The sequence below is a fragment of the Oncorhynchus mykiss genome, chromosome 18, assembly GCF_013265735.2.
Source record: "Oncorhynchus mykiss isolate Arlee chromosome 18, USDA_OmykA_1.1, whole genome shotgun sequence".
NCBI lineage: Eukaryota > Metazoa > Chordata > Actinopteri > Salmoniformes > Salmonidae > Oncorhynchus > Oncorhynchus mykiss.
The window spans coordinates 45149691-45293869 of NC_048582.1; the positions used below are offsets into that span (position 1 = coordinate 45149691).

General features: G+C 42.3%; 1 protein-coding gene across 5 annotated transcripts; it reads left to right on the forward strand.

Moving 5' to 3' along the window:
• Positions 1-14885: 14885 nt before the first annotated feature.
• On the forward strand, positions 14886-119720 carry LOC110496359 (ras/Rap GTPase-activating protein SynGAP). Of its 5 annotated transcripts, none has more exons than XM_036952924.1 (22): positions 14886-15177; positions 39291-39424; positions 45966-46083; positions 97553-97647; positions 98585-98706; positions 99108-99261; positions 99447-99545; positions 99658-99897; positions 100007-100342; positions 100505-100649; positions 100907-101051; positions 101215-101451; positions 102235-102436; positions 104453-104643; positions 104970-105174; positions 105933-106550; positions 107166-107690; positions 108381-108548; positions 110929-111140; positions 111370-111442; positions 117475-117792; positions 118483-119720. In XM_036952924.1, exons 1-21 carry the CDS (start codon positions 15156-15158, stop codon positions 117781-117783), a joined length of 4350 nt encoding a protein of 1449 aa, XP_036808819.1. In that variant the 5' UTR covers positions 14886-15155; the 3' UTR covers positions 117784-117792; positions 118483-119720. The 5 variants fall into 5 exon arrangements, with proteins under 5 accessions (XP_036808819.1, XP_036808820.1, XP_036808821.1 ...); XM_036952925.1 differs by having other exon boundaries at positions 111370-111397; XM_036952926.1 differs by lacking the exon at positions 117475-117792 and having other exon boundaries at positions 14887-15177.
• The last annotated feature ends 24459 nt before the right edge of the window (positions 119721-144179 follow it).

Sequence of the window (144179 nt, forward strand, 5' to 3'; positions counted from 1 at the left end):
CCACTCCAGGACCTTGAAATGCTTCTTACGAAGCCACTCCTTCGTTGCCCGGTTGGTGTGTTTGGGATCATTGTCATGCTGAAAGAGCCAGCCATGTTTCATCTTCAAAGCCCTTGCTGTTGAAAGGAGGTTTTCACTCAAAATCTCACGATACATGGCCCCATTCATTCTTTCCTTTACATGGATCAGTCGTCCTGGTCCCTTTGCAGAAAAACAGCCCCAAAGCATGATGTTTCCACCCCCATGCTTCACAGTAGGTATGGTGTTCTTTGGATGCAACTCAGCATTCTTTGTCCTCCAAACACGACGAGTTGAGTTTTTACCAAAAAGTTCTATTTTGGTTTCATCTGACCATATGACATTCTCCCAATCTTCTTCTGGATCATCCAAATGCTCTCTAGAAAACTTCAGACGGGCCTGGACATGTACTGGCTTAAGCAGGGGGACACGTCTGGCACTGCAGGATTTGAATTCATGGCGGCGTAGTGTGTTATTGATGGTAGCCTTTGTTACTTTGGTCCCAGCTCTCTGCAGATCATTCACTAGGTTCCCCCGTGTTGTTTGGGATTTTTGCTCACCGTTCTTGTGATAATTTTGACCCCACGGGGTGAGATCTTGCGTGGAGCCCGGGATCGAGGGAGATTATCAGTGGTCTTGCATGTCTTCCATTTCCTAACAATTGCTCCCACAGTTGATTTCTTCAAACCAATTTGCTTACCTATTGCAGATTCAGTCTCCCCAGCCTGGTGCAGGTCTACAATTTTGTTTCTGGTGTCCTTTGACAGCTCTTTGGTCTTGGCCATAGTGGAGTTTGGAGTGTGACTGTTTGAGGTTGTGGACAGGTGTCTTTTATACTGATAACAAGTTCTGATAACTGATATCTAAAATGGAAGAACTTTGGACCCACCAAGACTCATCCTAGAGCTGGCTGCCCAGCCAAACTGAGCAATCGGGGGAGAAGGGCCTTGGTCAGGGAGATGGCCAAGAACCCAATGGTCACTCTGACAGAGCTCCAGATTTCCTCTGCAGAGATGGGAGAACATTCAAATAAGAAAACCATGTCTTCAGCACTCCACCAATCAGGTCTTTATGGTAGAGTGGCCAGACAGAAGCCACTCCTCAGTAAAAGGCACATGACAGCCCACTTGGAGTTTGCCAAAAGGCACATAAAGGACTCTCAGACCATGAGAAACAAGATTCTCTGGTCTGATGAAGCCAAGTTTGAACTCTTTGACCTTTAATGCCAAGCGTCACGTCTGGAGGAAACCTGGTACCATTCCTAAGGTGAAGCATGGTGGTGGAAGCATCATGCTGTGGGGATGTTTTTCAGCGGCAGGGACTGGGAGACTAGTCGGGATTGAGGGAAAGATGATTGGAGCAAAGTAGAGAGAGATCCTTGATGAAAACCTGCTCCAGAGCGCTCAGGACCTCAGACTGGGGCAAAGGTTCACCTTCAAACAGGATAACTACCCTAAGCATACAGCTAACACAGCACAGGAGTGGCTTCGGGACAAGTCTCTGAATGTACTTGAGTGGCTCAGCCAGAGCCCGGACTTGAACCCGATCAAACGTCTCTGGAGAGACTTGAACATAGCTGTGCAGCGAAGCTCCTCATCCAACCTAACAGAGCTAGAGAGGATCTGCAGAGAAGAATGGGAGAAACTCCGTAAATACAGGTGTGCCAAGGTTGTAGCGTCATACCCAAGAAGACTCGAGACTGCAACGCTGCCAAAGATGCTTCAACAAAGTACTGAGTAAAGGGTCTGAATACTTATGTAAATGTGATAATTCAGTTTGTTATTTCTTATAAATTATCAAACATTTCTAAAACCAGTTTTTGCTTTGTCATTATGGGTTAGTGTGTGTAGATTGATGAGGGAATTTTTAAAAAAAAAATAAATTTTAGAAAAAGGATGTAACATAACAAAAAGGTGGAAAAGGTCAAGGGGTCTGAATGCTTTCCGAATGCACTGCATAAGCCTAATGCTGAGACAATAAGAAGACACAGAGGCAGAATAAATTCAACCACACTTTAATTTCATCACAAAACCGGAGTGCAACCTCTTTCAGTCCACAAACCATATTGCATGTAACAAACAGTTACATGACCTACAGTTACAAGAACACAGCATGGTCAAGCAAGGTAATGTTTCCGAAAAGTGGCTGAATCTCACGGGACAAATCATCCGAGCGAGAGAAACAGCGCCCCCCTGTTTCAGTATGTGTAACTCATGTATCCGATGCTGTCTGGAACAAAAGAGTATGACATGTTGCTGCCGTAGCAATCGATTGATTGATACTAGCAAGCATTTGGCGTCCCTTGATATTTTTTTAAATAAAATAATTTGCCCATCACCATTGAGCTGAGCTCAACTGTGGGTTATAATTAACTGTTTCTGGTCTTCTTATGTTGATGTCCTGCAGTAGCTAATTTGCTAAATCGACCCTTTCCTAAGCCATGGATGGAGATGGGGATTTGGACTTGTGGTTTTGACAATTCTCTGTCCAGGCCAATGATAATGACGGCATTTCTGACCATTAATGCTTATATTGTGCCAGTTCCACTGGCCTGAGACAATATGTAGCCTAAGTTCAATATGTAGCCTAGATGTAGCCTAGTAGACTCACGTTAACTACATTCAACAAAAATATAAACACAACATGTAAAGTGTTGGTCCCATGTTCACGGCCAGGCACAACTGCAACACCATCATTAAGTTTGCCCATGATACAACAGTGGTAGGCCTGATCACCAACAACAACGAGACAGCATATAGGGAGGAGGTCAGAGACCTGGCCGTATGGTGCCAAGACAACAACCTATCCCGCAATGTGATCAAGACTCAGGAGATGATTGTGGACTACAGGAAAAGGAGGACCGAGCACGCCCCCATTCTCATCGATGGGGCTGTAGTGGAGCAGGTTGAGAGCTTCAGGTTCCTTGGTGTCCACATCACCAACAAACTAACATGGTCCAAGCACACCAAGACAGTCATGAAGAGGGCACAACAAAACCTATTCCCCCTCAGGAGACTGAAAAGATTTGGCATGGGTCCTCAGATCCTCAAAAGTTTCTACAGCTGCACCATCGAGAGCATCCTGACTGTTTGCATCACTGCCCAGTATTTGAATTTGTATTTATTTTGGATCCCCATTAGCTGCTGCCAAAGCAACAGCTACTCTTCCTAGGGTCCAGCAAAATGAAGGCATTTTATACAATTTTAAAAACATTACAATACATTCACAGATTTCACAACGCACTGTGTTCCCACAGGCCCCTACTCCACCACTACCACATATCTGCAGTACTAAATCCATGTGTATGTACAGTGCGTACTGTATGTTATTGTGTGTGTGTGTGTATGCATGTGTCTGTGCCAATGTTTGTGTTGCTTCACAGTCCCCTCTGTTCCATAAGGGTTTTTTAAAATCAAATTTTACTGTTTGCGTCAGTTACTTGATGTGGAATAGAGTTCCATGTAGTCATGGCTCTATGTTGTACTGTGTGCTTTCCATAGTCTGTTGTCTGTTCTGCACTTGGGGACTGTGAAGAGACCTCTTGTGGGATGTCTTGTGGGGTATGCATGGGTGTCCGAGCTGTGTGCCACTAGTTTAGACAGACAGCTCGGTGCATTCAATACCTCTCATATATAAAAGTAGTGATGAAGTCAATCTCTCCTCCACTTTCAGCCAGGAGAGATTGACTTATTAATATTAGCTCTCTGTGTACATCCAAGGGCTAGCCGTGCTGCACTGTTCTGAGCCAATTGCAATTTTCTGGTCCTTTTTTGTGGCACCTGACCGCACGACTGGACAGTAATCAAGGTGTGACAAACTAGGGCCTGTACGACCTGCCATGTTGATAGTGTTGTTAAGAAGGCAGAGCATCACTTTATTATAGACAGACTTCTCCCTATCTTAGCTACTACTGCATCAATATGTTTTGACCATGACAGTTTATAATTTAGGGTTACTCCAAGCAGTTTAGTCATCTCAACTTGCTCAATTTCTACATTATGTATTACAAGATTTAGTTGAGGTTTAGGGTTTAGTGAGTGTTTTGTTCCAAATACAATGCTTTTAGTTTATTTTATATTTAGGGCTAGCTTATTCCTTGCCACCCACTCTGAAACTAACTGCACCTCTTTGTTGCGTGTTGTAGTAATTTCAGTCGCCGTAGTAGCTGATGTGTATAGTGTTGAGTCATCCGCATACATAGACACTCTGGCTTTACTCAAAGTCAGTGGCATGTTGTTAGTAAAATTTGAAAAGGCAAGGGGCCAAAACAGCTACCCTGGGGAATTCCTGATTCTAACTGGATTATATTTGAGAGGCTTCCATTAAAGAACACCCTCTGTGTTATGTTAGACAAGTAACTCTTTATCCACATTATAGCAGGGAGTGTAAAGCCATAACACGTATGTTTTCCAGCAGCAGACTATGATTGATAATGTCAATCCTCAGTCATTTGTGTAAGTGCTGTGCTTGTTGAGTGTCCTTCCCTATAAGCATGCTGAAATTCTGTTGTCAATTTGTTTACTGTGAAAAAGCATTGTATCTGATCAAACACAATATTTTCCAGATGTTTATGAAGGGTTGGTAACAGGCTGATTGGTAGGCTATTTGAGCCATTAAAGGTGGCTTTACTATTCTTGGGTAGCGGAATGACTATATCTTCCCTCCAGGCTGAGGGCACACACTCTCTAGTAGGCTTAAACTGAAGATGTGGCAATATTGTCTGCTATTATCCTCAGTAATTTTCCATCCAGATTGTCAGACCCCGGTGGCTTGTCATTGTTGATAGACAACAATAATTTTTCACATCTTCCACACTGACTTTAAGGAATTCAAAAGTCCAATAATTGTCTTTCATAATTTGGTACAATATATTTGGATGTGTAGTGTCAGCGTTTGTTGCTGGAATGTCATCCCTAAGTTTGCTTATCTTGCTAATGAAAAAGTCATTAAAGAAGTTGGAAATATCAGTGGGCTTTATGATGAATTAGCCATCTGATTCAATGAATGAAGGAGCCAAGTTGGCTTTTCTTCCCAAAATTTCATTTAAGGTGCCCCAAACTTTGTACTATCATTCTTTGTATAATTTATCTTTGTTTCACAGTATAGTTTATTTTTCTTTTGTTTAGTTACACGATTTCTTAATTTGACCAGCCAATAATCTTTACATCATCAACGTATGAATCAATACAAAACGTCTTGTATGACCTGTTATACACTATACTAGGCGCAGCCTTTGGAACTTAGGTTTTCCTAGATAAGATATTATATTGTGATTGCTACATCCTATGGATTTGGATACTGCTTTAAAGCACATTTCTGCAGCATTAGTAAAGATGTGATCAATACATGTTGATGATTTAATTCCTATGCTGTTTGTAACTACCCTGGTAGGTTGACTGACAACCTGATCTAGGTTGCAGACACTGGTAACAGTTTGAAGTTTTTTCTTGGGTGGGCAGCTTGATGATAGCTAATCAATATTTAAATCACCCAGAAAATATACTTCTCTGTTGATATCACATACATTTCAAGCATTTCACACATATTATCCAGATACTGACAGTTAGCAGTTGGTGGTCTACAACAGCTTCCCACAAGAATTAGCTTTAGGTGAGGCAGATGAACCTGTAGCCATATTACTTCAACAGTATTTAACATTAGATCGTCTCTAAGCTTTACAGGAATGTGCAATACCGCCTCTGTTGTCTTTTCGGTAGAGGTTATAACCATGTATTGCTACCACTGTATCATCAAATGTATTATCTGATTGTGTTTTAGAGATAGTCCAAATATGAATGTCATCTGTTACAAGCAAGTTATTGAGTTCATGGACCTTGTTTCTTTGGCTACATACAGTGCCTTGCGAAAGTATTCGGCCCCCTTGAACTTTGCGACCTTTTGCCACATTTCAGGCTTCAAACATAAAGATATAAAACTGTATTTTTTTGTGAAGAATCAACAACAAGTGGGACACAAACATGAAGTGGAACGACATTTATTGGATATTTCAAACTTTTTTAACAAATCAAAAACTGAAAAATTGGGCGTGCAAAATTATTCAGCCCCTTTACTTTCAGTGCAGCAAACTCTCTCCAGAAGTTCAGTGAGGATCTCTGAATGATCCAATGTTGACCTAAATGACTAATGATGATAAATACAATCCACCTGTGTGTAATCAAGTCTCCGTATAAATGCAAATGCACTGTGATAGTCTCAGAGGTCTGTTAAATGCGCAGAGAGCATCATGAAGAACAAGGAACACACCAGGCGAGATACTGTTGTGAAGAAGTTTAAAGCCGGATTTGGATACAAAAATATTTCCCAAGCTTTAAACATCCCAAGGAGCACTGTGCATAATATTGAAATGGAAGGAGTATCAGACCACTGCAAATCTACCAAGACCTGCCGTCCCTCTAAACTTTCAGCTCATACAAGGAGAAGACTGATCAGAGATGCAGCCAACAGGCCCATGATCACTCTGGATGAACTGCAGAGATCTACAGCTGAGGTGGGAGACTCTGTCCACAGGACAACAATCAGTCGTATATTGCACAAATCTGGCCTTTATGGAAGAGTGGCAAGAAGAAAGCCATTTCTTAAAGATATCCATAAAAAGTGTTGTTTAAAGTTTGCCACAAGCCACCTGGGAGACACACCAAACATGTGGAAGAAGGTGCTCTGGTCAGATGAAACCAAAATTGAACTTTTTTGCAACAATGCAAAACGTTATGTTTGGCGTAAAAGCAACACAGCTGAACACACCATCCCCACTGTCAAACATGGTGGTGGCAGCATCATGGTTTGGGCCTGCTTTTCTTCAGCAGGGACAGGGAAGATGGTTAAAATTGATGGGAAGATGGATGGAGCCAAATACAGGACCATTCTGGAAGAAAACCTGATGGAGTCTGCAAAAGACCTGAGACTGGGACGGAGATTTGTCTTCCAACAAGACAATGATCCAAAACATAAAGCAAAATCTACAATGGAATGGTTAAAAAATAAACATATCCAGGTGTTAGAATGGCCAAGTCAAAGTCCAGACCTGAATCCAATCGAGAATCTGTGGAAAGAACTGAAAACTGCTGTTCACAAATGCTCTCCATCCAACCTCACTGAGCTCGAAGTGTTTTGCAAGGAGGAATGGGAAAAAATGTCAGTCTCTCGATGTGCAAAACTGATAGAGACATACCCCAAGCGACTTACAGCTGTAATCGCAGCAAAAGGAGGCGCTACAAAGTATTAACTTAAGGGGGCTGAATAATTTTGCACGCCCAATTTTTCAGTTTTTGATTTGTTAAAAAAGTTTGAAATATCCAATAAATGTCGTTCCACTTCATGATTGTGTCCCACTTGTTGTTGATTCTTCACAAAAATATACAGTTTTATATCTTTATGTTTGAAGCCTGAAATGTGGCAAAAGGTCGCAAAGTTCAAGGGGGCCGAATAATTTCGCAAGGCACTGTATGTCAATACGGGCAATTTTTTTAGCACTATTCTGGGTTGCTTGATTGTTTTGAATGCTTTACTGAGAAGCTTATCCTCTTGATGCACCCATCCCATTAGCGGGATCATTTTCGTCAACATCCGCTGAATTGCAGAGCGCCAAATTCAAATTATATTACTAAAAATATTTAATTTTCATGAAATCACAAGTGCAATATAGCAAAACACAGCTTAGCTTGTTGTTAATCAACCTGGCGTGTCAGATTTCAAAAAAGCTTTTCGGTGAAAGCATACCAAGCGTTTATGTAAGGACATCTCTCTCAGTAGACAAAACATTACAAACATCTAGCAGCCAAGTAGATTAGTCACGAAAATCAGAAAAGCAATTAAATGAAGCGCTTACCTTTGATCTTTGGATGTTTGGACTCACGAGACTCCCAGTTACACAATAAATGTTTATTTTGTTCCATAAAGATTATTTTTATATCCAAAATACCACCATTTGGTTGGCGCGTTATGTTCAGAAATCCACAGGCTTGAGCGGTCACGACATCGCAAATAGTATCCGTAAAGTTTGTAGAAACATGTCAAACGTTTTTTTATAATCAATCCTCAGGTTGTTTTTACAATATATAATCAATAACATTTCAACCGGGATGGTAGCTTCTTCAATAGGAGAGAGAGAGAAATGTCTGCTGCAAGCTGTTGAGCATGCAAAATGCTGCCAGCGTTCAGCCAGCCATCTGGCATCCAGCCAGCCATCTTTCTCGCAAATTTTTCAAAATAAAAGCATAAAACTATGTCTAAAGACTGTTCACACCATGGGGAAGCCATAGGAAAAGGAATCTGGTTGATGTCCTTTTAAATGGAGCAAAGGCAGGCAATGGAACAGAGAGCTTTCAGGAAAAACAGCACTTCCGGGTTGGATTTTCCTCAGGTTTTCGTCTGCAATATCAGTTCTGTTATTCTCACAGACAATATTTTGACAGTTTTGGAAACTTTAGAGTGTTTTCTATCCTAATCTGACAATTATATGCATATTCTAGATTCTGGGCCTGAGAAATAGTCAGTTTCATTTGGGTACGTTTTTCATCCAAACATCAAAATACTGCCCCCTACACTCAAGCGGTTTTAACAGAGGTAGACTTACTCATGTTATTTACATTGGAGCTGATAAGGCAGGGTAGGTTGCATGAAGTGGTCTTCCTGCTAGTGCACACCGCCTCAGTGCTAACAGTGTAACTCTGGTTTATAGTCTCATGATTACTGCTTACAATAGCAGTAGAATAAACAGAGAGATACATAAATAAAATGACTTACATTGTTTTTGCCAATGCCCCTAAGATCATGTACATTTGATGTAGCATTATGACGACTAATTGTCACAATGGTAGGGATTAACTGAGCTGGTCTTGGATCAATTACCAGCATTGTTTCAACGGAGCCTAGAAATGCGTGGACAGAGTCCAGTAGCTGAAATGATTTAGATGGACTCCGTCATTCCTGTAGAGTATCTTCTGTTTCCAGAAGGTGTCAAACTTATCAATAAAAGTGACTCCAGCAGAGCTACAGTAGTATTTTAGGCAGGTGTGTAATGCCAGCAGTCTGCTGAATCTTTCACACCTGTGGCCCAACGATGGTACTGGACCTGAAATTATTGGCCGTTTTCTGGAGTCTTTTAATGCTAAAATCAGTTCTTTTAAAACTTCTTATGGCTTGTGGGCAGTATTTCAACGTCTGGATGAGAAGCGTGCCCAAAGTAAACTGCCTGTTACTCAGGCCCAGAAGCTAGGAATTCCTTTACATGGTTGTAAAATGTTTGTATGCTTTTATAAGCAGGGCGCTGTCCTCAGATGATTGCATGTTATGCTTTCACCGTAAAGCCTTTTTGAAATCTCACAAGCAGCTGGATTAAAGAGAATCTTTAAGCCAATATATAACACTTGAATTTTTTATGAATGTAGATTATTTCTGTATTTTGAATTTGGCGGTCTGCAATTTCACCGGATGTTTTCGAGGTGGGTTGCTAGCGGAACGCCTGCGACAGAAAGGTTAAAATCAATTTTCAAATGTTCCGAGCCACTGTAACCCTCCTGATGTTGTTTGACCCCACATGAACTATGACAGTGTCAGCTCCCGGCATCTGTGGTAGAACAGTCGGAAGCAGCCTTGTTATGTCCTGTACTCATGTTCCTGGGTAGCTCAGGGTTTTTGCCTTGGGGACCGAGACGTTTCTCACCATAGAGCTGCCTATAATGACAGCTGGTGATGATGAATGGGCCGGTCTCTCAGACAGCCTCCTTAGTCTGGTGAGGCTGGGAGCTCCGAGGATCTGAACCAGAGGTAGAAGCCACCGGAGAGGGAGACAGAAACGAGGATGAAGACGCAGGTACTTCTGGATCCGATCTTGATTGGGAAGCCACCAAGGAAGAATCCAGGATCCAGGAAGGCAAAGCTGTTTCTGTGTCAGTTCCGGACTCAACATCTCCATGGAGACCCTCGTTTTTGACTTCCATGGCGAGTGACGTACCTCCATGGCTGGTTGGTTGGGTCTAGAACAGCTCTGTTCTCCAGGGAAGGGGGAGACACCTTCGGGGATGGAACCCTACCGATCACCAGCCAGATAGCTGTGGAGAGTCGAAACGGCGACGTAACTTCCACAAGACCAGAGCAGTGTCCGGCTACTGGTATGGTAACTGCTCGGCCTCCGACCGCAATGCACTACAATGCACGACAAGATAGAACTGCAGAAGAGGGTGGAGTTGCAATCTGCTGCAGTTATAGCCTGCATAGTTTTGTCTTACTATCCAGGTCAGTAGCCAAACAATTCGAGCTTCTACTTTTAATAATGTACCTTTCCAGAAACAAGTCTCTCACCATTTCCGCTTGCTATAGACCATCCTCTGCCCCCAGCTGTGCCCTGGACACCATATGTGAATTGATTGCCCCCCATCTATCTTCAGAGCTCGTCCTGCTAGGTGACATAAACTGGGACATGCTTAACAACCTGGCCGTCCTACAATCTGAGCTTGATACCCTCAATCTCACACAAATGATAAATGAACCTACCAGGTACAACCACAAATCCGTAAACACATGCACCCTCATAGATATCATCATAACCAACTTGCCCTCCAAATACATCTCTGCAGTTTTCAACCGAGATCTCAGCGATCACTGCCTCATTGTCTGCGCCAGTAATGGATCTGCAGCCAAACGACCACCCCTCATCACTGTCAAACGCTCCCTAAAATACTTCAGCAGGCAAGCCTTTCTAATCGACCTGGCCCGGGTATCCTGGAAGGATATTGACCTCATCCCGTCAGTAGAGGATGCCTGATTGATCTTTAAAAGTGCCTTCCTCACCATCTTAAATAAGCATGCCCCATTCAAAATCTTTAGAACCAGGAACAGATATAGCCCTTGGTTCACTCCAGACCTGACTGCCCTTGACCAGCACAAAAACATCCTGTGGCTTACCGCATTGGCGTCGAATAGCCCCCGTGATATGCAACTTTTCAGGGAAGATAGGAACCAATATACACAGGCAGTTAGGAAAGCCAAGGCTAGCTTTTTCAAACAGAAATTTGCATCCTGTAGCACAAACTCCAAAAAGTTCTGGGACACTATACAGTCCATGGAGAATAAGAGCATCTGCTCCCAGCTGTTCACTGCACTGAGGCTAGGAAACACTGTCACCACCGATAAATCCACTATAATTGAGAATTTCAATAAGCATTTTTCTACGGCTTGCCATGCTTTCCAACTGGCTACCCCTATCCCGGTAAACTGCCCTGCACCCCCCACAGCAACTGGCCCGAGCCTTCCCAATTTCTCCTTCACCCAAATCCAGACAGCTGATGGTCTGAAAGAGCTGCAAAATCTGGACCCATCCAAATCTGCTGGGCTAGACAATCTGGACCCTCTCTTTCTAAAATGATCTGCTGAAATTGTTGCAACCCCTATTACAAGCCTGTTCAACCTCTCTTTCATATCGTCTGAGATTCCCAAAGATTGGGAAACTGCCGTGATCATCCCCCTCTTCAAAGGGGGAGACACTCTAGACCCAAAATGCTACAGACCTATATCTATCCTTCCATACCCTTCTAAGGTCTTCGAAAGCCAAGTTAACAAACAGATTACCGACCATTTCAAATCTCACCGTTCCTTCTCCAGTATGCAATCTGGTTTCAGAGCTGGTCATGGGTGCACCTCAGCCACGCTCAAGGTCCTAAATTATATCATAACTGCCATCGATAAGAGACATTACAGTGCAGCCGTCTTCATCAACCTGGCCAAGGCTTTCGATTCTGTCAATCACCACATTCTTATCGGCAGACTCAACAGCCTTGGTTTCTCAAATGACTGCCTCACATGGTTCACCAACTACTTCTCTGATACAGTTCGGTTTGTCAAATCGGAGAGTCTGTTGTCCGGACCTCTGGCAGACTCTATGGGGGTTCCACAGGGTTCAATTCTTGGGCCAACTTTCTTCTCTGTATATATCAATGATGTCACTCTTGCTGCTGGTGATTCTCTGATCCACCTCTATGCAGACGACACCATTCTGTATACTTCTGGCCCTTCTTTGGACAGTGTGTTAACTATCCTCCAGATGAGCTTCAATGCCAGACAACTCTCCTTCTGTGGCCTCCAACTGCTCTTAAATGCAAGTAACACTAAGTGCATGCTCTTCAACTGATCGCTGCCTACACCTGCCCGCCCGTCCAGCATCACTACTCTGGACGGTTCTGACTTAGAATATGTGGACAACTACAAATATCTAGGTGTCTGGCTAGACTGTAAACTCTCCTTCCAGACTCATATTAAGCATCTCCATTCCAAAATATAATCTAGAATCTGCTTCCTATTTCGCAAAACAAAGCATCTTTCACTCATGCTGCCAAACATACCCTCGAAAAACTGACCATCCTACCGATCCTTGACTTCGGCGACGTCATTTACAAAATTGCCTCCAATACTCTACTCAACAAATTGGATGCAGTCTATCACAGTGCCATCCATTTTGTCACCAAAGCCCCATATACTACCAACCACTGCGACCTGTACGCTCTCCTTGGTTGGCCCTCACTTCACACTCGTCGCCAAACCCACTGGCTCCAGGTCATCTCCAAGTCTTTGCTAGGGAAAAACCCTGCCTTATCTGAGCTCACTGGTCACCATAGCAGCACCCACCCGTAGCATGTACTCCAGCAGATATTTCTCACTATTCACCCCCAAAGCCAATTCCTCCTTTGGCCGCCTTTCCTTCCAGTTCTCTGCTGACAATGACTGGAACGAACTGCAAAAATCACTGAAGCTGGAGACACATATCTCCCTCACTAGCTTTAAGCACCAGCTGTCAGAGCAGCTCACAGATCACTGCACCTGTACATAGCCAATCTGTAAATAGCCCATCCAACTACCTCATCCCCATACTGTATTCATGTATTTATCTTGATCCTTTGCACCCCAGTATCTCTATTTGCACTTCTGCACATCTATGTGTTTAATTGGTATATTGTAATTACTTCGTCACCATGGCCTATTTATTGCCTTACCACCCTTATCTTACCTCATTTGCACACACTGTATATAGACCTTTTCTACTGTATTATTGACTGTATGTTTGTTTATTCCATGTGTAACTCTGTGTTGTTGTATGTGTTGAACTGCTTTGCTTTATCTTGACCAGGTCGCAGTTGTAAATGAGAACTTGTTCTCGACTAGCCTAACCGGCTTAAATAAAGGTGAAATTGAAAAATAATAAATACATCTACAGAGGGTAGTGCGTACGGCCCAGTACATCACTGGGGCAAATTTTCCTGCCATCCAGGAACTCTATACCAGGTAGTGTGAGAGGAAGGCCCTAAAAATTGTCAATGACTCCAGCCAACCTAGTCATAGACTGTTCTCTCTGCTACCGCACGGCAAGCGGTACCAGAGTGCCAAGTCTAGGTCTGTTGCCCCCCCCCCCCCTTTACGCTGATGCTACTTTCTGTTATTATCTATGCATAGGTCACTTTAATAACTCTACCCACATGTATATATTACCTCAATTACCTCAACTAACCGGTGTCCCCACACATTGACTCTGTACCTGCACCCCCTGTATATAGCTTTGCTATTGTTATTTTACTCCTGCCCTTTAATTATTTGTTACTTTTATTTATTTATTTGGGGTATTTTTCTTAAAACTGCATTGTTGGTTAAGGGCTTGTAAGTAAACATTTCACTGTAAGGTCTACCTACACCTGTTGTATTCCGTGCATATCACAAAAACAATTTGATTTGATTTGATGTGCTAAAACGAAGCTTCGGACATCATTGATCACATTATAAAGTTTCTTTGAAACGAGCATCAGTACATTGTGTCGGATCTGTTGTGCTTTGAAAACTACATCGGAGCGTCAGAGCTCTGGTATCAATCGTCCCATCACTAGATTTGGATGAAATGTAAGTCTCACTTTGTTAAATGATTAAATAAAACAATGCAATGGTTTATTGTGAAGGTGTTCATGTAGTAATATATTGCAATGTACAAACTATAGCCTGCATGCACTCATAAGCAAGTGCTACACTAAGTTGATAAATCTGTTGACAGACTGTCAGTTCCATTTGTGCTTTTGTGCGATGGAGAAAAAGTGGGTGCGCCCGATTCAACATGAGGATGGTGCCGCAGAGTTAACTCCAAGGGTTCCCAAACTTTTATACTCAGGCCTCCCTTCCAGCATTGGGAGACATCCATGCTACAAATATTGTCCTGAAATGTGATTCTCAAGATAACTTTTTGATGAGTCAAAACAAAACAAGGAAAATTACTTATAAATATAAATGTATAGCACTGACATCTGCTGAATTTGATTGATTGATTGATTGTGAGCTTAGTTCAACTGTCATACCCCATCAGAACACAAAATATGAGCTTGTTTTATAGTGTAGAAAACAAAGATAATATAGCCTCAAAACATGTTTAAAACTATACTTTTGATGTAATGTAAGTTACATACACAGCTCTGTCTGCGAATTTGAGACATTTATCCAGCCCCATCCATAAGCTTTTTACTGAAACAGAGGCAGGGGTTTCGCTTTGTTATTGTTTCAACTAATGATCAAAAACTCAGAGAAAATAGAGTGAAAAATATTATTATAGTCTATATTATAGTATCCTATAAATGGACACTATCCCGCCCACCTCCCGTGCACTATTTGTAAAGTGTGTGTGTGTAAGCAACGTGTATGAACGTGCGCCTACGAGAACGCGGAAAAGAGTTTCATTCAATGGGACTAAATTCAATGGGCATAGACTTTGACCTTATGATAATTTGGCAGACAACGATTAAGGTAGCCTATACGTGCACTTGGTAGCCTAATACATTGCACACGCAAGCGCTCAAACGCTCCACCTCTTCTTGCCTCCCTCTCCCACTCACTTCGGTTCGTGTGATATACCCATATTTCTATGTAGACAACAATTTACATGTATTTATATTTATGTCCTTTACTCTATCGTCGGAAATGGCCTCCAACGGAGATGGACTGAGTCATTTTTATGCATTGCCGTTGTATTTTCTCAGTTAACGGTTCCTAGGCTTTGACCAATCATTATGTAGCCGTTTTATTAATGGCATTTCTACAGACGAGATTGAAAGTGCTGAGAGCTTGCTCTGGGTGACTCTGGATGTCTTTAGACCATGTCCTATGTCTCTTCGCAAGGTAAGATAGCCAGATATTTAACAGCTCTTACCATCTCCCTTCCTCTGGTTGCCTCATCACCCACAAAGAGTGAGAAAGTGGCACAGTGCAGGTTGTGAGATTGTGTCGGGTTGTATAATTTCGTAAGGTATGAGATCGTGTTGCTTTGTCAACTGGACTATTGCATTTGCTGTTAACAGTGGTGGCCAAATGTTGTGCGTTTATGCACTGTATCTGAAGTGTTGCTGTATGTTTTTTTTAAAGGACGTCTTCTTGACTATTTCAGTTGACGGAAACACTGAATGCGTGACTAGTTGGTCCTGAAATACTCTGAGATGATTATACAGTATTAAAGGTACTTGATGTTCTAATAGTGTGAATAGTTCAGTCACTATTCAATTATTGATAGGACATTTATTTTTGTTATCAATGCACAACCTGACCCTCTCTACAGTGCACTTCTCATTTGTAGAGGGGAGGTGTTAGCCTCGGGGTATTTTACTAAAGCCTACGCCAGCCACTGCACTGCACACATAGTGTATTTTTAGATTTCGAAATAGCCCAACGGTGAAGAGTTGTGGAATTGAGGTGAGAATATTTGGAGCAGGGGGTCATGGGAGTTGGAGTATTACACCAATGAGTTGAGGGTCATGAGAATTTGTGTTGTGCATAGCCCCAAAACATGAAATCATTTATTATTTCTTAAATATGGATATACACAGGATCAAGCTGATACAGGTTTGTGTTATAGCTTTAAAACTTTGGAAGTCTCAATGTCGAACTGTTAATCGGAACTGTGTATCTGCCGTGCATTAATTTCATGTTGTAAATATATTACTAGACTAATTGGTTAATCACCCTATTAAGCAAATATATAATTAACAGACCTTGTATATATAGTTTTAAGGCTCATGCTAATACTGTGATGCAGTCAGGGGTTAACTACACTCACACGGACCATGAATATACTGAGGGTACAAAATATTATGAACACCTGCTCTTTCCATGACATAGCCTGACCAGCTGAATCCAGATGGAACCTATATGACCCCTTATTGATGTCACTTGTTAAATCCACTTCAATCAGAGTAGATGAAGGGGAGCAGACAGGTTAAAGAAGTGTTTTCAAGGCTTGAGACAATTGAGACATGGATTGTGCATGTGTGCCATTCAGAGGGTGAATGGGCAAGACAAAATATTTATGTGCCTTTGAACGGGGTATGGTACTGTAGCAGGTGCCAGGCGCACCGGTTTGAGTGTGTCAAGAACTGCAACGCTGCTTGGTTTCCCTTGTGTATCAAGAACGTTCCACCATCCAAAGGACATCCACCCGACTTGACAAAACTGTGGGAAGCATTGAAGTCAACATAGGCCAGCATCCCTGTGGAACGCTTTCGACATCTTGTAGAGACAAATTGAGGCTGTTCTGAGTGCCAAAGGTGAGGGGGGGTGCAACTCAATATTACAATTGTGTTCTTAATGTTTTCTACACTCAGTGTATGTTTGAAGCAACTTAGGCTGCCTTTACACTGGCAGCCCAATTCTGATTTGTTTCACTAATTGGTCTCTTGACCAATCAGATAGGATTTTTTGCTAACGTTTTTGCAAAATATCAGAAATGGGCTGCCGTAAGGCTTATGTTTAAAAAAAAAAACTTTAATTCATAACATAATAAGGAAATCAAAAGGCCTTGCTCAGTCAGAACTCATTTGTTTAGTTCATAACAAATATAACATTAATAATCTCAAAGTCCATCTCAATCTTAGTCTGAGTACGCCCCCCCCCCCCCCCCACAAAATAAAGCACAATAAACATTTACCACCTTAGCTTTTGTAAATTGAAAAATAATAGTTTTGTTTCCTTAATATTTCAAATAGCAAACATGCAACTTCACACACACATGTTTTGACATTCTGAAGACATTCATCTGAATATATATATAATGATCTCAGTTTATCAATTGAATTGTCAAACATGTTCGATTTTTTTTTGACATTTTGACATTATCTGGATTTATAGATGACTGGACACATTAACATTACTGTATGTGCTGTAACTCAATCATTGAGCTTGTTGCTGCAATGCACAGGTACTTCCTTGCGAGTTTGCTAAGCTTTGAGAAGGTCACTTCGACCTTTAAAGTGTCTCATAAAGTGTATCAGAAAATATCATAATTATGGTATGTGTTTTTAGGGTTTTCGTCCTAAACACTCCTAACTCAGAGACGTGTTGAAATATGTTATGAAACTGTTTGACAGTTCATCAGGTGTTACATTTTGATTTGGGGTAACACTTTATTTGAAGGGTACTTAATATAAGGACATCTTAAAGCAATGGTATTCAAACCTTTTCAGCGGGGACGCCATTGCTTAGCAAGAGTTTCTAGGGACCACATTTATTCCCCAATAATGTCTTGTGACCCCACCCCACCCCACCCCAAATCTAATGTGCCAACCTTAACCTTAGATTTGTACCTTTTTACAATAACCTTATCAAAATGAAAATAAACCAATAAATACCCAATCTCAGGCCGGCAATCCGTGCCAATGTATCCTCAAAACACCGCTTCGAGGGCATTTGCAATTTTATACAACGGGTTACCAACATATTCAAACAAAGATTGACATATTTTCATTAAACGTTATTTGATGAATTTATTCATACGATTTCATCCTTCCACAAGATATAGCCCAAAAACAAATCTAGGGTTGCTACCCAAGCCAGCTGGTCGTTCCTTCTATCAGTTCAGTTGCCAGAGACATGACCCAGTCATTCAGTCTTTTTGTTCTGTATCTATGGATGCGCCCCAGTCATTCATGGCTGGCAACATTCTTATCCCTTGCTTGCTAGCTTGCCAACTACAGCTAACTTACAGTCACGTCAAAAAGGGCAGCCAAAATAACAGCAAAGTAGCTGGATTTGAATTTGTTTAAGCTGTTTTCTAGTGACATTTATTTGGATGCATCCATAACAATGAGCCAACGAGGCGCGTTTTCGCCTGGCATGGAAAATGTGCTCACTCGTCAGGACACTGTTGTTCAGAGGAGGTAGCCAACACAATCACTTCAAACTGAAGCTGGAAAGACTGCAAGCAAGTTGCACTTGGTTTCATTTGACCTTTTTCAATTTATATTTCTTTGTCAAATATATATCCATAAAAATAATGCCAGCTGATTCATGATTTCGAATGGCTGTGAAACGCTGCCTGTCTGTCTGTTTCGTCCCGACACTTTCATTACTAAAGGACAGCTGGAGATCGAATTTGAATCTTGAAACAATGTTGCAAATGTTGGAGAGAGACAGCAAAGTTTATACAAATCTCTGCTGTTGAAAACTAAATGTTAGTCTAAAAGAATGTGAGATAATGTCTAGATGCTTTTTATAGTGGAGATCAAGTTTATAAATTGCTTGGCTGGGCTGGTGAGACAGTGGATTGTGCAGTCAGATGGAACAGAGTAAATAGGCATTTTAACGTCATAGATTCAGCCGTTGGTGACTTGTGGATTATAAACTGGTTGCTCGAGCCCTGAATGCTGATTGGCTGACAGCCGTGGTATATCAGACCGTATACCACAGGTATGACCCACATTTTTTTTTTTACTGCTCTAATTACATTGATAACCAGATTTTAATAGCAATAAGGAACTTTGGGGGTTTGTGGTATATGGCCAATATACCATGGCTAAGGGCTGTATCCAGGCACTCTGTGTTGTGTCGTGTGTAAGAGCAGCCCTTAGCTGTGGTATATTGGCCATATACCACACCCCTTTGTGCCTTATTGTCATGTACTGTCATGTTGTGTCTTGTCTCTGTCCTTTCCCTTCACCCTGTCTCCCTCTGCTGGTCGTTGTTAGGTTACCTTTTCTCCCCCGCTTTCCCCCAGCTGTTCCTTGTCTCCTCTGACTACCCATTCACCCCGTTTCCCACCTGTTCCCTTTTTCCCTCTGATTAGGTCCCTATATCTCTCTCTGTTTCTGCTCCTGTCTTTGTCGGATTCTTGTTTGTTGTGTTTCATGCCTGAGCCAGACTATCGTCATGTTTGCTGTAACCTTGTCCTGTCCTGTCGGAATCTGCCGGTCTATCTGAGCCTACCTATGTTTGGTTATTAAAGAAGCTCTGTTTAAGTTAGTTCGCTTTTGGGTCCTCATTCACTCACCATAACAGAAGAATCCGACCAAGAATGGACCCAGCGACTTCGGATCCTCTCCACTCAGCCGTCGGGATCCAGGGAGCGATGCTAGGCAGACACGAGCAGGAAGTGTCTGCTGCTCGACATGCCGTTGAGACCCTGGCCACCCAAGTCTCCAACCTCACAGAACAGGTTCACCATCTCCGCCTCGATCCACCGGCCACTTCCAGGGCTTTCGAATCTCCGGAGCCCAGAATCAATAACCCGCCGTGTTACTCTGGGGAGCCCACTGAATGCCGCTCGTTCCTCACCCAGTGTGATATTGTGTTTTCTCTCCAGCCCAACACTTACTCCAGGAGCGCTGCTCGTATCGCCTACGTCATATCTCTCCTTACTGGACGGGCTCGTGAGTGGGGCACGGCAATCTGGGAGGCAAGGGCTGAGTGTACTAACCAGTATCAGGACTTTAAGGAGGAGATGATACGGGTTTTTGATCGATCTGTTTTTGGGGAGGAGGCTTCCAGGGCCCTGTCTTCCCTATGTCAAGGCAATCGATCCATAACAGACTACTCTATTGAGTTTCGCACTCTTGCTGTCTCCAGTGGCTGGAACGAGCCGGCCTTGCTCGCTCGTCTTCTGGAGGGTTTCCGCGCAGAGGTAAAGGATGAGATTCTCTCCCGGGAGGTTCCTTCCAGCGTGGATTCCTTGATTGAACTCGCTATTCGCATTGAGCGACGGGTTGATCTTCGTCACCGAGCTCGTGGAAAGGAGCTCGCGCTCTCCGTCGCCTCCCTCTCCGCATCACTACCATCTTCCTCTGCCGGCTCGGGTGCTGAGCCCATGCAGCTGGGAGGTATCCGCATCTCGACTAAGGAGAGGGAACGGAGAATCACCAACCGCCTCTGTCTCTATTGCGGTTCCGCTGGTCATTTTGTCACTTCATGTCCAGTAAAAGGCCAGAGCTCGTCAGTAAGCGGAGGGCTACTGGTGAGCGCTACTACTCCTGTCTCTCCTTCAAGATCCTGCACTACCTTGTCGGTCCATCTACGCTGGACCGGTTCGTCAGCTTCCTGCAGTGCCTTAATAGACTCTGGGGCGGAGGGCTGTTTTATGGACGAGACCTGGGCTCGGGAACATGACATTCCTCTCAGACAGTTAAAGGAGCCCACGGCCTTGTTCGCCCTGGATGGTAGTCCTCTCCCCAGGATTCAGCGTGAGACGCTACCTTTAACCCTCACTGTTTCTGGTAATCATAGTGAAACCATTTCTTTTTTAATTTTTCGTTCACCTTTTACACCTGTTGTTTTGGGCCATCCCTGGCTAGTTTGTCATAATCCTTCCATTAATTGGTCTAGTAATTCTATCCTCTCCTGGAACGTCTCTTGTCATGTGAAATGTTTAATGTCTGCTATCCCTCCTGTTTCCTCTGTCTCTTCTTCACAGGAGGAGCCTGGTGATTTGACAGGGGTGCCGGAGGAATATCACGATCTGCGCACGGTGTTCAGTCGGTCCAGGGCCACCTCTCTTCCTCCACACCGGTCGTATGATTGTAGTATTGATCTCCTTCCGGGAACCACCCCCCCCCGGGGTAGACTATACTCTCTGTCGGCTCCCGAACGTAAGGCTCTCGAAGATTATTTGTCTGTAGCTCTTGACGCCGGTACCATAGTCCCCTCCTCCTCTCCCGCCGGAGCGGGGTTTTTTTTTTGTCAAGAAGAAGGACGGGTCTCTGCGCCCCTGCATAGATTATCGAGGGCTGAATGACATAACAGTGAAGAATCGTTATCCGCTTCCTCTTATGTCTTCAGCCTTCGAGATCCTGCAGGGAGCCAGGTTTTTCACTAAGTTGGACCTTCGTAACGCTTACCATCTCGTGCGCATCAGGGAGGGGGACGAGTGGAAGACGGCGTTTAACACTCCGTTAGGGCACTTTGAATACCGGGTTCTTCCTTTCGGCCTCGCTAACGCTCCAGCTGTCTTTCAGGCATTAGTCAATGATGTCCTGAGAGACATGCTGAACATCTTTGTTTTCGTTTACCTTGACGATATCCTGATTTTTTCACCGTCACTCCAGATTCATGTTCAGCACGTTCGACGTGTCCTCCAGCGCCTTTTAGAGAATTGTCTTTTTGTGAAGGCTGAGAAGTGCACTTTTCATGCCTCCTCCGTCACATTTCTCGGTTCTGTTATTTCCGCTGAAGGCATTAAGATGGATCCCGCTAAGGTCCAAGCTGTCATTGATTGGCCCGTCCCTAAGTCACGCGTCGAGCTGCAGCGCTTTCTCGGCTTCGCGAACTTCTATCGTCGTTTCATCCGTAATTTCGGTCAGGTGGCAGCTCCTCTCACAGCCCTTACTTCTGTCAAGACGTGCTTTAAGTGGTCCGTTTCCGCCCAGGGAGCTTTTGATCTCCTCAAGAATCGTTTTACATCCGCTCCTATCCTTGTTACACCTGACGTCTCTAGACAGTTCGTTGTCGAGGTTGACGCGTCAGAGGTGGGCGTGGGAGCCATCCTTTCTCAGCGCTCCCTCTCTGACGACAAGGTCCACCCATGCGCGTATTTTTCTCATCGCCTGTCGCCGTCGGAACGTAACTATGATGTGGGTAACCGCGAACTGCTCGCCATCCGGTTAGCCCTAGGCGAATGGCGACAGTGGTTGGAGGGGGCGACCGTTCCTTTTGTCGTTTGGACTGATCATAGGAACCTTGAGTACATCCGTTCTGCCAAACGACTTAATGCGCGTCAGGCGCGTTGGGCGCTGTTTTTCGCTCGTTTCGAGTTCGTGATTTCTTATCGTCCGGGCTCTAAGAACACCAAGCCTGATGCTTTGTCTCGTCTCTTCAGTTCTTCAGTAGCCTCCACTGACCCCGAGGGGATTCTCCCTGAGGGGCGTGTTGTCGGGTTGACTGTCTGGGGAATTGAGAGGCAGGTAAAACAAGCGCTCACTCACACTCCGTCGCCGCGCGCTTGTCCTAGGAACCTTCTTTTCGTTCCCGTTCCTACTCGTCTGGCCGTTCTTCAGTGGGCTCACTCTGCCAAGTTAGCCGGCCACCCTGGCGTTCGGGGTACGCTTGCTTCCATTCGCCAGCGTTTTTGGTGGCCCACCCGGGAGCATGACACGCGTCGTTTCGTGGCTGCTTGTTCGGTCTGCGCGCAGACTAAGTCCGGTAACTCTCCTCCTGCCGGCCGTCTCAGGCCGCTTCCTATTCCCTCTCGACCGTGGTCTCACATCGCCTTAGATTTTGTCACCGGACTGCCTTCGTCAGCGGGGAAGACTGTTATTCTTACGGTTGTCGATAGGTTCTCTAAGGCGGCTCATTTCATTCCCCTTGCTAAGCTTCCTTCTGCTAAAGAGACGGTGCAAATCATCATCGAGAATGTTTTCAGAATTCATGGCCTTCCGTCAGACGTCGTTTCGGACAGAGGTCCGCAATTCACGTCTCAATTTTGGAGGGAGTTTTGCCGTTTGATTGGGGCTTCCGTCAGTCTCTCTTCCGGCTTTCACCCCCAGTCTAACGGTCAAGCAGAACGGGCCAATCAGACTATTGGTCGCATCTTACGCAGTCTTTCTTTTCGTAACCCTGCGTCTTGGTCAGAACAGCTCCCCTGGGCAGAATACGCCCACAACTCGCTTCCTTCGTCTGCGACCGGGCTATCTCCTTTTCAGAGTAGCCTCGGGTACCAGCCTCCGCTGTTCTCATCTCAGTTCGCCGAGTCCAGCGTCCCCTCCGCTCAGGCTTTTGTCCAACGTTGCGAGCGCACCTGGAAGAGGGTCAGGTCTGCACTTTGCCGTTATAGGACGCAGACTGTGAGGGCTGCTAATAAGCGTAGAACTAAGAGTCCTAGATATTGTCGCGGTCAGAGAGTTTGGCTCTCCACTCAGAACCTTCCCCTTAAGACGGCTTCTCGCAAGTTGACCCCGCGGTTCATTGGTCCGTTCCGTATTTCTCGGGTCATTAATCCTGTCGCAGTTCGACTTCTTCTTCCGCGATACCTTCGTCGCGTCCACCCGGTCTTCCATGTCTCCTGCATCAAGCCCGTCCTTCGCGCCCCCGCTCGTCTTCCCCCCCCCCCCCCCCCCATCCTTGTCGAGGGCGCACCCATCTACAGGGTCCGTAGAATTTTGGACATGCGTCCTCGGGGCCGTGGTCACCAGTACCTCGTAGATTGGGAGGGGTACGGTCCTGAGGAGAGGAGTTGGGTTCCCTCTCGGGACGTGCTGGACCGTGCGCTGATCGAGGATTTCCTCCGTTGCCGCCAGGTTTCCTCCTCGAGTGCGCCAGGAGGCGCTCGGTGAGTGGGGGGGTACTGTCATGTACTGTCATGTTGTGTCTTGTCTCTGTCCTTTCCCTTCACCCTGTCTCCCTCTGCTGGTCGTTGTTAGGTTACCTTTTCTCCCCCGCTTTCCCCCAGCTGTTCCTTGTCTCCTCTGACTACCCATTCACCCCGTTTCCCACCTGTTCCCTTTTTCCCTCTGATTAGGTCCCTATATCTCTCTCTGTTTCTGCTCCTGTCTTTGTCGGATTCTTGTTTGTTGTGTTTCATGCCTGAGCCAGACTATCGTCATGTTTGCTGTAACCTTGTCCTGTCCTGTCGGAATCTGCCGGTCTATCTGAGCCTACCTATGTTTGGTTATTAAAGAAGCTCTGTTTAAGTTAGTTCACTTTTGGGTCCTCATTCACTCACCATAACACTTATTGCTTAAGTAGACATCAGCTGGAATGTGGTTTTAACCAATTAGCATTCAGGATTAGACCTACCCATTGTATAAAAATGAATAGAGGACGTGTACAGGAAGCGGCTTTGGTTGGGCATTTTGGGGAGGGAATTTTGACTGTGGTCTCAGACCCTCGTAGCTATGTCACAATGGGATGCCGGACTATCAACTCTCAGCATCTGTGGACCCTGAATTAATCTAAGACAATTAGTTACTCACCCTGTGAAACAAACCTAGTGTGTTCCATTTCAACTAGAGAGAAATGGAAATGCAGTTTTTGTCCTGTGAGATGCAGAATATAGTAATCTGTCCTTGATTCATAGATAGGCTGAAAGGAATGTAATAGCCCTGAGGAAATGCATCATCACTTCCCTGGCACACACCCCAACACACCCACCCATTTACTGATACAGCAGCATGCACACAAAAAGAAACATGCATACACTCAGAGTAAGTAGAAGGTTGCCAGTGTAAATCCAGGGCTGACTGAAGGAATCTGGCAGGTGTGAGGTGGACAGATACTAGTGTTACTGATTGAGTTCAGACACGGGTCCCCATCTAGGGTGACCACATTTAAAATACCCATCTGGAACAATAGTATGATTTTGTGGGACATTCGCAGGACAGTGTCGCCTACGCATACCAGTCATTTGATCTCAATCAGTTTCATGGGAATATGCATTTAGATCTTCTTGAATTACTGTTTAGTGAACAAATTAGAGCAGGATGTTAACTAACTATACCCTAGCCTTCAGCCTTCCTGTATTTTGTTTAAATGCAAGTACATTTTGCATAGTGGCCGCATGAGAAAAAAAACATCCTGTTGATGTAACAGTAACGTTATACTATGCTATTATATTTGTTTATGTTATATAGAATACCAATTCATCATTATGTCATCTTCCAAGACACTGATTCAGCTTTGATCTAGCTACTAAAAGAGCACCATTGTGACAAGTGGCGGAGCAACACTCAGGTGTTCTCCAGCAGCACTACAATCCCTGCTCCAACTGCACTAAACAAGCTAATTGAAGTGCACCTATCCTATTTCTTTGCCTCGCTCAACATTTTGTGATGAAAATAAGACGAATGTTTTATCAAAATCTGGGAATATTTGGCAAAGGAAACATTTCTGGATGGTAAAACATTTAGGAAGGGTGACTTGTTTTAAAAAGGGGATTGAGAGAAGTAGAATTATGTTGAATGAGCAACTATTGAGAATGGAGAGACCCATAAGTTTGACAGAATTACCTTATTTCTTTGTCTAATACGGCTATTTACTTAGGCCTACTATTGTAGGTCTTCATCCAAAGCATGTTTTTTTGTAAGTAGTTAGTCCTAACTGTCCTGTTGAAGTTTAACTGGAATTTAACCCAAAAGGATTTGGGAAACGTGATTAGTTGACAATAGGCCTATGACATTGGCCAACCTCTCATCTTGCGCTGCACAGAATTTCAAATTTCAACAACCATCTGAGAAAGAAGTGTTTAACATCACAAGTACCACATCCTTAAGATATATACAGTATCTTGTCATAAGCCAACATAACTCCAAGAGACAGGTTGGAATGTCTAACTCAAATATGAGATAAATCAACTTTTTTCTAAATTAGTGGTGTTTGATTTTGTTGATCAAATGTGGACATGATTGTTTGGTTGAGGGAACAAAGGAACAAAATGCGTGGGACTGTCCCGCACAAACTGGGACATGTGGTTACCCTAGCCCCATGTGGTGTCTTTTGTTGTTGATTGAGAGTGATATGTGGTATGCATTGTAAATACATAATTGTGTAAAAAAACAAATAAAAAATAAGTTAGTTAATTATCATTACTGATACAAAAAAATACATGTTGCTTTATGGTCTAGTCAATGCTAGCTCGCTAACTAGCTCCGCTGATGTTGCTATAGTTCTAGCTATAGTTCTAGTAATATATTACTAGCTAGCAAGATGACACAAAAAATAAATACAGCGCATAGCTACATGTTTAACCTTTTTGGTTTAGGGGGCAGCATTTTCACTTTGGATGAATAGCGTGCCCAGAGTGAACTGCCTCCTACTCTGTCCCAGATGCTAATATATGTATATTATTAGTATTATTGGATAGAAAACCTTCTTAAGTTTCTAAAACTGTTTGAATGATGTCTGTGAGTATAACAGAACTCATATGGCAGGCGAAAACCTGAGAAAAATCCAACCAGGAAGTGGGAAATCTTAGGTTTGTAGTTTTTCAAAGCTTGGCCTACCGAATACACAGTGTTTATGGAGTCAAGTTGCACTTCCTACGGCTTCCACTAGATGTCTACCGTCTTTAGAAACTTGTTTCAGGCTTCTGCTATAAAGGAGGGGGGAATGGGAGATGAATGAGTCAGTAGTCTGGCAGAGTGTTTCAGGCTCGTGATGCGCGCTCCCGACAGAGTTAGCTCTCGTTCCATTGCTTTTCTTCAGACATAGGAATTCTCCGGTTGGAACATTATTAATTTTTTATGTTAACATCCTAAAGATTGATTCCATACATCGTTTGACTTTTTTCTACGACCTGTTATGGAACTTTTTGAGTTTTTGTCTGGACGAAGGTCTTGCGCCTCATGAAGATGGATTACTGGGCTGAACACGCTAACAACAAGTGGCTATTTGGATATAAATGATGGACTTTATGGAACTTTATGGAACAAATCAGTCATTTATTGTCGAACTGGGATTTCTGCGAGTGCCTTCTGATGAAGATCATCAGAGGTAAGTGAATATTTATATTATTTATTTGTGTTATTTCTAACTTCTGTTGACTCCAACTTGGTGGATATTTCTTTGGCTGGATTGGGCTCTGAGCGCCGTTCTCAGATTATGCTTTTTCCTAAAGTTTAAAAAAAATCTGACACAGTGGTTGCATTAAGGAGAAGTCTATCTTTAATTCTGAGAATAACACTTGTATCTTTTATCAATGTTTATTATGAGTATTTCTGCAAAATCACCAGATGTTTTGGAATCAAAACATTACTGCACGTAACGCGCAATGTAAACTGAGATTTTTGGATATAAATATGCACATTATCGAACAAAACATACATGTATTGTGTAACATGATGTCCTATGAGTGTCATCTGATGAAGATCATCAAAGGTTAGTGATTCATTTTATCTATATTTCTGCTTTTTGTGACTCCTAACTTTGGCTGGAAAAATGGCTGTGTGTTTTTTTGACTTGGCTATGACCTAACCTGTGCTTTTGCTGTAAAGCATTTTTGAAATCGGACACGATGGGTAGATTAACTAGCTGGCTAACATTAGTGTAGCCCATGCCCTCTACTACTACCAATTAATGCCAGGGAAGATGGCACAAACGGGGCAGTTAAATTGGGCAGAGCATGAGTTCATTCCGTTTCCACCAATAGCAAGCCTGAAGGCCTGAGGGGACTGGTCTGGTTTTGAAGTTAGAGCAGGCAACTGTATGTTTCTGAGAAGACTTTCATCCCCAGTGAATGGCGGACAGCTGTGACCGTTTGCTGGACTGTAAATAATGTGTGTGTAGAGTATAAACTGTGTGAGTGGGTAAGAAGAGTTGATCATCAAGTGACGAGACCAGATAACGACATCTATACCAGCAATTCTAGAGTTACTGTGTGTTCAGAGTAGCTATTGAGACAGTTGTATTGTGTGTCAGAGTAGTTTTTGTCTTGTGACAAAACGTCATCTGGCTTGCCCTCTGTTTCCTATCACTGCACTGAATACGGACCACTCTTGATGCATTTTTTACTCCTGCTCCCAGAACTCACACACACCCACACACAGACACAGAGAAGCACAAGGACTGCACTTGCTCTTGTTCATTGAGGGACGAAGCACTGCAACGTAGTAAGATAATTGTTACATTTCAGAGCTCTGAATAATAATGAGGGGTACTCCAGGTTTTTAAAGGTTGCAACCAGGTTACACTTTATTGAATGTTTATATTTTTTCTGATGTTGGATTACTGAGTTAACTATGAGTTAATGAATTCTAGTTCTCGTGCATGATAAAATACTGATTGGTTTTGTTTCTGATTGAAGCCTTTTCTCTTGCATGATGCCATACTGATTGGTTTTGTTTCTGAATTGTATTGCACCATACTATTTGGGTTTATTCTGAGTTATATGCCTTACATTTGATTGCAGTCTAAAGAGTTATATTTCTGTACATTACTGAATTAAGCCCAAAGGTAATTTATACTGTAAAAATATACATTTTCCAAATACAAAATATGACAATTACCTTCCTTTGGTTATTTTTTAGTATGTGGTCACCCCTGTTTTACATCCTACAAAGCTCAGTTACAGTAGGGGGATTACATTAGCTAAATGATTAGCATGATTCGCTAGCTAGCTGTTGTGCTAGCTAAGTAAAGTAAAGACGTTGCATTTGCTCTCGGCAGCCAGCTACAAGCTGCTGCTTCATGGGCAGCCATTGTGATTTAATTATAATGTTACTAGCTACAGTGGCCAGATAGCTGGCTTGGTAAAGCATTTAGTGGTGTGCATTGTGCTGCACTTACTACACCATCCGTTTCATATGAAGTCTGTGTGACTGCCTCGCTCAGTTAGCAAGCTAACATTAGCCAGCTAGCTAGCTAACTTAATACGCCAAGAAAACTTGCTCAAGAAAAAAAGACGTAGGCCCTATTATGCAGCTCTATTGTTTTAGTTGGAACAATTCTGATGAAAAGAAGGTGGATTCGACTGGAAAAAGACATGTTACTTTATGGTCCTGTCGGTCCTCCACATGTAGGTTTGTGCCTTCTGATTGGCTCAAAGTCAAGTTGTCAGCCACTGCTGACTATTGTGATTGTACAAGTAGAATCAACACGTTTGTCGTTACCATGTCAGTGCACAGGGGGTACTTATTTTGTTCTAGTAAGAGAAGGAATGGCCTCCTACTGTGATAAGTACCTTTTGGCATCTAGGCGTTTAACCCCTAACTACTACAAGGGTAGTGCTCTGAGACTGATCCCAGCCCGTTGTGTGTCAGGAGGTTGGATAGATTGACAGTTTTCATTGTAGAAAATATTCTACAAGACTTATATTTTGAGAACTGCCTTTCACTGATAAATGTGTTAGGAATGTTGTTATGAAAGATACCTTCATGAGTATTGCAGTATCATGCCTGGTCATGAAGGTGTTATGAATTCCTTATGTACAGTGCCTTCAGAAAGTATTCATACCCTTGACTTATTTCACATTTTGTTGTGTTACAACCTGAATTTAAAATTGATATTTTTTTACATTTTTTTTTTACAAATGTATTGAAAATGAAATAAATATCTCATTTATGTAAGTATTCACATCCCTTAGTCAATACATGTTAGAATCACCTTTAGCAGTGATTACAGGCTTGAGTCTTTCTGGGTAAGTCTCTAAGATCTTTGCACACCTGGATTGTACAATATTTGAACATTATTATTTAGAAAATTCTTCAAGCTCTGTCAAGTATGTTGTTGATTGTAGCTATACATTTTGATGTATTGCCATAGATTTTCAAGCCGATTTATGTAACAACTGTAACTAAGCCACTCAAGAACATTCAATATCATCTTGGTAAGCAACTCCAGCAAATATTTGGCCCTGTGTTTTTGGTTATTGTCCTGCTGAAAGGTTAACGTGTCTCCCAGTGTCTGTTGGAAAGCAGACTGAACCCGATTTCCCTCTGGGATGCTTAGCTCTATTCCATGAATGTTTATCCTTGAAAACTCTCTAGTCCTTGAATATGACAAGCATACCCATAATATGATGCAGCCACCGCCATGCTTGAAAATATGAAGAGTGGTACTCAGTGATGTATTGTGTTGGATTTGCCCCAACCATGCCTGGGCATGCTCCTGATGAGGTGGCGGATGGTCTCCTGAGGGATCTCCTCCCAGACCTGGACTAAAGCATCCGCCAACTCCTGGACAGTCTGTGGTGCAATGTGGCGTTGGTGGATGGAGCGAGACATGATGTCCCAGATGTGCTCAATTAGATTCAGGTCTGGGGAACGGGCAGGCCAGTCCATAGCATCAATGCCTTCCTCTTGCAGGAACTGCTGACACACTCCAGCCACATGAGGTCTAGCATTGTCTTGCAGGGCCAACCGCACCAGCATATGGTCTCACAAGGGGTTTGAGGATCTCATCTCGGTACCTAATGGCAGTCAGGCTACCTCTGGCGAGCACATAGAGGGCTGTGCGGCCCCCAAAGAAATGCAACCCCACACCATGACTGACCCACCGCCAAACCGGTCATGCTGGAGGATGTTGCAGGCAGCAGAACGTTCTCCACGGCGTCTCCAGACTCTGTCACGTCTGTCACATGTGCTCAGCGTGAACCTGCTTTCATCTGTGAAGAGCACAGGGCGCCAGTGGCGAATTTGCCAATCTTGGTGTTCTCTGGCAAATGCCAAACGTCCTGCACGGTGTTGGGCTGTAAGCACAACCCCCACCTGTGGACGTCGGGCCCTCATACCACCCCCATGGAGTCTGTTTATGACCGTTTGAGCAGACACATGCACATTTGTGGCCTGCTGGAGGTCATTTTGCAGGGCTCTGGCAGTGCTCCTCCTGCTCCTCCTTGCACAAAGGCGGAGGTAACGGTCCTGCTGCTGGGTTGTTGCCCTCCTACGGCCTCCTCCACGTCTCCTGATGTACTGGCCTGTCTCCTGGTAGCGCCTCCATGCTCTGGACACTACGCTGACAGACACAGCAAACCTTCTTGCCACAGCTCGCATTGATGTGCCATCCTGGATGTGCTGCACTACCTGAGCCACTTGTGTGGGTTGTAGACTCCGTCTCATGCTACCACTAGAGTGAAAGCACCCCCAGCATTCAAAGTGACCAAAACATCAGCCAGGAAGCATAGGAACTGAGAAGTGGTCTGTGGTTATCACCTGCAGAACCACTCCTTTATTGGGGGTGTCTTGCTAATTGCCTATAATTTCCACCTGTTGTCTATTCCATTTGCACAACAGCATGTGAAATGTATTGTCAATCAGTGTTGCTTCCTATGTGGACAGTTTGATTTCACAGAAGTGTGATTGACTTGGAGTTACATTGTGTTGTTTAAGTGTTCCCTTTATTTTTTTGAGCAGTGTATTTTAAAGTCATCATTTATCACGACTCAGGATATGACACAGATGCAGACACAGGAGGCGGATAGTACAGTTCTCAATGATTTATTATAACATGGGACAAAAGGCAGGTCGAGGACAGGCAGAGGTTCATAATCAGGTCAGAGTCAGGCAGATACATGACGGCAGGCAAACACTGGGTCAGGGCAGGCAGAATGGACAGAACCGGGAAAACTAGGAAACAAACACTTTTGAGAACCAGGAAAGTACGCTGGTAAGATCTGACAAGACGAACTGGCAACAGGCAAACAGAGAACACAGGTATAAATGCTCAGGGGATAATGGGGAAGATGGGTGACACCTGGAAAGGGGGTGGAGACAAGTACAAAGACAGGTGAAACCGATCAGGGTGTGACACCATTGGTCACTTGCAGGGGCATGTATTCATGGATGCCAAGGGAAGCCAGGCTTCCCTCCCAAGAATGACCAAGAAAAAAATGAATAAAACATACAAAATAATCTATCTTTTGTCTCTCGGTGTTTCATAAATGTCCTTCAATTCACAAGAGGTTGAATGTATCTCACCGGCGAAAGCATCCAAGCGAACAAACAGCGCCTCTCTGTATGTGTAGCCCATCTTTATTTAACCAGGTAGGCTAGTTGAGAACAAGTTCTCATTTACAACTGCAACCTGGCCAAGATAAAGCATAGCAGTGTGAACAGACAACAACACAGAGTTACACATGGAGTAAACAATAAACAAGTCAATAACACAGTTATTGAAAAAAATAGTCTATATACATTGTATGCAAAAGGCATGAGGAGGTAGGCGAATAATTACAATTTTGCAGATTAACACTGGAGTGATAAATTATCAGATGGTCATGTGCAGGTAGAGACACTGGTGTGCAAAAGAGCAGAAAAGTAAATAAATAAAAACAGTATGGGGATGAGGTAGGTAAATTGGGTGGGCTATTTACCGATGGACTATGTACAGCTGCAGCGATCGGTTAGCTGCTCAGATAGCAGATGTTTAAAGTTGGTGAGGGAGATAAAAGTCTCCAACTTCAGCGATTTTTGCAATTTGTCCCAGTCACAGGCAGCAGAGACCTGGAAGGAAAGGCGGCCAAATTAGGTGTTGGCTTAGGGATGATCAGTGAGATACACCTGCTGGAGCGCGTGCTACGGGTGGGTGTTGCCATCGTGACCAGTGAACTGAGATAAGGCGGAGCTTTACCTAGCATGGACTTGTAGATGACCTGGAGCCAGTGGGTCTGGCGACAAATATGTAGCGAGGGCCAGCCGACCAGAGCATACAGGTCGCTGTGGTGGGTTGTATAAGGTGCTTTAGTAACAAAACGGATGGCACTGATAAACTGCATCCAGTTTGCTGAGTAGAGTATTGGAAGCTATTTTGTAGATGACATTGCCGAAGTCGAGGATTGGTAGGATAGTCAGATTTACTAGGGTAAGTTTGGAAGCGTGAGTGAAGTAGGCTTTGTTGCGGAATAGAAAGCCGACTCTAGATTTGATTTTAGATTGGAGATGTTTGATATGAGTCTGGAATGAGAGTTTACAGTCTAGCCAGACACCTAGGTACTTATAGATGTCCACATATTCTAGGTCGGAACCATCCAGGGTGGTGATGCTAGTCGGGCGTGCGGGTGCAGGCAGCGAACGGTTGAAAAGCATGCATTTGGTTTTACTAGCGTTTAAGAGCAGTTGGAGTGTTGTATGGCATTGAAGCTCATTTGGAGTTAGTTAACTACACATGGTTGATGATATTACTAGATATTATCTAGCATGTCCTGCGTTGCATATAATCTGACTTAGCATACAAGCTTACAAGTATCTAAGTATCTGACTGAGCGGTGGTAGGCAGAAGCAGGTGCGTAAATATTCATTCAAACAGCACTTTCTTTGCGTTTTGCCAGCAGCTCTTCGTTGTGCGTCAAGCATTGCGCTGTTTATGACTTCAAGCCTATCAACTCCTGAGATGAGGCTGGTGTAACCGAAGTGAAATGGCTGGCTAGTTAGCGTGCGCTAATAGCGTTTCAAACGTCACTCGCTCTGAGCCTTCCAGTAGTTCCTCCCCTTGCTCTGCATGGGTAATGCTGCTTCGATGGTGGCTGTTGTGTTGCTGGTTCGAGCCCAGGGAGGAGCGAGGAGAGGGACGGAAGCTATACTGTTACACTGGCAATACTAAAGTGCCTATAAGAACATCCAATAGTCAAAGGTTAATGAAATACAAATAGTATAGAGGGAAATAGTCCTATAATTCCTATAATAACTACAACCTAAAACTTCTTACCTGGGAATATTGAAGACTCATGTTAAAAGGAAACACCAGCTTTCATATGTTCTCATGTTCTGAGCAAGGAACTGAAACGTTAGCTTTCTTACATAGCACATATTGCACTTTTACTTTCTTCTCCAACACTTTGTTTTTGCATTATTTAAACCAAATTGAACATGTTTCATTATTTACTTGAGGCTAAATTGATTTTATTGATGTATTATATTAAGTTAAAATAAGTGTTCATTCAGTATTGTTGTAATTGTCATTATTACAAATACATTTTTACAAATCGGCCGATTAATCGGTATCGGCTTTTTTGGTCCTCCAATAATCGGTATCGGCGTTGAAAAATCATAATCGGTCGACCTCTAGTATTGATACACCATCTACAAAATATGTGCCCTTTTTTACAAGGCATTAAAATACCTCCCTGTAATCTGTGTTTGAAATCCACTGCTCGAATGGGGGACCTTACAGATAATTGTAATTATGGGGTACAGAGATGAGGTAGTTATTCAAAAATAATGTGAAACACTATTATTGCACATAGATTGAGTCCATGCAACTTATTGTGTGACATGTAAAAGCAATTTTTACTCCTAAACTAATTTAGGCTTGCCATAACAAAGGGTTTCAATGACTGAAGACATTTCAGATGTTCTTTTTTAATTAATTTGTAAACATTTCTAACAACATAATTCCACTTTGACATTATGGGGTATTGTGTGTAGGCCAGTGACACGTTTTTAAAATTCAGACTGTAACACAACAAAATATGTCAAAAGTCAAGTGTTGTGAATACTTTCTGAAGGGCTGTATTTACATGTTCAGTTTGCGGAGGTTTATATCTGTAAAAAATAACTATGTTAAACTATATAAAAACATCTTTACATTTGTACACTACCAACCCATTTTGACATGTTTAGTGTTGGAGTGATAGTTTACTCTGGACCATATGACTATAATGTCACCTGTAGTTGTTTTTAATCATTTTTTATAACATATTCCTTTATTAATGCACCCTCTTCCGATGTCAAAAATAGTAATTATTTTTCGTTTTTCAGCTTTTTTGTTACATATACAGTACCAGTCAAAAGTTTGGACACACCTACTCATTCAAGGGTTTTTCTAAATTATTTACTATTTTCTACATAGAAGAATAATAGTGAAGACATCAAAACTATGAAATAACACATATGGAATCATGTAGTAACCAAAAACAGTGTTAAACAAATCAAAATAATATTTAACATTTCTTCAAGGTTCTTCAAGGTAGCTACCCAAATTAGCCCGTTCTAATGTATCCACAATATTTGCGATCTCTTTAAGTGCTGAGGGTGATAGTTTCAACTACAGTTGATATACCCAAGAGAACCCGACCGTGGCTCTCCATAGCCTATATCCTATTTATTTTTTAAGGCAAAGTTTTTGACCACAGAAAAGACTAGTGTCTGCCACAACTGATTTTAGGGATATAATCTATATGCGTGCATCAGTTGACACTGCACCTGTCGGACACTTTGTATCATGGCATGTTGAGACTTGATGCCCCTCACACATACAGTACCGGTCAAAAGTTTGGACACACCTACTCATTCAATGTTTTTTCTTTATTTTTTTTACTATTTTCAATATTGTATAATAATAGTTAAGACATCAAAGCTATGAAATTTACATGGTGTGTAGGTAGTCTCCAAATACTGTATTTTCTTCCCTACAATGACAGGTATGCTAAATGCAAATTTGGGGAAATGTAAAAGTGCTGGATGACTTCCTGCAAGATGGATTCCAATAGAGATTGGATGTTACATTGCAAACCACTATAATGTTACAAATGAAGAAATATTTAAATATAGCTTTACACCCTTATAACTCAAAGGACTACAACTGAAAGAGAAATGTACTCGGCTGGAGTTGATTGTTAATGCAAAAGTTTAAAAATGTAGTTTTCTGGGTTTCTTGGTCTTGGAATAATCTCCAGAATTTGTTCAATTTAGAGTACTTTATCCAGATAGCGGAGTTCAAGGCTAAAGCTACCCTTTCAGGTCTGGATGACAAATCCTTCATGTTTTACAATGATGGTGGGTAATTTCTTGATATTTATGTTTTTATGCAGCACTGTAGTTGTTATAAATGGATCAAATATGCCTCCCTTTGGAAAGAAGTATTCAAACATCAATGGAACATTCCGGTTTAATAAAGGTTAAATAAAATATATTCCATAGTAGTCCATTGTGTGCAGTGGCTTTTGTCTTGGCCTTGTATTGTTTTACACAAGCTCTTTCCTGTTGCTAATCTGGCCACTTTCTTATAACCTTTTGTGAGTATGTCAGATCGCTACTTTTAAACATTACGCTGTCCCAGTCTGTTCCACCCTAGCAGTCATGTAGTAGAGCAATGGATGTAATCAGATGTACGTAGGTCTTTTGAGGCTAATGTATTGACAAAAGTCTATACTTAGCTGCACCTTTTGATTTAAACTCCCTCAACTAAGTGAACACAATCAAGTGCTGTGGTTCCCAATGCTGCCCAATAAAACCTGATTCATGGTCTTGGTTACTATATAAAGACCTACAACTATTACCAGGTAGACTCACCTCACAGGTATGCTATCATTGTTCAGAATAAGAAGTGTGTGTGTGCATGAGGTGAAGTGGCGAAGTTTGTAAACAAACACATGAATACATATTGCTATGGCGGGTTTGATAGAATTCAAGCCTTGGTCAGTTGATATGTTTTGGCATGATTTTCCATTGATGACATCAATGGAGCATTTCTACTTCATACCCCGTTAGCGTTAGCATGGATGTGACCATGGTCTTAATGTGAATTAGATCAATTGTTTACAGGTGTGGGTGTGTCTGTGAGAGCAGTGCGGACAATGATGTGGTGCTGAAATGGTTAAAACTCCCTAGACACTTGGGAGCACTTAAGGACAGCGGCATAGTGCTGAAATGGGTCAATCCACTCGGCGGCATAGGTATACAGTACCAGTCAAAAATATGGACACGCCTACTCATTCAAGGATTTTTCTTTATTTTCACTATTTTCTATATTTTAGAATAATAAAGACATCAATACTATGAAATAACACATATGGAATCATGTAGTAACCAAAAAAGTGTTAAACAACTCAAAATATATTTGAGATTCATCAAAGTAGCCACCCTTTGCCTTGATGACAGCTTTGCACACTCTTGGCATTCTCTCAACCAGCTTCAACTGGAATGCTTTTCCAACAGTCTTGAAGAAGTTCCCACATATGCTGAGCACTTGTTGGCTGCTTTTCCTTCACTCTGCGATCCAACTCATCCCAAACCATCTCAACTGAGTTGAGGTCAGGTGATTGTGGAGGCCAGGCCATCTGATGCAGCACTCTAACACTCTTCTTCTTGGTCAAATAGCCCTTACATAGCCTGGAGGTGTGTTGTGTCATTGTCCTGTTGAAAAACAAATGATTGTCCCACTAAGTGCAAACCTGATGTGATGGTGTATTGCTGCAGAATGCTGTGGTTTATTTGCAATTCGAGCACGAAGGCCTGATTCACGCAGTGAACTTAGCTACAGTAACAACATTGCACAACATAATAAAACAATTTACATAATAAAAAAATCCCTATCAATCCACTGCATCTGCCGATATCGCCCTTCCACAGCTGCGGTGAAAGGTGGCAGAGCCAGAGCAGTGTTTATCAGACCATGAGCCTTCCCAAAAATCGGTCTTCTCACGAAAACATCTGTAGTGTCCGAACAGTTTGGCCTAAACTATCATGGCCACTCCATTGAAAGATGAGACTAACAAACACGATGGTGTTCTCCGTTTTGCTCAAGGACGCGCACAAGCCTCACAAGCCTTGTCTGAAGGTCCCGGTACCAGTTTAAAAAATGAATGGAAGTATATATGGACATAGTTCAGTGCCTAAAATAATGGGATAATTACATGATAAAAAAATAAGTAAAAAAATCTAATCTTTCTTATACTTCTCAGATATAGGACAGATACTTCACAACAAACTTCTTTAGAATCTGTTATTCACTGTGTTTCTATTGGCTAATAGCAGTAATTCCAAATTCAATGTTTTATCAAATAATTTAAAAATATATATTTTTTGATACCTTAATGGGTCTTAAAATTCAAACTCAAATAGCTAAGTGATCCTTGGTATGACCAGCTGAAAACAATTCCATATGTTAGTTTAGAAAAATTGAGAGAGTGGGAGAGAGTGAAATGCAGGGAGTGAAGTGGAGGAAAGGGAAGGAAATAGGGACAGATGGGTAAAAAGAGAGGGGGAGGGGTAAGCCATAAGGAAAAATATGATTGTGACTATGAAGTAGTCTAATGTTTCCAGTGTGTAGTGGTCAAGGTTATCACAAGCCCTCACACAACTACAGTGGTGGAATATCTACTTTCTACTTTTGGAATCTGCAGGGCCTCCTACATACGACATGTGATATTGTACATTTTAAAGACTATAGAGGACGAGAGAGGGAGGAGACTAGTCACTTGTTCACGTGTATCAGGGTTGCCATGGAGACAAAGTGTGGGCTTCACTTAAAACATTGTGCCCTCCTTTCCTTTAGTTCCTCCCCCTTCTACTATCTCTCTCTTCCACCTTTTCCACTGTCAATGGTTCACAAACATCAATTTCCCCTTTAGGTAGTTAGTTCTATCAGATGTTCTCTTCTCTTCCTCTCCTTTGGAACGCTAGCCCTATCCTCTCTCGAACCCATTTTCCTCTTTCCATTTCTCTCTTCATCCTGCTTGGAATCTTTCGCTCTATCCTTTGCAGATCATCTTTCCCTCCAGCAGTCCCTTAGTCTATTCTTTTCTCAGTTGCCATGGCGATGGGCTGGGGGTGTGTGTGTGAGTGAGAGCGAGTGAAGGAGTGGGCGTTGCGGAAGTGACCTCGCCAGAGCAGAATTTTAGCTTCCTGTGCACTCCTTCTCTATTTCTGGATGTACATCTTTAACAGTGCACAAAATATGACACACAGTCAAATTGTATATACAGTATTGCATTCTTGTATGAAAATCACCATACCTCCAAGTAGGTGGATAATAATTGTGTTGCTTGGCTATCCTCCCAGCACAATGAGTGGGCAAATTAGAGAAATGGTTCTCTATTATTATTTTTTATCATTGTCATTGCACCAATGGAGAATTAACACAGAATTGAAATGTCACATACTTTTCAATCAACATCATTATGTTTGCTATATTGCCAAATACAATACGCAAGAGTATGTCCGTTTTATTAATGTCAATGTTGTAGTTTTTGTTATGCATCTCTGTCTCCTAGTATTGGGCACACTGCTGTGGTACATATAGACTTCTTGGGTAACATTATTTATCCGTAGTATTTGAAGAATACGGCTTCGTGTACTACTTCCTTACTTTATTATAATACCCCAAAATATATGGGGCAGGGATGCGAGGTGGTGTTAAATTTTTTGTTTTCATCTACTGAGAAAGACAACTAATCGTGAAAGAGGATTAGCTGTTTGTGTCTGCAACTTGCCAGTGAACAAGCAACTTATGATATATCAAATGTATATATTATAAGTAAGCCTTGTCCGAGCCAGAACAGCCCACATGGTCAGGAGCAAGTTTCTGTATCATGAGGAAGCACATAGATATATATCAGGTCTCTTACTTTTGACAAAAAAAAGACACCACTGTCTTTCTATCTCATGGAAGTTTCTGAATTGAGGACAGGTCTATTTTATTTTTAGGACAATCAGTAGACCTGATTGCCAACTCTATTTATAACAAGTAAAAAATGGAAGCTCTGCTGCTACCTCCTGGAGAAAAAATAAAGTATTATTTTTCTGGCATTGTCAATTGTGCTATTGATCCCAGCTGCTGTGCTGTTTTTTTTCCATACAAAGTTAATTCACTAATTCCTTTTATCTCATTTTAAGATGGAAGGTGTGCCTCCCCGTTATCTTCGCGGCCCCAGACCCCTTCCAATGGCCTGGCTTATGATTCCCCCGGTTGGAACCTACGCCGCTCGATGAGAACCGGGAGTCAGCGCTACATGTTTGACCAGGAGGAGGTAGGATGAATACCTCCATCTTGTTCACCAGAGACAAGCACATGCAGGACATGGCAGACAACCACAGTCCTGCTGATTTTCATTTCTCCCTAGCCCTTAATTGGTCAGTGAATGTATTTGATTGACTAGAGTCTACCTGATGGGTTGAGAGTCCACATTGATCACTGATTTATTTACCTACAGGTACAGTATATTCAGAAAGTATTCATACCCCTTGAATATTTCCACACTTTGTTATTTTTACAGCCTTATTCTAAAATGGATTAAATAAATGTTTTTCCTCATCAATCTACACACAATACCCCATAATGACAAAGTGAAAACAGGATTTTAGAAACATTTTCAAATTTATAAAAAATTAAAAACAATAATACCTTATTCACATAAGTATTCAAATACTTTGCTATGATACTCGAAATTGAGCTCAGGTGCATCCTGTTACCATTGATCATCCTTGAGATGTTTCTAGAACTTGAATGGAGTTCACCTGTGTGGACATGATTTGGAAAGGTACACACCAGTCTATATAAGGTCCCACAGTTGACAGTGCATGTAAGAGCAAAAACCAAGCAATGAGGTTGAAGGAATTGTCTGTAGAGCTCCGAGATAGGATTGTGTCGAGGCACAGATCTGGGAAGGGTACCTAGATGGTCCCCAAGAACAAAGTGGCCTCCATCAATCTTAAATGGACAACGTTTTGAACCACCAAGACTCTTCCTAGAGCTGGTCGCCCAGCCAGGCTGAGCAGTTTGGGGAGAAGGGCCTTGGTCAGGGAGGTCACCAAGAACCCGATGGTCACTCTGACAGGGCTCCAGAGTTGTTCTGTGGAGATGGGAGGAACTTTCCTGAAGGACAACCATCTCTGCAGCACTCCACCAATCAGGCCTTTGTGGTACAGTGGCCAGACGGAAGCCACTCCTCAGAAAGAGGGTCATGACAGCCCGCTTGGAGTTTGCCAAAAGGCACCTAAAGGACTCTCAGACCATGAGAAACAAGATTCTCTGCTCTGATGAAACCAAGATTGAACTCTTTGGCCTGAATGCCAAGCATCACATCTGGAGGAAACCTGGCACCATCCCTACAGTGAAGTGTGGTGGTAGCAGCATCATGCTGTGGGGATGTTTTTCGGCTGCAGGGACTGGGAGACTTGTCAGGATCAAGGGAAAGATGAACAGAGTATAGTACAGATAGATCCTTGATGAAAGCCTGCTCCAGAGCACTCAGACCTCAGATGGGGGCAAAGGTTCACCTTCCAACAGGACAACGACAAAAAGCACTCAGCCAAGACAATGCAGGAGTGGCTTCGGGACAAGTCTCTGAATGTCCTTGAGTGGCCCAGCCAGTGCCCGGACTTGAACCCGATCTAACATCACTTGAGAGTAGAGGTCGACCGATTAATCGGAATGGGCGATTTAATTAGGGCCGATTTCAAGTTTTCATAACTATCGGAAATCTGTATTTTTGGGCCCCGATTTACCAATTTTTAAAATATTTTTTTTATACCTTTATTTAACTAGGCAAGTCAGTTAAGATCACATTCTTATTTTCAATGACGGCCTAGGAACGGTGGGTTAACTTCCTCATTCAGGGGCAGAATGACAGATTTTCACCTTGTCGGCTCAGGGATCCAATCTTGCAACCTTACAGCTAACTTTTCCAACGCGCTAACGACCTGCCTCTCTCTCGTTGCACTCCACAAGGAGACTGCCTGTTACGCGAATGCAATAAACCAAGGTAAGTTGCTAGCTAGCATTAAAATTATCTTATAAAAAACAATCAATCATAATCACTAGTTAACTACACATGGTTAATGATATTACTAGATATTATCTAGCGTGTCCTGCGTTGCATATAATCTGACTGAGCATACAAGTATCTAAGTATCTGACTGAGCGGTGGTAGGCAGAAGCAGGCGCATTAACATTCATTCAAACAGCACTTTCTTTGCATTTTGCCAGCAGCTCTTCGTTGTGCGTCAAGCATTGCGCTGTGTATGACTTCAAGCCTATCAACTCCCAAGATGAGGCTGGTGTAACCGAAGTGAAATGGCTGGCTAGTTAGCACGCACTAATAGCGTTTCAAACGTCACTCGCTCTGAGCCTTCTAGTAGTTCTTCCCCTTGCTCTGCATGGGTAATGCTGCTTCGATGGTGGCTGTTGTGTTGCTGGTTCGAGCCCAGGGAGGAGCGAGGAGAGGGACGGAAGCTATACTGTTACACTGGCAATACTAAAGTGCCTATAAGAACATCCAATAGTCAAAGGTTAATGAAATACAAATGGTATAGAGGGAAATAGTCCTATAATTCCTATAATAACTACAACCTAAAACTTCTTACCTGGGAATATTGAAGACTCATGTTAAAAGGAACCACCAGCTTTCATATGTTCTCATGTTCTGAGCAAGGAACTGAAACGTTAGCTTTCTTACATAGCACATATTGCACTTTTACTTTCTTCTCCAACACTTTGTTTTTGCATTATTTAAACCAAATTGAACATGTTTCATTATTTATTTGAGGCTAAATTGATTTTATTGATGTTTTATATTAAGTTAAAATAAGTGTTCATTCAGCATTGTTGTAATTGTCATTATTACAAATACATAAAAAATAAAAATAAAATGTCCGATTAATCGGTATCGGCTTTTTTGGTCCTCCAATAATCGGTATCGGTATCGGGGTTGAAAAATCATAATCAGTCGATCTCTACTTGAGAGACCTGAAAATAGCTGTGTAGCAACGCTCCCCATGCAATCTGACAGAGCTTGAGAGGATCTGCAGAGATGAATGGAAGAAACTCCCCAACATGTATGCCAAGCTTGAAGCGTCATACCCAAGAAGACTCGAGGCTGTAATCGCTGCCAAAGGTGATTCAACAAAGTACTGAGTAAAGAGTCTGAATACTTACGTAAATGTGATGTTTTTTTTTTTTACAAATTTGCAAACATTTGTAAAAACCTCTTTTTGCTTTGTCATTATGGGATATTGTGTGTAGATTGATGAGGGAAAAAATGATTTAATCAATTTTAGAATAAGGCTGTAACGTAACAAAATGTGGAAAAGGTCAAAGGGTCTGAATTCTTTCCGAATGCACTGTATATGGGTATGGTGCACTAGGTTAACACACCTAAACCCTGTTTGGATTGGAGTGTTGTCCTTAACCAATAAAGGTACCATTTAGATAATTTGAGTATCCAGGCAAGGTCCTACTTTTTTCTGTTACTGAACTTTCAGGGCCAAACCCTATTAAAGGTGTTGTGTTTAAACTTTATAACGCTACTAGAGAGTCCGTACAGCAGGCTACCTAGGTCTTTATCAGTCTCCGATTGAGAGACAAGGGCGACAAACTAGGTACCGCAGTGGGCAGCTAATACAGGTTGTATTGAATGTGGTGTCGTATGGGCAGCCCAATTCTGATATTTTTACAGCACTAATTGTCTTTCCTCTTTTCACCTATCACATCAGATCTCATGCAGAGCTGGTCTGATCGATCAAAATACCTTTGAGTGAAAAAAAGATCAGAATTGTCTGCCTGTGTAAACGCAGCCATAGAGCGGTACATCCACATTATATCCCTAGCTCAATTATGTTTCTTTTAAGTTCTGTATGTTTCCATTAGGTCCAAGTTGGAGTATTGAATTATTTAGTTAATACGAGGTGTCTCATCAAGTGGGTAAGAGCAGATTTAAGGAATAGCTAGTATAAAGAACTGCAAGCATGTTATTGTATGATACCATTTTGTTGTATTTTTTCTTTCTTTTAATCCCCCACTTGAATACGCCTATTTTACAACCCATATACGGACAGATGCTGGAAATTAGCACAAGCTAATGCATTGATGATGTAATGCAATGTATCAGTGTTTTGTTAGTTCTGAGTAGGAAAGTAGAACTGGGCAGATTTGTGGAACACATCACGGGCCCATCAATAACCGGGCAGCCCAGATGTGAGAGATGAAGTCCCATAACAAGCCAATGGGGGGAGACATTATTCAACTTTACAATATGGTATCCCAAAATAATTGTGCCTCTTCTAAATTGATATGGCAGGGACTCTTGCAAAGACCCCCTACTCAGGGAGACACTTTTTTTTAATTGTAAATTGAACCTGATATGATCGTAATCATACACAGGTGATTCATGTGAATTGTTTGAGGGTTAAGGTTATCTATGAAAATGAGAGGAATTCCTCTACTTCTGTAACCTTTTCCTTTAGTGTGTATCTGGATGGGATAGGGGATTACATTAATCTATTGATCTGTGAACATACTGTACAAGCATTTAATATAGTTCATTATTAATTATAGTCATACAAAACATCCCCAATATGTGTTTTACTCGCTGCACTTAAAAAAATATGTGCAGTACTGTATTTCTGAATAAAGGAAAATGCTATTCAACTTACATTCAACTTAGTAGATCTTAAGTCAAATGGGATGGCAATTTGTCATTGCTAACGTTACCTGAGCTCAATTTGTTTGTGTTTTCTGCTATTTACTATGGCAAAGTATCACAGTTGCGAATATAATTTCTCTCTCTCTAAACTTCAGCACTTTCTGGTGATGTTGTTACCAGTGCTGGCTCATGTCACCTGTCTGGGGAAATACCTGTGGGAGAAGCTATTTCGGGCCACACACTCTTGTCCTTTCACTGTCCCTTAGCGAAGGGCTCTTTGCCACAGCTAACAGCAGAACCCACTAAATATAATGTACAGTAGCTCTCCAAGTTCATTGAGGTTGTACTGAGCCATCTACTTTTCTCTCTGTGGTATGTCAAACAACTATATATAGTCAAATGAACTCAAAGAAATATGTGGGATGGAATATTTTAATTCAATCAAATATTTGGGAAAATGTTACAATTTCAACGAATAAGAGGATCAACAAAGCTAGCATTTACAGAGAGCATAGGGGACATAAGAATGGCTCACAAATGATATATGACACTTAGTACAGTATGTGCGGCATGGTTTTGGAGGTCACAGTAACCTACAGTATATGATAAATTCATATTTTCAGAGACAAGGTCAACAAGCCTGATTTTGAAGAGATATTGGCAGCTCTGAAGTTTACTTAGTTGTTAAAGTGACTTGAGTTGCCTCCGGTCTCACGATTTCACAATTGGAAATGACACAAGACTGATGGTTAGTAATACGATGAAATAAAATACAAAACATTAAATACAATACTTTTTTTAAAAAATACAATACAAACATGTCACGACTTCCGCCGAAGTCGGTCCCTCTCCTTGTTCGGGCGGTGTTCGGCGGTCGACGTCACCGGTCTTTTAGCCATCGCCGATCCACCTTTCATTTTCCATTTGTTTTGTCTTGTCTTCCCACACACCGGGTTTCAATTCCATCATTACATGTTGTGTATTTAACCCTCTGTTCCCCCCATGTCCGGAATTGTTTATTGTAGTGCTTGTGCACGTTATACTGGTGTTAAACAGGTTTTGTTTACCCATTGATTTATTGTTCTGTTGACAGTGGTTTTGTTTATTAAACTGCGTCGTTGTAAATCAGTTTTGGCTCTCCTGCGCCTGACTTCTCTGCCGCCAGAACGCACCCCCTACAAAACATTAAAGGTATAGTCTAGGATTTGGGAATCTGTACAATGGTAATTTAAATGAATGGATATTTATTTACCAATTGATTCCTAAAGAATATAGCTTCTAAATGCATCATGAGCTTAGCACAACAACCGTTCTATATTATAATCCAAATAAGGTTACGTTGTTTACAAGCAACAAAAATATAAACAATCAATGTATATTTTCTAAATGTGTAAAACGATAATGTGGATGTCAGTCTGTGCTGTTTAATAATATAAGAGGGGTTACATTTCCCTATCCCCATACCAATGCAAGTGGCAGTTTATTGTTTTATTAAATACCTGAATGTAGCTTTAATGCCAACCTATTCACTTTGTTAACTATTTGTTTCACATAGAGACAAAGTGCTTCTGGGTGAGGCTTTGTGTGTTGAAAAGCAATTTGACCTCTCACCTCTGTAAACCACATTGGGAATGTGTTGTGCTAGCCTTTATTTTAAGTGTGGGTGGAAAATGCCCCTGGTCCTTGAGACGCTCAACTCTCAACGGTCTGGATTTCAGTAGGGGAGGTTTTCAGTTTATTGCTTTATTATGTTAAATACATAAATATCAAGTCATATGAAGCTAACTCTGAAACATTCACACCAGTGAAATTGACATAAATAAATAAAAAAAACATGTAGCTGTGTTACACCACTAACTTTTTCTTATACAGTATATGCTCTGGTTTGATATGATCATTTAGCATAAATGAAATGATCCATAGTTTAAGATCTTGTGCCATCACTTTTTTCTTACAGGACAACAGCTAAACAAAGTGAGACTATAGTGCCCAACACAAGTGATTTATACAGTATATAGGGGAAGTGCTAGGAGGAGCGATGGTCAGGCGTGGAGTGACCAAGGCACAATCTTAACTTCTTAGGGCTGCATTCCCTTTAAGAGATCAAGGTCAGGCTGAAAACCCATCTGACCTCCTGTTCTTACCTTAGGTTCACCCTTTACTGATGCATGAGCGTCGCCCAGGCTCTCAGCGCAGTGAGCGCTCCAAGCTGCTCCGAAGGACAGTCAGTGTGCCGGTGGAGGGGAGAAGTCAGGACCCCGAGATAGGTATGTAGAACCCATACCGAAAAGATGTGTATTGGATTGCGAAGTGCAAACAATGTAAGTGTATTGCAGTTCAATAGAACCAATTCAAATACATTGTTTTTTATTTTTCTGGATGTCTGCAAGCTCTGGTTTGGTACATGCATCCTTGCATTTCCCAAGCCATTGTATTTGTTGGAGACTAATTAAATACACCGCTATGAAAGCATACTGTTGGTTACCCTTCTTTTTTGCCCTCCTTCTCTGTGCCTTTTTTATGTGCCTTTTTATGTGTCAGTGAAATCAAATTATATATTATAAACCCTCAGTAGCACACATTCAAGGTCACCTTGAATACGGTAAATAAGAAGTGCCCACTTTCAGTTTAAGTACTGTAGTCTTTTGTTGTTTAAGTGATGCATTGACGTGATGCGCTATGTCAAACAACACTTTGACCGTAGTGGTATTTGTCAGCTTCAAAATATTATAAGTATTTTTCATTATACTACTATGCTGGAAGCATAGAATTGTTAAATTATTTTAATACATTTGTATTCAAACAGCACCATGAAACAAGCTAAGGGGGCTGCGTTCCCTGATGGCTGGCATGTATACCATACTCATGTACAGAGATGAAGACATGCGTATTGATAACAATCATTTAATGATTTTCATGAACAGAATTAAGTAACTATGATTGTGTCTCTAATAATATATATATTGGCTTTGTTGATACATTTGTTAATACAAGGTAGTTAACCCACAGTTAACCCACTGTTCCTAGGCCGTCATTGAAAAGAAAAGACGCTTGTTGTATGCAACAGGGAGGGGCGGTTGAATGCAAGCTTAAACATGTTTTTAATTGTTAAAACATTTCTAGCCTGTCTGTCTATGCTGACTATCTACAGGAAACATGGTTTAACATGTTATGCTTAACCCATTCAGTTTTCCACCACAAAACACCAGAAAACTGCCAAAAAAAGAGTAGAACCAGCTCACCTGCTTTTACGCTATGATTTGCCTAGGAGATGTTCAATGTTTCTTTTGAAAAACATTTTTTTTTTAAAGGAATAGTAATAATTAAAAAGGAATAGTTTCACCATATTAAAATGAGAGTTCAGTTCACATAACAGGGTTGACCTTAAAATGAGGGACAGACGTCAATGAATCACTAATCACATGAAATAAATAATAATCTTCAGAAATGACTTTGTCTAAGCAATAAAATAACTAGGGCTTTACAATGATGGTGAAAACGTGGAGAAATGTCAGGATTAAGCATGTTAAATCTTCCTGGCAGTCACAGAGGGTGCATGGAGGCACATTTCAAAATACTACATTTTTGCACTTTAACAAATCTGATTTATTTAATTATCCATGTGGTCCATATTAAAAGGGCACTTTATTGAATATAAAGGCTTTTCAAATTCAATATTGCTGCACAATTTCTATTTAAAATATCAAAGGGACACCAAAGGCACTCATTTCATGGAATGACACTGGCACATTTGTATATTCTGAATTGGAGATTTTTCTAAAAAGGTTTTCAGATTTGTCTACAGTGCCCCATGGAATTGGCTGATGGTGGTAATGTGCAATTATGATCATTAACACTTTTTCTAATTCAACAGTACTTTCGAGTGGATTTCACAGTGGGACTGCAATATGTATTCATATAATTACCGATGAAGGGAATAAGTCATTTTTCCACATCAACATTTAATGCTCTCTACTTTATTAGTGGTTCACAAATTCTTCCCTTTTAATTGTCCTATTATTCTATGTCGATGAAATGTGTACATTTTGCATTATGATGTTGTGACTTCATGGTCAGGTGGTACAGTATGTTACATTTAAGTTTTGTAAATGCCAATGTAGCAATACATGTATTTATCTGGTTGTAATTTGGTTCAATAATCTGGTATCTGACTAGATAACCGAAATAAGAAGTCTTTCCAAAGACGTCTTGATGTTATAAAGAGAAAATACATCTTTGTCTGGTTATGATCACCAGAATAGAAGTTTACAACAATTATGACATCAAATGACACACTTTGCCAACTGGGTACTGACTACTAACTGCTAGGTTGATGCTGCAGGTATATAGTGGATGAAACCATAAACACCCATTCAATATTCATTTAAGAGTGTGGTTATTATTTGAAGTTGTTGCTTCAGGCCTTTGAACATTTGGTCTCCTGATGAACTCTGCAAAAAAAGAAACGTCCTATCACTGTCAACTGTGTTTATTTTCAGAAAACTTAACATGTGTAATATTGACTGAGAACTGAGAAAAAAACTGAACAAGTTCCACAGACATGTGACTAACAAAAATTGATTAATGTGTCCCTGAACAAAGGCGGGGTCAAAATCAAAAGTAACAGTCATTATCTGGTGTGGCCACCAGCTGCGTTAAGTACTGCAGTGCGTCTCTTCCTCATTGACTGCACCAGATATGCCAGTTTTTGCTGTGAGATGTTACCCCACTCTTCCACCAAGGCACCTGCATGTTCTCGGACATTCACCCTCACCCTCCGATTCAACAGGTCCCAGACGTGCTCAATTGGATTGATATCCGGGCTTTTCAGAACACTGACATTCCTGTCTTGCAGGAAATCACGCACAGAACGAGCAGTTTGACTGGTGTCATTGTCATGCTGGTGGGTGATGTCAGGATGAGCCTGCAGGAAGGGTACCACATGAGGGAGGAGGATGTCTTCCCTGTAACGCACAGAGTTGAGATTGCCTGCAATGACAACAAGCTCAGTCCGATTATGCTGTGACACACTGCCCCAGACCATGCCGGACCCTCCACCTCCAAATCGATCCCGCTCCTGAGTACAGGCCTCGGTGTAACGCGCATTCCTTCGACGATAAACGCGAATCCGACCATCATCCCTGGTGAGACAAAACCGCGACTCGTTAGTGAAGAGCACTTTTTGCCAGTCCTGTCTGGTCCAACGACGGTTCGTTTGTACCCATAGGCGCCGTTTTTGCCGGTGATGTCTGGTGAGGACCTGCCTTACAACAGGCCTACAAGCCCTCAGTCTAGCCTCTCTCAGCCTATTGCGGACAGTCTGAGCACTGATGGAGTGGTTTTGCATTCCTGGTGTAACTCGGGCAGTTGTTGTTGCCATCCTGTGCCTGTCCCGCAGGTGTGATGTTCGGATGTACCGATCCTGTGCAGGTGTAGTTACATGTGGTCTGCCACTGCGAGGACGATCAGCTGTCCGCCCTGTCTCCCTGTAGTGCTGTCTTAGGCATCTCACAGTACAGAAATTGCAATTTATTGCCCGGACCACATTTGCGGTCCTAATGCCTCCTTGCAGCATGCCTAAGGCACATTCACGCAGATGAGCAGGGACCCTGGGCATCTTTCTTTTGGTATTTTTCAGAGTCAATAGAAAGGCCTCTTTTAATGTCCTGAGTTCTCATGATTGTGACCTTATTTGCCTACCGTTTGTAATCTGTTAGTGTCTTAACGACCGTTCCACAGGTGCATGTTCATTAATTGTTTATTGTTCATTGAACAAGCATGGGAAACAGTGTTTAAACCCTTTACAATGAAGATCTGTGAAGTTATTTCGATTTTTACAAATTTACTTTGAAAGACAGGTTCAAAGCAAAACACCAGTCTCAACGTCAATCGTGAAGAGGCGACTCCAGGATGCTGGCCTTCTAGGCAGAGTTGCAATGAAAAAGACATTTCTCAGACTGGCCAATAGAAAGAAAAGATTAAGATGGGCAAAATAACACAGACACAGAACAGAGTAACTCTGCCTAGAAGGCCAGCATAGCAGAGTCGCCTCTTCACTGTTGATGTTGTGACTGGTGTTTTGCGGGTACTATTTAATGAAGCTGTCAGTTGAGGACTTGTGAGGCGTCTGTTTCTCAAACTAGACACTCTAATGTACTTGTCCTCTTGCTCAGTTGTGCACCGGGGCCTCCCACTCCTCTTTCTATTCTGGTTAGAGCCAGTTTGCACTGTTCTGTGAAGGGAGTAGTACACAGCGTTGTACGAGATCTTCAGTTTCTTGGCAATTTCTCGGATGGAATAGCCTTCGTTTCTCAGAACAAGAATAGCCTGACGAGTTTCAGAAGAAAGTTCCATTTTGAGCCTGTAATCGAACCAACAAATGCTGATGCTTCAGATACTCAACTGGTCTAAAGAAGGACAGATTTATGGTTTCTTTAATCAGAACAACAGTTTTCAGCTGTGCTAACATGAATGCAAAGGGGTTTTCTTATGATCAATTTGCCTTTTAAAATTATAAACTTAGATTAGCTAACACAACGTGCCATTGGAACACAGGAGTGATGGTTGCTGATAATGGGCCTCTGTACACCTATCTAGATATTCCATTCAAAATCTGCCATTTCCAGCTGTAATAGTCATTTACAACATTAACGATGTCTACACTGTATTTCTGATCAATTTGATGGTAATGGACAAACAATTTGCTTTTCTTTCAAAAACAAGGACATTTCTACCCCAAACAGTTGAAGTCTGAAGTTTACATACACCTTAGCCAAATACATTTAAACTCAGTTTTTCACAATTCCTGACATTTAATCCTAGTAAAAATTCCCTGTCTTAGGTCAGTTAGGATCACCACTTTATTTTAAGAATGTTTCATGTCAGAATAATAGTAGAGAAAATGATTTATTTCAACCCTTATTTCTTTCATCACATTCCCAGTGGGTCAGAAGTTTACATACACTCAATTAGTATTTGGTAGCATTGCCTTTACGTTGTTTAACTTGGGTCAAACGTTTCGGGTAGCTTTCCACAAGCTTCCCACAATAAGGGGTGAATTTTGGCCCATTCCTCCTGACAGAGCTGGTTTAACTGAGTCAGGTTTGTAGACCTCCTTGCTTGCACACACTTTTCTATAGGATTGAAGTCAGGGCTTTGTGATGGCCACTCCAATCCCTTGACTTTGTCCTTAAGCCATTTTGTCAGTACACTTGGGGTGATTGTCCATTTGGTAGACCGATTTGCGACCAAGTTTTAACTTCCTGACTGATGTCTTGAGATGTTGCCTCAATATATCCACATAATTTTCCTGCCTCATGATGCCATCTATTTTGTGAAGTGCACCCGTCCCTCCTGCAGAAAAGTACCCCCACAACATGATGCTGACATCCCCATGCTTCACAGTTGTATGGTGTGCTTCGGCTCCCCCTTTTTCCTCCAAGCATAACGATGGTCATTATGGCCAAACTGTTCTATTTTTGTTTCATCAGACCAGATGACATTTCTCCAAAAAGTACGATCTTTGTCCCCATGTGCAGTTGCAAACTATAGACTGCCTTTTTTATGGCGGTTTTGGAGCAGTGGCTTCTTCCTTGCCGCGTGGCATTTCAGGTTATGTCGATATAGGACTAGGATTTTTTTTAATAGGATTTCACTGTGGATACTTTTTACCTGTTTCCTCCAGGATCTTCACAGGGTCCTTTGCTGTTGTTCTAGGATTGATTTGCATATTTTGCTCCAAAGTACGTTTATTTCTAGGAGACGAGCGGTATGACGGCTGCGTGGTCCCATGGTTTTTATAGTTGCACGCTATTTGTACAGATGAACATGGTACCTTCAGGCGTTTGGAAATTGCTCTCAAGGATGAACCAGATTTGTTGATTTCTACATTTCTACATTTTTTTCTGAGGTCTTGGCTGATTTCTTTTGATTTTTCCGTTATGTTAAGCAAAGAGGCACTGAGTTTGAAGGTAGGCCTTGAAATACATCTACAGGTACACCTCCAACTGACTCAAATGATGTCAATCAGAAGCTTCTAAAGCCATGACATAATTTTCTGGAATTTTCCAAGCTGTTTAAAGGGAAAGTCAACTTAGTGTATGTAAACTTTTTTATTATTATTATTTATTACAAAAAACACAAGGAACGGGTAACATTAAAGTATTAGAACATGAAGGACAAACAATACAGCATCAAGACACTATCAAACATGTATCAGTCTTTCCGCAACAGAGCCATCCTTATGTGTGAGGGTGCGTGTGCATGATAGTGATGTAAAATATGTCATAGTTTCCTTTTTCATGATCACAATCTTGTGAAACCCGAACCCTCCAAGATCCCCCCACAGTTCCCTGATAGCTGTCGCTCAACCATTCGAGACCCCTCCCACAGTCCCGTCCCTGGAAGAATAATAAAAAAATAAAAAAATAAATTCCATTCCCCACCCCCGAGAAGCCCCCAATGCACCAACAACCAAGATAATGAACTAAAGAGAAAAAAGGAAAAGACAGGAGAAAACAGCAAACAACAATGCAAAAAAAAAAATGCATTTAAAACAAAGGACATCATAACATAACAGAAATTACAACAGCAATGCCAACTGTATATGTTTGTGTTCATGTCTGGCACTATTACTTGTATGTGTGTGTTCTTGTATTTGTTTGTTTGAATGAGAGTGTGTGTATATGCATGTGTACAAACACCTGCACGGCATCAGCCTTAGGCAAACCGGCATTAGTTGTAAAGACACTGCCACTTAGTGTCATTCAAGTGTACTTTTATTATGTTTTATTTTGACTTTTTTTTCTCCTTTATCTTTTTAGCATCATTCTCTCTCACACAGCAACTCCACTCCCACTTGTCTCCAATTCCACATACTAACCCTCAGCCCATTCCATCTATCTCTGCTGGCCACCCACTTCGTGTTTCTACGCAACACATATCTTTTAACTATGCTATGATGTTTAACGTACAATTTGAATCTATCTAATTGAATAGAATCTACAGATTGCGTGTTGAAGATAAATACTTTTACTAAGAGTATCAGTATATTAGTAATTGACTGACCTGGTCTCTCCAGAACTCCTAACAGTACTATTTCTAGGTTCAATTTTAGATCAATGCTATGAATTTTCAGCCATTCCTGAACCTGAGACCAGAAACAGGCTACCTGAGGACAATACCAAAATACATGGTCTATTGACTCTGTATCCTCACAACAAAATCTGCAGAGCTTTGATGATTTTATGCCCCAAATATTCAACATTTTGTTGGTGGCAAGAATTCTATATAATACTTTTAGCTGAAAGCACGAAGTCTTGAATCTTGCATTGTTTTATATATCAACTCATACACCCTGTACCATGGAATCGGTACATCAATAATCTCTTCCCAACTATTTTGCGATCTGTATGGCACAGTTGTCAACATCCTGGTCCTCAAATGAAACTGGTATACTTTCCTATTTATGCTATTTTTATTCCTCTGCCAGTTTTGATCCTTTATATTGGGCAGACAGATCAGTTCCCTACCTCCTCCCGCTGCCACCCGCCTCCTCCATTTTTTGGGACAATGCTGTAATCAATTGGTTGTACTCTTGGATTGAGCAGACCTTCCCATACAATTCTGATAACTCCATGAAGGACATAACTATACCATTACAATATAATTTAGGAACAAAATAACCTTTTCAAACATCTTTCCCATAAATACAGGTATTTTATCAACCAGCACATTTGAGTTCAGCCATAATATTTGTTGTAATATATATATTTTCAGGGGGATGAAATTGAAATTGTAGCCAGCTCTGCAATGCTTGTCTGAAAAAGACAGATACTCTGAAAAAAGGATCATTTTTGATTAATCAAAAATGAGACCTGGAAATCTGCATAAAGTCAATAAGGCCATTTTTAAACAATGGATGTGCTTTTCTTATTAATCTACAGTGCCTTGCGAAAGTATTCGGCCCCCTTGAACTTTGCGACCTTTTGCCACATTTCAGGCTTCAAACATAAAGATATAAAACTGTATTTTTTTGTGAAGAATCAACAACAAGTGGGACACAATCATGAAGTGGAACGACATTTATTGGATATTTCAAACTTTTTTAACAAATCAAAAACTGAAAAATTGGGCGTGCAAAATTATTCAGCCCCTTTACTTTCAGTGCAGCAAACTCTCTCCAGATGTTCAGTGAGGATCTCTGACTGATCCAATGTTGACCTAAATGACTAATGATGATAAATACAATCCACCTGTGTGTAATCAAGTCTCCGTATAAATGCACCTGCACTGTGATAGTCTCAGAGGTCCGTTAAAAGCGCAGAGAGCATCATGAAGAACAAGGAACACACCAGGCAGGTCCGAGATACTGTTGTGAAGAAGTTTAAAGCCGGATTTGGATACAAAAATATTTCCCAAGCTTTAAACATCCCAAGGAGCACTGTGCAAGCGATAATATTGAAATGGAAGGAGTATCAGACCACTGCAAATCTACCAAGACCTGGCCGTTCCTCTAAACTTTCAGCTCATACAAGGAGAAGACTGATCAGAGATGCAGCCAAGAGGCCCATGATCACTCTGGATGAACTGCAGAGATCTACAGCTGAGGTGGGAGACTCTGTCCATAGGACAACAATCAGTCGTATATTGCACAAATCTGGCATTTATGGAAGAGTGGCAAGAAGAAAGCCATTTCTTAAAGATATCCATAAAAAGTGTTGTTTAAAGTTTGCCACAAGCCACCTGGGAGACACACCAAACATGTGGAAGAAGGTGCTCTGGTCAGATGAATCCAAAATTGAACTTTTTGGCAACAATGCAAAACGTTATGTTTGGCGTAAAAGCAACACAGCTGAACACACCATCCCCACTGTCAAACATGGTGGTGGCAACATCATGGTTTGGGCCTGCTTTTCTTCAGCAGGGACAGGGAAGATGGTTAAAATTGATGGGAAGATGGATGGAGCCAAATACAGGACCATTCTGGAAGAAAACCTGATGGAGTCTGCAAAAGACCTGAGACTGGGACGGAGATTTGTCTTCCAACAAGACAATGATCCAAAACATAAAGCAAAATCTACAATGGAATGGTTAAAAAATAAACATATCCAGGTGTTAGAATGGCCAAGTCAAAGTCCAGACCTGAATCCAATCGAGAATCTGTGGAAAGAACTGAAAACTGCTGTTCACAAATGCTCTCCATCCAACCTCACTGAGCTCGAAGTGTTTTGCAAGGAGGAATGGGAAAAAATGTCAGTCTCTCGATGTGCAAAACTGATAGAGACATACCCCAAGCGACTTACAGCTGTAATCGCAGCAAAAGGTGGCGCTACAAAGTATTAACTTAAGGGGGCTGAATAATTTTGCACGCCCAATTTTTCAGTTTTTGATTTGTTAAAAAAGTTTGAAATATCCAATAAATGTCGTTCCACTTCATGATTGTGTCCCACTTGTTGTTGATTCTTCACAAAAAAATACAGTTTTATATCTTTATGTTTGAAGCCTGAAATGTGGCAAAAGGTCGCAAAGTTCAAGGGGGCCGAATACTTTCGCAAGGCACTGTATTTGAGAAGCATTTAGGGTTAAAATAAAACTTTTGAATGAATGAAGCTTTTAGAGAGAGGTTTAGTGCTTTTGTATTTAATAATCTCAACGCACCCAATTCATTATATAGATAGGCTGGTTTTGTTTTGTCTGGTTTAGCTTCCCAGATAAAGCGACATATTTTTTTGTCAAATGATTTGAAAAACTAAACACCAGGACTAGGCTGCGCCATAAGTAAGTGAGAGAACTGAGATATGACTAAGGAGTTAATCAGGGAAAATTTTCCATAAATAGACAGGTATTTACCTCTCCATGGTTGCAGGATCTTGTCGGTTTTTACAAGTTTTCTATTGAAATTCATTGTGGAGAGCTTATTTATATATTTTGTGATATAAATACCAAGTATGTCTACTTCACCATCCAGTTTGCTTTATTTTTGTAATAGATTAAATTAGATCGTTCTTGAATAAGTTCCTCAAGTTATTTTTGTTTTTCCTCTAACTTATTTTGTATCTCTGTAGTATTGTTTTTATTGCTCTCTACCTGTACTATTAGTTCATGGATTTCCCTCGTTAGTCTTGTTTCTTTAGCCAGAAACTGCTTTTTTATTATTGATGAATATTGACTTGAATGAAGGTACATTTAAAGGTATCCCAAACAAAAAGGGGATTTGCTGAACCTGTATTATACTGGAAAAATTATGTTATAAGTTATTTTGTCTTAGTCAAAAATAAGTTGTCCTCCAGTAAACTTTGATTCAATTTACAATACCCCCGTCCACGTGGAAAATCTATAAGAGTTTTGTGAATGCCAATTAGATGATGATCCGATCACATTCTGTCTCCTATTTAAACTTTTTTAACCTTTGACGCAAGAGAGAAAGAGACAAGAAAGTAGTCAAGACAACTAGATTGATTAAGCTATATCGCACTAGGTCAGGGTTTGTTAGTCTCCAAATATCAACTATTTCTAACGTGTCCATAATATGTGTGATTTCCTGAAGGGTACGGTGATGATAGTTTTTAGAGGGATTACCTTTACGGTCCATTGAGGTACTTAACACTGTGTACCATACCATAATGATTAGATCAATTGTTGCCTGTAAGTTCAATAAATTGGTATAAATGTTTTTGAAGAAGTGTGGATGTGCATGTAAACTTCTGACCCACTGGAATTGTGATACAGTCAATTATAAGTGAAATAATCTGTCTGTAAACAATTGTAGGAAAAATTACTTGTGTCATGCACAAAGTAGATGTCCTAACCGACTTGCCAAAGCTATAGTTTGTTAACAAAAAATTTGTGGAGTGGTTGAAAAATTAGTTTTAATGACTCCAACCTAAGTGTATGTAAACTTCTGAATTCAACTGTATATACAGTACTAGTCAAAAGTTTGCACTCATTATTTCATTCAAGGGTTTTTCTTTTTGATTTTACATTGTAGAGTAATAGTGAAGACATCAAACTATGAAATAACACATATGGAATCATGTAGTAACCAAAAAAGTGTTAAACAAATCATAATATATTTTATATTAGAGATTTTTCAAAGTAGCCACCCTTTGCCTTGATGACAGTTTTGCACACTCTAGGCATTCTCTCAACCACCTTCATGAGGTAGTCACCTGGAATGCATTTCAATTAACAGGTGTGCCTTGTTAAACATACATTTGTGGAATTTAATTCCAAATTTGAGATTTTTTGTTCCAACTGCCTTGTCTTTGTGAGATGCAGAATAGGTGAACTGATGATCTCCGCATGTGTGGTTCCCAACGTGAAGCATGGAGGAGGTGTGATGGTATGGAGGAGTTGCTTTGCTGGTGACACTGTCAGTGATTTATTTAGAATTTAAGGTACACTTACGCAGCATGGCTACCCCAGCATTCTGCAGCAATACTCCATCTGTCACGTCCTGACCTTAGTTCCTTTTTTATGTCTCTGTTTTAGTTTGGTCAGGGCGTGAGTTGGGGTGGGCATTCTATGTTTTGTAGTCTATGTTTTGTATTTCTATGTGTTTGGCCTGGTATGGTTCCCAATCAGAGACAGCTGGCAATCGTTTTCTCTGATTGAGAACCATACTTAGGCAGCCTATTTTCCCACTATGGGTGTGGGTAGTTGTTTTCTGTCTTTGTGTGTCTGCACCAGACAGAACTGTTTAGTTTGTTCCGCTTTGTTGTTTTTTTGTTCTAGTGTTCAGTTTCTTTATTAAATCTACCATGAACACGTGCAACGCTGCACCTTGGTCCTCTTCACCTTCTTCCACCTACGACAACTGCTACAGAACTACCCACCAAAAAAGGACCAAGCAACGTGGTCACCAGGAGCAGCGTGGAATGGACTCATGGACATGGGAGGACATTCTGGACGGGAAGGGTTCATACACATGGGAGGAGATCCTGGCTGGAAGGGATCGCCTCCCATGGCAACAGGTGGAGGCAGCCAGGAGAGCAGAAGCAGCAGGTAAAGGGAGCGAGCGCTTTGAGGGAACACGGCTGGCAAGGAAGCCCGAGAGACAGCCCCAAACATTTCTTGGGGGGGGGTGGCACACGGGGAGTGTGGCTAAGTCAGGTAGGAGACCTGAGCCAACTCCCCGTGCATACCGTGGTGAGAGGTGGACCGGGCAGGCACCGTGTTATGCCTTGAGGCGCATGGTGTCCCCAGTGCGCAGGCATAGCCCGGTGCGCTTCATCGCAGCTCCTCGTATCGGCCAGGCTAGAGTGGGCATCGAGCCAGGAATAATGAAGCCGGCTCAGCGCATCTGGTCTCCAGTGCGTCTCCTCTGCCCAGGTTATATGGCACCAGCCCTACGCACAGTGTCCCCGGTTCGCCAGCCCAGTGCGGTCTGTTCCACCCTGCCGCACTTGCCGGGCTACAAGGAGTATCCAGCCAGGACAGGTTGTGCAGGCTCTGTGCTCTAGACCTCCAGTGCGCCTCCACGGTCCAGTCCATCCGGTGCCTCCTCCACGCACCAGGCCTCCTGTGGCAGCCCCACACACCAGGCTGTCTCTTCGTCTCCTCCCTCCAGGTGCTCCCTCATGTCCAGCGCTTCCAGAGTCTCCCTCCTGTCCGGAGCTGCCAGAGTCTCCCTCCTGTCCGGAGCTGCCAGAGTCTCCCTCCTGTCCGGAGCTGCCAGAGTCTCCCTCCTGTCCGGAGCTGCCAGAGTCTCCCTCCTGTCCGGAGCTGCCAGAGTCTCCCTCCTGTCCGGAGCTGCCAGAGTCTCCCTCCTGTCCGGAGCTGCCAGAGTCTCCCTCCTGTCCGGAGCTGCCAGAGTCTGCCGCCCGTCAGTCAGGAGCTGCCAGAGCCTGCCGCCCGTCAGTCAGGAGCTGCCAGAGCCTGCCACCCATCAGTCAGGAGCTGCCAGAGCAGCCGTCAGTCAAGAGCTGCCAGAGCCGCCTACGACAACCGTTACACCATCCCATTTGGTTTGTGCTTAGCGGGACTATCATCTGTTTTTCAACAGGACAATGACTCAACACAGGCTGTGTAAGGACTATTTGACCAAGAAGGAGAGGGATGGAGTGCAGCATCAGATGACCTGGCCTCCACAATCACCCGACCTCAAACCAATTGAGATGGTTTGGGATGAGTTGGACCCCAGAGTGAAGGAAATGCAGGCAACAAGTTATCAGCATATGTATGTGGGAACTCCTTGAAGACTGTTGGAAAAGCATTCCAGGTGATGCTGGTTGAGAGAATGCCAAGAGTTTGCAAAAAATAAAAACCTTGAATGAGTAGTTGTGTCCAAACTTTTGACTGGTACTGTATATATACAGTGCCCTCAGAAAGTATTCACTTACAAAATGTAGGTGATACAATTGGTGCTCTTGCAGTCGCAGCGCAACGAGTGAAGAACACCATCAGATGTTTTACACATCAGCAGTGCCCTGTGATTGGTTTGAATCTGTACTTTAACGATATCCTACAATTCATTGGGCCCCATTTGGTCTATGTTAAAAAATGCAGCACTTGTGCCAAATGAGGTCCTACACTGCCCGTATGAAACTATAGGTTGTATGAAATTCATACATATCAAACCTGAACTGTACATCAGTTCAAACATGCACTCTTTCATAATGCATGAATGCTTTTACACTGAACACTTTGATACTTTTCTAGATATTCCTAGTAACCAGTTTTGATGAAATATGGTAATGCCCAATTCAAATGGCATTTTTTTTATCTTGACATCAGCTGACAAGTGTCTTTTTGTGCCATTTAAAAAAAATGTATGTTACCTTTATTTAACTAGGCAAGAGTTTAGAACAAATTCTTATTTTCAATAACAGCCTAGAAACAGTGGGTTAACCTCCTTGTTCAGGGGCAGAATGACAGATTTTTACTTTGTCAGCTTGGGGTTTGATCTTGCAACCTTTTGATTACAAGTCCAATGCTCTCTAACCAATAGGCTACCTGCCGCCCCAAACTAGCCAGTTTTAGTAGCAATTACGTATCAGGTATTTTAATAGTCCAGGAGCTGAGCACAGATAAACCTTGATATGATAATCGGCATTGTGTGTGTATGTTTAAAATGAAGGAATTATAATAATATAGTGGGGGGAAATACAATGATACTGCAACATTACCGAGGTCAAAGTACATCTCTCTCCTGATGGTAACCATGGAAATAACCAGGCTGAAGTCTGTTAAATAGTAACCCGTTCAGTTTATTGTTACGCCACCATCGCCTTGACCTCTCTCTCCTCACTCTCTCCATGTTCCTCTGTATTTTCCTCCTCTTCAAGTAAAAATCTCCTTTTGTGCTGCCTGCAGTGAAAAAGGAGAATATTCATAGGCATACAGTACAGTTGTCATGGAAACTGGGAATACTGATTTATCCCCCACATGTCTGGCTTGGTTGGATCCAGGAACCATGATTGGCTAACACCGTCCCATCTGGACTAAACTACTGTAGAACATGGAACAGGTTGTCAGAATACATTTTGTGCAGTTATGTGTTCATTCAAAGATGTGTGTAATAAGAATCCTTCTGTTTAGTGAGGGAATTTTGTTTAACAAAAGCCATCTGCATCAGTGGTTGAATTAAGTGTTATACGTTTAGACCTACTCTATCCATTGTTGATCAACAACAAACTAAAATGGTCCAAACACACCAAGACAGTTGTGAAGAGGGCACGACAAAGCCTTATCCCACTCAGGAAACTAAAGATTTGGCATGGGTCCTGAGATCCTCAAAAGGTTCTACAGCTGCAACATCACTGCCTGGTACAGCAACTGCTCTGCCTCAACAGAGGGTAGTGCGTGCAGCTGCGTAAGCTGCCTGCCATCCAGGACAGTGTAAGGTGCCTGCCATCCAGGACCGGAGTGCAAAGTCTAGGACAAAAAGGCTTCTCAACAGTTTTTACCCCCAAGCCATAAGACTCCTGAACTGGTAATCAAATGGCTACCCAGACTATTTGCATTGTGTGCCCCCCCCACCCCAACCCCTCCTTTTACACTGCTGCTGCTCTCTGTTTATCATGTATGCTTAGTCACTTTAACTATACATTCATGTACATACTACCTCAATTGGGCCGACCAACCAGTGCTCCCGCACAGTGGCTAACCTGGCTATCTGCATTGTGTCCCACCCACCCACCCATCATCCTCCAACCCCTCTTTTACGCTACTGCTACGCTCTGTTCATCATATATGCATAGTCACTTTAACCATATCTACATGTACATACTACCTCAATCAGCCTGATTAACCGGTGTCTGTATGTAGCCTCGCTACTTTTATAGCCTCGCTACTGTATATAGCCTGTCTTTTTACTGTTGTTTTATTTCTTTACCTACCTATTGTTCACCTAATACCTTTTTTGCACGAGCCTGTAAGTAAGCATTTCACTAAGGTCTACTGTTGTATTCAGCGCACGTGACAAAGAAACGTTGATTTGATAGAAATGTAGGGCATGAAGTTTGGGCTTGGAATGGTGAAGGAATTGAAAGCAAACTTCACTGTAACCCTGTAGGAAAATTCTATCTCTCAAAATGCTTAGCATTTTCTTTCTTGGTGTGGCAGCATGTGGGATGAACTGCTGATGCTACAGATCTACTAGATTCAGAGAGACAGCATTTGTGTGTAAGTGGTCTTCAATCCTGGTCCTTTGAGACCCAGGATGTGTACATTAGGTGTTTTGTTCTAGCCCAGCTCGAACACAACTGATCAAGCCCTTGATTAGTTAAATCAGGTTTGTTATTATTGGTCTTCAACAAAGGGCTACACATCCAGTTGATCGCCAGGACCAGGATTGAACAACACACGTCTGTGGGTAATAAATGAAGTACACATGATACTGCTGGAGGAGCATCTTTTGAACAGATGGAGATTTCCTATGAAGTCAAATATGATGTATCAACCCTGTTGGTTGGTTTCCTACGCCAATGCCTCAATGACAATGTATAACTGTCAGTATTCTTCAGACGGAATACATATAAATGACTGAAGAGTCAAATATAAAGATCCACTTACAGTATGCTATAGCTGCCAAAATATCACCCTGTAGGCACATATTTTCAAATACAGTGCCTTCAGAAAGTATCCACACCCCTTGACTTATTCCACATTTTGTTGTGTTACGGCCTGAATTCAAAATGAATTAATTTTGTATTTTTCTACCCATCTGTACACAATACCCCTTAATGTTAGAATAACCTTTGGCAGGGATTACAGCTGTGAGGCTTTCTGATAAGTCTCTAAGAGCTTTCCACACCTGGATTGTACAATATGTTCTTGTAACGCTCCGGGTGTCGTGGGTGTGGAGTCAGACGCAGGAAACAGAGAGTGCGAGGCTGTGCTATTTAATGTCCAAAAAACGCAACACAGGGTGCTCACAACCAAAATATACGACCAGGAACAAACACGCTCCTCTACATACAAAACAGAAGGTCACAATAATCAATCCCGCACAAAGAACCAGGCGGGCCGGCTGACTAATAAAGCCTCACTAATTATACCCAACTCAAAACAGGTGTACTCAATAAACACATAAGGAGGGGGAGGAAAGAATCAGTGGCAGCTAGTAGGCCGGCGACGACGACCGCCGAGCGCCACCCGAACGGGAAGGGGAGCCACCGTCGGTCGGAGTCGTGACAGTTCTCCATTATTCTTTTCAAAATTCTTTAAGTTCTGTCATTTTTAAGTCTTGCCATGGATTGTCAAACAGATATAAGTGAAAACTGCAACTCGGCCACTCAGGAACGTTCACTGTCTTCTTTGTAAGCAACTCCAGTGTAGATTTGGCTTTGTGCTTTAGGTTATTGTCCTACTGAAAGGTGAATTCATCTCCCAATGTGTGGTGGAAAGCAGACTGAACTCGGTTTTCCTCTGGGATTTTGCCTGTTCTTAACACCATTCTGTTTCTTTCTTATCCTGAAAAACTCAGTCCATAACGATTGCAAGCATACCCATAACATGATCAAATCAAATCAATGCTTGAAAATATGGAGAGTGGTACTCAGTAATGTGTTGTATTTGCCCCAAACTTAACACTTTGTATTCAGGAGAAAAATTGAATTGCTTTGCCACATTTTTTACAGTATTACTCTAGTGCCTTGCTACAAACAGGATGCATGTTTTGGAAGATTGTATTCTGTACAGACTTCCTTCTTTTCACTCTGTCAATTAGGTTAGTATTGTGGAGTAACTACAATGTTGTTGATCCATCCTCAGTTTTCTCCTATCATGGCCATTAAACTCTGCATCTACTTTAAAGTCACCATTGGCCTCGTGGTGAAATCCCTGAGCGGTTTCCTTCCTTTCCGGCAACTGAGTTAGGAACGACGCCTGTATCTTTGTAGTGACTGGGTGTATTGATACACCATTCAAAATGTAATTAATAACTTCACCATGCTCAAAGGGATAGCCAATGTCTGCTTTTTTAACTTCCAATGTCCTTCTTTGTGAGGCATTGGCAAACCTCACCGGTCTTTGTGGTTAAATCTGTGTTTGAAATTCATTGCTCGACCGAGGAACCTTACCGATAACCAAAAATCATGTTATTAAAAACTATTATTGCACACAGAGTGAGTCCATGCAACTTAATATGTGACTTAAGCAATTCTTTAGGCTTGAATATATTTAGGCTTGCCATAACAAAGAGGTTGAATACTTATTGACTCAAGACATTTCAGCTTTTCATATTTAATTAATTTGTAAACATTTGGTAAAACATAATTCAACTTTGACATTATGGGGTATAGGTCAGTGATAAAAAAAAATCTAAATTTAAAATCCATTTTAAAATCAGGCTGTAACACATCAAAATGTGAAAAAAAAAGTTGAGGGGTGTGAATACTACACTAATTATTTTGAGTGCTGTGTCCACACAGCAGAGGGAAACCATCAGATGGATTCCAGATGTTAGACAGCCCATCACAATCAATCTTGCATGAAATAACATAAGTTGGTTTATCAAGGGAACAAGGACATGGCTACTATTAAATAATGTAATTACAGTGCATTCAGAAAGTATTCAGAACCCTTCCCGTTTTCCACATTTTGTTACGTTCTAGCCTTATTCTAAAATTGATTCACTTATTTTTTTCATCATCAATCGACTCACAATACCCCATAATGATAAAGGGAAAACAGGTTTGCAAATTTGTAAAATGTTTTAAACAGAAAGACCTTATTTACATAAGCTCAAGTGCACCCTGTTTCCACTGATCATCCTTGACATGTCCCTACGGCTCGATTGGAGTCCACCTGTGGTAAATTCAATTGATTGGACATGATTTTGAAAGGCACACACCTTTCTATATAAGGTCCCACAGTGCATGACAGAGCAAAAACCAAGCCATGAGGTCGAAGGAATAAACATTTTGCAAAACAATTTGCAGCATTAAATGTCCCCAAGAACACAGTGGCCTTCAATTATCTTAAATGGAAGAAGTGTGTAACCACCAAGACTCTTCCTAGAGCTGGCCGCCCAGCCAAACTAAGCAATCAGGGGGGACAGCCTTGGTCAGGGAGGTGACCAAGAACCCGATGGTCACTCTGACAGAGCTCCAGTGTTCCTCTGTGGAGATGGGAGAACCTTCCAGAAGGACAACCATCTCTGCAGCACTCTACCAATCAGGCCTTTTATGGTAGAGTGACCAGACGGAAGTAAAAGGAACATGACAGCCGCTTGAAGTTTGCAAAAAGGCACCTAAAGTATTATCAGACCATGATGAAACCAAGACTGAACTCTTTGGCCTGAATGCCAAGTGTCATGTCTGGAGGAAACCTGGCACCATCCCTACGGTGAAGAATGGTGGTGGGAGCATCATGCTGTGGGGATGTTTTTCAGTTGCAGGGACTAGGAGACTAGTCAGGATCGAGGGAAAGATGTACAGAGCAAAGTACAGAGAGATCCTTGACGAAAACCTGCTCCAGAGCGCTCAGGACCTCAGGCTGGGGCAAAGGTTCACGTTACAAAAGAACAACGACCATAAGCACAAAGCCAAGACAACACAGAAGTGGGTTCAGGACAAGTCTCTGAATGTCTTTGAGTGTCCCAGACAGAGTTCTGACTTGAACCCGATTGAACATTTCTGGAGAGACCTGAAAATGGCCGTACAGCAACATTCCCCATCGAACCTAACAGAGCTTGAGAGGATCTGGAGAGAAGAATGTGTGACACTCCCCAAATACAGGTGTGCCAAGCTTGTAGACTTATAACCAAGAAGACTCTAGGCCGCAATCGCTGCCAAAGGCGCTTAGACAAAGTACTGAGTAATGGGTCTGAATACTTATGTAATTGTAATATTAAATGTTTTAGTATTTTTTATGAATTTGCACAAAAAAAAATGTTTTTGCTTCATCATTATGGGGTATTTATTGTGTGTAGATTGATGAGGGGGAAAAAACAAGGTAATTATTTTTAGAATAAGGCTGTAACATAAAATGTGGAAGAAGTCAAGGGGTCCGAATATAGCCAAATGTTATATGCTACACTTTTGATTGTAGCCTAATGATAATACCAGCAATGAGGTGCATAATTGTTATTCTCTCAGATGTGGGCATTTTTCAGACACAATGTAATGTTTTAGTCTTGGGAGAGCTGTTTTCTTTAGCCAAAAAGGAATGTGTAGTTGGTTGGCTGTTGTCTGGTTAGTTTGTGACCATTTAGTCTACCGAGCATCCTGTAAACCGATACCGTTATTGAGCACAACCTTCCCACACACTTTCCCCTCTCTCGTAACCTCGTCTTGTTACGCTGCTTGTTTGTGTGTGCGCGAGAGCGAGAGACGGAGAGAGATAGTATAATCGAGAGAGATTTCACCATCATTTCATCACTTTACAACACCTCCTTCGCCTCTTTCTGACTATTTGCGTCTCAATCATCTCGTTGCAAGTGACGGAGCTAGAGGAACAGCGACAAGAGAGATGGGAGACAATGTATACAAGATCACCAACCTGTGCGACGCCATCGATCAATCCATCTTTCCAAGCTACCGATAAAGTCTGACGCAGCACCATAGAGAAATATATTTGACGATAGAACAGAGGGAGCATCAAAGCTGCAAATCCTTTGAATTAATTAACCAGTTACTTTGGATTGTGATGCATTTACAATACGTGTCGGTTTATTTTACTTCAATGAAGGATGACAGACTACGGACGCGTCCTCTGCTTCCCGGCTGCTATCAGCAAACAGAATGTAGTCTACGAATTGTAAAATAGTCCATGTTTTACGTATCTTCTGGATTTTGGGCATATGCGCGCATTGGAAAGGTATAATAAGTCTATAGGCTATATTTTCTTTATTGATGGACAGACGTGGTGTGTAAGCGCACATAGCCTAAGCACGATGATGCGTTCGTAGCCTAGCTGTTGGCATACACCCTAAATCTCTACACACGTTTCTGCATGTATGATAACCCCGACCTTGTCATATCGATGAAAGTAGTGGTGATTTATGGTACGCATTTCACCTCATCTCAATAATGACACATCGTTCTGGGAATTTCAATCACATTTCTGATGGCTTGCAATAATCAGCAGTTTATTTCACCGAATACTGAATGCATTTGACAAACATTTGACAGATTCGCCTACTTGTTTATTGATCATTAGGCTCCCAGAGAGTGTTTTTAAAAAAGAACGCCAGTTACGTATTGAAAGAGTAATAGGCTGCAAAAATAAACACAACAAAAAGATGAAAAAGATCAGCCTCAGAAGAGATTCTGTAGGTTACCGAGAAAACGGCAAAGGGGTCACATTTCAGCGTTGGGGTTGTGAGACAGTCAGAAGAGAAGGAGCCGCTGCGGCCAAGGAGCCTTCTGTGGGACTGCACGACAAGGAGCTACCGCTGCCAGCGTTGAAAAGCATGGCTTGGGGTTGGTGGAAGAAAGAATCGAATAATCTTGAGACATCATAACGATCATTATAACAATATACATCACGAAATATTTTGAGTAATAGGCCTACCACATTTTTGATTGTGTTAAGAGGTGTGGCAAGTAGCCATTTCAACAAAAATATATATATATATTGGTCATTATTAGCATATTTTAACAAAGGCTATTTATGATGTGTATGTTGTATTTACTAATACGTATAATCTAAAGACTGTGTGCAGGTATATTTGAATAATAGCCTACTTGTATTCTTAGTTGCACTGACCATATAGCATTGTAATAATGGGATGTTTGGAAAGACGTTACCACAGACACAAGCTAAGTCCATGTCACAAGCGACACAAACTCATTTGAAAACAGTATCCTGTTAATGTGCTTCTCCAAAATCTGCACACTGATGAGAACTGCTAGCAAGATGAACAGCCTTATCACTCATTGTCCTCAAAAATGCACAACATTTTGGCAAATGACATATGCTTACTTCACAGAGAGCTATCTTCACTTATTGAAAGTGTATTATCATAAATGCAATTGCACACATTCAAAGAACATCTACAGTAAAGGTGAACATTTTCAAATGCATACTAATTTAGCTTAAAATAACGAGATGCACACACTCCTATTCCTGTCCATTGTGATGTGAAGAGTACCAATTTGGTAGTGATAAAGGAGCATGGATATCAGGCCACTTTAAGTGTCTCAAATGTGGTCACAGAGAATACTGTTAAGCACAAGCTAACTTAAAAAGGAGAGGACCCTATACCCTATTACTGGACACATCTCAGCCTACACCACCCCCTGTGTTGTGGACCAACAAAACCTGGAACCTTTCTACTAACCCCCCTGCGTAAGCAACTTGGAAACCAACCCTGACTCTGACTCCCTGATATAACTCAGTTGTCGAGCTGCACTACTTGGAAATCAACGACTCACAGCCTGACTTTTGGGTAAGGCCTGTAAATCTATCAGCGTCTTTGATGATTTGTCCATGTAATCCTCTCCAATGTTGATTGTCAGAAGTGTCTAACTGAGACTGAATTGTAACTGTAAACTGCAATTGCACTGAAGTTCCAATATATAGCCGCCTCGACAAGGGCCCTGTCCAGAAACAACCCCTAGCTCCAAATCCTATAGCCATGTGAATCTGAATTTATTTCATAGGTATAAGTGATATGGTAGTAGATCCTTCGCCCTCTGGTATGCTAGATGGAGCTACTACCATATGGTTTTACCAGTCCAATTCCTTCAGATCTACATGAAGTGCCCAGGGATTGTTTTTGGACCGGGCCGTGGGCTGTTGTGGAAAGAAAAGGATCCAGAATAGAAATCTGGATAAACACAAGCCAATAAGGGGCAAGGGATGGGACTGGTCGGCTTGTATGTTACTGATTGCTCAAAAGTGTTATTGTAACATTAATTTTGGCCTTGGCCATCCATGCATGCCATGTGCTGTTCAGAGGCTACCTGAACTGTCACATCACATCTTGATTTGTTGATGGAGGACCTGAGGCTCACAATGTTGTTTTTACCAGTATTTCTTCCTGGTTAACGTATTGTGACCAATAATGTAGTGGAGTCTTTTTATATTTGGTGAATACCCTTATGCACCTATTATTCTAAATTAGCATTGTTAGTGTTAGCTTTAATGTTTGGTACTCTGCACCCTTTATATTCCCCAATGTCTATGTCCGCCTTTTTACCCCTACATCCCTGCTTGTAACACTACAGTATACTTAGGTCCTTAGTTTGTTCCTGTTAAAACGCTAGTCTTGCCATTTCCACATTTTAGCCAGAATTAAATAATTACAGATGGTCTATTTTCCACAAATCGTTTTCAGAAGTTTTTGACGTGCACATTCCTGGTGTGTCCTGGATTGGAGAGAGTCGACACTTGATTTAGCAGTAAGCAGTCTCATTCCGTGAGCTGGATGATATTCCATCCAGGTTTGCCACCCGCACTGAATGGGTCACACCATGGGACAGACAATTTCTAAACTCACTAGACCCAGGATGTGCTGCTATGCAAATCAAAGGCACTCCTGGTAGCATTCCAGCCCTTGTTCTGTGCTCAGTCTACCTGGCAAATACATGAGTTCCACACCTTCTTGGATGCTAGTCATAGCTCTGAACTTTTGCCATCAAGATGTCTATTGATGACGTGCTTCCAAATGTGAAGCTCCTGTTTTCTGACTAAGTTTAGTCCCTTATATAGCATTAGCTTTGTACTGTACCTAACAGATTGGAAACTGAAGTTAGTGTGTGCAGTGAGAACTTCAAATGAATAGTTGTCATGGTAACAATAGAAAAAGGGGAGCACTGGGAGATGCACACAGCATTGAAGCAGATATAAACCTACCGTAGATGCTGTGGCAAACTCTTGCAGTATCATTCCTGTTGTTCACACACATCAAATTGTTCAGCCAACACTAATCGAGTGTGCTTGAGTGTAGTTAGCTGCAGATTATGTTAATTAATCCCAGAGTGTAAGGCTCTGGCAATATCTATTAAACTACTAACATTTAGCATTTTCTAAGATAGTCATAAGATGGACGGACCATTTCTATTTGATTTGGAATTGTAGGACCCTTGTAGGTATCCAAAATAAATATTTAAAATAATATTTGATGAAACATTGAATTCGGCTTTACTGCTATTAGCCCATAGAAACGCATTGAATAACACATTCGATACAGGGCAAAATAAAATTGTACAAAAATAAATAAAAAGGAAGTATGATTTTAAATGTCTGAAATGCATCTAAGAGATATCAGAAAGCATCAGGGATGGAAAAAAGGTGACATGTGCAACCCTGGTTTCAAAATAAGCCTATTCACCTGTGAAGTTTGTGGGAGTCGTAGAGCAAATATGTCATGTACTGTCATGTTGTGTCTTGTCTCTGTCCTTTCCCTTCACCCTGTCTCCCTCTGCTGGCCGTTATTAGGTTACCTTTTCTCCCCCGCTTTCCCCCAGCTGTTCCTTGTCTCCTCCTAACTACCCATTCACCCCGTTTCCCACCTGTTCCCTTTTTCCCTCTGATTAGGTCCCTATATCTCTCTCTGTTTTTGTTCCTGTCCTTGTCGGATTCTTGTTTGTTGTGTTTCATGCCTGAGCCAGACTATCGTCATGTTTGCTGTAACCTTGTCCTGTCCTGTCGGAATCTGCCGGTCTATCTGAGCCTACCACAGTTTGGTTATTAAAGAAGCTCTGTTTAAGTTAGTTCGCTTTTGGGTCCTCATTCACTCACCTAACAGAAGAATCCGACCAAGAATGGACCCAGCGACTTCGGATCCTCTCCACTCAGCCGTCGGGATCCAGGGAGCGATGCTAGGCAGACACGAGCAGGAAGTGTCTGCTGCTCGACATGCCGTTGAGACCCTGGCCACCCAAGTCTCCAACCTCACAGAACAGGTTCACCATCTCCGCCTCGATCCACCGGCCACTTCCAGGGCTTTCGAATCTCCGGAGCCCAGAATCAATAACCCGCCGTGTTACTCTGGGGAGCCCACTGAATGCCGCTCGTTCCTCACCCAGTGTGATATTGTGTTTTCTCTCCAGCCCAACACTTACTCCAGGAGCACTGCTCGTGTCGCCTACGTCATATCTCTCCTTATTGGACGGGCTCGTGAGTGGGGCACGGCAATCTGGGAGGCAAGGGCTGAGTGTACTAACCAGTATCAGGACTTTAAGGAGGAGATGATACGGGTTTTTGATCGATCTGTTTTTGGGGAGGAGGCTTCCAGGGCCCTGTCTTCCCTATGTCAAGGCAATCGATCCATAACAGACTACTCTATTGAGTTTCGCACTCTTGCTGTCTCCAGTGGCTGGAACGAGCCGGCCTTGCTCGCTCGTCTTCTGGAGGGTCTCCGCGCAGAGGTAAAGGATGAGATTCTCTCCCGGGAGGTTCCTTCCAGCGTGGATTCCTTGATTGAACTCGCTATTCGCATTGAGCGACGGGTTGATCTTCGTCACCGAGCTCGTGGAAAGGAGCTCGCGCTCTCCGTCGCCCCCCTCTCCGCATCACTACCATCTTCCTCTGCCGGCTCGGGTGCTGAGCCCATGCAGCTGGGAGGTATCCGCATCTCGACTAAGGAGAGGGAACGGAGAATCACCAACCGCCTCTGTCTCTATTGCGGTTCCGCTGGTCATTTTGTCACTTCATGTCCAGTAAAAGGCCAGAGCTCGTCAGTAAGCGGAGGGCTACTGGTGAGCGCTACTACTCCTGTCTCTCCTTCAAGATCCTGCACTACCTTGTCGGTCCATCTACGCTGGACCGGTTCGTCAGCTTCCTGCAGTGCCTTAATAGACTCTGGGGCGGAGGGCTGTTTTATGGACGAGACCTGGGCTCGGGAACATGACATTCCTCTCAGACAGTTAAAGGAGCCCACGGCCTTGTTCGCCCTGGATGGTAGTCCTCTCCCCAGGATTCAGCGTGAGACGCTACCTTTAACCCTCACTGTTTCTGGTAATCATAGTGAAACCATTTCTTTTTTAATTTTTCGTTCACCTTTTACACCTGTTGTTTTGGGCCATCCCTGGCTAGTTTGTCATAATCCTTCCATTAATTGGTCTAGTAATTCTATCCTCTCCTGGAACGTCTCTTGTCATGTGAAATGTTTAATGTCTGCTATCCCTCCTGTTTCCTCTGTCTCTTCTTCACAGGAGGAGCCTGGTGATTTGACAGGGGTGCCGGAGGAATATCACGATCTGCGCACGGTGTTCAGTCGGTCCAGGGCCACCTCTCTTCCTCCACACCGGTCGTATGATTGTAGTATTGATCTCCTTCCGGGAACCACCCCCCCCCCCCCGGGGTAGACTATACTCTCTGTCGGCTCCCGAACGTAAGGCTCTCGAAGATTATTTGTCTGTAGCTCTTGACGCCGGTACCATAGTCCCCTCCTCCTCTCCCGCCGGAGCGGGGTTTTTTTTTGTCAAGAAGAAGGACGAGTCTCTGCGCCCCTGCATAGATTATCGAGGGCTGAATGACATAACAGTGAAGAATCGTTATCCGCTTCCTCTTATGTCTTCAGCCTTCGAGATCCTGCAGGGAGCCAGGTTTTTCACTAAGTTGGACCTTCGTAACGCTTACCATCTCGTGCGCATCAGGGAGGGGGACGAGTGGAAGACGGCGTTTAACACTCCGTTAGGGCACTTTGAATACCGGGTTCTTCCTTTCGGCCTCGCTAACGCTCCAGCTGTCTTTCAGGCATTAGTCAATGATGTCCTGAGAGACATGCTGAACATCTTTGTTTTCGTTTACCTTGACGATATCCTGATTTTTTCACCGTCACTCCAGATTCATGTTCAGCACGTTCGACGTGTCCTCCAGCGCCTTTTAGAGAATTGTCTTTTTGTGAAGGCTGAGAAGTGCACTTTTCATGCCTCCTCCGTCACATTTCTCGGTTCTGTTATTTCCGCTGAAGGCATTAGGATGGATCCCGCTAAGGTCCAAGCTGTCATTGATTGGCCCGTCCCTAAGTCACGCGTCGAGCTGCAGCGCTTTCTCGGCTTCGCGAACTTCTATCGTCGTTTCATCCGTAATTTCGGTCAGGTGGCAGCTCCTCTCACAGCCCTTACTTCTGTCAAGACGTGCTTTAAGTGGTCCGTTTCCGCCCAGGGAGCTTTTGATCTCCTCAAGAATCGTTTTACATCCGCTCCTATCCTTGTTACACCTGACGTCTCTAGACAGTTCGTTGTCGAGGTTGACGCGTCAGAGGTGGGCGTGGGAGCCATTCTTTCTCAGCGCTCCCTCTCTGACGACAAGGTCCACCCATGCGCGTATTTTTCTCATCGCCTGTCGCCGTCGGAACGTAACTATGATGTGGGTAACCGCGAACTGCTCGCCATCCGGTTAGCCCTAGGCGAATGGCGACAGTGGTTGGAGGGGGCGACCGTTCCTTTTGTCGTTTGGACTGACCATAGGAACCTTGAGTACATCCGTTCTGCCAAACGACTTAATGCGCGTCAGGCGCGTTGGGCGCTGTTTTTCGCTCGTTTCGAGTTCGTGATTTCTTATCGTCCGGGCTCTAAGAACACCAAGCCTGATGCTTTGTCTCGTCTCTTCAGTTCTTCAGTAGCCTCCACTGACCCCGAGGGGATTCTCCCTGAGGGGCGTGTTGTCGGGTTGACTGTCTGGGGAATTGAGAGGCAGGTAAAACAAGCGCTCACTCACACTCCGTCGCCGCGCGCTTGTCCTAGGAACCTTCTTTTCGTTCCCGTTCCTACTCGGCTGGCCGTTCTTCAGTGGGCTCACTCTGCCAAGTTAGCCGGCCACCCTGGCGTTCGGGGTACGCTTGCTTCCATTCGCCAGCGTTTTTGGTGGCCCACCCGGGAGCATGACACGCGTCGTTTCGTGGCTGCTTGTTCGGTCTGCGCGCAGACTAAGTCCGGTAACTCTCCTCCTGCCGGCCGTCTCAGGCCGCTTCCTATTCCCTCTCGACCGTGGTCTCACATCGCCTTAGATTTTGTCACCGGACTGCCTTCGTCAGCGGGGAAGACTGTTATTCTTACGGTTGTCGATAGGTTCTCTAAGGCGGCTCATTTCATTCCCCTTGCTAAGCTTCCTTCTGCTAAAGAGACGGCACAAATCATCATCGAGAATGTTTTCAGAATTCATGGCCTTCCGTCGGACGTCGTTTCGGACAGAGGTCCGCAATTCACGTCTCAATTTTGGAGGGAGTTTTGCCGTTTGATTGGGGCTTCCGTCAGTCTCTCTTCCGGCTTTCACCCCCAGTCTAACGGTCAAGCAGAACGGGCCAATCAGACTATTGGTCGCATCTTACGCAGTCTTTCTTTTCGTAACCCTGCGTCTTGGTCAGAACAGCTCCCCTGGGCAGAATACGCCCACAACTCGCTTCCTTCGTCTGCGACCGGGCTATCTCCTTTTCAGAGTAGCCTCGGGTACCAGCCTCCGCTGTTCTCATCTCAGTTCGCCGAGTCCAGCGTCCCCTCCGCTCAGGCTTTTGTCCAACGTTGCGAGCGCACCTGGAAGAGGGTCAGGTCTGCACTTTGCCGTTATAGGACGCAGACTGTGAGGGCTGCTAATAAGCGTAGAACTAAGAGTCCTAGATATTGTCGCGGTCAGAGAGTTTGGCTCTCCACTCAGAACCTTCCCCTTAAGACGGCTTCTCGCAAGTTGACCCCGCGGTTCATTGGTCCGTTCCGTATTTCTCGGGTCATTAATCCTGTCGCAGTTCGACTTCTTCTTCCGCGATACCTTCGTCGCGTCCACCCGGTCTTCCATGTCTCCTGCATCAAGCCCGTCCTTCGCGCCCCCGCTCGTCTTCCCCCCCCCCCCCCCCCCATCCTTGTCGAGGGCGCACCCATCTACAGGGTCCGTAGAATTTTGGACATGCGTCCTCGGGGCCGTGGTCACCAGTACCTCGTAGATTGGGAGCGGTACGGTCCTGAGGAGAGGAGTTGGGTTCCCTCTCGGGACGTGCTGGACCGTGCGCTGATCGAGGATTTCCTCCGTTGCCGCCAGGTTTCCTCCTCGAGTGCGCCAGGAGGCGCTCGGTGAGTGGGGGGGTACTGTCATGTACTGTCATGTTGTGTCTTGTCTCTGTCCTTTCCCTTCACCCTGTCTCCCTCTGCTGGCCGTTATTAGGTTACCTTTTCTCCCCCGCTTTCCCCCAGCTGTTCCTTGTCTCCTCCTAACTACCCATTCACCCCGTTTCCCACCTGTTCCCTTTTTCCCTCTGATTAGGTCCCTATATCTCTCTCTGTTTTTGTTCCTGTCCTTGTCGGATTCTTGTTTGTTGTGTTTCATGCCTGAGCCAGACTATCGTCATGTTTGCTGTAACCTTGTCCTGTCCTGTCGGAATCTGCCGGTCTATCTGAGCCTACCACAGTTTGGTTATTAAAGAAGCTCTGTTTAAGTTAGTTCGCTTTTGGGTCCTCATTCACTCACCTAACAAAATAATGGGCTCAAACCCTTCAGACTTTACAGACGTTTTCACGAGAAGACCTGTGCTGAGTTGGCAAGTCGATGGGACCGACTTTAGATGAGTCCTGTAAATCTTGTGGGCGTTGTTGAACAAAATGGATGACATGTTCCAATTCGTTCTGACTTTACAGATGTTCTCATATAAAAAAAATATATTTTTATTCAAATATGTTTTATTGTCACGGACCGGATAGGTGCCGTGAAATGTGTTGTTTTACAGGGTCAGCCATAGTAGTACGGGGCCCCTGTAGCATATTAGGGTCAAGGGCAGAGTGACAGATTTTTCACCTTGTCGGCTCGGGCACTCAAACCAGCAAGCAACCTTTCAGTTACTGGCCCTCCGCTGGTCAACAAAAGCCGGAACTATTTTTGAATAGGCCATCTATTCCTATTACTTCTTAATTAAAAATGTAGATATGTAGGCCGATTAAAGTTTTAGTCCACAAAAATATCTCAAACTCATGAACAGTAAACATGTGGAAGGCTTGGGGCTATTGTGTACTTCTCAAACACCCACTCTCAATCTTCTTTGCTCTCCCTTCCCTCCCTCTCTCTCCCTCTCTCTCTCTCTCTCTCTCTCTCAGTTATCTGGAAGCTGTTACCACCCACACACACTCTGGCCTGATATCAAATTTACATTTAGAATATAAACACACACACACAAATACAGAGATTTTCACAACGATGTCATCACACACACAAGATAATAATGTTATTTCAATGTTAAAATATTTTGTTGTGTGATATGTAATAATGTCACAGCAAGAGCCATAAGGCATGTGTTTGCACTAGGATACCAGTTGTGTGTCTTATTACTGTTCTATTCCTCTGGTACCAGGCCCTATGCAAAACTATTTGACTTGTTCCTCACACATGATTGTGAAAAATTCACTCTGATTTGCACATTGTGTGGGTGGTGTTTGTGTACTGTACGTGTAGAGTGTGTGTGTGGTACTGTATGTTGGTGTGAATTGACTGTGGTTTTGGCCTGGATGATTAACTCTCAAGTCTCTTGCTCCAAATTATTAGTGTTGCCAATGTCTTATGGTTCAAGTGGAAGCTTTTAGAGTTGTTACCATGGATGCAATACAATGAGCTGGAATCCAGAATAGAACATAGAGAGAGAAAGAACGAGAGAGAGAGACTGACTCACTGCTCAATGTCAGAATGGCTCACCATCCCATTCTGACATGTGAACACTTATACGATAATGTACACCTTGATCAGAACAGTGTCATAACCTTTGCTAAGGACCTAAAGGATGCAACACTTAGCAGGGACCCCAATTTGGGACTATGCCCTGTGTAGGGTGCCTTCTTTTGGATGGGACGTTAAACGGGTGTCCTGACTCTCTGTGGTCACTAAAGATCCCATGGCACTTATCGTAAAAGTAGAGGTGTTAACCCCGGCTTCCTGGCTAAATTCCCAATCTGGCCTTCATACCATCATGGCCAACTAATCATCCCCAGTTTACAACTGGCTCATTCATCCCCCCCTCCTCTCCCCTGTAACTATTCCCCAGATTGTTGGTGTAAATTAGGATGTGTTCTCACCAGATTTCTTACCTGGTAAAATAAGGGTAAAATAAAAAAAAATGTATCAGCCGACATATAACCTCTCACAAATCTCTCACAAACCTATAACCTCTAACCTCTCACAGGTAACCTCTCACAAAAGACACCTAGAACTATCAGAGATGAATATGCAGACTACTGGACTAGACAGACCTTTTAATTCACACACTCACACTCTCACACACAGACACACACACAAGAAAAACATATATACAAAGGGTTGAAGATTGCATTGAACCAATTCTTTATGCAATCTCATTCCAATCTTATTGATTTGTTTATACACTTGAAGTCGGAAGTTTACACACACCTTAGCCAACTACACTTAAACTCAGTTTGTCACAATTCCTGACATGTAATCCTAGTAAAAATTCCCTGTCTTAGGTCAGTTAGGATCCCCACTTTATTTTAAGAATGTGAAATGTCAGAATAATAGTAGAGAGAATTATTTATTTCAGCTTTTATTTTTTTCATCACATCCCTAGTGGGTCAGAAGTGTACATACACTCAATTAATATTTGGTAGCATTGCCTTTAAATTGTTTAACTTGGGTCAAATGTTTTGGGTAGCCTTCCACTAGCTTCCCACAATAAGTTGGGTGAATTTTGTCCCATTCCTCTTGACAGAGCTGGTGTAACTGAGTCAGGTTTGTAGGCCTCTTTGCTGTTCTGCCCACACATTTTCTATGGGATTGAGGTCAGGGCTTTGTGATGGCCACTCCAATACATTGACTATGTTGTCCTTAAGCCATTTGCCACAACATTGGAAGTATGCTTGGGGTCATTGACCATTTGGAAGACCCATTTATGACCAAGCTTTAACTTCCTGACTGATGTCTTGAGATGTTGCTTCAATATATCCACATAAGTACCCTCCTCACGATGCCATCTATTTTGTGAAGTGCACCAGTCCCTCCTGCAGCAAAGTACCCCCACAACATGATGCTGCCACCCCCGTGCTTCACGGTTGCGATGGTGTTCTTCAGCTTGCAAGCCTCCCCCTTTTTCCTCCAAGCATAACGATGGTCATTATGGCCAAACAGTTCTATACTTGTTTCATCAGACCAGAGGACATTTCTGCAAAAAAGTACAATCTTTGTCCCCATGTGCAGTTGCAAACTGTAGTCTGGCTTTTTTATGGCTGTTTTGGAGCAGTGGCTTCTTCCTTGCTGAGCGGACTTTCAGGTTATGTCGATATAGGACTCGTTTTACTGTGGATATAGATACTTTTGTACCTGTTTCCTCCAGCATCTTCACAAGGTCATTTGCTGTTATTCTGGGATTGATTTGCACTTTTCGCACCAAAGTACGTTCATCTCTAGGAGACAGAACGCGTCTCCTTCCTGAGCAGTGTGATGGCTGCATGGTCCCATGGTGTTTATACTTGCGTACTATTGTTTGTGTAGATGAACGTGGTACCTTCAGGCATTTTGAAATTGCTCCCAAGAATGAACCAGACTTGCGGAGGTCTACAATTATTTTTCAGAGGTCTTGGCTGATTTCTTTTGATTTTCCCATGATGTCAAGCTAAGAGGCACTAAGATTGAAGGTAGGCCTTGAAATACATCCACAGGTACACCTCCAATTGACTCAAATTATGTCAATTAGCCTATCAGAAGCTTCTAAAGCCATGACGTCATTTTCTGGAATTTTCCAAGCTGTTTAAAGGCACAGTCAACTTAGTGTATGTAAACCTCTGACCCACTGGAATTGTGATACAGTGAATTATAAGTGAAATAATTTATCTGTAAACAATTGTAGGAAAAATTACTTTCATGCACAAAGTAGATGTCCTAACCGACTTGCCAAAACTATAGTTTGTTAACAAGATATTTGTTGAGTGGTTGAAAAACAGGTTGTAATGAATCCAACTTAAGTGTATGTAAACTTCTGTAACTGTAACTATTCTTTATTTTTTTGGTATCATCATAATAATTCTATGTGTAATGATAGGTATGTGTGCATGTATGATTACAGTGCCTTCGGAAAGAATTCAGACCCCCTGACTTTTTCCACATTTTGTTACGTTACAGCCTTATTCCAAAATGTATTAAATTGTTTGTTTTTTCGCTCATCAATTCGCTTTCAATACAACATAATGACAAAACGTAAACAGGTTTTCAGAAATGTTTGCTAAAAAAGAAAAAATATATTAAATACCTTATTTACATAAGTATTCAGACCCTTTGCTATGAGACTCGAAATTGAGCTCAGGTGCATCCTGTTTCCATTGATCATCCTTGAGATTTTTCTACAACTTGATTGGAGTCCACCTGTGGTATGTTCAATTGATTGGACATGATTTGGAAAGGTACACACCTGTCTATATAAGGTCGACTGCATGTCACAGAGAAACCGAGCCATGAGGTCGAAGGAATTGTCCGTAGTGCTCAGAGTCAGGATTGTGTCGAGGCACAGATCTGGGGAAGGATGCAAACAATTTTTTTAGAGCTGAGTAATCAGGGGAGAAGGGTTTTGGTCAGGGAGGTGACCAAGAACCCGATGGTTACTCTGACAGAGCTCTAGAGTTCCTCTGTGGAATCTCTGCAGCACTCCACCAATCAGGCCTTTATTGTACCTGACAGAAACCACTCCTAAGTAAAGGGTCATGACAGCCTGCTTGGAGTTTGCCAAAAGGCACCTAAAGACTCTCAGACCATCAGAAACAAGATTCTCTGGTCTGAAGAAGCCATGATTGAACTCTTTGGCCTGAATGCCTGAAACCTGGCACCATCCCTATGGTGAAACATGGTGGTGGCAGCATCATGCTGTGGGGATGTTTTTCAGCGGCAGGGACTGGGAAACTAGTCTGTATCGAGGAAAAGATGAACGGAGCAAAGTACAGAGAGATCATTGATGAAAACCTGCTCCAGAGCGCTCAGGCTGTGGTGAAGGTTCACCTTCCAACAGGACCATGACCCTAAGCACACAGCCAAGACAACGCAGAAGTGGCTTCGGGACAAGCCTCTGAATGTCCTTGAGGGGCTCAGCCAGAGTCCTTACTTGAACCCGATCTATATATATGTATATGTGTCTATACAGTCCCAGTCAAAAGTTGACACACCTACTCGTTTATTTTTTATTATTTTCTACATTGTAAAATTATAGTGAAGACATCAAAACTATGAAATAACACATATGGAATCATGTAGTAACCAAAAAGTGTTAAACAAATCAAAATATATTTTAGATTTTAGATTCTTCAAAGTAGCCACCCTTTGCTTTGATGACATCTTTGCACACTCTTGGCATTCTCTCAACCAGCTTCACCTGGCATGCTTTTCCAACAGTATTGTAGGAGTTCCCACATATGCTGAGCACTTGTTGGCTGTTTTTCCTTCACTCTGCGGTCCGACTCATCCCTAACCATCTCAGTTGGGGTGAGATCGGGTGATTGGAGGCCAGGTCATCTGATGCAGCACTCCTTCACTCTCCTTCTTGGTCAAAAAGCCCTTACATAGCCCGGAGGTGGGTTAGGTCATTGGCCTGTTGTTAAACAAATTATAGTCCCACTAAGCTCAAACCAGATGGGATGGCGTATCGCTGTAAATAAATCACTGACAGTGTCGCCAACAAAGCACCCCCACACATCACACCTCTTCCTCCATGCTTCGAAGTAGGAACCACACATGCAGAGATCATCAGTTCAACTACTCTGCATCTCACAAAGACACGGCTGTTGGAACAAAAATCTAAAATTTGGACTCATCAGACCAAAGGACAGATTTCCACCGGTCTAATGTCCATTGCTCATGTTTCTTGGCCCAAACTTCTTCTTATTGGTGTCCTTTAGTAGTGGTTTATTTGCAGCAATTTGACAATGAAAGCCTGATTCACGCGGTCTCCTCTGAGCAGTTGATGTTGAGACTTGAACTCTGTGAAGCATTTCTTTGGGCTTCAATTTCTGAGGCTGGTAACTGTAATGATCTTATCCTCTGCTGCAGAGGTAACTGTGTCTTGCGACTGCACTTGAAGAAACTTTCAAAGTTCTTAAAATTTTCCGCATTGACTGACCTTCAGGTCTTAAAGTAATGATGGACTGTTGTTTCTCTTTGCTTATTTGAGCTGTTGTTGCCATAATATGGACTTGGTCTTTTACCAAATAGGGCTATCTTCTGTATACCGCCCCTACCTTGTCACAATACAACTGATTGGCTCAAACGCATTAAGAAGAAAATAAATTCCACAAATTAACTTTTAACAAGGCACACCTGTTAATTGAAATGCATTCCAGGTGACTACCTCATGAAGCTGGTTGAGAGAATGCCAAGCGTGTGCAAAGCTGTCAAGGCAAAGGGTGGCTTCTTTGAAGAATCTATTTTGTTTTGTTTCACTCTTTTTTTTGATTCCATACGTGTTATTTCATAGTTTTGACGTCTTCACTATTATTCTACAATGTAGAAAAAAAAACCTTGAATGAGTAGCTGTGTCCAGGTATGTGTGTGTATATATATATATGTATGTATGTATGTATGTATGTATGTATGTATGTATGTATGTATGTATGTATGTATGTATGTATGTATGTATGTATGTATGTATGTATATATATATATATATATATATATATATATATATATATATATATATATATATATATATATATATATATTTATTTGTATGTATGTGTATATATATATATATATATATATATATATATATATATATATAGAGAGAGAGAGATATGTATATGTGTATGTGTATGTGTATGTATATATGTGTATGTATATACAGTACCAGTCAAATTTTGGACAAAACCTACTCATTCAAGGGCTTTTCTTTATTTTTACTATTTTCTACATTGTAGAATGCCTTTGAAGACATCAAAACCATGAAATAACACATAATCATAGAGTAACTAAAAAAGTGCCAAACAAATACAAATATATTTTATATTTGAGACTCTTCAAAGTAGACACCCTTTGCCTTGATGACAGCTTAGCCATACAAGATGAAGGAATTTTGAAAACTTATTTTGGTCATCTATACAGAAATATCACACAAAAAGACTTACAACATACCCAATTTGACATTCAAGAAACATTTAACATGCTTGAATCAGTCATTAAAAACAACCAAAATTCATTAGATTACCCAATAACCCAACAAAAACAAAATGAAAAGATAAAATATATAAAACTAAAGAAGGCCTGTTAGTGTGACTTAATAAAAATGTATGTACACAGAAAACAAGTGTGCAATAAAAATCTAAAACCAAAGAACATAATTATTTTTGCGACGTTGAGGTGTGAGATAAGACCGCAGTTTGAGTACAAACCTTTTCAACATTTATATCAATGAATTAGCAGACAGGTTGGACCATTCTGCAGCCCCATTTGACACAGAGTTAAAATATATGCTATATGCTGATTGGTTCTTCTATCACAAAGCATAGGAGGTCTTCAACATAACCTTAATATTCTAGAGCAATATTGCCATAATTGGGCCCTGGCAGTAAATGTATAAATTCACCTTGAACAACAACCTAATTGAACACCCCAAAAAGGACTCATACCTTGGTCTGACCTTAGCTGCAGGAAAGTGTAAATGGCAGTGAATGCTCTCAAAGAAAATGCCAGCAGAGCCTTGTATACAATACAAATGAAATTATTCAAAATCAACACCCCAAGTAGAATTTTGACCAAAATATTTGACAGTGGAATCCTACCAATAGCTCTTTTCGGAAGTGATGCTTGGGGGCCCCTCAATAAACTGCACTTTAAAATGTGGGACAAACATCCAATTGAAGCCCTACATGCAGAATTCTTTCGGGAAAATTTGACAAGTCCAAAGAAATACACCAACTATTGCATGTAGGGCAGAATTGGGCTGCTTTCCAGTGGTAATGGAAATACAGAAAAGATTATGAACATTTTGGCTACACCTAAATTCAAGTCCAAATTCAAGTCTCCAATTTAAAACACATCAAACCCAAGAGCTGCGCCCTGAAACGAGCCCTCTCAGTCATCTGGTGTTGAACCAAACCAACCAAGCTGACACCAGCACTGTTTAAAAAAATATATATAAATCATGAACAATCAAAGGACTCATATTTACAACATTGGAAAAAACTAAACAAAATCCCAAAGCCGACTAAATTGCTGTCTGGCCCTAAACAGAGAATATGAATTGGCTGATTATTTCTACTCTATCAGAGATACGAAGCAGAGACCGATCCTTACCAAGTACAGGCTGGCAATAGAAACCGGCAGACATAAAAAGACATGGCTACCCAAAGAGGAGTGTGTATATGGTCACTGTACAACAGGGGAGGTAGAAACAGAGGATGCACTTTCTCTTTTAGTGTGATAAATATTCCCCACCAAGATATTCATTATTCACAGAAATTCTACATTTATTTCAAATGTTAACTTATTAAACCCAGAGGAAAAACACGAAATACTCATGCCAAATATATATTTGCCTGCCATAGCCTAATAGCATCTGGATAATAGCATCTGCATAGTAAACAGTAACTTTAGTATTATTGTTATTAATATTATTATTATTATTATTATTATTATTATTATTGTTGTTGTGATTATTATTCCAAAAAGTTGTGGTACGGGTAGTAGGGGTGATGGAAATGATAGCAGTTTAGTGATGGTGGTGGTAGTAGTAGTAATGATGGTAGTTGTAGTACTGAGAGTTAGTTAGTTTTAAGTTAGTTATAGTTTCATTTTCCACGTTTAGCCTTTGATATTTATTATATTTCTACTATTGACTGTTACCATTTTATTGTTGTTATTTTTGTATTTTTTTAGTATTAATATTTACTACCTTTTTATCTTATTATTTTTTATTCTTTATAATTTTATTACAATGCATATTGTATACATTGTTGCTTTGGCAATATTGCCGCAATATTTTTCATGCCAATAAAGCAGCGTGAATTTAAATGTAAATTTGAGAGCGAGACAGTTCGATATAGGTCATTATCAATAAAATGTCACAATTTGCCTGCCGGCGGCAAGGAGACACCAGCTCTGGTAAAACGTTCGACAATACATGTCGTTTTCAGGGGATTGTTAAATTAATTTGAACTATTTGGTTGTAATATCATCACCTTAGTCAGAACAATTGCGCACATGTAGCTCTGTCAGAGTTATGCAGCAAGTAACTGCATGCTTTTCATGACCAGTAAACATCGATTGATCATGTCATTTCAAATACGTGAGGATAGACTCACGATATCGCTCAGTTTTGTCCACCATTAATTGGATGTTTGAGTGATTTCAAATAAAAGTGAACTATACCTGACAAGTGTGAGTGGTTTAGGTTAATTTCCCATTCTTGGTGGGCTCTGCCTGTCAAGCAGCAGAAAGGCTCATTTGTCGATGTACTGTTAGCTGATAATGTTTACTTTGCAGGCTACTGGTAGAAACGTTGTACAGTTGGCTAATGTACTTTTTTCTTCAACCAACATAGGGCTGGCTACCTTGTAAAGTTAGCTAACATTATCCCTTTTCAACATTGTTATGAGCTCTTGAACACAAACATTTCAATTCATAATGTTATCGTTAACATTGTAGTAAATGTGTATGAGGCCAAAGAAACACAATATAATCTCTGATAAAAAAAAAAAATTACGCATTATTGAACAGTAAGAGACCTTTTCAATAATATCCTCAGTTAGATTAGTCTAGCAGGCAGTAAAAACCATTTTAGAAAAGTTTATATAAGTAAGTAAGTATATAAGTATATAAGTTTGTATTGCTAATTAAACAGTGCATTAAAAGGGAAATAAATTGGATTTGATGTGGCACTCTCTCTACTCTTGTATCAGCAGACTTAATTGAACGGTACTAAACACTTTCAGTTAGGTACGGTCTGAAGAAAACTGAGTGACGGGCTGACAGCACATAATGTCCCTAATGTAATCAAATAGCCTGGACTGAACATAGTCACTTTTTGAGCAAGATTGTATGACATACAGTGTTTGGTGTATGAATCTTTTTTTTTCCCAACGTATGGTATGCAGTTATTACGTTTTTTTGGACCTGGGTTTAAAATGGTCTTAAACTGTACAGTAAAACGGAGCCTCTACTCAGTCAACTATGTTTGTTTTTGGCCAAATGATCAAATCTCTGGTTCTCCATCCCATCAATATTGGCAGGTATGTTTGGGTAGTTGAGATCTTTCAGTGAGATAACTTGGAGGTGCGTAACTTGGTCTTGTGAGCAGGTCTTCTATCGTGCATTCGGAAAGTATTCAGACCCCTTAACTTTTTCTACATGTTGTTACATTATAGCCTTATTCTAAAATGGAGTAAATTGTTTTATCCTGATCTCTCTACACACAATACCCCATAATGACAAAAAAAAGGGGTTTTAGAAATTGTTGCAAATTTATTACGAAGAAAAAAATGGAAGTTACATTTACATAAATATTCAGACCCTTTACCCAGTACTTTGTTTAAGCACCTTTGGCAGTAATTGCAGCCTCAAGTCTTCTTGGGTACAAGCTTGGCACACCTGAATTTGAGGAGTTTTTCCCATTCTTCTCTGCAGATCCTCTCAAGATCTGTCAGGTTGGATGGGGAGCGTCGCTGCACGGGCTCTGGCTCGGTCACTCAAGGACATTCAGAGACTTGTCCTGAAGCCACTCCTGCATTGTCTTGGCTGTGTGCTTAGGGTCGTTGTCCTGTTGGAAGGTGAACCTTCGCACAAGTCTGAGGTCCTGAGCGCTCTGGAGCAGGTTTTCATCAAGGATCTCTCTGTACTTTGGTCCGTTCATCTTTTCCAAGATCCAACTAGTCTCCCATTCCCTGCTGCTGTAAAACATCCCCACATCATGATGCTGTCACCACCATGCTTCACTGTAGGGATGGTATTGGCTAGGTAATAAGAGGTGTCTGGTTACCTCCAGACGTGACGCTTGTCATTCAGGTCAAAGAGTTCAATCGTGGTTTCATCAGACCAGAGAATCTTGTTTCTCATGGTCTAAGAGTCCTTTAGGTGCCTTTTGGCCAACTCCAAGTGGGCTGTCATGTGCCTTTCACCGAGGAGTGGCTTCCGTCTGGCCACTCTACCATCAGGGACTGATTGGTGGAGTGCTGCAGAGATGGCTGTCCTTGTGGAAGGTTCTCCCATCTCCACAGAGCAACTCTGGAGCTCTGTCAGAGTGACTATCAGGTTCTTTGGTCACCTCCCTGTCCAAGTCCCTTCTCCTCGCTTGTTCAGTTTGGCCGGACGGCCAGCTCTAGGAAGATTCTTGGTGGTTCCAAAATTCTTCCATTTAAGAATTATGGAGGCCACTGTGTTCTTGAGGACCTCAGTGCTGCAGACATTTTTTGGTACCCTTCCCCAGATCTGTACCTTGACACAATCCTGTCTCGGAGATCTATGGACAATTACTTTGACCTCATGGCTTGGTTTTTGCTCTGACATGCACTGTCAACTGTGAGACCTTATATAGACAGGTGTGTGCCTTTCCAAATCTTGTCCAATCAATTTACCACAGGTGGACTCCAATCAATTTGTAGAAACATCTCAAGGATGATCAATGGAAACAGGATGCATCTGAGCTCAATTTCGAGTCTCATTGAAAAGGGTCTGAATACTTTATCTAAATAAGGCATTTCATTTTTTTTATTATATACATTTCTAAAAACTTGTTTTTGCTTTGTCATTATGTGGTTGATTGATGAGGGAAACAATTAATTCAATCAATTTTAGAATAAGGCTGTAACGTAACAAAATGTGGAAAAAGGGAAGGCGTTTGAATACTTTCCCAATGCACTGTATCATCAACGTTTAAGATCTTGTAAGAACCTAAAACCTGAAATAATAGGTTGTACTGAATGACACATTTGGCCATGTTTGTGAAGATATGCTACTCAGGACAATGTAGCATTTAGGAGAGCCAAGTGACACTAAATTAAAAAAATAGTTACTCTGAAATGAAAAGGATATTAACAATATAAATCCATATGTGAATCGACTGTATGTGACTCAGTCCCTTCCTATGTGAGTCATTGGGACACAAAAAGACAAAGAATGTGTTATGAAATAGAGGGTATTCTATCCAGGACATTTCTGACACTAGGTGATGGAGTTTACAAAGAATCTTCACTGTATAAATATTCACCAGGGTGAAATCCTTGTCTGTTAGAAAATATAATTTCCACTGTTCCAGCTGTGTGAATGAGATTGAGGAAAAAGCCCTGCATTTTTAGATACAAATTTATAGGAAACAAGGTGGATCTTTGGTGATGCTGGTTTTATCTGATATAAATATGGAAATAATGGTCTATGGCTCTATGGTAGTCAGGATTTTGTCAGGATTTTGTATGCTTTGAGTCACACTGTGGCAGGGATGTTCAAGGTTATTCTAAATGGGGCCTGTGCAGTTTGATGCATTCTCACCAATGTGCTCAGGCGCACGACCTTGGCTGGCATTAAAGTTGATCTCTCATCTTTTTTTCATACATCGTTTTGCAACATTGCCACAAAAACCTGCAAACCAATGTGAACGTTCTAGTTGAATCCTTTTCTAGGACGATGTGGTGATTTTATTTTCTTCTCCCTCATAGAATGTGCTCATGAATGCCTTTTGTATTACCAACTCATATTGAAGTACACATAAGTTCATATAATAGTTTATTATTATAGGCACTTATTTCAGGGTGTTCACAGTTCACGACATCCGATTGCCCTCAGCAAGATTAATTATGCATGTTCAATGAGAGTGAGCAAACTAACTTTCGCAATGCCACCGCATTGATCAAAGCTTGCATTCCATTAGGACATATTTCACTCTTGTTCGGACTTTCAAAATCAAATGTGATTATCTTTGTTTTGTATCAGCAGATTTACGCTGGAAAAGGCTGGCTGAATATTGATGTTGAGAGCCGACTCCAGTAAAACATTGTCAGCACACATATTAATAAAAATCTATGTTGATTCCTTGTTCAGGTCCATGGTAGATAAGTACTGTTTTAAAGCTGTTTACACATCAATGACTGGGGCAGTTATATTTTGGTGATAATCTACGGTACCTCAGATTGTACATCTTTCCAATGACCCTGGAATAATGGAATAATATACATTATTTAAGACTGTGGGACGAAATTCGTTAGAACAAATAAAATAGGAAGAGTTTATCTGGAGAACCCACGTTACTTATTACCTCATGATGTAAAATACATGGAATCTATTGAATTCTACCATCCATTACATACAATACAGCATAGGTCTAAGACGTAATACACTTCAACAGCTGTTATAAACAGGTCTTTTGTTTTTAAATGAAAATTAGTCAAGACTTTCATAAGGATTTGTGTGGGTGGTTGTGTGCATGCATATACTGTATGTATGTATGTATGTATGTATGTATGTATACAACCTAAATAAGGGTCAGCTTTTAGGGTCTGTTATTTTTTCTTCACTAATTGATATGTATCAACTCACATTAAAATATGTTGCCCTTCTAAGAGAAATGACTAGGAGGGGAAATTTGTTAGACAGCAGGATAGAATGAAAAAAGAGAGAGAAGAGAGCGTGCAGAGTTGAGGGGAGGGGAGGATGACAGATAGAAAGAGACAAGAGGAGGGGGAGCACACCACTGGAATTATGTAAAAAAGTGCGTGGGAGAGAACAGATAGAAAGAAGGAGAGTGAGTATTTATGGTGCCTTAAGTATCCACTGAGAAACTGAGCAGAATGTAGCCAGGAGTGTCAGATATTTAGGGGAAAATAAAAGGGGTGTGGGTCAATGTTCCCTCAAATTTGTTTCGGCACTGAGCAAATTTCAGGTCTACTGAGTGCGAATTTGAAAGCTGTGAAAATTCTGTGCTACTTCCAGCATGTGTTTACTGTGAACACTGAGGCTGTACCCGCTTTAAGTTACAGTTTTCACAGTGGCCATGTAGACTACTGTGGCTATTTGATCACAATGTAGGTCTACCAGAGTGGCCTACCATCCAAAACAATGGAGAAAATCCTATAACATTTTAACATGGAAAAAGCTCATATATCATTAGCCTGTAGTAGCAGCCAATGTGTGTCGTTCAATGTAGGCCTACATTCCATGAGACGTTTGAGAAGAAAACTAAACATGCAGGGCTTGACATTAACCTGTTTATCCACCTCAGACAAGAAGATGACTGAAAACGTTGTTGTGTTGTTTGATGCAAGAAACCACTTTACAAAATAAAATGAATTATTATTCCCATACCATTAATACAGAGAATCAGACATATTATGCTACCCTCTGCCTATTGGCTTCGTAGCTTATTCATACCTGTCTTAAAATACTACTCCTTTAAGTAAATAAAAAAGCTGTTTACCTTCTAAGATGTCTAGTAATGTACACATTTTGTGCTCTTGTATGAAGCAATCACTCCCATATTGCTGACTACAAATTATCTATAACTGGTCTAATAACTCAACTAGCATAAGATCTGAACAAAATGTGCACACGTGGCTACATGCAGTTCTCGCATTGATCTCAAAACAAGTGCATCTACTCACGACCGCTCATGCTGTAAACACAGTCCCCTTGAATGTAAATGACACAGATCCATATATGGCAATGGTCTATTTGCATATAGGACTACTGCAGCTCTGATTGTTTATGCTGCATGGGTCTGGGTAGACTACTGGCTGAGTAGTGTGTGTCAATGCAATAGAATCCTACTCCGATGTGTTCTGCCTACAACAAAATATCTTGCATAGTTTGTTTTGTTTCGGTATGTTGCACTGAAAGTGGATAATATTGCGTTGATTCGATCACAGTTACCACAGTAAAGGAAAAGGTTGATAGAATTAACAGGGAAAACTCAAGAACAGTGGTCACCAACCTTTTGTAACGTCTGCTTCCAACTCACACCCTCAAACATGTAGATCCCTGAACGCAGCTCACTTTCTAGCCCACTTTCCAGCTCACACTCTCAAACACCTAGATCCTCTGAACTTAGCTCACGCTCTAGATCCCAATCACCTGAATTCTAATCACCTGTTCACACACCTGTATGTCATTATCAGACACTATTTAGTTCAGATCTTTGCACCCCGTCACTGTGAGGTATTGTTTGCTTTGTGACAGATATCTTTCAGAGCTCTTTTTCCCCCGTGATTTACTCCTCCCATGTTTAATAGTTTTTGACTGCCTCACAAACGACGCCTTTTGCCTATTCCCTGCCTGTATTTTAGCCTATCAGATTTCCTGTTATCTACCTATTTCCTGATCTCCCGGACTATGTTACTAGCCTTCTCCCTGCCTATACTGTTGCACTTTTGGACCCCTGTGTATGACCTTCTGCCTGCCCCTGGAACCAGCTACCTGCCTCCTCCTGTGGTCCTTTGCAATAAACACCTGCTGCGCCCTGCGCTTGAGACCAGCTCTCTGCCTCCCCTCATGTTCATTACACCTTTCCTGAGTCAAGATCACTTTGAGTCAAAAGGCAAGCCAAGATCAACCACTCCAATTTTTTTAACATGACTTTAAAAAACGTAAGTCTATTGTCATGACTTGGCTTGATGGGAGGTTTATGACCCCCATAAATACCCCCCCCCCCCCGTTTCTCTATCTATCCTATAGAATTTACTCTTGAAAAGCCCTTTGTTAACATAGAGATTCTGGTGACATCAAAAGATGGGAAACGGAACCATATTTCACTAAACCAACCAGTTGAAAATATGCGTTGGGACAGTTTAGTTGGCGTCTGAGACATGATTACTGATGAAAGGACGACATAAACTCTATCTTGGAAAGTCTACACATTATAGTTTTCAGATTCACATGGAATTGTTGTCAATTTAAATGTTTAAATATGAAACTATTTGTGAAAAGATTAAATGTCATTTAGCTTCTTAATGAGATAACAGTTTGTCATAGAGTAAACTCTGCCAACTCAGTGGCCCCGCCCATGTGAACAGACAGTGGTTGTAAACTATGAGACACGGCCCTCTCTCCCAATCCTATTTAAGCTCCTTGACGGAAATGTAACTTCCTATTCCGAGGACGTTAGGGTAACAGTCTGCTAAACACTTGTATGAGACCAATAACATTTGATTTGACACTGAACCAAAAAAGGCACAATCTTCCAGCTGATGGTGAAACTCGAGTTGTACCGCATTATTTCACCCTAAAGCACAAATGCATGTTGTTACTGCTATGAACGGAGAAAGTTAAATATTCCTCGCTATTAAAAAAGACTAAAGCCACTAATAATAACAACGCAAACCTATAGATACACTTTCCTACTCATTCATTACTACTGCAGTGCTTGTTGTAGCGCTGGGTGGAAATAGGAAGAACGTGCATTTTATGGCTTATAAAAGTGTTGACAGTGCTGAGTAAGAACTTAAACATGAACTTACTCATAAAAACAGCAGCTCTTTGCTGTATTCGTTGACAGTCTCTCTAGTAATTCTTTTTTTTACATTTTTTTGAAATCTCACAGTATCAACTTTGCTGGACTTTTCTTGTATGCCTGCTTCGTTACTGCAGACACGGTCATCTGAGCCATTCGATTGGCCAGCGGTTAGCTTATATTGCACTTAATTTGATCTCTGGGCCTGCCGGGAAGGAAGAGTTTGTACCTTCAGACACATGAAATGGTACAAAATGGCAACAGTTCGCCTACCCGGCGTGTAGGGCAGCTGAATCGCATGCACCTACCGGCAACAGCCTGAGACTAATACAAAAACACAAGGCTTTATCGTTGTTTTTTTTACAGAAATGTTTGGTGCTCGACTAGAAATGCCTTGGAGATCGACCAGTGGGTCGATATCGACCGTTTAGTGACCACTACTCTAGAAAGTTTAGTGACGTTCAATCTCGTGCTTCTCTCAGTAGGCATCTGTGCGGCAGTCCTGGGGGAGCTGCACGGGCAGTCTCGGGGCTACGCACGTGTGCAGCTTAGAGTGAACGTTGGTGTGGGTTTAACCATACAAATAGAATTGATAGAAAATAGCTGAACATAAGAGCAGCTCTTGTTTACAGTCTGGCAACCATCTTGGTGGCATGGTTTAAGATATTCAAGTTACCATTACTTTAAGGAACAAAGTCGATGACCTTGTGTTATAGGTTGTGTAATAGTAGAGCAGAGGCAGTCCTATTCTTATATAATTGACTTCCCCTGTTGGCTAGCCAACTGAAGCTCCCTCAGCCACTTGACTCGATGGAGTCGGGGGAACAAACGTATTGACGTAGATGATAATTCTATTCTGCCCATATTCCAAGGAGTATTTTAATGTAGTCTGCTCGCCAGTTGGTGGTTATTTTCCATGTTCACATAATTTTGCTGGTGGCCTACTTTTTGATCTGCTTCTGAATGTAGACCTACATGATGGATGACAGATAGATAGAGACGAGAGGAGGGGGAGTACACAGCTGGAATTATGTAAAAAAGTGCGTGGGAGAGAAGAAGAGATAGAAGGAGAGTGAGTATTTATGGTGCCTTAATATGTATTAAAAGGTTATTATTGCTCTACTGGGAAACTGAGGAGAATGTAGCCAGAAGTGTCAGATATTGATGGAAAAATAAAGGGGGTGTGGGTAAATGTTCCCTCAAATTTGTTTCGGCACTGCTGAGCGCAAACTTGAACGTTGTGAAAATTCTGTGCAACTTCCAGTATGCGTTTACTGTGAACACTGAGGCTGTACCCACTTTAAGTTGCAGTTTAAACATTGGCCTTGCAGGCTACTGTGGCTATTTGATAATAATGTAGGTCTACCAGAGTGGCCTACCGTCCAAAACAATGGAGAAATTGCAGCCCATAACATTTTAACATGGAAATAGCTCTTCTATCATTAACCCACAATAGCAGCCAATGTGTGGTGCTCAATGTAGGCCGGGCTTGACATTAACCTGTTTATCCACCTCAGACAAGGAGATGACTGAAAATGTTGTTGTGTTGTGTGATGCAAGAAACCACTTTACAAAATAAAATGCATTATTATTCCCATACCATTAATACAGAGAATCAGACAAATTATGCTACTCTCTGCCTACTGGCTACTTAGCTTATTCAAGCCTGTCTCAAAATACAACACTGCTCACTGCTCCTTTGATACAAAAAAAGCTCATTACCTGACTTGATTTTCTAAGATGTACATGAAAAGTACATGTTTTGTGCATCTACTCATGGCCACTCATGCTGTAAACACAGTCCAGTTGAATGTAAATGACACAGATCCATATATGGCAATGGTCTATTTGCATATAGGCCTACTGCAGCTCTGATTGTTTATGCCGCACAGGTCTGGGTAGATTACGGGCTGAGTAGTGCGTGTCAATGCAATAGAATCCTACTCCAATGTGTTCTGCCTGCAACAAAATATCTTGCATAGCTTGTTTTGTTACTGTATGTTGCATTGAAAGTGGATAATATTGCGTTGATTCAATCCCAAATGCCACAGTAAAGGGTAAACGTTGATAGTGTTAACAGGGAAAACCCTAGAACAGTGGGTCACCAACCTTTTCTGAGTCAAGATCACTTTGAGTCAAAATGCAAGCCGAGATCTACCAGTCCAATTTTTTTTAACATTACTTAAAAAAAATGTAAGCCTATGTAACATTCATTCATTAATAACAGTACTGTAGCAGTGAGGTTTATACAGTAAGCTACAATATAGGCCCAGTACATTATAACCGCATGTGGACTTTCTTGAATTGCCCAGCCAATGTATTGTTGTTTGGGCCATTTTTTACATTATATTTCTACATTTAAGGTAGGCTATATGATCACACCGCTGATAGATCCGTTGTTGTATTACTTGTGAAGCACAGCTGAGTGAGCATGCATTTAAATAATTTGCTTTTTATTAGTATTTTATTGTGCTGATGGTGACAGCATCTGATGGTCAGTCTCGGTGGAGGGACTGAGGGTCCGCCTCTCAACCCTCTGCTCTCCCTTTCCTCCGCTGACACTGACTGATGGTGAAACTCGAGTCGCACCGCATTATTTCTGCCTCGTGCACACATTTATGTTACTGCTATGAACGGAGAAAGTGAAATATTCCTCGCTATTAAAAAAGACCCAAGCCGCTAATAACAACAACGCAAGCCTAAAGATACACTTTCCTACTCGTTCATTACTACTGCAGTGCTTGTTGTAGCGCTGGGTGGAAATAGGAAGAATGCGCATTTTATAGTTTATATAAGTGTTGAACACAAAGTGTTGACAGTGCTGAGTAAGAACTTAAACATGAACTCACTCCTAAAAACAGCAAATATTTGCTGCATTCGTTGACAGTCTCTCTCCAGTCATGGTTTTAAACGTTTTGAAATCTCACAGTATCAACTGTGCTGTGCCGTATCTTATTGCGGCTACATTGCTGCAGACACGGTCATCTGAGCCATCCGGTAAGTTTATAGTGCACATGATTTGCTCTCTGGGTATGAACTGGAACAAAATGGCAAAAGTTAACCTACCCGGAGAACAGCCCGAGACTAATACAAACAATATCTTTGGGGTTTTTACAGAAATTAATTCCTTGGAGATCAACCAGTGGATCGCGATCGACTGTTTGGTGACCACCATTCTAGAAAGTTTTGTCAAAGTCAGTCTCGTTCTCTCTGTTGGCTTCTGGGCGGCAGTCCGGGGGGAGCTGTGCATGCAGCTTAGAGTGAACATGGGTGTAACCATAGAAATAGAATTGATAGAAAATAGCTGAACATAAGAGCAGCTCTTGTTTACAGTCTGGCAACCATCTTGGTGTTGTGGTTTTAAGATATTCAAGTTACCATTGCTTTAAGGAACAAAGTCGATGACCTTGTGTTATAGGTTGTGTAATAGTAGAGTAGAGGCAGTCCTATTCTTATATAATTGACTTCCCCTGTTGGCTAGCCAACTGAAGCTCCCTCAGCCACTTGGCGAGATGATGTCGGGGGAAACAGAAGTGTTGACGCAGATTCTAATTCTCATCTGCCCTTATTCTAAGGAGTATTTTAATGTAGTCTGCTCGCCAGTTGGTGGTTATTTTCCATGTTCACGTAATTTTGCTGGTGGCCTACTTCTTGATCTGCTTCTGAATGTAGACACACATGACGTGGACATATGGCTAACATTTATTTATTGTGTAGCTGACAAACTGTACTTGTGATTTCTTCATCCTTTATCTCGACTTCGTCTCGGGCCTAACAACACCCGTGCCAATACATGCTCCAAACAGCGGCTTCTCTGGCATTATCACTTGAATAGAACAAACACGCCTCTCTAACATTTAGAACTTCTCAGAACAAAAGTTTTGCTTGTGTTTGTATTTTTTTTGTTCGAATTTGGACTAATCTTGTACTTTTTCCCATGGTTACAGTTTCAGGTTGCACTTTTTAAGGTTCTGGTGTTCCTTATCTCTTTTCTCTCTTTGACCCTCTCTCTGCCCCCCCTCTCCTTCTCTAATTTTCAATTTAATGGGCTTTATAGGCTTGGGAAACATATCTTCACATTGCCAAAGCAAGTGAAATAGATAATAAACAAAAGTTAAATAAACAATAACAAATTAACAGTAAACGCTACACTCGTTACACATTCCAAAAGGATAACGATATTTCAAATGTCATATTACATCTATATACAGTGTTGTAATTGTGTGCAAATAGTTAAAGTACAAAAGGGGAAATAAATAAACATAAATATAGGTTGTATTTACAATGGTGTTTGTTCTTCACTGGTTGCCCCTTTTCCATGTTCATACATTTGTCAGGAGGTTAGGAAGTGCAGCTCAGTTTCCACCTCATTTTGTGGGCAGTGTGCACATAGCCTGTCTTCTCTTGAGAGCCAGGTCTGCCTTCGGCGGCCTTTCTCAATAGCAAGGCTTTGCTTGCTGAGTCTGTACATGGTCAAAGATTTCCTTAATTTGGGGTCAGTCACAGTGGTCAGGTATTCTTCCACCGTGTACTCTTTGTTTATGGCCAAATAGCATTCTAGTTTGCTCTGGGTTTTTTTGTAAATTCTTTCCAATGTCTCAAGTAATTATCTTTTTGTTTACTCATGATTTGGTTGGGTCTAACTGTGTTGCTGTCCTGTGGCTCTGTAGGGTCTGTTTGTGTTTGTGAACAAAGCCCCAGGACCAGCTTGCTTAGGGTTGTCCTTCTCCAGGTTAATTTCTCTGTTGTTGATGGCTTTTGGAATCGCTTCCTTTTAGGTGGTTGTAGAACTTAACGTGCTTCTACACCTGCATTGCTTGCTGTTTGGGGTTTTAGGCTGGGTTTATGTACAGCACTTTGAGATATCAGCTGATGTACGAAGGGCTATATAAATAAATTTGATTTGATTTTGATTTCTTATCTGGATGTTGATCATTAGTGGTATCAGCCTAATTCTGCTCTGCATGCATTATTTTGTGTTTTACGTTGTACATGGAGGATATTTTTGCAGAATTCTGCATGCAGTCTCAATTTGGGCTTTGTCCCATTTTGTGAATTCTTTGGATGGTGAGCGGACCCCAGAACTCACAACCATGAAGGGCAATGGGTTCTATAACTGACTCAAGTATTTTAAGCCAGATCCTAATTGGAATGTCGAATTTTACATACAGTTGAAGTCGGAAGTTTACATACACTTAGGTTGGAGTTATTAAAACTTGTTTTTCAGCCACTCCACACATTTCTTGTTAACAAACTATAGTTTTGGCAAGTCGGTTCGGACATCAACTTTGTGCATGACACAAGTCATTTTTCAAAAAAATTGTTTACAGACAAATGATTTCACTTATAACTCACTGTATCACAATTCCAATGGGTCAGAAGTTTACATACACTAAGTTGACTGTGCCTTTAAACAGCTGGGAAAATTCCAGAAAATGATGTCAGGGCTTTAGAAGCTTCTGGTAGGCTAATTTACATTATTTTAGTCAAGTGAAGGTATACCTGTGGATGTATTTCAAGGCCTACCTTCAAACTCCTCTTTGCTTGACATCATTGGAAAATCAAAAGAAATCAGCCAAGATCTCAGAAAATAAATTGTAGACCTCCACAAGTCTGGTTCATCCTTGGGAGTAATTTCCACACACTTGAAGGTACCACGTTCATCTGTACAAACAATAGTACGCAAGTATAAACACCATGGAACCACGCAGCCGTCATACCGTTCAGGAAGGAGATGCATTCTATCTCCTAGAGATGAACGTACCTTGGTGCGAAAAGTGCAAATCAATCCCAGAACAACAGCAAAGGACCTTGTGGAGATGCTGGAGGAAACGGGTACAAAAGTATTTATATCCACAGTAAAACAAGTCCTATATCGACATAACCTGAAAGGCTGCTCAGCAATTAGGAAGCCACTGCTCCAAAACAGCCATAAAAAAAGCCAGACTACAGTTTGCAACTGCACATGGGGACAAAGATCGGACTTTTTGGAGAAATGTCCTCTGGTCTTATGAAACAAAAATAGAACTGTTTGGCCATAATGAGCATCGTTATGTTTTGAGGAAAAAGTGGGAGGCTTGCAAGCTGAAGAACACTATCCCAACCATGGTGGCAGCATCATTTTGTTGGGGTGCTTTGCTGCAGGAGGGACTGGTGCACTTCACAAAATAGCTGGCATTTTGAGGAAGTAAAATTATGTGGATATATTGAAGAAACATCTCAAGACATCAGTCAGGACTTCAAAGCTTGGTCGCAAATGGGTCTTCCAAATGGACGATGACCCCAAGCATACTTCCAAAGTTGTGGCAAAATGGCTTAAGGACAACAAAGTCAAGGTATTGGAGTGGCCATCACAAAGCCCTGACCGCAATCCAATTGAAAATTAGTGGGCAGAACTGAACAAGTGTATGCGAGCAAGGAGAACTACAAACCTGACTCAGTTACACCAGCTCTGTCAGGAGGAATGGGCCAGAATTCACCCAACTTATTGTGGGAAGGTTGTGGAAGGCTACTGGAAACGTTTGACCCAAGTTAAACAATGTAAAGGCAATGCTACCAAATACTAATTGAGTGTATGTAAACTTCTGACCCACTGGCAATGTGATGAAAGAAATAAAGCTGAAATAAATCCTTCTCTGCTATTATTCTGGTATTTCACATTCTTCAAATAAAATGGTGATCCTAACTGACCTCAGACTATAATTTTTACTATGATTAAATGTCAGGAATTGTGAAAAACTGAGTTGAAATGTATTTAAATGTATGTAAACTTCTCACTTAAGCTGTATGTTCCTTTTGATGGCATAGAAGGCCCTTCTTGCCTTGTCTCTCAGATCGTTCACATCTTTGTGGAAGTTACCTGTGGCGCTGATGTTTAGGCCGAGGTATGTATCGTTTTTTTGTGTGCTCTAGGGCAACGGTGTCTAGATGGAATTTGTATTCGTGGTCCTGGCAACTGGACCTTTTTTGGAACACCATTGTTTTTGTCTTACTGAGATTTACTCTCTCTCTCACAGAGCACGCTCGCGCTCGCAGGAAGAGCATTGCCACTGCGAGACAGCCAAGCATGGAAATCCCTCCCACTGCCCCCCAACAACCCTTCAGACAACAAGTAAGTACTCGAAAATGCTATATTACCTCTTTCCATTATTATCGTGTCATTTCCACTTATTCTGGGCCATACAGTAAAGTGCTACCCACTATTAGCTTCACTTCCTGCTCTCTATCATTATTCTCCCTCATTACCCTGTTCTCTTTTGTTCAGAGCAGAATTGATAATAGTCATGCTTTCATTTTTTATTTAACCTTTATTTAACTAGGCAAGTCAGTTTAAGAACAAATTCTTATTTACAATGACGGTCTACCCCCCCAGGCTAAACACACCCCTAACCAGGACCATGCTGTGCCAAATGTGCACCGCCCTATGGGACTCCCGATCACTGCCGGTTGTGACACAGCCTGGGAACAAACCAGGGTCTGTAGTGACGCCTCTAGCCTTGCAATGCAGTGCCTTAGACTGCTGCGCCACTCAGGAGGCTAGTAATAGATGGTAGGCTAACTGTAATGCTACTAATTTACCGATTCCAAATTAAAAGTACATTATAGCAGTATGGAATACACCTGTACATTTCACCAGTTCAACCTCATGCCAGTTGAGTTTTCAAGTCTTCAAATAGGCTTACACCATCCATCTTAGTGGCTGAATTCGCATAGCCCACTGAAAGAACATTATTGAATTAGCCATTGTTGCTTCATCTGTAGCCCAATAGGCTCCTCCAGTGGTCATCTGAAGGAAGCAAAACACAAACACTTGAAAAGTGGGTTCCTCTCCTCAACCTCCATCTGTACCACAACCATCACCACCACCAATAACATGGATTCATGCTAACACTGATTTTGCAGATAGCGCCTATTTTGAAAGAAGGGTTTAATGCACTGATTGTAAGTCGGTCTGGAGCGAATTACAAGAGCTTCTGCTAAATTACATTTTTTTTTTATGAAATGGACATCGCCACCTGTGTAATGGTCTCCACTCTTGTCCCCAACAGAGCTTCCTCAGTCGAAAGTTGAAGGGCTCCATCAAAAGGGCAAAGAGCCAGCCCAAGCTGGATCGAACCAGCAGCTTCCGCCACATGATTCTACCCCGTTTCCGTAGTGCTGATCAGGAGAGGTAGGTAACGCTTTCCCAAACGATTGGATGTGTGACGTACACTTGTGTTTCCTGTTATACACTCTATAAATATTTATTTTACACTCCTTTTTTTGTGTATTTACCTGGTGTTTTCCAATATGTACAGTTTATGTTAACAGTGGTTACTTTTGGGTACTTATTGCAAGAATTGAACACCATTTTTAACCCTACCTGGTACCAGATTTTATGTTTAGTAGTGCTTGTTTCATTGCACTGTTTCCCTTAACATTGTAATGGGACCACAGTGTGTCTTAACCTCTCTCTCTCTCTCTCTCTCTCTCTCTCTCTCTCTCTCTCTCTCTCTCTCACACACTCTCTCTCTCTCTCTCTCTCTCTCTCTCTCTCTCTCTCTCTCTCTCTCTCTGTCTTTCTCTCTCAAGGACCCGTCTAATGCAGAGCTTCAAGGAGTCCCACTCTCATGAGTCCCTGCTTTCCCCTAGCAGTGCAGCGGAGGCTCTGGACCTCACGCTGGATGAAGATGCTGTCATCAAACCTGTCCACTCCAGCATATTGGGCCAGGAGTATTGCTTTGAGGTGAGTGCCCTTCTGGGAGAAGAATAGTGTGTAGTATCTCTCCTAATATTACATCTAAAACAGTTATTACAGCTCAGTCTTCCAAGTTGATGTGTCATGGTGATAGTAATTGATCAACTGTTACACACTAACAAGCAACAAACTATATCATTGATGAATTCACTTCTGTGTCTGTTTGACTGTAGGTGACCACCATTTCAGGGACAAAATGCTTTGCCTGCCGCTCGGCTGCAGAGAGAGACAAATGGATTGAGAATCTACAGAGAGCTGTCAAGCCCAACAAGGTGAAAAAAATAGAGAGGAACAAGGAGCCTGCTTGCAGTCCACACTCAAAATGCCTTTCATCTCCATTAGTTTCAGCAGTCTTCACCTCTCTCTCCAATGCTCCCATTTTAGGACAATAGTCGAAGGGTGGACAATGTGCTTAAGCTGTGGATCATTGAGGCCAGGGACCTTCCTCCTAAGAAGCGGTACTATTGTGAGCTGTGTCTGGATGACATGCTGTATGCTCGCACCACCAGCAAGCCCCGCACGGACACTGTCTTCTGGGGCGAGCACTTTGAGTTCAACAACTTGCCTGCCATTCGTAGCCTACGCCTGCACCTTTACAAGGAGACAGACAAAAAGCGACGCAAGGTGTGTGTCTGTCTATGGCGGTTGTATTTTTCCTTGTGTATCTTTTGTGTTTGCAGAGTTACTCAAATAGTTACTTCTATTCTATTCTCCGTTCTGTTCTCTAACCTAGGAGAAGAGCACGTACCTCGGCCTGGTCACTATCCCCATATCGAGCATCACAGGCAGGCAGTTTGTGGAGCAGTGGTATCCGGTGATCCAGCCCAGTGCTTTGGCTAAGGGTGGCGGTGTAGGCGGTGGCAAGGTCATCAATGCCTCAATCCGCCTCAAGTCCCGCTACCAGACCATGAGTATCCTGCCCATGGAGTTGTACAAGGAGTTCGCTGAGTACATCACCAATAACTACCGTACGCTGTGTGCCGTGCTGGAGCCTCTGCTCAGTGTCAAAAGCAAAGAGGAGGTGGCGTTCGCGCTGGTGCACATTCTCCAGAGCACGGGCAAGGCGAAGGTAGGAAGGAAGGCACTAAAGCAGGGGTGGCCAAGCACTCCTGTTGGAGAGTAACCTCTTTCTGAGGTTATTGTAAATGAGGCCTGTAGCATCGTTCCTGGCCCCTGTGTCTGTTGTACAATGTGTTTGTGTTGTTTGTTTGAGGAGCATGTTCTTTTTCAGGACTTCCTGTCAGACATGGCGATGTGCGAGGTGGATAGATTCATGGAACGAGAGCATCTGATCTTTCGAGAGAACACCCTTGCTACTAAAGCCATAGAGGAGTACCTCAAATTGATAGGGCACCGGTACCTCAAGGATGCCATAGGTAAAACTGCAAATGATTTTATTTTATACCAATACCCGTGTAAAATGACCAAATCCAGACCTGGGTTCAAATACTATTTGAAATCATTCAAATACTTTTAGCGTTTGCTTTAGCCTGCCTGGAGTGCCCGCTGAGCGAGCTTTGCTAAAAAATTTGAAATGATGAGTGACAATGATGTTGATGAGAAGACTATGATGGTGATGATGATGAAGAAGAAGATACTGATGAGGATTAATGAACGGTTGTCTCGTTGACAGGGGAGTTCATTCGAGCTTTATACGAGTCAGAGGAGAATTGTGAAGTGGATCCCATGCGTACTCCACCGTCTGTCCTGGCCGACCACCAAGCCAATCTTCGCATGTGCTGCGAGCTGGCACTCTGCAAGATTGTCAACTCTCATTGGTCAGAATTTCTTCCACATGACTACGCCATTGTACAAATGTGTCAGTAACACAGTGTCCTTTCTAGTATGATGGGCTGTTTGTTCCCCACCCCCCCCCAAAAAAAAGTTTGCAACGAAAAATGGAGTACTATTCTATCCTTCTGTCCTACCCTTCTATTCTAGTGTGTTTCCGCGGGAGCTGAAGGACGTATTTGCCTCCTGGAGGGTCCGGTGTGCCGAGCGGGGAAGGGAGGACATCGCAGACCGCCTCATCAGCTCCTCCCTCTTCCTACGCTTCCTGTGTCCCGCCATCATGTCGCCCTCTCTCTTCAACCTCACCCAGGAGTACCCCGGAGAGCGGACCTCCCGCACACTCACCCTCATCGCCAAGGTGGTGCAGAACCTGGCCAGCTTCTCCAAGTCAGTCACCACCTTCCCTCCTATGTAGCCTTCCCTTTTTTTTGTGCATGACCTTTCTTTTAGCCTTCCCTCACATTTAGCCTCCCCTCACCTGTCCTCTAACAATTAACCTGCCTTTCCCAAAATTATCCAGTATGTCCACTACCAACCAAGCCTTGTTAAGTCATTATCTATGTCCTCAGCCAGTTCCTCTTCCAGGAACCAATCCATTAATTATTGGGTCATACATGCTTAAGACTTGCTTAAGTCTTACTATGCGTTATAACTGTATCATAATACATTATATCAGTCAGCATGAAGTAAACTATTCTGAAATAAGCTTTTCCTTTGGTGACAGTGAATGAAGAATTCATCCAACATGATTGTCCACAAACAAGATGATTGTGCACAAAAGTGACCGTAAAAGGTTTCAATGGCACAAATGTTCAGAGGGTGGAGAAGTCTGTGTGCACAGAAACTATTTCTTTTAGCGATGTTCTTGGCACATTGCAGACAAGGTTACAGTACGAATAATTCAATTCTCCCCCTCACCATCGCCTGTTTTTTATACTGTATCCTTCCATCTTCCTCACCTGCTCTTTCATTCTTTGCATTCTCACACTGTCTGTCTCCCCTCTCTTGTTTTCTCTCCGTACGCCCTTATCACTATTCCTCTGTACTTCACCATACTATGTATCTTGTCCCTTTCTCCCTCAATCTTTCACTGTCTGTGGGAACTTCTTTCTCTCTTTCCCCCCCACTCTCTCTATGCTCCCCCCACGCTGCTGTCTCTTCTGCCCTCAGGTTTAGTGGCAAAGAGGACCACATGTGTTTCATGAATGAGTTTTTGGAGATGGAGTGGGGCTCCATGCAGCAGTTCCTGTACGAGATCTCCAACATGGACACGGGGAGCAATGCCGGGGGCTTCGAGGGCTACATCGACCTGGGCAGGGAGCTGTCAGTGCTCCACAGCCTGCTGTGGGAAGTCATGGCCCAACTGAGCAAGGTAATGGGGAATGTAACCTCTCCAGGCTGTTGTGCATATAAGCCTGGGACATCAACGATTCAAAGTTGGCCTTTTTGGGAGTGACCATAGAATTCTATGGGAGTGACCTTACTGAGTAAAGTATTTGTCATTTAATTTGAGCAAATCACTCGACGATGAGGCGTGGCTCCAAATGGAGGCAGGACCAGGCACAAGACACCTACGGTGTAGTGTTAGGGGGAAGGTGTTGTGGGAGATGATTGGCTGGTAGATTTAGCCTATTAAGCCCATGCCTAAGTTTCTCCCAATCTTTCTGTATAATTGCCTAACAAAGGCCAAGTTTGATGTTGGTCCACCAGACTCTTCAAGCATTTGGGCGGAATTGTCTGTGACCGTCTAGGTTCAAACCCTGGTCTTCGGAACACCACACACATGCGTAAACCCGCAGAATCTAAAGCCTGGTCATAGTCTTTAGGTCTCAGGTAAGGTTAGTCATCACCCATGAAGAACATACTGTCTGTCGCTCCCTCACTTTTCATTAACCGAAAAGCAAATCTTGGAGGACAAAGGAAGTTAAAAATACTTATTTCTTATTAAAACCAACATGTTTTTGCGTATACTGTACCCTTCCTTGAGATATCCCATCCTAAATGCATTCGTTTGGATAATACGTGTTTTTGAGGACAAATTCCATTGTCCTCCAAGAGTTGCTGAATATTTTGCCATCTCCAGCTGAGCAAGGTAACAGCAATGCTACACCTGCCACATTTTTCTTCACGGCTTGAGCCACGACTGATCACACTCCTGCTGTTGTCAATGCTGCCCGCAACACTGTCCGCATGAGGCGGAGCGTGTTAGTGAGGCAGCAAGGCATTAGACATGCCTTTTATCGTACAAAAGTCACTTTTTCTATTTGCTACGTTTGCATTTGTGTCTTTGAAGTGTAACAATAAACCTAAAGTGACTGTAATACAGCTGTAATACACTTTTATTCTGCTGATATACCGCCTGCTACTAGCTATTCTCCCCCACCCCTTTACACCTCTTCTCTCACCACCTCTTGGCTAAAATCCATTTGTATTTTCACTCCCTCCACTCCCGCTGTTCACTTGGCTGAATTCCATTTCTATTTTGGCTCCCTCCACTCTGTTCACTTTAAAATGACAAAATCCATTTTATAAGGGAGCATGCAAATGTTTTGGAGGACTGGCAAAATATCACTTAAGTGAAACTGAAAGGGGAGTGAACGAGGGGGAAGGGAAAATCACTTTTTATTGTCTGAGATCACCATTCATAACAATAGGGTAAAATGACACAACTTCTGCAAAATCTACACCTCAACTGAAATATTGGACACCTCCAACTCTAGGGTTTCCCCATGTAATCAATGAGTGGAGTGAGCGACTGAACACGTTTGTTTTAATTGAGCCCGTGGCTGCATCTCAATAGTCTCCAGTGGCTTCCTCTCTTCGTCTCCCTTCCTCCATGTGCACTGTTCAGGTGATAACAATATGGTTGACATGGTTGACATCTGCTTTCACCTGCTCAGCTCCTTCACCTCAGTGTAGATGAATGACAGGAAAAGAAGCCACTTTAGACTATTGAGATGTAGCCAAATTCTCTCCATGATCCCTGTATCCCAATTCCTTGTCCTTTCTCCAGAAATGTACACTTATGCCCTCCTCCCCACTCATTTATAAGCACTGAGGCATGGGCGTGATCAAAGCTGTTCAAGTCCGGTTTTGAAGGGCCAAAACACTTCTCGTTTCTGTTTTTAACTGGTAGTTAATTTCACTCATCTCGTATCCCAGGTTTGAATCAGTCCCTGTTTAGAAGGAAAGAATGAAAACCAGAAGTGTTTTGGCACTCCAGGACCGGAAATGAACAGCCCTGCGCTAAATAGAGGTTCCAACAATTTCTTAAAACAGTATTTTCCTTTTGAATCCATTAATGGAAGTGAATGAGTGCAGTCTTTGGGAGAAAGGACAGAATTTGGGATAAAAAGTCACATCTTTTCATTTCCGCCTTGTCTCCCAGGACGCTATTCTGAAGCTTGGTCCCTTGCCACGTCTGCTGAATGACATCAGTGTAGCTTTGAGGAACCCCCAGCTCCACCGGCAGGCCAGCCACCAGCCAGACAGGCAGCAGGACAGGCTCATCACACGGCCCTCCTTCAATCGCCTGGTATCATCCGATTTCCAGAGCCTCATGATGCGGGACCTGAACAGGTAACTGCTCCGGGCTTAAACGCACCATCTGTGTAAGATTTCTTCAGGTTCAATAGTCATTTCAATTAATATGCATTGATTATTGAAGAGCATAAGTTATAAATGCCTTGTTTCACCTTTAATATAATCCAACAGCTAGGGTGGTACAATTTCATTGTTGATGCTTTTGGTTGTCGTTTGTAGTCTTTGTAAACATATAATGTTGATGCAAAGAGGGGTAAGGTGTGAGCCTTGAGGGTCCCCTACAATATATACTGTAGTATAGCTTTAAAATACAGCCCCTGACAATGGCAGTGATGATAGATAATGATGATGATCATCTCCAGCTCAATAGACATCTCCCGTCTCCCCTCCCCAACCGCGGGATTATCTGGGGGTGGTGTCCTCTCGTCTCATGTAAGCATGGGAAGCTTTGCAGAACGAGACCCCCACGGCTCAAAGGATGTTTTCTACGTGACCCGTCCCCCCTTGGCTCGGTCCAGCCCTGCATACTGCACCAGCAGTTCTGATATCACTGACCCAGACCCAAAGGTAAACTTTGATGCATCGATTTATCGCCACTAGCAGACATCAGTGAATTGACCAACAAAAACTTTGAGTTGGACACATACACTGAGTATACAAAACATTAAGAACACCTGCTCTTTCCATGACATAAACTGACCAGGTGAATCCAGGTGAAAGCTATAATCCCTTATTGATGTCACTTGTTAAATCGACTTTAATCAGTGTAGATGAAGGGGAGGCGACAGGTTAAAGAAGGATCTTTAAGCCTTGAGACAATTCAGGTGTGGATTGTGTATATCTGCCATTCAGAGGGTGAATGGGCAAGGCAAAAAATGTAAGTGCCTTTTAACAGGGTATAGTAATAGGTGCCAGGTGCATCGGTTTGTGTCAAGAACTGCAATGCTGCTTGGCTTTTTATGCTGAACAGTTTTCCGTGTGTATCAAGAATGGTCAACCACCCAAAAGACATCCAGCCAACTTGACACAACTGTGGGAAGCATTGGCGTCAACATGGGCCGACATCCCTGTGGAAGGCTTACCCTGTGGAAGTCCATACCCCGACGGATTGAAGCTCTTCTGAAGGCAAAAGGGGGGAGGGGAGGGTGCAACTCAAAATTAGGAAGATGTTCCTAATGTTTGGTATACTCAGTGTATATTACAACTTGTAGTATACCTCAAAATGTAGTTATGAATTTCCCGAATAACTAAGTAGTGAACATTGTTATAAGTGACATCGTAATAGGTTATTCCAGTTGACAGGTTATGTTCTGTCTCTCTCCTAGGTCCTCAGTGTGAACAAAAGCGTGTCCATGATGGACCTGCAGGACTCACGCATGAATAGCATCTCCAACCTCCATTCAGTGGGCGATATGCTCAACTCCTCCCAGGCCTCCATAGCAGGCTTGGGCCACAGTTTCGGGAACCTGGGCGGCCCGCTTCGCATGGGAGGCCATATGTCCGCCGGTGGCTCTGGGAGCTCCGGCTTGAGGCTAAGCCAGATGGGGGGACCCCTTCACCACATGGGGGGTCCCACTGACTCTCTCTCCCAGCAGCAGCAACATGCGGCAGCCGCCATGCACTTCCCCCTCTCCTTCCAGAATCCCCTCTTCCATCTGGCTGCCGGCAGCCCTCGGGGTCAGCCCCACAGTCGTCCTCAGGCCCAGCCACCTCCCCCTCCACTCTTGTTGGCCCCAGAGCTTGACAATGCCCACCACCAACAGGGCTACGTGCGGGCATTTGGCCACGGCGGCTTCTCGCGTAGCGAGGACCTTTCAGCCCTGCGGCCACAGAGCAGTCTGGTGCAGCCCAGTGTTGTCCACTCGCACAGCTACAGTGACGACTACACGCGGCAAAACCAGAACGCTGAATACACCCGGCGCCAGCTTTCGCTGCAAGTACAGGTCGGTATTCCAGGAAAATATCACGAAATCAATTTCAATTAAATTCAACTTTATTCATTCCGGTAGCAGCATTTAAGATGACATTGGCAGAGCCTAAGTGCATGTTAGCAAGAATACATCCCTTCATACTAAACATACACCACACAGTGCATGTAACACTCGTAGACATTACATTTAGCAATCAGGCTGTTGCAGACTGTTGTTGCGGTCTGTTGCATTGATAAACCCCATCATAGATTTAAATAGATATTTCATATCATTTCAAAATAAATTGACAATATGAATTCACCCAGCAGTCACATTTTAGAAGCATTGATAGTGAAATGTACTGTATCTGCCTATTGTTTGTATGACTACTGTAGATGCTTGAAAACAAGTTAGACAGGGATTGTCCAATTAAAAGGGATTGTCCAATTAAAAGGAGTTGTCCAATTAAATTGACTTCACAACCATTCTTCATCTCCTTCCTTGTCTCTCCTCTTACACTCTCTCCCTCTCTCTCCCTCTCCTATAGTATTTGATCTCAAATACTGTATCTTCTTTTTCTAAATATTTCCTGCCCCCCCTCCCTCTTTCTCCCTCTCTTCCTTTTCCCGCCCACCCTCTCTCTCTCAGGAGAATCTTCAGCAGCAGATTCTTATGGGCATGACCCCTCAGACGGCCACAGGCACGGGCACTCCCACCTCCTTGGCCACTCCCCCCTCCACCGTGTACCCTGTCCGTCATGGCTCCGTAGCACCGCCTCCCCCACAGCGCCTCAAATCCCAGCTGTCCATCAGCCCCGGGGCCACCTCCACCCCTCCCAAGGCCCGCCCTCAGAGCAGGAACCTCCTTCTCCAGTCGCCCGACTCCAGCTTTGGCGGCAGGCAGCCCTCGCAACAGCAACAACAGCAGCAGTTGTCCGTCAAACAGTCTGACAGCCCAGCCCCTGGGCTCCCGCACCAGTCGAGCTCTGCCAGGGACGGCCAGGGGGCGCCACAAGGGGGGAACGGAGAGACCACAGACACCCCGACTAAGAGCACAAAGCAGCCTCAGACCACAGACACCCCAACTAAGAACACCAAGCAGCCCCAGCCGCAGTCCCAGCAGCAGCAGCAGCCTCCACAGCAGCACCTGCTCAAGCCGACAGTCAATAAACAGGTCTATTAATGGAACGCCATGGGCTCTGTGTTGGAATGCCTGGGTATCCAGCTGGAGAAATCCAGGAGACTTGAGATCGTGTTAGTCCACTGAGCTAAAGCCTTGGCATTAGCTCTGGGAGCTAAAACGAGTCTAGAGTTCTCAGGCAAGGTTACTTGTCACAAACCACCTTGGCTACATGTACAATCAAACCTGTTAATAACCGGTGCCAATATTAATCACACTTCTGTGATTCTCAGAGTCTCAGCTGATTTAGGAGGGATGGATAACTGAGATAGCTTAGCCTGTGTCACAACTTCAGTGTTATGAACATGTAATTTCTGTTAGATTTTAAACAAATCTATATTTGTTTCCCATAATGTAAAAATGATGTAATGTAAATGTAAGATCGAAGAAAATCGATTATGTATTGAAGGCTATTGTTTGAAGATTACGGGCATATTGTAAAAATCCAAGTACTTGTAAGTCCAAAGAGATACATGTAGAAGATGGATAGCCAACCAAAAAGCACAGAAAGGTGTTGCTGGTTTAGCTAGTAATTTAAGTAATCTGTCTTAACAGTTTAGACAACATCACAAGCTTTCCTAAATACTTTCTGAGATAGGAGTACCTTTTAGTCTTAATAATCTTGATAGCATGATCATGCGATTTTTGAGCCTCTTCCTGTATCATCTTGATCTTTTCTTTCAGGGTTCTCAGTCCCCCTCCACCCTGACCCCCAACGAGCGCACTGTGGCTTGGGTGTCCAACATGCCACACCTCTCTGCCGACATCGAAATATTGCGTAGCTCATCGAACCTTGAGGACCTCAAGCTGAAGGAGTACTCCAAGAGCATGGACGAGTCACGCATGGATAGGGTGAGTCTATTTTGGTGGTGATGACAGCCTCTCTGGTAAATTAAAGAAGGTTTCTAGATTATAAGGGAATGTCTTTATCTGATTTCCATTTTGTTGTATGGTAACATTTGACCTCCAGCATGAAGTTCCAAGAATGTTGTGGCAGGGTCAAAGGAAAACCTTCACTCTATGTCATAATTTGATGTACCAGGATTGGGACCTGAGAATATTGCTAGACTGTTCCTTGAATTAACAACTGTTCCTTGAAGAAAGGAATGCTTTAATTAATTTAATTCCTCACCTACCAGATGGTACATACATTTTTTCATACATGTTTTTCACACTGTGAAAAAGTCGGGAATAAAGTGCTACAGGTGTGGAATAATGTGTAGTGTAGATGCTCTGAAACATTGGGGTCAGCCCTAATACCATACCCGTCTCCACGACTGGGCCAGCTTTAGTTTTATGACCTTAAATAAAATTATTTTAAAAAGTTCAAATGATTGAGTGGTGGGTTGGGGTGACAAATTGAGGATTTTCTGAGGGCAAAAGGGGGTTCAACTCAATATCAGGAAGGTGTTCTTAATGTTTTGTTAACTCAGTGAATTTGTAAATATCACCATCATTGTTGAAACACCAGCGCTTAATGGTTATTGTGGTACAGCGTGATATAAGCAGAATTCAATATAATTCCCCCCCGATTTCAACTACACCCTTAGTCACTTTATCCTGGGGAAATGCCTAATACAGTTGAAGTCAGAAGTTTACATACACCTTAGCCAAACACATTTAAACTCAGTTTCACAATTCCTGACATTTAATCCTAGTAAAAATTCCCTGTCTTAGGTCAGTTAGGATCACCACTTTATTTTAAGAATGTGAAATGTCAGAATAATAGTAGAGAGAATTATTTATTTCAGCTTTTATTTCTTTCATCACATTCCCAGTGGGTCAGAAGTTTACATACACTCAATTAGTATTTGGTAACATTGCCTTTAAATTGTTTAACTTTGGTCAAATGTTTCGGGTAGCCTTCCACAAGCTTCTCACAGGAGGTTGGGTGAATTTTAGCCCATTGCTTCTGACAGAGCTGGTGTAACTGAGTCAGGTTTGTAGGCCCCCTTCTACCCACACATTCTCTATAGGATTGAGGTCAGGGCTTTGCGATGGCCACTCCAATACTTTGACTTTGTTGTCCTTAAGCCATTTTGCCACAACTTTGGAAGTATGCTTGGGGTCATTGTCCATTTGGAAGATCCATTTGCGACCAAGATTTACCTGACTGATGTCTGGAGATGTTGCTTCAATATAACCATATAATTTCCTTTCCTCAAAATGCCATCTATTTTGTGAAGTGTACCAGTCCCTCCTGCAGCAAAGCACCCCCACAACATGATGCTACCACCCCCGTGCTTCATGGTTGGGATGGTGTTCTTTGGCGTGCAAGCCTTCCCCTTTTTCCTCAAAACATAACGATGGTCATTATGGCCAAACAGTTCTATTTTTGTTTCATCAGACCAGAGGACATTTCTCCAAAAGGTATGATCTTTGTCCCCATGTGCAGTTGCAAACCATAGTCTGGCTTTTTTATGGCTGTTTTGGAGCAGTGGCTTCTTCCTTGCTGAGTGGCCTTTCAGGTTATGTCGATATAGGACTTGTTTTACTGTGGATATAGATACTTTTGTACCTGTTTCCTCCAGCATCTTCACAAGGTCTTTTGCTGTTGTTCTGGGATTGATTTGCACTTTTCTCACCAAAGTACGTTCATCTCTAGGAGACAGAATGAGTCTCCTTCCTGAGCGGTATGACGGCTGCGTGGTCCAATGGTGTTTATACTTGCGCACTATTGTTTGTATAGATGAACGTGGTACCTTCAGGAGTTTAGAAATTGCTCCCAAGGATGAACCAGACTTGTGGAGGTCTACAGATCTTGTCTGATTTCTTTTGATTTTCCGATGATGTTAAGTAACGAGGCACTGAGTTTGAAGGTAGGCCTTGAAATACATCCACAAGTACACCTCCAATTGACTCAAATTATGTAAATTATCCGATCAGAAGCTTCTAAAGCCATGACATAATTTTCTGGAATTTTCCCAGCTGTTTAAAGGCACAGTCAACTTAGTGTATCTAAACTTCTGACCAACTGGAATTGTGATACAGTGAATTATAACTGAAATATTCTGTCTGTTAACAATTGTTGGAAAAATTACTTGCACAAAGTAGTTGTCGTAACCGACTTGCCAAAACTATAGTTTGTTAACAAGACATTTGTGGAGTGGTTGAAAAATTAGTTTTAATGACTCCAACCTAAGTGTATGTAAACTATCGACATCAACTGCATATGCTAATGCATTCCGAATTCCAGAGCATTGATCTCCCTCTCCTGTCGTCTCTCTGCCAGGTAAAGGAATACGAGGAGGAGATCCATTCCCTGAAGGAGCGTCTGATAATGTCCCATCGGAAGCTGGAGGAGTATGAGCGCAGGATGCTTTCACAGGAGCAGCAGACCAGCAAGATCCTATCACAGTACCAGAGCCGGTTGGACGACAGCGAGCGCATGCTGAGGCAGCAGCAGCTGGAGAAGGACAGTCAAATCAAAGGCATTATCAACAGGTGAGCTCGACCAAAACAAAACAAGAAAGAAGGTTCATGTCTGCTTGCTCACTTGCCTAGATAGCATTTACTTTGAATGCATTTACTTTAGAGAGAATTTCAATTCCCTGAGCATCATATCTGTTTCAAAAAACGGAAAGGCTAATGTTGGGAGCTAAAATAGTAGAAATAAACGGAATCATGGCTCTGTAGCTTTCTCTAAAATAAACATTGTCTCCTTCTTTTCCAGGCTCATGGCTGTGGAGGATGAGTTGAGAGTGAGTGCCATTCCTGAAATCAAGCCCAGAATGTTCAGAGAGCAGGTCTGTCCATTTGTCTGTGTGGCTGAGAGTGTCTTCTAGTCTCTGAGTCGACATGGTTTATTATGGATTCACTGGTCGGTCATACGTGCCATTTTTACATGAGTAGAGGCAGCATGTAGCTAGTGGAATGCATTTGGAAACCTGCCACTCTGCAACATGCTTACCCAGATATGCCGTAACAGATATGCCGTAACTGTGGCAAAAAAGACTGTAACATACACTACCATTCAAAAGTGAATGTTCTTGTTTTTGAAAGGCAACTTTAATGTCTATTAAAATATCATCAAATTGATCAGAAATACAGTGTAGACATTGTTAGTGTTGTAAATGACTATTGTAGCTGGAAACGGCTGATTTTTTTTTATGGATTATCTTCATAGGTGTACAGAGGCCCATTATCAGCAACCATCACTTCTGTGTTCCAATGGCACTTTGTGTTGGCTAATCCACGTATCATTTTAAAAAGGCTAATTGTTCGTTAGAACATTATTTTGCAATTATGTTAGCACAGCTGAAAACTGTTGTGCTTATTAAAGAAGCAATAAAACTGTCCTTCTTTAAACTTTTTGAGTATCTGGAGCATCAGCATTTGTGAGTTTGATTACAGGCTCAAAATGGCCAGAAACAAAGGACTTTCTTCTGAAACTCATCAGTCTATTCTTGTTCTGGGAAATGAAGGCTATTCCATGCGAGAAATTGGAAAGAAACTGAAGATCTTGTACAATGCTGTGTACTACTCCCTTCACAGAACAGAGCAACCTGGCCCTAACCAGAATAGAAAGAGGAGTGGGAGGCACCAGTGTGCAACTGAGCAAGAGGACAAGTACATTAGAGTGTCTAGTTTGAAAAACAGATGCCTCACAAGTCCTCAACTGGCAGCTTCATTAAATAGTACCCACAAAAACACCAGTCGTCGTGAAGAGGCAGCTCCGGGATGCTGGCCTTCTAGGCAGGGTTCCAATGTCTGTGTCTGTGTTCTTTTGCCCATCTTAATCTTTTATTTTTATTGGCCAGTCTGAGATATGCATTTTTCTTTGCAACTCTGCCTTTCTAAGTAAACCCAAACTTTTGAATGGTCGTGTCCTTAACCCCATAAAGGGCCTTGATAACTCATGGACCCAATCCAGTTTCTCAATATCAGTTTCCCTTGGAAAACCCCATGCCGAAACATCTACAATGGTGTTCACTTTACATTGATGAATTAGTTTACTTGACAACATACTATATATATATATATATATATATATATATATATGTGCACCATGTCTGTTCCGTTGTATGTAAGCTGTTGAATGTCTGTCTAGGCACAATGTCCCTTACATTCTTACATTTTTACCACAACTGACAAAAGGCAAAAGTTTCATATTGAGTCATGTCTAACTCAAAGTTGGTGTGAATGGCATCTACTGTATGATGGAGTAGACCGGATGTATTTATTTTTTATTTTACCTTTATTTCACCAGGTAGGCCAGTTGAGAACAAGTTCTCATTTACAACTGCGACCTGGCCAAGATAAAGCAAAGCAGTGCGACAAAAACAACAACACAGAGTAACACATAAACAAACGTACAGTCAATAACACAATAGAAAAATCTATGTACAGTGTGTGCAAATGTAGAAGAATAGGGAGGTAGGCAAAAAATAGGCCATTGAGGTGAAACAATTAGAATTTAGCATTAACACTGGAGTGATAGATGTGCAGATGATAATGTGCAAGTAGAGATACTGGGGTGCAAAAGAGCAAGAGGGTAAGTAATGATATGGGGAGGAGGTAGTTGGGTGTGCTATTTACAGATTGTCTATGTACGGGTACAGTGATCGGTAAGCTGCTCTGACAGCTGATGCTTAAAGTTAGAGAGGGAGATATAAGACTCCAGCTTCAGTGATTTTTGCAATTTGTTCCAGTCATTAGAAGCAGAGAACTGGAAGAAAAGGCGGCCAAAGGAAGTGTTGGCTTTGGGGATGACCAGTGAAATATACCTGCTGGAGCGTGTGCTACGGGTGGGGTGTTGCTATGATGACCAGTGAGCTGAGATAAGGCTGGGCTTTACCTAGCAAAGACTTAGACTTGACCTGGAGCCAGTGGGTTTGGCGACGAATATGTAGTGAGCACCAGCCAACGAGAGCCTACAGGTCTCAGTGGTGGGTAGTATATGGGGATTTGGTGACAAAATGTAGAGTGTTGGAGTCTATTTTGTAAATGACAAAGCAAAAGTCAAGGATGGGTAGGATAGTCAGTTTTACGAGGGTATGTTTGGCAGCATGAGTGAAGGAGGCTTTGTTGCGAAATAGGAAGCCGATTTTAGATTTAATTTAGGATTGGAGATACTTGATGTGAGTCTGGAAGGAGAGTTTACAGTCTAACCAGACACCTAGGTATTTGTTGTTGTCCACATATTCTAAGTCAGAACTGTCCAGAGTAGTGATGCTAGTCGGGCGGGAGGGTGCGGGCAGCAATAGGTTGAAGAGCATGGACTCTATCTAAGAAGTAGTTAGTGAACCAGGCGAGGCAGGCCTGCTCACTGAAGTGTTTTAGGGAGCGTTTGACAGTGATGAGGGATGGTCATTTGACCGTGGACCCATTGCGCACGCAGGCAATAAGGCAGTAATCGCTGAGATCCTGGTTGAAGACAGCAGAGGTGTATTTAGAGGGAAAGTTGGTCAGGAGGATATCTAAGAGGGTGCCATTGGGTACGGATTTAGGGTTGTATCTGTAGGTTCCTTTATAATTTGTGTGAGATTGAGGGCATTTAGCTTCTATTGCTGGAAGGCCGGGGTGTTAAGCATGTCCCAGTGCAGGTCACCTAACAGTACGAACTCTGAAGATGGATGGGGGGCGATCAATTCACATATGGTTTCCAGGGCACAGCTGGGGGCTGAGGGTAGTCTATAGCAAGTGGCAACGGTTGTTTCTGGAAAGGTGGATTTTTAAAAGTAGAAGCTCAAATTGTTTGGGCACCGACCTGGATAGTAAGACAGAACTCTGCAGTAGTTTGCAACTCCGCCCCTTTTGGCAGTTCTATCTTTTCGTAAAATGTTATGGTTAGGGAGGAACAGGATACAAGTATTGCTAAAGGCTATAAGAACTGGTCGTCTAGTGCATTTGGAACAGAGTAAAATGAGCAGATTTCTGGGCGCGAAAGAATAGATTCAAGGCATATAGTACAGACAATGGTTTGGTAGGATGTGAGTACAGTGGAGGTAAACCTAGGCATTGAGTGACAATGAGAGAGGTTTTGTCTCTAGAGGCACCATTTAAGCCTGGTGAAGTCACAGCTTGAGTGGGGGGTGGAGGCTCTACAGTGAAATAAGACAATAATCACTAACCAAAACAGCAATAGACAAGGCATGTGCAGCCGAGTGATCATAGGGTCCAGTGAGTAGCTGGGCGAGCTAGAGACACGGCGATTCAGACAGCTAGTAGGCAGGGGCTAGCAGATGGGCCTCAGGGGGACGTCGCAACTGGAGAGCCTGTTGAAACCCCCTCGAACTGCTATGTTGGCAGACCAGTCGTGATGGATTGGCGGGGCTCCGTGTCGGCAGCAAAGGGTCCAGGCCAATTGGCAAAATAGGTATTGGAGCCCAGGAATTGTCTGATGGATCTCTTTGGCTAGCCGGGAAATGGGCCTAGCTTGAGGCTAACTCCAGGCTAACTGGTGCTTGCTTCGGGACAGAGACGTTAGCCAGGAGTAGCCACTCGGATAGCTGCTAACTATCTGCAATGATCCGGTGTGCAGAGCTTGCGTTAGGAAAAGGTTCAGAGCTTGCGGTAGGAATCCGGAGATGTGGTAGAGAAAAAGCAGTCCGATATGCTCTTGGTTGATATCACTAGCTAGTAGCTAGTTAGCTGGCTAGCTCCTCATGGGGGTTCCGGTTCTAAAGTATAAAAAATAGTAGATCCATACCACATTGGGTGAGGCGGATAGTAGGAGAGTATGTTGAAATTGAGATTAAAAATATATACGAAGAAAACAATATATACACAAGACAAGACAGGACAAAGACGTCTGACTGCTACGCCATCTTGGTAGAAGGTTGAATGGTGTAGTAAATATTTGGGGTGTTGCTATGCATAGCAGTATATTCTACTGAGTCCTAGAGAATGGAGTTTTATCAACTGGACAACATTTAATTGGTTGAAGGCGATCCAATCACTGACCAATTTGTTTTGCAAAATTCCCTCATTACAGATGTAGGCACAAACAGTTTACCCCCTATATTTCTGAAAACAAAATGCCTTAAGTAGCTTACCATGGTACAACAGTATTAACTTATATTTAGTCATTTGAAATATTCGTACATTGTTTTAATTTTTCAAAAGCAAGAGGCTCAATGTGTGAATCAGAAAGAAGCTGGGGATTGCACTGATAGTAAACAGGAAAAAAGTAGAGTTTGGTAAAAAATATAAGTAAAGAAAACATTTAAAAAAGGGGATTTAGAAATGAATCATACAATGACATTGATAAAACTCACAATATCTGCTATATTAAAGCTTCAAACAGCAATGGTTCTATGTAGCACTTTTTGTACTCAAACAACCCTTTTCTTTAAGAGGGTACTTCACTAGATTCTTTGCTTTCGTAATGATTGCAAAGAGGGTTTTCTTCTTGCTAGAGGGTTGTGGATAATGTGAATTTCTGTTTTCATGTAGCATGATTTCACATACCGTGGTACCTGTGATTTTGGTTGTTGTTTTATTCAAACTGTGTTGCCTCTGTGTTTATGTTCATCAGTTATTTTGGGGTGGTGGGGTGGCTACATTAGCATCTTTGTTTACTGATACATCTGTACGGGAAATTCTTTGTGTACTGATACGTCTTTACAGGAAATTATGTTTGTGTACTGATAAATCTTTACATGAAATTATTAATAAAACAAACGTTAAGGGCTATTTATTTTTGTAAGTCTTACAGAGTGCATGTCTAATGCTAGTTTTCCATGCATCTCTGTGTTGAGGATGAGTTTGTGGCATCTGCCAGATGCCTGAAACAGTGGTTTTGATTGATCAGGAGCATGAGTTTTTGATAATCCGAACAGAGGTTAAACATGAGACTTTTCTTTTATTATTTGAGAAAGGATAGGAGCAGAAGCAGGGGGACAGCATAAATGGAGTACAAATGTGTAGGGCTCATGATCGAACCAGGATCCAAAGGCGAGAGCATTACCCACTCAACCAGACTCCACGTGACATTTGTCCTAACTTGGCCATATCTAGCTTTACTTTTTTTTTTTTTTTTTATTTTACCTTTATTTAACCAGGCAAGTCAGTTAAGAACAAATTCTTATTTTCAATGACGGCCTAGGAACAGTGGGTTAACTGCCTGTTCAGGGGCAGAACGACAGATTTGTACCTTGTCAGCTCGGGGATTTGAACTTGCAACCTTCCGGTTACTAGTCCAACGCTCTAACCACTAGGCTACCCTTGTTCATTGAGTGTATAAGGCCACAGTCTGCAGTGAATTAAGGCAGCCAACACTGTTAGGGTGTCACTGATATGAAGCCCATTGACAGCTACATTTTCTCAAATTTTAATGACAAACACTGACTTTTTTTTATCAATCCCATGAAGGGAAAGGTTTCTACTGCCAGCTGAGGCTGTATTGCCTCAGACAAATGGTTGGACTACACCTGGTTTGTGTTTTTTAAGGCATACAACAACAAAAAATGTTTTGCAACGCAAAATGAAAAATAGCTTTTCTTAGGTATATCAGTCTGTCTTCTTCAGTTGGGTTCCTAATGAACCCTAAACCGACCCCGTGCCCCCCCCCCCCCCCCCCCCCCCGTCTCTGTCCTGTGCTTTCTTGTGGGGTCTTTCTTTCTTTTCTTTCTTTCTTTTCTTTCATCTCTGTTGGAATTTATCATTCCTCTACTTTATAACCCATTTTTCTTCTCTCCCTCTTTGCAAAACTCCCCCCATCCCCCTCCTCTATCCCCTCCTGTGTGACGTTCTCTCCCCATGCGTTCTCTTCTGACTCCTTCCCACCCACCATTCCGCCTTTTCTCCCTCCCTCCCTCTATCTTGCTATCGATAGGAAGAGGACTCTTCCTCTCTGGGTTCGGCAGACCCCCATGGTCTCCCCGGAGGTGGGGGGGGGACAGCCACCGCCACTGCCAGGCCCGGGGTCTCCTTTTCAGGTGTCTCCTGTGCCAACTCCCCTTGGAAAGGAGCCCTCCCTCCCCTCCCACCTCCCCGCCTACACGTCAGCCACAATGGGGAACTCCATGGCAACCGAGCCTACCCCTCGACTACTACCATGGTTACGCCAGCCAGGAGCACGGCATCATGGACCTCGGCAACAGCAGCATCAAATCCGAGTTTAACCGGGGGGAGAGCAGTCTAATAACGAAATGTGATTACTGAAAGTGGAGAGACGAGTTTTCACTCCCAGAACAGCCTCTTGGCTATGTTTCTCCTTTTGGCCTTTTTTTCCCAAATAATAGTAGATTTACTTGATAGGGACAGATGTAATGACATTGACACATTGATTTACCAGATGGCAGATGCATTGCACCGTCTTGCTTTAGCTTGCGCTAATTTCCAGCATCAGTCACTACATGGGCTTTGAAATAATGAGAATTGGTTCTCAGTTAACAAACCTTGTTGAATAAAGGAATAATAATAAAATGACTTATTCGTTTTAAAGACTAAAGGAGCCATGCTCTGATGTTTGACGGCTGATCCAATGATGGTGGTTATGTCGTTTTTAATGGTCAAATGGGCTTCTATCAGTTTTGAGGTTGACAATTAGTAAATCATAGTTAATAACGTGTGGATTGGGAAGGCTTTTTGTACCTCTTTATTTGCCTCTTTTTTTATTTCCCTACTAGGGGTTTCATGCTGTGTGTGTGTGTGTGTGTGTGTGTGTGTGTGTGTGTGTGGAGAGACAAATGGAGAGGGTATTTTGTTTTATCATATAACTATTGCAGTGGTTGCTAAATGTTTAACTGTATTGCAGTCTAGAATAACTCAAAGATTCGTATTGTTATTTCATCCATTGCCCTTTCACCATCTTCTTCTTTCCCTCCCTCCCTTCCTGCAGCCAATCCAACCGTTTTACGGAGGACACCCTGGAACCTGACTGGCAGAGCTGATATGGGTCCCGGCATAATTCTATTGGCTGGCAAAACATAGAAGAGGTCTGCAGTACATGGCTGCTCCAGATCTGTTGACTTCCCACAACAAGCTGAACTTTTGGATAATTCAAGGGGGGGGTCTTCACATGCTAACACACACACACAAACACACACTCCTTCATGCATTTGCTCTTTCTCTCCCTCTCTCTGCAATACCACTGTAAGTTTTGACCCTGGTGACAATCAGCTCAATATGAGTGGTGATGTTTACATTGTCTGCGTGTTGCAGTGACCCATTCACGAGTGATGAAACATGGCAATATTGAACCTGTTGTTTCTGTTTAAATAGGTATGACAAAGCACAATACTGAGAAAGAGAGAGAAAGAGACTTTGGGGTATCCCAAGATTCCTCCCCCTACCTCAAATATTCACTTCACTTTATTAATTGCCCTGTGACAAACCTACTACACCGAGGCCTTCGCGAAAGCAGTAGGTTTTTTAACTGTTATGCTGAACGCGTAACCCGCGGCCAGAGGGTAGAATTCTTGAAAACAGAACCAGCACCCGGGGGCCTGTCGGAGAAACACGCTACTTACGCCCATGTTTTATTGAAAACAATGGCAGCATCGGATACTTTTACTGGGTAACGCGTCCAGTTATGCTGTCAAACACTATGGCTTCAATTTATGTTTTTTTTTATGTTCTTAGTGTTAAACTGAGTAGATTAATACTTAGTATTACAGACGGTGAATGAAATGAAAGCCTAATGCCAATACTGCCCCTGTTCTCAGACTATATATCTCTGTAATGCCGTGAACATATCTATCTCTCTGGCCAAATTGTTTCCTCCTTTTCCCTTGTACTGCTCTTCTCTATCTCCACCCGAGAGTAAACAAACTAAATATGCACAGCCCTATGTTTCAAAACAGAAGGACAAAAGGTTTCGATTTCTATGTCATCTGGATACAATTTAAACCTAAGGAGCTGGGACATATGGACATTGTTTTACATTTCCTACATATGTGTTTTAATTATATGAATTACTCACCTGGACATATGTGGTGTTTGTTTCTTTAAATTGATATCCCAGTAAGGTTTCTTTACATTGTGGACAATTCCTCTGGACCACTTCGCTTTTGTATGTATGGGTTCTCTTTGAGATGGAAAAGAGATGGATTTGACCTGCTCTGCCTCCATCAAAGTCTGGGACACACTGCCCTCTTGTGACCATAGTATCAATCTGCACTCGATAGCAGAGGAAGGACGCTTCCTCAAGTGGTGCTCAGCTACAGAGCTCGTGTTTGGCTGGGGATCAGGGATGCTGCAATTGTCATGAGTGACCTGTTCCAGTTGAATTGACGCCACTCTTTCACCTTGGACTCGTGCAGATGCCTGGACTCCAACCTTCAGGTCGTACTCACCTCCCCTTATCATCACATAGGGGTGTGGCAGAACAATCATCAGATGGAATTACTTAATGTCTCAATTATTGAATGGGTATATCTGTTCCTTGCATATATATGTAGTACAAGTCAAAAGTTCGGACACACCTACTCATTCAAGTCTTTTTCTTTATTTTTTTACAAATGTATACATTGTAGAATAATAGTGAAGACAACAGAACTATGAAATAACACATATGGGATCATGTAATAACCAAAAATGTGTTAAACAAATCAAAATATATTGTATATTTGAGATTCTTCAAAGTAGACACCATTTTCCTTGATGACAGCTTTGAGCACTCTTGGCATTCTCTCAACCAGCTTCACCCGCAATGCTTTTCCAACAGTCTTGAAGGAGTTCCCACATATGCTGAGCACTTGTTGGCTGCTTTTTCTTCTCTCTGCGGTCCAACTCATCCCAAACCATCTTAATTGGGTTGAGGTCAGGGGATTGTGGAGGCCAGGTCATCTGATGCAGCACTCCATCACTCTCCTTCTTGGTCAAATAACCCTTACACAGCCTGGAGGTGTGTTGGGTCATTGTCCTGTTGAAAAACAAGTGATAGTTCCACTAAGCGCAAACCGTGTGGGATGGCGTATCGCTGCACAATGCTGTGGTAGCCATGGTAGTTAAGTGTGCCTTGAATTGTAAATAAATCACTGACAGTGTCACCAGCAAAGCAGCCCCACACCATTACCCCTCCTCCTCCATGCTTCTCAGTGGGAACCACACATGCGGAGATCATCCATTCAACTACTCTGCGTCTCACAAAGACACAGCATTTGGAACCTAAGATCTCAAATTTGAACTAATCAGACCAAAGGACAGATTTCCACTGGTCTAATGTCCATTGCTCGTGTTTCTTGGCCCAAGCAAGTCTCTTCATCTTATTGGTGTCCTTTTGTAGTGTTTTCTTTGCAGCAATTCGACAATGGAGGCCAGATTCACGCAGTCTCCTCTGAACAGTTGATGTTGATGTGTCTGTTACTTGAACTCTGAAGCATTTTTGGGGGCTGCAATTTCTGGTAAGTCTAATGAGCTTATCCTCTGCAGCAGAGGTATCTCTGGGTCTTCCTTTCCTGTGGCGGTCCTCATGAGAGCCAGTTTCATCATAGCGCTTGATGTTTTTTGTGACTGCACTTGGTAGAACATGTCTTAAAGTATTGATGGACTGTCATTTATCTTTGCTTATTTGAGCTGTTCTTGCCATAATATGGACTTGGTCTTATACCAAATAGGGCTATCTTCTGTATACCACCCTACCTTGTCACAAGGCAAAGGGTGGCTACTTTGAAGAATCTCAATTATAACATATATTTTGATTTGCTTGACTTTTTTGGTTACAACATGATTCCATATTTGTTATTTCATAGTTTTGATGTTTTCCCTATTATTCTACAATGTAGAAAATAGTAAAAATAAAGAATGAGTAGGTGTGTCCAAATTTGACTGGTACTGTGTGTATATATATAGTTCAATATACAAGAAAAATATTCCATGTACACTGAGTATATAAAAAATTAGGAACACCTTCCTGATATTGAGTTGCCCCTCTGCTTTTTGCCTTCAGAACAGCATCAATACATCGGGGCACAGTGATGCTGCCCCATGTTGACTCAAATGCTTCCCACGGCTGTGTCAAATTGGCTGGATGTCCTTTGGGTGGTGGACCATTCTTGATACACACAGGAAACTGTTGAGCATGAAAACCCCAGCAGCGTTGCAGTTTTTGACACAAACCAGTGTGCGTACCTGGCATCTACTACCATTTCCCATTCAAAGGTGTTCAAATATTTGGTCACCCTCTGAATGGCACACATACACAATCCATGTCTCAATTGTCTCAAGGCTTAAAAGTCCTTATTTAACCTGTCTCCTCCCCATCATCTATACTGATTGAAGTGGATTTAACAAGTGACATCAATAAGGGGTCAGAGCTTTTACCTGGATTTACCTGGTCAGTCTATGTCATGGAAAGACCAGGTGTCCTTAACGTTTTGTACACTCAGTGTATATGGTTGGCTTGTACAGTATGTGTGAATATGCAGTGCGTGTGTGAAGAATTGTTCCCTAAGACAAAAAATCTATAAAAATACACCTCACAACGGCAGGGACGAGAGGGGGTACACAAGCATGGCTACACACAGGAGCAGATCCCATGTCTTCTCAATTTGAGTTGTGTATTGTCCTCTCTTGGTTCCCCCCACTCGAAGAAAAACAAAACATAAACATTTTCTTTTCCACCCATGCATATACACACCACCCTGTTCTGCACACGCATACGCAAAAAGAACAATTTCAATCCTCACACACACAAAAGAACACACTTTCACACAGACTCACATACCAACTCTAACAAAATGAATCCCACAGAGATTTCTGTAAATGGTTTTATCCTTCCCTTCTAGTCAAACTATGGAACTTTGACATTATTTTATGTGTTGGTAATTTCTGTATATAAATTGGGGCAGTGGATATTACAAATTCCTGCTTGAAACTATTTAATTCATTTTATCACTTTTCTTTTTAATATTTTATTTTCTCATAGTTCTATTAAGGTACATATATTTACATACAGATCTTTGTTGGTTTTATGAGTAGACCTTATGGTACGTTGATTTTGTAGTGTTTGAGATAGTTAAGGATTTAGATAGACTTAAGATCATGCTTTTCATAGATACAGGTGCACTATATTTAAATGATATACTGTGCCTCTGTTCAAATATCAGATAAAAAACAAAACAATGCCACAACCCCATTTCTCTTTTCATCCACAAAAGCCTCAGATCAACATCTTCTCACGTCAATAACCGAGTGGCCAAAATACAAGTGAATAGCATAGAAATGTTTGCTGTAGCCTCAAGGAATGAATTGCCATATATTGATTTAGCCAATATAGGCATTTTTTCAAGTTTCAAATGTAAATCATTCTCAGCTGCTTTGCTATAACATTTCATGCATATTACTCATAGACACGAGTAGATTGTCATACAAATCAACTGAACCCTTAATCGATCATATTGAAACTACCTATTTATTCATAACATTGAGTGACGTGATATAATGCCTTTTCTCTTAGCCTTCCCTTTGATGCTACCCTTATGATGGGGCCTTCCCTTAAAGTTAGCCAAGCCCCTTGACAAGCCATAACCTCTGAACACCCCACCCCCTCCTATTGTCAAACTTTTAATGGACATTAGGGAATGTCACAGACATTTGTATGCAGACATTATTTTGTGTGTATACTGTAGATCAATGAAAAACATATTTAACGAAATGTTATGGAGATTTCATATGAATGTTAGTCTCATGATGGTAATGGTTATTGTAATTAGTATGATGATTATTGTAATTATTATTGCTATTACAATGATTTTATTGATATTTACTTAATTATTCAACAGAAATTGCTTTTATGTGAATAAGGGTGAAGTTTATATTTCTGGAGATTTAAATAAGCAAACAAATGAATAAATAGATATATCCCTATCCTCCCACATGCATTGTGTGTTCTGTCAATTACGTTGCTGTATCTAATCTAACTATAGTCTTTTGCTTTTGCCATTGAGGGCTTCCACTATTTCAAATTATTCAACAGGGTGGGGATTCCTATTGGTTGGGAGTGATCAGCCAACAATCAGGGAATTGTCTTCAAATTGGGTTGATTATAATTTGGAAATGGCTTTAAGCTATATTACCGCCATCTAGTGACCATAACAAATGAATGATAAGATTTGTTCTGGACTGTTCGTAAATCACCAATATTAGCTTTACGTTTTATTCAAACACCAAATAAGAAAATTCACTACTTTAAAATGGAGATAGCCTCAATGGCACTGCCTGTCAGAGATACCATAATGGCACAGATACAAAGATGAGTCTTCTATCTCTATGGGAAACATATGTACATTTATGATTAGTGTGAACTATCCCTTTAAAAAAGGTCTGGAAGAGAATCCTGGGTATAATAAATTAATGGGGAATAATTGTTGCTGACACAAGCACACTAACTACCTTTTTTTTCACATTGTGAGCAATGAAAATTGTTTAACTGATATTTCAGCTATTGTTGTCACCTCTCCTTGTTCGGGCTGTGCTCGGCGGTCGATGTCACCGGCCTTCTAGCCATCATTGATGCATTTTTCATTTTCCATTGGTTTTGTCTTGTCTTCCCACACACCTGTTTTCAATCCCATTCATTACCTGTTGTGTATTTAACCCTCTGTTTCCTCTCATGTCTTTGTCAGAGATTGTTTTATGTCAAGTGTTGTTTTTGTTGTATAGGTGCGCGGCGGGTCGTCATACCCATGGTCATTTATGTGTTTAGTGTTTGGAGAATGTTAAGTGGACTTATATTAAAAGACTCCATTTACACTCTGTTTGACTCTCCTGCGCCTGACTTCCCTGCCACCTATACACACGACTCTGACAGAATCTCTGACCAAAAATATGAAGTCAGCAGGAGAAGACACTTCGCTCATGGAGATGGAGGAATGCGTCCAGGAACAAGCAGAAGAGATTGACTGTCTGAGCACCGCCATGGATCGCATTGTCCAGAATATGGACCGCTGGGAGAGACAGGGAGTTTCTCCAGCGCCTCCACCACCACAACTGGGATTTCCCTTGAACGTTTTTCCCCCTCCTGAACCTAATAAGATCCATTTATCCCTACCCACGGGATACAACGGAGATACTGCCGGCTGCCAGGGTTTTCTTCTTAAACTGAACTTGTATCTGGCCACGGTCTCCCCAGTACCATCGGACCGTGAGAAGAGTTGCGCCCTTGTCTCATGCCTCACCGGGAAAGCCCTGGAGTGGGCCAGCACTGTGTGTAGAGAGGAGGATACGGCGTTGGACCATTTTGAGGAGTTCACCCGCCATTTCAGGACAGTATTCGACCATCCACCCGAAGGCAGAGCGGCGGGTGAGCGCCTCTATCATCTGAGGCAGGAGACGAGGAGTGCACAGGAGTTTGCTCTGGAGTTTAGGACCCTGGCTGCCAGCGCTGGATGGAGCGACAGGGCCCTGATCGACCATTACCGTTGTAGTCTACGCGAGGACGTCCATCGGGAGCTGGCCTGGACATGTCCATCAGGCTAGACAACATGCTGGCTAAATAAATAAAAATAAATACAATCACAGTGAAATATAGTTACCCGCTACCTCTAAATACGGTTGAGTCAATGCACGCTTCTTCAAAAAATTGGAAATCAGGAGCGCTTACAACCTGGTGCATATCCGGGAGGGGGACGAGTGGAAGACGGCATTTAGTACCACCTCAGGGCACTATGAGTACCTCGTCATGCTGTACGGGTTGATGAATGCTCCATCAGTCCTTTGTAGACGAGATTTTCCGGGATCTGCACTGGCAGGGTGTAGTGGTTTTTATCGACAACATTCTGATATACTCCGCTACACGCGCCGAGCATGTGTCCCTGGTGCGCAGGGTGCTTGGTCGACTGTTGGAGCATAACCTATACGTCAAGGCTGAGAAATGCCTGTTCTTCCAACAGTCCATCTCCTTCTTAGAGTACCGCATTTCCACTTCAGGGGTGGAGATGGAGAGTGACCGCATTACAGTCGTACGTAATTGGCCAACTCCCACCACGGTAAAGGAGGTGCAGTGGTTTCTAGGGTTGGCCAACTACTACCGGGGGTTTATCTGGGGCTTTGGTCAGGTAGCGGCTCCCATTACCTCACTGCTGAAGGGGTGTACGGTACGTTTGCAGTGGTCAGCTGAGGCGGACAGGGCTTTTGGTCAGCTGAGGGCTCTATTTACCTCGGCACCCGTGCTGGCTCATCCGGATCCCTCTTTGGCGTTCATAGTGGAGGTAGACGCGTCCGAGGCTGGAATAGGAGCCGTGCTCTCTCAATGCTCAGGTACGCCACCAAAACACCGCCCCTGTGCCTTCTTTTCGAAGAAGCTCAGCCCGGTGGAGCGAAACTATGACATGGGGGACCGGGAGTTGTTGGCTGTCGTCAAGGCTTTGAAGGCGTGGAGACATTGGCTTGATGGGGGCTAAACACCCTTTCCTCATCTGGAAGAACCACCGCAATCTGGAGTACATCCAGGTGGCGAGGAGACTGAACACTCGCCAGGCAAGGTGGGCCATGTTCTTTACCCGTTTTGTTTTCACCCTGTCCTACAGACCAGGTTCCCAGAACGCGAAGGCAGCCGCACTGTCCGGATGTATGACACAGAGGATTAGTCCATTGATCCCACTCCCATACTCCCGGCCTCTTGCCTGGTGGCACCGGTAGTGTGGGAGCTGAACGCGGACATCGAGAGGGCGTTACGTACAAAGACCACTCCCCCCAGTGTCCAGCTGGGTGTCTATACGTTACGTTGGCTGTACGCGACCATTTGATCTATTGGGCCCACACGTCACCCTCCTCTGGTCAACCGGGCATCGGTTGGACAGTGCGCTGTCTTAGTGGGAAGTACTGGTGGTCCACCTTGGATAAGAACGTGAGGGTTTCTGTTTCCTCCTGCTCGGTGTGCGCCCAGTGCAAGGCCCCTAGGCACCTGCCCAGAGGAAAGTTACAACCCTTACCTGTTCCACAACGGCCGTGGTCGCACCTGTTGGTGGACTTCCTGATGGATCTGCCTCCCTCACAGGGTAACACCACGATCCTGGTCGTTGTGGATCGGTTTTCTAAGTCCTGCCGTCTCCTCCCTTTGCCCGGTCTCCCTACGGCCCTACAGACTGCGGATAACCTGTTCACACACGTCTTCCGGCACTACGGGGTGCCTGAGGACATACTATCTGATCAAGGTCCCCAGTTCACGTCACCCCGAGAGTAACGGGCAGTAAACCAGGATGTGGGTAGGTTTCTGCAGTCTTATTGCCAGGACCGGCTGGGGGAGTGGGCGGCGTTCATACACTGGGCCCAGAACTCGCTCCTCCACTCCTCTATCAACCTCTCCCTTTCCAGTGCGTGCTGGGGTTCCAGCCGGTTCTGGCGCCGTGGCATCATAGCCAGATCGAGGCTCCTGCGGTGGACGACTGGTTTAGGCGCTCGGAGGAGATGTGGGACGCCGCTCATGTGCACCTTCAGCGGGCCGTGAGGCGTCAGAAAGCCAGCGCAGACCGCCACCGCAGTGAGGCACTGGCGCACTGCTGGAGCTGCGCGCCAAGGGGGGGGGGGCATTACTGTCACGATTTCTGCCGGAGTCGGTCCCTTTCCTTGTTCGAGCGGCGTTCGGCGTCACCGGAAAATGATCACCGATCCACTTTAAATTTTCCATTCGTTTTTTACACACCTGGTTTCAATTCCGCCATTACATGTTCATTATTTAACCCTTCGGTTTCCCCCATGTTTGTGTGCGTGTTTGTTTTATTGTAAGGCTGTATCTGACGGCTGGTTTATTGTTACCGGGTTTTGTTATTACGCCCGTTTATTTCATGGTACCGGTAAATACTTTGTCCACGCATCTCAGCTCTCCTGCGCCTGACTCCATTCACCAGTTACCCACAGCCTTGACAGGAATGAGCCATTTGGAAGCTGGGGATGATTAGGTGGCCATGATAGTATGAAGGCCAGATTGGAAATTTTACCAGGACACCCCTACTCTTATGATAAGTGCCATGGGATCTTTAGTGACCACAGAGAGGTACAACACCTGTTTAACGTCCCATCTGAAAGACAACGTCCTCTAGCAGTCTCTCCAGGCTAGGAGGGCGCGCTAGTGTAGGGAAGCCTGTAGTGCGTCTTCATCCCACAGAGATTGTAGGCTATTGTAGGCTAATAAAGAAGAAGCCTTTTGAACATAGACTTGGCACTCCGGTACCACTTGCCGTGCTGTAGACGAGAGAACAGTCTATGACTAGGGTGGCTGGAGTCTTTGACAATGTTTAGGGCCTTCCTCTGACACTGCCTGCTATAGAGATCCTGGATGACAGGAACTTGGCCCCAGTGATGTACTACCCTCTGTAGTGGCTTGAGGTCGTAGGCCGAGCAGTTCCCATACCAGGCAGTGATGCAAACAGTCAGGTTGCTCTCGATGGTGCAGCTGTATACATTTTTTGAGGATCTGAGGGGGAATAGGCTTTGTCGTGCCCTCTTCACGACCGTCTTGGTGTGTTTGGACCATGATAGTTTGTTGGTGATGTGGACACCAACGAACTTGAAGCTCTCAACCTGCTCCACTACAGCCCATTTGATGAAAATGAGGGGGTGCTCAGTCCTCCTTTTCCTGTAGTCCACAATCATCTCATGGATGCTAAGGGAAGCCAAACTTCCTGCCAAAAATGTACCCTCACCACCCCTAAAAAAACATCCATCTGTATTTCATAAATGTCCTACAATTCGCAAGAGGCTGACTGTATCTCACTGGAGAAAGCATCTGAGCGACCTAAACAGTGGCCCTCTGTCTCAGCATGTGAAGCGAATCTATCTGATGCAGTCTGGTCAGAAAGAGTATGACATTGTTGCCGCACATAGCATTGAGTGCAAGGAAAGCCAGCGAGCAATTGGCCTCCCTTGATAAAAAATAAATAAAAGGCGCTAAACTGAGTCAGCTCAGCTGTGAATAGTCCTGGCATACCAACAAAAAAAAAGTGTAAAGGGAATATCGTTGTGTTGTTGTTGTCAGGTGGGTAGCTAGCTAATAGCGTCCCTTTCCTAAATTAGCCATGCATGGAAATAGGGATTTGGAATTGTGGTTTTACCTAATTCTCAGTATTGGCCAATGATTATAACTGCAATTCTGACCCAGTCATAAATTCATACATTGTGCCCCCTAGCCTGAGAGGATGGAGCATTCGGAAAGTATTCAGACATCTGGTCTTTTTCCTAATTTGATAAAAGAAATGTTTTCCTCATCACTCTACACACAATACACCATAATGACAAAGTGAAAACAAGTTTTTAGACATTTTTGAAAATGTATTACGAATAAAAACAGAAATAACCTTATTTACATATGTATTCAGACCCTTTGCTATGAGACTCGAAATTGAGTTCAGGTGTATCCTGTTTCCATTGATTATCCTTAAGATGTTTCTAGAACTTGAATGGAGTCCACCTGTGGTAAATTCAATTGATTGGACATGATTTGGAAAGGCACACATCTGTCTATATAAGGTCCCACGGTTAGTGCATGTCAGAGCAAAAACCAAGCCATGAGGTCAAAGGAATTGTCCTTAGAAGTCTGTGACAGGTTTGTGTAGAGGCACAGACATCTGGAAGGGTACCAAAACATGTCTGCAGCATTGAAAGTCCCCAAGAACACAGTGGCCTCCATCAAGCTGGCCGCCCAGCCAAACTGAGCAATTGGGGGAGAACGGCCTTGGTCAGGAAGGTGACCAAGAACCCAATGTTCAATTTGACAGAGCTCAAGAGTTTCTATGTGGAGATGGGAGAAACTTCCAGAAGGACCACAATCTCTGCCCACTCCGCCAATCAGGCCTTTATGGTAGAGTGGCCAGATGGAAACCACTCCTCAGTAAAAGGAGTTCTTACTGGTTGGTAGGTGATCAAATACTTATGTCATGCAATAAAATGCAAATTAATTACTTAAAAATCATACAATGTGATTTTCTAGATTTTTGTTTTAGATTCCGTCTCTCACAGTTGAAGTGTACCTATGATAAAAATTACAGACCTCTACATGCTTTGTAAGTAGGAAAACCTGGAAAATCGGCAGTGTATTAAATACTTGTTCTCCCCACTGTATGCCTTGACACGTGACATATATATATATATATATATATATATATATATATATATATATATATATATATATATATATATATACATATTCATGGTGTCAAGGCATATGAACTAACAGGTTAAAGAGCAAGCAACACAATTATCACAACACATAGGATGTCATATGGCATTTGTTCTGTATTGGCTTCCCCGTTGATTTTACACACACACAGCTACTGTATTTTAAATACTTTATCGTAGGGACATGAAGGCTATGCCTACATTCAAAGGAAGATTGTGACTGTTTCTTCTACATGACAGGAATCTGATATCTGGTCAAGTCTGTAGGGTCAACACACGTAACGTGTTCATAAGGTAGGCCTAATCGACTGGTAAACATGCAGAGAAAATGTTTGTTTTGTTCTGCTACTTAAAGACAGGGAGAGATGGCTTAAAGGTCCAATGCAGCTGTTTTTATCTCATTATCAAATCATTTCTGGATAACATTTCATTTCCTAAATTGTATTGTTTTAAATTAAAACATTACAAAATAAACTGAAATAGCTGCTTAGCAAAGAGCAATTTCTCAAACAATAATTTTGCTACTGTAGGACTGTCTGGGAGTGGTTTGGGTGGGGAGGGGGAAAATAAAGATTTTATTTTATTGGCAAAGAGATTTGAAACTCTTTTTCTTATTGGTCTATTAACAAATTTACCGCATGTTGATGTCACCACAGAAGGCCAAAACTCCCTCCCAACAAAGAGTCTGAAATGATTTCAGTTGGTCTTTTCAAACAGCTCTTACACTAGGAGGGCATTATAATCATTTTCACAATATTATTACAAACTCAATGTGTGGAAATATGTATAAAACATAGGAACTGGGCACTGGGCCTTTAATGCAGAGAGATAATAGGTGTTTAGTCCCTCTGTATCACCCTGCCTTTTCCACAGCTAATCTAATCAACTCATTCATTGCTGATGACCTTTCCAATATCAACAGTGGACTCTGCAATAAAGAGCCCATTCTTGAAAAATCTAATTTAGAGAACATCATTACCAATTTGAAAAAAATTGATGAAAACAGATAACCTAGTGCCTATTTATAACGTGTCATATACCTTGATCAATATCGATATCTAAGTACACATAGCTTTATGAGTAGCCTACATAGCCTAATTTAACCTCCCCACTGGGCATACAACGAATGGTTGAATCAACGTTGTTTCCATGTCACATCAATGATGTTGAATCAACTTGGAAAAGAAGTTGAATTGACTTCCCTACCCAGTGGGCTATGGCTTGATTATTTCTCAAAACTGTAGGCCTATACGAAATATAGAAGAAAACTGGCAGTTAGTTTGTAGGCTATATGTATAATATTTAAAGCAATTAATATGCTAATCTCCTCCAGACATAGCTCAAAAAGTATTGGAACAGAGATATTTTTCTTGTCATTTTGGCTCTGTAGTCCAATACTTTGGATTTTAAATGATACAATGACTATGAGGTTAAAGTGCAGACTGTTTGCCTTCATTTGAGGGTATTTTCATCCATATCGGGTGAACTGTTGAGAAATTACAGCACAATTTGTTAGATGCATTTGTGTTTGTTTTGCTTGCATTTCAGATTATTTTGTGTCCATTAGAAATTAATGGTAAATAATGTATTGTGTCATTTTAGTCACTTTTATTGTAAATAAGAATAGAATATGTTTCTAAACACTTCTAAATGAATGTGGATGCTACCATGATTAAGGATCATCCTGAATGAATCGTGAATTATGATGATCCTATGTCTAAAGGAGATCTTTTTTTTTAAATGGTAGAGTACAGAGAAAAATAAATAAATAAATGTCACTGTCCAAATACTTTTGTAGCTCACTGTAGACCTCGCCTTGATTTGAAAAATTGCTTTTCACTGCAACTGGGCAACATGCATGAATTAAAAGGTAGACCACTTATTTAGTGTAAATCCGATATTGTTGGAGGCAATTCTGGCTACATGTTCTGGCAAAACTTTTTTTTCGTTTAAGATTCTCTAGGCCACTATCCCATCACACCTTTCATTTCCCCAAACATATCCCGTTCATTTGAACTGTGTAAAGCTATGACTTCGTTGATATCGTGGAACTTTTGATAAGGGTATGTTTTCATTTTATTTGGCTCTTGGTTAAATTTAAGAACGACAATTTGTCGCCTTAATTCCAGTCCATTTATTAATACGTGTAGTTGATATATTAAACGCGCAACGTTAGTGGATTCCAGGCAAATTGCATCGGGTTATATAACCCTTTCGATGAGTAATGCATTCACTTCTCAAACGTCATTCACGTAGGTTATTTGTAGTTTACAAAACGAGCGTCCCCACCAGTGAACTGTGAAGTGTTTCGTACCAGCGGGACAGTGTGAATTTAGGAACTGCAACGGGGAGGGACAGATGTAAGGTTGCAGTCCAGTCTGCATTATGTTCATCTGTTCATAACTGTTCCACTGCTACATTCATACGCTGCTGAGGCAGGTGGTCTTTTCGGATAGTGCTGTGCGTGGTCTCCACAAGCGGACCTGTGGAACATTAGCATCGGAGCAACTGAAGCCCACTGAACTGATTACCGTCCATTCAAGTCAGGTGAGAGCTCATCTGTAATGTTAGGCAGACTTTTACATTCACGTCCGATATGTATTTACTGTCTTTGTTAGTTGGATAACTTTCCATTGCACATAGATCAAATTAATTTGTATGACAAGCGCACTTGTCTGTTTCAATTCTGAAAAGGGATACGTGTCTCCCGAATCACCTAGGCTACTTGATTTTGTTAAATTGCTCGTTTGACCATAAACCATCTTGTCTAATATTAGCTGTCTCGTTTGAATAACTAAAGCAGGCGGCAGGTAGCCTAGCCGTTATGCGGTTGGCCCAGGAACAGAAAGGTGGCTGGTTCGTTATTCCCGAGGCGATGTGCGCTTAAGCAAGGCACTTAACACTCATTTGCTCAATGGGCGCTGTGCTACTATGGCTGAACCAGTCAAACAACTGCACCTATGTGACAATAAAACATATGTTTTTCCAATTATATTTTGTTGATAACACTTCAGAGAATATGATATGATTTGAAAGAATATCTGAATAAATAAGATGTATTTTATCCATCTAAAACATGCATAGCCTAATCTTCTTAGATCTTTTCTGTTTGCTGAAATGTAATTAATTGTATTTCGCCTACAGAACAAGTAGGCTATACTAAGTTTGCAATGTTTCAGCCTCAGGGTACTTATTTCTGTCCATTGATACAAACTATAAAACTTGAATATTATAGTCTAGATAAGCATAGTTAATTTTGAATGATTGCGCATCATTCTCAATATTAAATTATAACGTTACCCAATTGTCCTTGTCATTGTGTTATAATGGATGGTGTTTAAAAACATGAATTTGTATCTACAACGTACATTGTGTAATTAGTTAATACATTCCCTTACTGCATGATGTTTCCATATGGCCCATACTATCACATCGTTGCTACTCCTTCCTACACCATTCATGATTATGATAAAAACGTGTACATTTCTCCTTAAATGAAAGATTGGCAATCGTTACAAGGGTTAGTTAAGAATGGTTAGTCTTCATTTTAAGCAAGTTTTCATAAATCAATTTCATAATAAAGTGAGAAAAAAATTATAATGAGACCATATGGCAACGCTGTGTGATAATGGTAGTAAACCTCCGAAATCAGTACAGTGCCTTCAGAAAGTATTCACACCTCTTGACTTTTTCCACATTTTGTTGTGTTACAGCCTGAATTAAAAATGTAATAAATGTAGATGTTTTTATCACTGGCCTACAATATCCCATAATGTCAAAGTGGAATGGTCTTTTTTTTTTAAATTATACATATATTGAGTCAATGTATTCAACCCCTTTGTTATGGCAAGCCTAAATATGTTCAGGAGTAAAAATGTGCTTAACAAGTCACATGAAGTCACATGGACTCACTTTGCATGCAATAACAGTGTTAACATTATTTTTGAATGACTACCTCATCTCTGTACCCAACACATACAATTACTTGCAAGGTCCCTCAGTCGAGCAGTGAATTTCATTGAATTTTATTGATTTTTACATCCCTTTTTGAGCATGCTGAAATTATTCATTACACTTTGTATGGTGTATCAATACACTCAGTCACTACAAAGATATAGGTGTCGTTCCTAACTCAGTTTTCAGAGAAAGGAAACTGCTCAGGGATTTCACCATGAGGCCAATGGTGACTTTAAAACAGTAACAGAGTTTAATGGCTGTGATAGGAGAAAACTGAGGACGGATCAACAACATTGTAGTTACTCCACAATACTGACCTAATTGACAGAGTGAAAAGTAGTAAGCCTTTACAGAATAGAAATATTCCAAAACAAGCATCCTGTTTGCGACAAGGCACTAAATTATTACTGCAAAGCAATTCACTTTTTGTACTGAATACAAAGTGTTATGTTTGGGGGGAATCCAATACAACACATTACTGAGTACCAGTTTCCATATTTGCAAGCATAGGGGTGGCTACATCATGTTATCGGTATGCTTGTAATCATTAAGGACTGGGAGATGAATTCACCTTTCAGCATGGCAATAACCTAAATCACAAGGCCAGATTTTATTTTATTTTTATTTCACCTTTATTTAACCAGGTAGGCTAGTTGAGAACAAGTTCTCATTTGCAACTGCGACCTAGCCAAGATAAAGCATAGCAATTCAACACATACAACAACACAGAGTTACACATGGAATAAACAAAACATACAGTCAATAATACAGTAGAACAAAAGAAAACAAAAAGTCTATATACAGTGAGTGCAAACATCTACACTGGAGTTGCTTACCAAGAAGACAATGAATGTACCTGAGTGGCCGAGTTACAGTTTTGATTTAAATAGACTTGAAATCTATGGCAAGACCTGAAAATGGTTGTCTAGCAATGATCAACAACCAATTTGACAGAGCTTGTGGAGTTATGGGAAAATGTTGCACAATCTCGGTGTGGAAAGCTCTTAGAGACTTACCCCAAAATATTAATTTACATTTTAGCAGACACTCTTATCCAGAGTGACTTACACTAGTGAGTGCATACATTTTCAGACTGGTCCCACATGTGAATCAAACCCACAACCCTGGTGTTGCAAGCACCATGCTCTACCAACTGACCTACATGGGACCTCACAGCTGTAATCACTGTCAAAGGTGCTTCAACAAAGTATTGACTCGGGTGTGAATACTTATGTAAATGAGATATTTCTGAATTTGAAAACCATTTTTAAAAACCTGTTTTTGCTTTGTCATTATGGGGGACTGTGTGTACATTAATGAGGATAAACATGTATTTAATCAATTTTACAATAAGTCTAATGTAGTAAAATGTGGGAAAAGTCAAGGGGTCTGAATACTTTTAGAATTTTGAAGAATACCAATTATAAATACCTTAAGAGCTTAGTTCAACTATAACCCATCATAACCTAAAATATAAGGTTGTTTTAATTCATAGTTTGTTAATAACCATGTATAGCTTAAATATTGCCCTTCCTTCTTGCCACACGCAGATAATACTGTTGCGCCATCTATAAATATGAGAGTGGTTATATTTCTCAAGCCCCATCCCTCAGCTTTATGGCAAACCCAGTGGTGAGGCTGCCATTTTGTTGTTTTTCAAATACATTTTGAAATTAATCTTATGATGGATATTTTCATAACAATACATCCCTTCGAAATGATCAAACAAGTCTGGCTTTGATATGTGACACCCTTTCATTCAATCAAATGAGCAATGTCCCTTTAAGCATGAAAAATAATATGCATATCTCCTTTTCTTGCAGGAAATGGAGGACAATCAATAAATGTACATTAACTTGTCATCGGACCAACCAGGAATGACCTGTCTTTTACCATTGTAAAAGCTTCTTCTTGACAGCTTCTTCTACACAGCCATAATTCAGAATTCTCTCAACTGTTCTTTTGGGTGGGTTTTCTCCAGGCCACATCCAAAATGTCTGAGGCTGACTTCCAGAGACTTGAGATGTTTTTCCAGATCCTGCACAAGGACCCGTCCTGTAACCATTCCCACCTGACCTTCCATAACACCAGCATGGTATACAATCTGGACTTCCCTGGCGATGGCTCCCACTGGCTGCGCGCCATCATCTCCGTGGTGTACTGTGCCGTGGCCACCGGCGGACTGCTGGGCAATCTTCTCGTGCTGTACCTTCTCTGCTCCACCCGGACCATCGTCAAGAGTGCCATCAACTTCTTTGTGTTCAACCTGGCCCTGGCTGACTTGCTACTCTCCCTGGCGCTGCCGTTCTGGGCAGTAGACATCACCCTGGACTACAACTGGCCTTTTGGTTTGGCCATGTGCAAGGCCGTGTCCCTCCTGACGGGCCTCAACGTCTACGCCAGTTGCTTCTTCCTGATGGCCATGAGCTTGACCCGCTACTGTTCAGTGGCTACTGCACTCAAGCCCGCTGCACCACTCGGTCACAAGCTTTGTGATTCCCGGGTAACTACCGCACTTATATGGGCCGGGGCACTGGTGGCTGCTGCACCGCGTGCCGTGTTCGCCGATCTCAACAGAGTGGGCATGGCCAATGACACTGCATGTCTGCTCCGCTTCCCTAAAGGTACGAATTGGCTGGCTGTCAACCAACTCCTGAGGCTTCTGTTTGGCTTCCTGTTGCCCTACTTCATCATGATCCTCTCCTACCTGCTCCTGCTGCGCTTCCTCTGCCGGCACAAGCTGAACGGTGTCAACCCACAGCGACAGGCTCATGTCTCCAAGTCTGTGGCAGTTGTGGTGCTCTCCTTCTGCACCTGCTGGTTCCCGTATAACGTGCTAACTCTCTGGAGTGCGCTGATCCAACTGGATCTAACAGAAATCAGTCCCTCCTACTACTTTGTCCAGACCTACCTCTTCCCCTTGGCCAACTGTCTGGCCTTCACCAGTTGCTGCCTCAACCCTGTCATCTACTGCCTCATTCGCAGGGAGTACCGCAAGGCCCTGCGCACCCTGGTCTTGAAGTCAAGTCTCGCAATCGCTTCCAAAGCCTGCCTCTCGGCAGTCAACTCCAATGAGGGCCAGAACCGCGATGGACAGCTGGGCATCCCGCTCAACAATATTGAAAGCCACACGGCCCAGTCTTACACCAAGAGGTCAGCACTGCCCTCTACCACTCTATCGCTGGGTCCCAGTCCCAAGGGCCTCTGTCCGCTCAATGACCTCACCTGAGGAGGATATCGCTGAACCTCAGACATAGATTAATTAAAGCTTCAATTCAATTGTGTTGGTGTTTTCGCATGGGTATGACAAAGCTTTTTTTCCTTTACCAAAAACAAAGTTGTATCTATATTATGAGACAAATGCCTTGTTGCCTTTTGCATGAACACGACAAGGGTGTGAATTTTTGTGAACATCATCAGGACATTCCTTCTTATTGGCATTCAAATTATGCATTGTGTTGTTTTCTATAGTTTGTGGGATCATTTCTTAAATTAAACTTAATTATTGCAAGGGAAAGCAAATCAAATTTCAAATCAAATTAGGAAACAAGTTAACAACATGTTATTGCATCTTATTTTGAGATGGAGTGTAAAATTAATTATTGAGACAAAATATTTAGGTATTCAGCCCCCAATAAACTGAAACAACACTATATATATATATATAAAAGTATGTGGACACCCCTTCAAATTAGTGGACACCTGTTACGGTGTGGCTGATAAAAATCGAGCACCCAGCCATGCAATCTCCATAGACAAACATTGGCTGTGGGATGGCCTTACTGAAGAGCTCAGTGACTTTTAACGTGGCACTGTCATAGGATGCCACCTTTCCAACAAGTCAGATCGTCAAATTTCTGCCCTGCTAGAACTGCCCCGGTCAACTGTAAGTGATATTATTGTGAAGTGCAAACGTCTAGGAGCAACACCGGCTCAGCCGCAAAGTGCTTGGCCACACAAGCTCACAGAATGGGACAGCCGAGTGCTGAGGTGCCTAGCGTGTACAAATTGTCTAACCTCAGTTGCAACACTCACTACAGAGTTCCAAACTGCCTCTGGAAGCAACATCAGTACAATAACTGTTCGCCATGAGCTTCATGAAATGGGTTTCCATGGCCGAGCAGCCGCACCAAAGCCTAAGATCACGCAATGCCAAGCGTCCGCACCATTCGACTCTGGAGCAGTGGAAATGCTTTCACTAGCTATGGATCAACCTTGACCATCTGGCAATCCGACCGATGAATCTGGGTTTGGTGGATGCCAGGAGAACGCTACCTGACCGAATGCTTAGTGCCAACTGTAAAGTTTGGTGGAGGAGGAATAATAGTCTCTGGCTGTTTTTCATGGTTCGGGCTAGGCCCCTTACTTCCAGTGAAGGGAAATCTTAACACTACAGCATACACTGATAACTTTGTGGCACCAGTTCGGGGGAAGGCCCTTTCCTGTTCCATTATGAAAAAGCCCCTGTGCACAAAGCGAGGTCCATACAGAAGTGGTTTGTTGAAATTGATGTGGAAGAACTTGACTGGCTTGCCCTGACCTCAAACCCATCGAGGATCTTTGGGATGAATTGGAACACTGACTATGAGCCGGGCCTAATCGCCCAACATCAGTGCTCGACCTCACTAATACTCTTGTGACTGAATGGAAACAAGTCCCCTCAGCAATGTTTCAACATCTTGTGGAAAGCCTTCCTAGAAGAGTGGAGGCTTTTATAGCAGCAAAGTGGGCACCAACTTCATATTAATTCCCATGATTTTGGAATGAGATGTTCGATGAGCAGGTGTCCTCATACAATTTTTTGTATGATATTTATTGCAAATGACCCATGTCTCTCAGCCCAAGAGGTGCAAGCTATTTGTCCTGTTAGAGGAGCATGGTCAGGCACTCGAGGGGTTGGCAGTTAAAACCCAGTGTGGGCCACTTCCTTTAATGCTGTATATTGATATTGTTGGGGCACCATTTTTTATTGCATTTTTAAGACTTCTTTGCTAGATCTATATGACTGGCATTTTGAGTCAACAGTTGATTGCTCCTTAGGAATAAGCAAATACTTTTTGGGGTTTAAAAAGATGGGAAAAAGGCCATAGACTACATTTACAAGAAAAGTGGGACAAGAAACACAATGTTGAAGTCAAAACCCCTGCCAACTAATTTTAACACTTATATTTTGTTTTGGAGAAATTATTTACCTTCTGTAAGTTTAAGAAACATTGCCTTGTAATTCCTTTACCAAAATCCCACATCTCTCTAAGATATTTTCTAATTTCTCTCCCTCATGAGGAGGGAGGATAATGAAAGTTCACAGAGGTAACAAGTAAAGGTAGACCTACCAATTTGTTATACTGTTTTTACTGATATCAAGTTTGTTTATGAATTATTAAGTGATTCAAATTCGTAGTTCAGTCACCAAATCAATAACAGAATTACAGAAAAATCAGTAATGGAATTACTGCAATTGAATTGCCTACAATGGGCATAGTATAGTAATCACAAACCACAGTTGGGTCACCTGCTACTGTCCACCCTTCCACTGGCATAATTTTATGTTCAGCTCATAACTGTTTTTTCTCTTTCTGTTGTCTGATGGTCAATGCAAGACTGTGAAAACAGTCTGGGCAACCCCTCCCTCTCCCTCTCTATCTCTCTTCCACTCTCTCTTTCTCTTCTATCACTTTCTACACTTAATGTCACCTCTCCCTGTCATGCCCTGATCTGTTTCAACTGTTCCTGTGATTGTCTCCACCCCCTCCAGGTGTCGCTTATTTTCCATAGTGTATTTATCCCTGTGGTTCCTGTCTCTGTGCCAGTTCATCTGGTACGTTTAGTCAAGTCAACCAGTGTGTTTTTCCCGTACTCCTTTTCTATTCTCTTTTTATAGTCCTCACGGTTCTGACCCCTGCTTGACTCTGGACTACTTTCTTGCCTGCCTGTTCATCCTGCCTGCCCTGACCTTGATTCTGCCTGCCCTTCGGTACCTATTGGACTCTGATCTGGTTTTGACCTTCTTGCCTGTCCACGACCATTCTCTTGCCTACCCCTTCGGATTAATAAACATTGTAAGACTCCAACCATCTGCCTCCTGTGTCTGCATCTGGGTCTCGCCTTGTGCTTTGATACTCTCAGCTCTTATTGACACCTACCATGACACCTACCACCTATCCTCTTTCCACTTACTGTAAGAAGCATCCTCACCCAATGAGCACCGACCGACACCGGATGTCCATGGATGTTGAAAGCGAGTTGAAATTTGATCAGTCCGCCCTGGCCGGACCAAATCTTAACCAATCATAGGCATCTATGTTTCACAAGTTTGGACATCACAGTGCAGTACAGTAGAGCATAGTAGAGCCCAGTACAGTAAATACAATTAGAGTAGAATAGAGTTTACTGCAGTACAGTACAGCACACCAGAGTAGAGTACAGTATAATGTACTGTATTGTACTGTACTCTACTATGCTCTACTGTGCTGTACTGTGATGCCCAAATTTATTTGTGAAACAGACTTCTTTGATTGTTTCCAATTTGGTCTGGTCCGGACAAACCAAATGTGGTCTTGTTTGGGGGCGGAGCTCATTACAATAATAGCCAGTGTGTAGAACAATACCCATATATGCAAAATAAGAATATGCATATTTCTACCTTTGTATACCTATTCAGGATACATCATCATGAAGATAATGATATTCATCTCCATAATTATGCATTTACAGTGCCTTGCGAAAGTATTCGGCCCCCTTGAACTTTGCGACCTTTTGCCACATTTCAGACTTCAAACATAAAGATATAAAACTGTATTTTTTTGTGAAGAATCAACAACAAGTGGGACACAATCATGAAGTGGAACGACATTTATTGGATATTTCAAACTTTTTTAACAAATCAAAAACTGAAAAATTGGGCGTGCAAAATTATTCAGCCCCTTTACTTTCAGTGCAGCAAACTCTCTCCAGAAGTTCAGTGAGGATCTCTGAATGATCCAATGTTGACCTAAATGACTAATGATGATAAATACAATCCACCTGTGTGTAATCAAGTCTCCGTATAAATGCACCTGCACTGTGATAGTCTCAGAGGTCCGTTAAAAGCGCAGAGAGCATCATGAACAACGAGGAACACACCAGGCAGGTCCGAGATACTGTTGTGAAGAAGTTTAAAGCCGGATTTGGATACAAAAAGATTTCCCAAGCTTTAAACATCCCAAGGAGCACTGTGCAAGCGATAATATTGAAATGGAAGGAGTATCAGACCACTGCAAATCTACCAAGACCTGCTGTCCCTCTAACCTTTCAGCTCATACAAGGAGAAGACTGATCAGAGATGCAGCCAAGAGGCCCAAGATCACTCTGGGTGAACTGCAGAGATCTACAGCTGAGGTGGGAGACTCTGTCCATAGGACAACAATCAGTCGTATATTGCACAAATCTGGCCTTTATGGAAGAGTGGCAAGAAGAAAGCCATTTCTTAAAGATATCCATAAAAAGTGTCGTTTAAAATTTGCCACAGGCCACCTGGGAGACACGCCAAACATGTGGAAGAAGGTGCTCTGGTCAGATGAAACCAAAATTGAACTTTTTGGCAACAATGCAAAACGTTATGTTTGGCGTAAAAGCAACACAGCTCATCAGCCTGAACACACCATCCCCACTGTCAAACATGGTGGTGGCAGCATCATGGTTTGGGCCTACTTTTCTTCAGCAGGGACAGGGAAGATGGTTAAAATTGATGGGAAGATGGATGGAGCCAAATACAGGACCATTCTGGAAGAAAACCTGATGGAGTCTGCAAAAGACCTGAGACTGGGACGGAGATTTGTCTTCCAACAAGACAATGATCCAAAACATAAAGCAAAATCTACAATGGAATGGTTCAAAAATAAACATATCCAGGTGTTAGAATGGCCAAGTCAAAGTCCAGACCTGAATCCAATCGAGAATCTGTGGAAAGAACTGAAAACTGCTGTTCACAAATGCTCTCCATCCAATCTCACTGAGCTCGAGCTGTTTTGCAAGGAGGAATGGGAAAAAAATTCAGTCTCTCGATGTGCAAAACTAATAGAGACATACCCCAAGCGACTTACAGCTGTAATCGCAGCAAAAGGTGGCGCTACAAAGTATTAACTTAAGGGGGCTGAATAATTTTGCACGCCCAATTTTTCAGTTTTTGATTTGTTAAAAAAGTTTGAAATATCCAATAAATGTCGTTCCACTTCATGATTGTGTCCCACTTATTGTTGATTCTTCACAAAAAAAGACAGTTTTATATCTTTATGTTTGAAGCCTGAAATGTGGCAAAAGGTCGCAAAGTTCAAGGGGGCCGAATACTTTCGCAAGGCACTGTATATACTGAACAAAAATATAAATGCAACATGTGGAGATGCATGTGTTGGTCCCATGTTTCATGAGTTGAAATAAGAGATAGATTAGGGCCTAATCCGCATCTTTGAATCTTAATTTGGTGCAGATATTTAACAAAGTTTCTGGAAAACGTGGTCGCATAAGTACATGTAAATGTGTTTTCGTGAAATGTTCTGTGTAAATTGTTCAAAGGAGACCTTCTGCATAGAGTTTTATGGTTTGTTCAACTTTAAAATCAATGGTTTTTGTTTGGCATATATTTTAAAGCGTAATTCCGTTACCGTGGCATTGCCCTCTAGCATTATTTCTAATCATCCTAATGTGTATGTCCTCATAATGGACAAGTGTATTAAAATTATCCTGCATCTGGTGGTCTCCACAAGAGGTAAAACTAAATAACGGGGACAAACATTGTTGGCAAGAAACTGTTTTAGTGACATATTTCAAATATACTCAAAGATGATTGAGATATGATTTACAGATTAAACTGTTGGGAACCAGTTGTACAACAGAATGTACTCAATGAACCACTTCAGATGAGCTGAATTAACCAGTGGCATGTCTCCAAGTTACAGATGCAATATATCATTATGTTGTACAAATGCCTGTGTTGTCAGTTTGCTATTCCTAATAGAAGAAATGTAACTTGTGTTTTGGTTGTGAAGGCTATGCAACCCACCGGGTGCAGACGTCAATTCAACGTCTATTCCACGTTGGTTCAATGTAATATCATTGAAATTACATTGATTCAACCAGTGTGTGACCAGTGAGCTTCAAATGACTGTTTTGCTTTAGCAAGTTTAATGTCATTGTATTGGGATATCTTCTCACATTTCAAGTAGTTGTTAATAATTGTACAACGGGTGGGTCTTATCCTGAATGCTGATTGGTTAAAACTGCATTCCAGCTGGTGTCTATTCCACAAGTTACCACCAGCTAAATCTATGACGTTAAAATGCCTATTTACTCTTTTCCACCTGACTGCGCAATCCACTGTCTCATCAGCCCAGCCAGCCAATGTATAAACTTTATCCCCACTAAACAAAGCATAGTGGGGATAGCATTTAGACAATATCTCACATTTCTTTTAAACTAACATTTAGTTTTAAACTAAATTGTAATAACCTTGCTGTCTGTCTGTTCCGTCATTTGCAAAATTGTTTCAATATTCAATATCTCCAGCTGTCCCATAGTAATGAATGTGTCGGGATGAGACAGACAGGCAGGCAACTTTTCTCAGCCAGTTAAAATCATGAATATGCATAATTTTTATGGATATATACAAAGAACTATCAATAGAAAACAGGTAAAACAAAATGAACTGTAGCTATTTTGCAGTCTTTCCAGCTTCAGTTTTAAATTGTGTTAGTGTTAGCTGTGTTGTTGGCTAGCTGTCGAACAACAGTGTCTTGATGAGAGAGCACATATTTCAAGCCAGGTGGAATTGCACATGATTAGTTCATTGTTATGGACGTACCAAATAAATGTCACTAGAAAACAGCTTAAACAAATGCAAATACAGCTACTCTGTTGTTATTCTGGCTGCACTGTTGGACGTGACTGTAAATTAGCCGCAGATGGCTAGCTAGCAAGCAAGGTATAAGAACATTGCCAGACAGAATGGCAATGGTACATTTAGAACGAATGACTGGGTCGCGTCCGTATATACAGAACAAAAAGACTGAACGAATGTGTCGCGTTTCTGGCAACCAAACCCATAGAATAGACGACCAGCCAGCTTGGCTAGCAACCCTATATATCTGTCGGGACTACATCTTGCGGAAGGATGAAATAGTATGAATAAATTCATCAAATATGTTAATCATTATTTGAATATGATGGTATCCCGTTGAATAAAAGCAATAATGCCCTCGAAGTCGATGTTTGGAGGATATATTGGCACGGTTTGCATGTCCTCGACGAACACCCAGGCGAATATATCCTCCAAATTCCGGCTTCTCGAGCATTATAACTTAAATAAAGCATAATTGATGATGGTTGTCAGTTTTTGGGTGAAACGCTATTGTTACATCTGATAAAGATTGTTACATTTTGCATATTTGTTAATTGAACGTACTGTGTGTGCTTTCTCAAGGTAGTCTTTCATCTGTAAAGATTTTTTCTGTCATTAAACATGATATTCTATTCTTTGGATTGGAACTTTTA

Excerpts from the sequence above, each read along its gene's own strand:
- LOC110496359 (XM_036952924.1), top strand. The coding sequence starts at position 15,156 with ATGTCCTATGTCTCTTCGCAAG. Across the intron at positions 97,648-98,584 it reads AACAACCCTTCAGACAACAA|AGCTTCCTCAGTCGAAAGTT; the intron begins GTAAGTACTCGA and ends TGTCCCCAACAG. Across the intron at positions 107,691-108,380 it reads AGCCGACAGTCAATAAACAG|GGTTCTCAGTCCCCCTCCAC; the intron begins GTCTATTAATGG and ends CTTTTCTTTCAG.